The 127,137-nt window shown below is 43.0% G+C and overlaps 1 protein-coding gene across 1 annotated transcript; it reads right to left on the bottom strand.

Annotated features, from left to right (window-relative positions):
- Positions 1 to 569: 569 nt before the first annotated feature.
- On the bottom strand, positions 570 to 69,748 carry LOC138513272 (uncharacterized). The gene is made up of 6 exons (XM_069628021.1): positions 69,715 to 69,748; positions 68,974 to 69,309; positions 30,624 to 30,926; positions 23,168 to 23,281; positions 21,383 to 21,435; positions 570 to 1,301 (listed from the first exon to the last, which is right to left on the bottom strand). Exons 1-6 carry the CDS (start codon positions 69,746 to 69,748, stop codon positions 1,212 to 1,214), a joined length of 930 nt encoding a protein of 309 aa, XP_069484122.1. The 3' UTR covers positions 570 to 1,211.
- Between the last annotated feature and the right edge of the window lie 57,389 nt (positions 69,749 to 127,137).

The raw sequence follows: 127,137 nt of genomic DNA on the forward strand, positions 1-127,137 counted from the left end.
GTCTTGAGTTATTTTCTGAATTGTAGGAGCCTGGTGGAGAGTCTGATGCTGATGGGGAGGATGTTCCATAGTCTTGGGGCGTAGGCAGAGAAGGCTTTTTTCTGGTCCTTTCCTTTTTGCAGCTGCGGATTTCAAGTCTGCATGTGTCCTAGCTTCTGGTGGTGCGCTGTCCGCCTGAGATGCCGAGTTCCTCCACGAGGTAGCTGGTTGACTTGGGGACGACTGCCTTATAGATGATGCAACAAGACTTGAATACAAAATAATAACTATTCGCACTCGGGACAACATCCCCTGGTCATGAGGAATACCCGGCCAGTGACGGCCCTGAGCCTTTGCCCGGGCCCTCACTTTGCTTGGTCCTGTCTAGGCTTGGGCTGGCAGGCTGTTACCGACCCTTTGCGCCCCCCCCAATGCTGGCATGATTGCTACAATAACTTGGCAAATTGTAGATTGAGCAATAACCTACCATATAGTATCATATAACATTGAATATGACATATGTCATTATTTTATGAAAACAACAACTATTAAATGAGATTTCGTAAATTTATTAAATGAGATTGATTCACTACAGTTCATCATCATTTCCATATTTTGAGTAATTGATAACAAAAGGTTGATCTAACAAAGGAGCCCAAGGTGAGAATATTGTACGTTAAGTAGGAGTTCAGACACCTAGTGGTCAAGTGTTCACATTATTCTCCCTTCCGCAGAGTCACATACAGGTTCTGTATTTATATTTTGATTGCACTAATTATCAGTAATTCCATTAAAACCATGTAATAAACATTTTACTAATTAACACAGAAATCTTAATACAACCCTACTACATACTATGAAAGAAAAGCAATTTAAATGATCATTCACACCCATGTTCCAAAAAGCAATATCTGTCAAAATATTACAAATCATATTTAAAAATAAATGTTCAGAGGCTATACATTGCTTGTGGGTTTGCTTTATATTAGTCAGGCATGAGTGTAAAGATATATCTGTTCATAGTCTTTTCGTAGTACATTACTTTATAGATCTCCCTGTAGCCCATGTTTACAGTGCTAACCATCAAAATAAAAAACGACGCCAAGACTAAGGTACCCTATAACTAACGTTAGGGGGAAATTAAAACTCAGACTATATATGATGTCCTAATTGTTACTCTTCTGGCGTGGTGCTCTTCTTGGAGAAGGAGGTTCAACCACCGAAATGTCGAGTCATATTTTACTGCCACCGGTCTCTCCCTTCTTCTTCTTCCTCTTAAGATTCTTGGTGTCAAAATCGAGGTATGTGTAGACGATGTCACCCTGTGTACAAACGTTAATGAAATAGTGCATGTTATTTTTAATTTATTGTATTGGTTTGAAATCTTATACAATATATCAAAATATTGAACAAAAAGAACAAAAATATCAAAAGAATCCCACAAAATTACAATCATAAGAATTAAATCCCTAGCTGTACAGCCTATACATAATTAGAATACATCATTGATAAATAGTGTATGTGTAAAACAGGAGCAACTGAAATATTCAAACAATGAATTATTGGCAAAAAGTGGCATGTAATGCTGGAATATTTTAACAAGTGCATTCTGGGTATTTAACCACTTCACCTCCAGACAACAGCATGTTGGGCCAAAAAACAACAGAATAATGCAGCAGATACAGGTGTTGATCAAGTTGATGTCAACAGAGAAAAACAATGCTTTCAAAGGTGCCCTGGGAGGTTGATTCCATTGAGGTCAGTGAGATAACTGTGTTTGTTGGAGGCCTGAATGTACGTTCACAGGTCTTAAAAAATTAGGCTGAATTTTGAGATATGCGTAAACTGGTCATACACGTCTCATCAAACGTGCACTTTTATTCTTCAGAAGGCCTTGGTATACTTTCCTTGATGAAAGATGAAACAAGTTATAGGGTTTGAATTTCCCTATATAAATCAGAAATGTGCAATAAGGGCACTTGTGGTGGCCATCTTATATGTGAGATGTCTATTTGTTTTGTCATTTGGGCTAATTGTAGGTATGAAGCGATAGAACTCCAACATTGTATGGCTTTTTATTGCTGTCCCTATCAATGTAAATTTTAAAATGATAGATTTTGCAGTTTTTTGCGAGTGCAAAATCTCTGTAAACTGGCAGACCTGCTTAAACCTACTCATGAGTAGATTTCTGTAATTTAGGATAATTAAGATATATATTTACTACATTTATAGTAGTTTAACTTACTCATGAGTGGATTCCTGTAATTTAGGATAATCGAGCTATATATTTACTATATTTATAATAGTTTAACTACTCGCAGATTCATACACCTGATTTGGCCTGCAAACCTCAACTCACACCCAATACTGTTCCCAAGATCCTCTGCCTTTGGAATGTAATTATTGAACAAAAGGGTGAATGCGTCACACAGAAACACTACAAAAAAACATAATAACAATAAAAAACAATTCCATCCAGGATGCTTTACAAAGGGTACAGTGAAATACTTTGACATCAATGATTCAGTTTAGGATTGGAGGTCTATTTGGGAAGAAATGGCCCTCATTATGAGTTTGTCGGTAAATCAATTGATTTGGTTACAGTTACCACCCTTCGGTCCAGTGGATTTACCACAGGATTAAGAGTGTTGCCATGTGGTATAAGTCCCCATTTTCTGGAGTCCACAGAACTCTATAAGGAGTTTTCCAGATTTACCATGAGCAGTACTTCAATGCAGTAAATTCAACGATTTTTGGCGGTAAAGTGGATGATTTACTTCCAGATTTTTGCTGGAGGCACATCCTTACTCTTACCGCCAAAACTAGTGGTACAGTGGTTTGGTAATGAGGCAGTAAAATTGCTGCAGCAGAATTGCCTCCACTTTATCACCATTTTTGGCTACACCATCATAATCATAGTCTTAGGAGGATAGCTCAGGGGCAACATGCTCGCCTTGGAAGCAAGATGACACAGAGCAACACAGGTTCGATCCACAGGTCTGCTCTGAGAAACCTCTGAGTATTAAGCGTGTTATAAATAACATATCATAACATATCATATCATAATGATGGCCACAAATGGTGACAATACAGATTAATAATGCACGTTATGTACATTATGTGCAGATACAAATAATAAACACATTAAGTACCATCATACACAGGTGAGGTCCATGTCTGAGTGCCACTGCGTCCCGGGAGGATAGCTCAGCGACAACATGTTCACCTTGGAAGCAAGACGACACAAAGCAACACCGGTTCGATCCCTGGGTCCGCGCTTAGAAACCTCTGTGTATTTTTAAGCGTGTTATAAATACGCAACTAAGATAAAAATAAACTCCAATTGCGCATCTGTCAAGTCTTCTTTCTTGAAGGAAAGATCACAATGGCAACAAGCCCAAGAAACCCAAATAATTGTCTCCTAGAAGCAAGACCTACAGATATAAGTCTTTGAACCACAATTTGTTGAACAGGTAGTAAGGTGAATGGACAACACTATGACGGAATGCATCCATATGTGCTGCTATGGTAAATCGCCCTCAGTAAAGGGAGATTGCCACAGAGTGGCAGCACCAAGAAGACAGGTGAGACGAGTGGCATTGGTAGGGGCAGGGTAGTTCAAAAAGAAAAAGAGAAAAAGGTTTTCATATGTAAACAAGTATTTTAAGCTCTATGTAGAGAAAGTAGAAAGCACAAAGAACTTCCACAGATTGGAACAAAAAGTATACTCATACAAAGACAAATTATCGGAGGCGAATTGTAACTTGTAATGTGAATTGTCCAAACACAAAAACAAAGAGAAGTCTATTGTTGAATACATGGAGGGATGAATACTGAGGCAAATTATTATTTAAGGAAATACGCTTAAAAGAGTAACGCCTTTCAGGGCTTTCAGAATTACTAGCCAGCTGCAGTAATCATAGCTGCCAAGGCAGCCAAACTAAAGATTAGAAGGGATGTTACAGATGAAACAGCAAAATGGGTTATAGCAAGACTAGAGCCACTGATTCAGGGATATGAAGGATTAATGGAGTCAGTTATTAAGGCCTAAACATAGACAATCCTACACATATGCAACAACCTAACATGGACGTTACACAGTTTTCCGACTCATTGTGCCTGAGGAGACAATATTGCATTAGACATACACTTAAACAAATACTACGGATACAGTAAAGCCAGGCTGCCACCCATGGGAAGACAATATCTTTGATGAAAACTATGATCATGGATCAATGGCTTGTTGATCAATGGAGAGTTCTCTACCCCAAAGATAAGAAATGCACTTTAATTCTAACAGACGCAGATTCAAGAGTTGATCGCTTTCTAATATAATTTGCCAAATCCCAGGGAATTTTTTAGATATAGAATTAAGGGGACTCTCCAAATGCTTCTCATAAAACTGTTTGCTGAAGCCTATGAATTTCACAGAAAGGCAGATAATGGACGTTTGTCCGAAATCTTCTCATGGACCAATAATATAAAACAATCTTGGGCTGAAAGATTGATGACTACATTAAGCATAATCAGAGGTTTTCTGGACGCAATTATGATTTGGGACACATTTAATAACTATATAAGAGGCTAGATCATTGCTTATGGTATTCACAGAAAGTAGAACAATATATGTGTAATAATGTATTTAAAATAAGAGACACAGAGGAGATAGACAATCAGAAGGAGTATGGTGGGAGAACATACATGAGACCATATGGGATTGTAATCTGGCCTAATGACAAATGGTTCATAGGCAATGGAGACAAAACCAAATAGCTATCTGTGAACATTTTGACAAGGGAGGAAAATGGCTATCAATGCAATCTAATAATAGAGGAGCAAAGCAAAATAAGAGCCATTGGAAGACAAAGCACTGGACTAATTACTAACAACCCGGATCAGATGTTTTCAGAATTTTGGGAGAATTACAAAGATTGTATAATCACGCAGAACCCTTGAACTCCAATGTAACTCTTGAGGAAATATAAGAGGTATTGGGTGGAGTGCTTGACCCCCAAATTATGAAAAACAAGGAGTTTTCCTGCATTCTAAACAGTACAAAATTGAACAGTATACATCATTTATAATAAACATTGAATGCAAAAGTAGAGGGCAACATGTACAACAGGTAAGGTTTTCTTTAGACAAGGACATGGTGTAAACGTAACCATCAGTGAAAAATATTAAATGAACAAGATCAAAAACAGGTGATAATTCACAATAGTTTTGAAGTAAATATTTACATAAGAGTAAACATGTGGAAAATCCTCTAAATACAATGCATAGTAAGAAACAATATGCAGATAAATCCTAAATAGGAGTCAATGGGTGAATAGCACAGATCACAATTCAGTACAAATAAGTTCATAAAATCTCAACAAGTATACATTTTTGGGTTTTAAAGAGTTTTTTGGAGACATCCATGGTATGATTCCCTGGAGTGTGTCCAATGCGGAGTCTTCCTGACTTCGGGATTCGGTCTGCCTCCACTAAGTGAACAGAGAACTTCGTTGGCATCCTCTTGTATCACTCTACTTTTCCCCAACTGCCGGTGGGCGTTTGAATCTCTTGCACTGGAGACTTCGGATGCTAGCTTCTTTCTCCAACAGGTCTGGATACTGCTGTGCTGGCCACCACTGTGCTTCTCATTATGGCTGCGTTCGGCTCCACGACTGGACGTGACACATCTGATAGCCCTTTGTTCATTTTTATACATTGTATCCCGTTCTTCTCATGTCTCATGCGGATTGCACAAGTCCTAATTCTTTGTTACGGATTTTTTCCTCATGCCTCCTTGGGGCCACGGCGTACCAGTGTTATCAAAGTCAATGATCTTCATGTGTTCTTCCTCTTCTTAGTGCTTTTGGTTTTAGGCCCTATGTTACAACAATACCTAGGTTTGCTTTCAATGTATTAGGTCTGTACATTAGGGAGGGCTAAGGAGTGTCAGGGAGTAATAACATTCAAGGGGCTATACCCCGGGTGATTGTCCTTATCCCCAGAGGGGGAGTAACTCCCCATGAGGTCCGCCCACATTAAACCCCCCATAGGGGGACTATTGGGTAGTGACTGCATCTCCCTAGCCTCATGGAAAAGGGCTCTGCCATGGGGAGAAGTGAAGACGATGTGTGAACCACCACATATCCTTCCCCTAATGCTGCTGGCTTCCCCATCTCCCTCTAAGAGAAATCGGGAAACAAAATCGAAATGTCCCTGTTCTTTGCCTTTCCTGTGTTCCAAGTGAAAACAGAAAGGCTGGAGATCAAGGAACCAGTGCATTATCCTTGGGCTTGTCTCATTCCTCAGACTGAGCCAGGTGAGTGGTGAGTGATTGGTTATTAAGGTACCTGTTAGGCGTATTTTAAATACTCCACCATCCAATTGATTGCTGGGACTCCAGTTTGATGGTGGCATAATGTATTTTCCATTGCAAGAGCTTCTGGCTGATATATAAGACTGGATGCTCTAGCTCTTCATACTCCTAGGATAGAACGGCCCCTATGCCTACCTTGGAAGCATGCATCTGGAGGATGAACACTTTATTGAAATTGGGAACTTTCCAAACAGGCTCTCTACATAAGATGGGTCTCAGTGTATTAAAACGTGCCTGATCTTCCTTCTGCTATCAGAGTTTTTGTGGCTCAGCATTTTTCAATTTATCAGTGAGGCAGGATGTTATGGCTGAAAAGTTGGGAATAAACCTCTGGTAATACCCAGGCAGCCCCCAAAAAGTCCTTAGGTCTCTTTTGGTCTTTGGGGGAGGTGTTTCTTGTACAGCCCTGACTTTTTCCAGTTGGGTTTGGACCAGCAGATTTCCCACAAAAAAGCCTAGATATTTTACCACTGACTGGGATAAATGACACTTTTTGGGATTAGTGGTAAAGTCGACTTGCCTCAAAGCATGGGTGATCTCATACAAGTGGAACATGAGATCCTCCCAGGTTTTGCTGAGGATCACGATATTGTGAAAATACATGCCACAACAGTGGGAAAAGGGTCGCAATATATGGTCCTTCAGTTACTGAAAGGTCACTGGGACCCCATGAAGTCCAAAGGAAAGGACTTTGAAATGAAATAACCCTTTGAGGTGGAGAAAGCCATCTTTTCTTTATCAGAAGGGTTCAGTGGCATCTACCAATAGCCTGTGGTTAAATCAATCATGGAGATACATGGAGCCGCTCCGAGTCGATCAAATAGGTCATCAATCCGAGGCATCAGATAATTGTCAAACTGGGACACAGCATTCAACTTGCGAAGTTTATACAAAACCTCCACGACTGATCAGGTTTGGCCACAGGAACTACTGGAGACAATCACACACTCTGAGATGGTTCAATTATGTCTGCAGTGAATATTTTCTCCACTTCCTGGAGGACTATCTCCTTTCTCGCCTCTGGAATTTGATAAGGCCTTAAATTAATGACTTTGCCTGAGGGTGTGTGATTGTAGTGTTTGGCATCTTTCACTCACCCGGGTTTATTACTGAAGACATCTGGGAACTGATGCAGCAAATCCTAGGTATATTGTTGTTGTTGCTTAGGGAGATCAGAGAGGATCAAACTACATTCAGCTGTTAGTGCAGAAGAGGATTCTACTGGGTTCTCCTTCCACTCCTTTAGGAGGTTGATGTGGTATATTTGGGATTTTAAGTCTCCTTATGGTTAAAAGGACCTATCCTTTCTAAGATTTCATATGGTCCATAGCATTGTGAAAGCATTTTGTGCTCTGAGGTGTGTAAGAGTACCAATACTTTCTGCCCGATGCAAAAAGACTGTAAAACAGTCTTCTTGTCATAATGACTCTTTTGGCCTTCTTGTGCCTGTCCTAGATGTTGTTTTTGGATTAGATCCTGCACTATGGTCATGTGCTCTTTGAGTCTCGGAGCTTTTTGGGACACAGGTAACACTGCCTCGTCTCTTTCCTCCCCGGTCTCCCAGAGCAAACCCTATGGAGGCTTGGTGAGCTTATCTGATGAAAAAAAGGGCCCAAGGGATCATTGTCTCCCAGTTGCGTCTATCTGCTTCCACTAGCTTTTTCAAAATGTTTTTAAGGTTTTATTAAAATGGTCTACTAGGCCGTCTGTTTGAGGATGGCACACAGAGGTGCGTAGGGTTTTTATATGGAAGATCTCCTTTACCTCTGCCATCAAATTTGACATAAATGTACTCCCTTGATCAGTCAACATTTCTCTTGGGAAATCTACCCATGACAGAAAAATGAGTGTTTAAGAATCTTTTGTGAGATATCATTTTTCAATGGGAAGGCTTCCGGGTACTGGATCTCATAATCTAGTATTACTATAATATACTTATTCCCTAGTTTGGATGGCCCCAACGGACTCACTATATCCATGCCAATTCTAAAGAATGGTACCTCTATTATATGGAGGGGTTGTAGTGGTGCAGATGGAGGGGAGTGTGGAGCTGTTTTCTGGCATAGGGGACATGTGGCTATAAAGTTCTTAATATCAGCATAAACCCCTGGCCTCTAAAATATGTTGATAATCTGCCGCTGTGTTTTTGCTGTTCCCAAGTGGGCCAAAGTCAGATGGGCATGAGCCATTTTGAGGACAATTCTCCTATGACTTCTAGGGATGACAATCTGGGTCCTGGTTAACCCTTCTGCTGTCAGGTATTCCCTAAATAGAAGGCCTTGTTTTAGAAAAAAAAATGTCCCATTCATAGACCTTCCTTTCTCTTCGGGCACTATCTTTAGGAAGGCTTCTCATAGGATAGGATAATTTTGCTGAGTGAAAGATTAGGCAGAAATTATCTATGCCTCTTCCCCAGTAATTCTCTTGGTTACTGGTGTTACAATAGCAGGGGGTTCCTCATCAGCCTCTCCAACACCTTTAGTGCCTTTTTTTGTGACTTCTTATTCCTGAACCTCTATGAGTTTGGGAAAAAGGGCTGCTTCTTAAATTCCCTAGGTGATATTCTCGCAATTTTTTACATGGTAAATGTGTTTCGCATTATTCTGTATTAATATCTTTATGTCACCCCTGTAAGTCTGTGTCTATTACTCCAGCCATTACATCCAGGCCATATTTCCAGGCTAAAACGGATTTTGACAGTAGGTGGATGTAGGTACCCTTAGGAGGTGACAGAATTAGTCCTGTGGGGATCAATTGGCATTCTCCTACTTCTATAGAGACATCCCAATTGCTGTGTAAGTCACAACCTATAGATTCACTAGTAGCTACAGTGGGATCAGTGGCCTGACTGCTTAGTTTGGAGTGTTTCAGGGTTCCACAATTTATAGCAGTTGGGTCAGAACCCACTACTGACACCATATATAAGGGTATCAAATAAGAAAGCTGACACAAATGTGGCATGGTTTTGTTAAAAACATTTATTTCCCAAATAGAAAAAAAACCCTGTCGGTCCCTATCTCTAAGAGGGGATTCCCTGCCTCAAATTAAAACAAAAGGAATTTTTAGAATGTCCGTCAAATCAAAGTTTCACCGCCCTGTGTCAAATCCTACACTAACCTTCGCACTATTACTAAAGGATTGCAATTTGAATTGGTTGTTTACAATTGGTTATTTATAACGCGCTTAATACCCAGAGGTTTCTAAGCGTGGACCCGGGGATCGTACCTGTTTGCTCCGCATCATCTTGCGAGCGCATTGCCCCTGAGCTATCCTCCCGAGACCTGGATAAACTAACAGAAAGTTCCTTCTTCAGGAGAACAGTTCCCTTCTCCTGCTTCTTGTGTCCAAAGAATGCTCTCTTACAACAGGAATGCCAGGGGGATTGACTCACTTCCCCTGGTTTATGGGTTTCACCCAGTCTTTAAGTTATTTCCTGTCCAGGAAAGTGCCTCCCTTCTCCTGGTTTAGATTTACACAGTTTCCAATAAAACCAGGGGGCATGATTGCCTTCCCCTGGTGTCTCCAGAGCAACTCTCAGATCAGGACCAGGAGAATACTTCTCTTTTCCTTACTTGATACAGTTCACCATAAGGCCAGGGAGAATGACTCCCTTCCCCTGGCATCTTCAACAGAAGTCCTGGGCCTGTCACAGGAGAATGACTCCCTTCTCCTGGTGTTGCAATACAGCCAGGGGGAAAGATTGGCTTCCGCTGCTGTGTTTATTACAGCTCTTTGTTTGACACCCAGATAATTACTCCCTTCTCCCGGTATTGCTTGGCACAGTTCTTGCTCACTGTTGAGGTTCCAGACCCTTATCTGCTGGCCAGTGGTTTCCACGCTATCACTGCACCGAAAACAATTTTATTTGATACTCTCTTTCTCACTGCTGGGGTCTCAGACCCCTCTCTGGTAGCCAGTGGTTTCCTCATTACAACTGCATCGAGGAAGTTTCCCTCTGATGCTCTCTTTCTCACTGTTGGGGTTCCAGACCCTTCTCTAGTGGCCAGTGGTTTTGTTACCGCTGCCCCAAGGAAGATTTCCTCTGATGTTAGCTTTCTCACTCATGGGGTCCCAGACCCTTCTCTCAATATGCCCATTAACATCCTCGCTAATACAGGGCCAGGGAAAAGCCTCTGTCTTAATCCCTGGGTATCCTCCGGTTCTTGTGTACCTCTCCTTACCTCTTATGGGGCGCAGGTACATTGCTGGGACTTCTTGGGACCGGGTCACACTCCTACGGCTCTGTGGGCATCTCTCCTCTGTAATCATGGCTTTGCAGCATCTTCCTGGCTTTGGGATTCGGTCCGCCTCTAATCTGCGAGCGTAGAACTTCTTCAGCATCCTCTTGCCACTCCCCCCTTTTCCCCAGCTGCTGGTCAGCGTTTGAATCTCTCACTCACGCTGGAGACTTCAGATGCCAGCTGCTTTCCCCAACAGGACTGGATACTGCTGTGCCTGAAACCAATGTGCTTCTCGTTATGGCTGCATTTGTTTCCATGGCTGGGCTTGACACATCTGATATCCCTTTGTTCCAAATTATGAACTGTATCTATTTCCTCCCATGAAGATTCCACAAGTCCTTCTCCTTTATAAGGGATTTAATCCTCAAAAAGTGACAACACCTTGTGAATCGTCACATAAAGCAGTGGTACTAGAGTTTGAACCTCTTTTTTTCCCCACACAGGCATACTTGTAATGAGGACCAATATCTATATAAACTGCTTAGGTATGTTTCTGTACTCAGCCAATTCAAGTCATCAGTGTCAGTTTCCCCTCTGCTGTCCAAATGGTAAAGTGCACTTCTGTGTGCCCTTCCACTTCAATAACAGCTACCTGCTTAACAAACAGAATGAGCACGGTTTTATACAGTCACCTTCACCTTCCACTGTCCCAAACATTTAGAACAATTTCAAGTTACTTCTCTTCACACAGGGCACCGTGGTTCCATTGTCAATGAACAGTTAATTACCGGCTCAACGTTGCAATCTCTAAAGAGCGAAACGCTATAGCATAAATGCCTCCTCACGAGCTAAAACTGAAAGTAGGTGCTGTAATTGAAAGTAGGTGCTGCAATCATGCTACTACACAATCTTATGCCATCACGGGGACTCTGCAATGGAACAAGGATGACAATTAGGCATCTACAAAGACACATCATAGAAGCCTGTGTCATCTGTAATCGGTGGAACTTAGACACTGGTATTATACGGGGCATACTTCTCATTCCATCTGATACAAATTTGCTTTTCAAATTCAAAAGAAGACAGCTACCTAAACGTTTAGCCTATTTAATGAGCATTAATAAGGGGCCTACACCCCCTTCCTGGAAGTGATTGGTGGTCATTCTGATATTTAAGAAGGGGAGCAGACGTGACCTTATGAATTACCAACCGATATTGACATTTAATATCTGCTATAACAGCATATCTTATGCCGGGAACTGCTAGTGCTTAATACAGTATTACCAACGTATTAGCAAAACAATTGTTTCTTATAAGAGCAGAATTAGTAGGTTTCAGTAAAACAAGGATTTGTGGTGTGGGAAATATGACAGAATATATACACAGAGTTAGCTCTATTACTTATATAGCCACCAAATTATCCCTCCCATTAACAAACAAAAAATGGCATTTGACAAGCTTCTGTGGGATTTTCTATGGGTGACAATGGCAAAGATGTGAATAACTGAAGATTTTGGAGAGGCACTTAATACTCTTTAAAAGAACGCACAAGCAATGGTTATAGTTAATGAGCAAATATTAGAAACATTTCCAATAGATAAAGGGGCCTGTCAATACTGTCCGCTTTTCCCATTATTCGCACGATAGAGAGAACATTTAGAATGGTCTATAAGAGATTAGAACTAATTAACAGTGTTTTGTCACATAAGTTTCAAAACAGATTCCTTCTCCACATTATGCAGATGTGCTGCGTGTATTGTTCAAAGTCCATGTAAACACGTAAATAACTACTATTACTCGGCACTGATGATATTAACATTTATAGGGCATGGGATATTCACTTACCACACTAAACCTTCTTACATGCACTGAAATCAAGCAGAGCATACCATAATGGAGGGAACCAGAAGAGTTACTTAGAAATCCGCATTGCAAGGCATTCAGAAAACATGTTCAAGGAATATTGTGAAAAAGTCATGATGCAGAGTCAAATGGGTTTAATACATTGGTAAAACGACAACATTCTCCAGTAGCTAGAAACAGAATTGTGAAAATAGTCACATCACCAAAATATATATGTGTCACTATTTATTACATTAACACTTTATAATCCCCAAGGTTTTCCTCAGAAATAACTGTATTTTGCAAATACCTTCATGGAGGACAAACAAATATCTCAGTGGTCATTGGAAAGTCTTGCAAGACCAATGAAGGATATCATTTATTCTAGAGAGTATTATAAGGCTACCAACCGATACATGAATGAATTCACAATTGAAGAATTCAAACCTACATCAATTTCCTACAAACATGGTCTAGCCACACTCGCCAATAGTTAATACACCAATAATCGAAGGAAGCGGTAAAAAGGAGATATTAGAATTTAGGAATTTAAGGATTCTCTAAGGGTCTACAGGGAGAAAAGAGCAAAGGGCTGAGCAAAAGACACAAGCCCAATATCGGGCAAAGCTGGTAGGAAACTTACTTAACAATGGTAACATAACAAATGAATCTTTAAATGCAGATATCATACTTACCCTATCATATATTCAGTATGAAAGGACCTGATCTTTCAGTCAGAAAGAGACTAGCCAGAACCTCCGTAAATCTTGTCAACTAAAGCATATTTTTCAGGGTAAGATTAAGGAGCACCACATCTATAGGTTCTAGAGTGTTCTCATTGGGCATGGGAGTAGAAGGGTGACAAACCCATCCAGCGAAGGCAGCAGGACCTAGACATTCATATTTCTATTTCAGGTTGAAACAGTATACTCCAAAATTTGCTGACAGCTTTGATTGAAATAGCATTTATCCGTAATAATTGATAATTCTCCACCTCCTTTTTTCACTGCAGGGTTTAGCTAATATGAAAAGAGAAACAAGAATGCAGTGTTTTCGATTTAGCATAACTTAGTAACATCTTATATACTTTCTCTATTCTGATATGGGGTGTTTAGGAAATTAAAATTGGTACTATGTCGGAGGATGAAGGAAACTTTACAGGTTATGGCCAAAGGAGAGAAGATTGTTCAGGGAAGAGCAGATTTAGAATCATTTGTAAAAGTACACATTGGTAAGACTTCATATTCTTAGAGAAAGTGGCATATGGAGAAATGTAGGGAAAGTGCCAACATTAGGGTCACATAGAAATTGATTCTTTGTGAAGTAAAGTGTAGGGCTTGTGATAAATGTAAAACCTGACAATGCTGATAGAAAATAAAAGGAAGGCTAACACGGTTGAATATGAATAACCTAGAGGGAAACATTGATATGTGCAACACTGTTAACGGTAAGGTTGAATTTTAGCCTAAAGATGACGTTGAAGCATTTATTAAATATATATACTTAGTAGAGAAAATCACACAAAACACCAATCATCTGAGTTTCTTTCCTTGCTGGATTTCCTCATACAATGAATGAAGCTGGAGATTATTTTATGCAGCCATTTACTCAACCTGAGATCAGATTGGCTTTAGGTTCCTTGAAGTCTGGCAACGTGCTGGGCACTGATGGCTTAATAGATGAGTTCTTCAAAATATTTGACACTCACACAACGCCTAGCCCTTTAGAGGTTTTTACAGAACATATGGATAGAGGTCTGGCATGAGAGCTTTCCAGAAGCCATGATCGTACTCATCCCAAATGAAGCAAGGTCCTGGAAACTTGAAACAACCTCCCCAATTACTCTCTTAAATGTTAGATGTAAACTGTTTGGAAAACTCCTTGCCACGCAACTGTTCTTCCTGAAGCAAATGACTCTAGATTGAATAGGTTTGGTAAAAGGCTGACCTGACTCATGAGAATTAAGGCTGCTTTGCAATGTTAAACTTAGATGAATGTAGTGAGCTGTTGCAGCTCAAGACGCTGAGAAAACAATCATTCACATGGAGTGGCCATATCTTTGAGTGGATCTTGAATGGCATAGGATCAGTAGCAAGGGTATAGATTTGATTAATATCCTATAGGCTGCTCCAAAACCCACCTTATGTGTTCTAATCGATTGTGGCCTGATGCCTTTGAAATTGTGAGAGGGACTTGTCAAGGTCTTCCTTTTTACCCACACTATTTGTACTGGCACTTTAACCACTTCTGGAACATATCAGAGCAAGTGGGGTGTCAATAATATCACGATTGGGCCAAAATAAAGTATAAGATGCAGCCTTCAAGGTTGACATCTCTCTCTTTATTTCTAAACTAGATGCACATCTGCTGGATACATTCTGTCCAATTTCTGCTTAAAAACTGTCTCACCCCTATGATATAACTGTTCCCTAATGCATCAATGTGAGGTAGGGATGGGGAACAGAACGATTTACAATATTTCATTCTTCATAGAACATTGGGCAGTACAGTGAATGCGACCTGCAGAAGCTGTCTGGCAAAGCTAGCATGGTTTCTGGCAGGAGGGACCAGGGGCGTCATTTGAGACTGTGCTTATTATATGTCGTGTCATGTTATGTAAGATGCTAGTTGAACAGTGCATCATTCCCCAGTTGCATGACTTCCTTGCATTGATGGTTAACAATGGGGGTGAGGCGTTATTTCTCAAGGGACTGTTGTCCTGAGGGAATATTTCAGCATCTGTTATCGAACAACGAACACACCGAACATCAGCACAGGACTTGGAAACAGCATTTGCCCCTCCCACTAACACTCTCTCCCCCTTTTCTCACAGAGCCATGAGCAGCGAGGCCAACAAAAATATCTGAAGTGCTCTATATAAAACCTCTTTAAATTACATTACATCACTGTACAAGGTGACTATAACATGCATATAATGCATTATCTGGCATTATTTGGCATGACTCTTGCCTTTGAGGGTACATTTGGCATGATTTGGCAGGGATTTAGGTTGGTTGCCTTTAACAGAAAAGTTTGAGGCCGAAAAGACCGTAGCTAACTTGACCGTTATGGTCAAACAACCCAAAGTAAATGCCTCCCCAAACATACCCCACAATCACCCCACCTTTTTTCTTTTAAAGGCACACCTTGTTGTGTGCCGCCGACTACCTGTGGCACCGGTTCCCTTCACTTACGTGCTTGGGTACCGGAGCCGCAGGGTCCTTTCCTTTTTTTAAAAACTTTATTCCCGTATGCGTGGGACACCCCGCAACCCCCTGAATCCTAAGATTCTGAACATGAGAAGCGGGGGACTCCCCCGCAATCCCCACTATTCATGTTCAGTATTTTCAGATTGTCAATGGAAATGCCCAAAAAGACTGCATCCATTCGTACGAATGGTACAGGCCTTTTTTGGTATTTTGTACCATTTGTACAAATGGATACAGTCTTTTTGGACGTTTCAGGTTGGCAGCACCTACATTCATGCGTCTGCACCTTACATCTATTCAATATACCGTACACACATGGCATTAAGCGGCATGAGCACACTGGAAGGGGGAGCTGGCCAATCAGGATGCTCAGAAATCAGGCTGCATTGTATGGTACAAGTCTGTGTTCCAAGCAGCCTGTGTAGCCAGCGCTGGTGACACTCTACCATCCAAATTCATTCCGAACAACCCCAACATCTTTGCACCTTTTCTAGTTTACTTCATTAATTCTTCTTTTCTATGTAGTTCGGTTCTGGACTGTCTTAAATCAGTCGTGGTTACCCCCTTGTTGAAAAAACCAGGCCAAGACCGTCAGTCCCCTTACTTGCGACCCGTTACCAACACCTTTTTCTTGTTAAAGATGATTGACAAGGTCGCCACAATCCAATTTCAAGCACACTTGGAATCAAGAGACACTCTCCATCCCTATCAATTGGGTTTTCGGGCAGCGCACAGCACTGCGACCGCTATGATAGACCTTCAGAACAAGATGCTCGCCACAGTTGAGAAGAGTAGGGCTGGACTGCTGGTACTTTTGGATATGTCAGCTGCTTTTGATTTACTAGATCATACCTGCCTCCTAAAACGTCTGCTACAGCATGGTCTCTGTTCCAGGGACGCAGTCTCCTGGATATCCTCTTTCCTTGGTAACCGGACATCTAGAGTGTGTTGGGAGCAAAGCCTCCTCGGGTGCCACACTGATCCAAGAGGGAGTTCCCCAGGGGGCATGCTTATCACCTGCACTGTTTATCTTGTTCATTCGACCTTTATGTGACCTACTCACCATCTTGAATGTCAAGTTCTGCAACTACGCTGAGGACACTCAGCTTCTTTTTGAACTGAGTGGTAACTATGAACAAGAATACGGACAGTCGCAATATGTGTGTAGCATAGTTGACGACTGGATGAACCTAAATTCCCTATGCCTAAACCCATGGATAACTCAACTGATGAACTTCGGCTCCAAGCAGGCTAGAAGCAAATTGCCGGATAAATATTCATCCATGTCCATCAGTCAGAGCCCTATTGATATCCAAAACAAAGTCAAAACTCTGGGCATCTATATGAACGCTGAGGTAAATACTTCAGCCCAGGATGATGGAATTATTCACGGTGCATAGTGTCACTTGAAAGTGCTCAGGCACTAAAAGTCGTTCCTAACTGAAAAGAACTGTGTTACTCTAGCAGGGGCAATCATTTTGCCCTGGCTAGATTATTGCAATGTGTTGCTGCCTTGAGTCTCATTGCACTGCACAAACCTCTTGCAAACCATTCAAACGATGCGGTTCTAACGAAAAGAGATCATGTGTCAGGTGTGCGGACAAACCGGCACTGGGTGCCGTTTAAGGCTCTATCACTTGTCCACAAATGTGTCTTTGGCCAAGTGCTACTCTATTTGAAGAACCACATTACCCCATATACCCCTCCACCGTCACTCCGCTCAAGTTGCTGCCACCTGTTAAAGGTCCCTCAAGTAAGGAAAAGTCGAGGTGTCTGGAACTCTTTTGCTCGATTGCTGTTCAATTATTGTACGCTCTTCCTCTGGCACTGTGGTTGGAAACAAACCAACTGCTCTTTAGAAAATGTCTAAAGACACACTTATTTACTTAGGACATCTTGTTCCATCTTTTCCTGCATTTTGTGTTGTCTCGTCTTGCTGACCTTTTGCGTGTTTGTGTTGCGCCCCGATGCCTATGGGCTTTCGGCATCTCATATATGAATAAATAAAAATAAATAAATAAAATAAAAAATCTATATGTTGTAATATCTTTCATTAGCTTGAAGTTCAGAGGAATCAGAGGCTTCACTTGGCATAGGATATCAGTACCTGTTTCTGTGAGGATGTACTTTTCATATTGTGACGACATCAGATATAAAATGCATAATATTGCAGCACAAAGGCATTGTTGGCGACACACAAAATATATAATGGCTGCACCTGGACATGTGATGTTGTACTTAACATATTATGATTATTGCATGTGAGCCGATAACATTCCTAAGATGGTAATATGTACATAACTACACTTGGCATATTATGGCAGAACCTGAGGCTATGTAACTCTATTTAACGTATTTTGACTATACGTTGCAGTTGAGACTATACATGGCATGTCATCAACTTCAACTGGTTTCTTCTTACTAGGCAAGGGATGTGAGCATCAGTGAGGCTTGGTCTTTTATAACAATTGATGAAAATGTGGGCGAAGCCAAGGGCCATGGCCAGAGGGCCCCGGAAGATTATATAGCATAACAAAACTCTTGAAATTCAATTTAAAAAAAGGATTCATACAGAAATAACATTTTTCGAATTACCACAACAAACCTCATGAAATTGAGCAGGTGTGGAAAGTGATGACCCTCTTAACTGTGAGTCCCCCGTAACTCAGCCCATGAGCACATACATGACATCACAGCAGGGAGTAACAATTAGGTTCATAATTAAATCATCAGGAACTTCTCTAGAGGAATTCTGAGTTAAGATGGTGGAAGCTTCCCACAACTGCTGAATTTCATGGGTATTGTTAAGATAAATTAGATAATCTGAGCAGATAGTAATGTTTTTAATATGCCAGTCTGTATGGTTATCGCATAGCAATACAATTTCACCTGTGCAGAGAGCATTGTGAGTACGTCAGAATAAAAGAAAAATACCTTTATTTCCTCATGCCACGTCAAGCGCTGCGAAGAAATCGCCCTGTCAATCCCAATTCACATATACATTAATTCCACACCTCTAACTCCCCCGATCCTGTGCTTGCTCGTCATTTCTTTGATGTCTATTGTGTGTATATGCAAGCATGCACAAAGAAAAGAGGATCCGTAGATGGAACCCTCCTGTCCCCTGCACACCTTACAATCCCGTCAATTGACGGTTAAATCGTTAGTTAATGAAAATTTGCTAATACGTTCTTGTTTAGTCTATAAGTTCAAAAAGGAACAGCTATAAACATAACTGTAGTACAGAAAATGTGTTTAATGATTAAAAGAGAAAAACATATTCGTCAAAGAAAGTACAGTTCAACTTATAAAATGGCTGCTGGGGGTCACGTAACTAGTTAGCATGCAGGAGTCTTGTTCGTTATCGGAATTAACCAGACAAATCGCTCCACCAACTAAGAACGGCCATGCGACCCCCAGCAGCCATTTTTTAAGTTGAACTGTACGTTCTTTGACCAATATGTTTTTCTCATTTAATCATTAAACACATTTTCTGTACCACAGTTATGTTTATAGCTGTTCCTTTTTGAATGTATAGACTAAACAAGAATGTATTAGCAAATTTTCATTAACTAATGATTTAACAGTCAATTGACGGGATTGTAAGGTGTGCGGGTGACGGGAGGGTTCCATCTCCTGATCTTCTTTTCTTTGTGCAATTTTATTGTGGTGGCTGTGTCAGGGCCACTTTTCCTCCCCTGCACATAAAACTATTAAATACCTGATTCTTTACCATTCATTGAACAATCTTAATCTAGTCAATCCAGGTGTGCTCCACCTAACCCTTCGTTTTTATGCAAGCATGGCCATTTCAGTCGCCCCACAATGAGGAGACAGGAGAGTACCAGAGATGCCATCTCCAAAGAAGGTGTGGTTGCCTGGGGTGCGAGGTTAGTGAACTAGAAGGAAAGAGGGGGACTAACGTGGGTAGAGTTTGTATTTAAGGAAAATGATTCAGGTAAGGCATAAAAACAGTAGGCTGGGTGTTTAGAGTGATCAAATGACTCCATGGGGGTGCTGTGTACAATGCTTTATTACCGTGCCTAAATCCAATGGTTTGCATCAGGACCAATCATACATACATTTGCTTGATGGATGAAATCCAAGGACTCAGACAGGAGGGGCAAGGCCCATCCCATTTGCCCAACATTCTCACCTCAACTCACTTTTGCTCAGAGATCTAACTGACAGCTGGTGATAGTTGATATTTGCTTGTTTGATGGATACAAACGCATTAAACCATCTCATGCAATTGAAAAGGTTATTTACATGCTGCTGAACATTGAGTGTGTTGCAGAGGAGAGCCATTTACCTGTGTGAGCATGTGTGTATGCTTCCAAGCAATGCAGTTCTACTGAAGAAAGGGGGTGAATACAAAGAGAGAGTCATGAAGAGAGCCAAGCGAAGGGGGCCAAATAATTTCCATCATAGACCCCGCCCCCCATGTGGGCCAAGTTCACATGTTTAGATCGCCAGAGACCTTTCAGGTAACTGCACACCTATATCGAATTCTAGGAGAACCCTTTCTGCCTTTCACAGTTGACAAAAAGGACTAACGTTTATTTGCATAAAAGCTAAATATGCTATTTATTATGCAATTGAAAACTCAAACCTCCACCTGGCATGCTGGAGCAAATAAAAACGCCCCAAAAAGTGAATATATCTCCCTTATTGCCCTATGCCCATATGTATACTGCAGAGGCCAACTATGTTGTGAAAGTCTGGCTACATCACTGCCAGGATGACAGAGAGTGCACTGTAGACATGAAGCTGTGGTGTCACCTGCCATGTGGAAGGTTTGTTTGTTAGTTTATTCACTTATTATGTGCACCAGACCCGTAAGTAATAGGGCGCAGCAATATGAAAATGCAAGGCTTACATAGTTACACAATATACAGATATATACAAATATGATATAGAGGCTTATGCAGTTACAACATTATACAATGTGCAAATATAGCAGCTTATATGGTTACAACAATATACAATGTACAAATATACAGATTACAGAGTGTTACACTCCGTAGAACACTTAGACTCACAAGTAGAATAGTATACACATGAGTTTCAAGTAATAGCGCAGTTAGATGAGGATAATGTCCTGTAGAGTAGGAGTAGGTAACTCCAGCTACGGACACAGCCTAAAAGGTAGGAGGCTAAGGGTCAGTCGAGATGATGTGTTTAAACATTTTTTATGAAGTGTAGGTAAGCTTGGTCGGTTCTCAAGTCTTGTGGCAGTAAATTCCATGATTTAGCCGCCTTTACAGGGAAGCTATTACCACCAATAGTGGTAAGCCTGTATCTAGATATAGCCAGGCAGTTAACATTGCCAGCTCTAGTTGGTCTAGGAGAAATTCTTCTCTGAAGTTTGTCTGTAAGGTAGATGGGGGCAGCATTATTGAGAGCTTTATGAGTCAATGACAACATCTTTAGCTGTATTTTATTGCCAGTAGACAGCCATTTATGTTGGCGTCTAAGGCTTGCTTGGGTCAGTGGTCGAAGTGAGCAGGAATGGTTGGCAGCAGAGTTAACAGTTCCACTACTTTTTGCAACCATTTGACCCATTCCAGAACTGTTCTTTGTGAAGTTAAAGCACACTTTTCCCCTTTACCACCCAATAGCAGTTACAGCTACACTGAAATCTGGTTCAACTCAATGGGCTGTCAACCAGCATGGCTGCAACCCTTGAAAAATGTGTTGCATGTTGCTGCCCATCTGCCTATCCTACCCCCCACTGGGGTCACACATCCACTACTATTTTTGGAACACTTCTACCACTGGCTTGTGTATTTATCTCTTACCTGGGTGCTCCCTGTGTCTGCTGCCGGTGCCACAGATAGACCTCGCTGGGATCCTGAAACAGGTAAACATATGCCTTCATGATAAGTGTCCCTTTAAAGATTCCACCCCTGCACTTGATGTATTTTCCACCTGGGACAATTTTAAATGAATGAGAAACTTCACAGATCTATGCACACCACACATACACATAGCAAAGCCCAGCACGCAAGTTGCTTGTTCCTATTTTCATCTCACTGTAATGTCGAAATTGTGCATAACAAAAGAATATTAACCAGGCAACACACCCTAAACAGAACATACAAAGAACAAGTTATTAAACTACACAGGGGAGGACCAGAAGGTGAGAATGTATTAGGGGATATTAGGGACATGGTTTAGTATAGTCAACATGGGGTTCTCAGATTAGAACCGAGTGTACAGGTAGCTGAAAAGCATTTCATATCATTAAACATGTATATCACTAACCACTGCTTCATACACAGTCAAGACAATATTTTGGATTCTGAGATGCTTATGCTCAATAAGGCAAAAGTATAATACATAGTCAAATAAATGTAATTCACCATACGATTTGTGTGATGTTGGTTCGCCTCCTGCTAGAAATGGGCCTCATTCCAAGACTGGAGGTGCGGAAACAACGCTGCCGGTAAGTTTACCGGCACCCTTGTTTCCAGACTGCCACACTACAAGTCTGCCTTTTTACGGAAGCACCAAAACTGTTTGCAACGGTGCCAGTGCTTCTGTCTCCCCACTCCCATGGAGTCCTACGGGACTCCATGGGAATGGGGAGTTCCCAAACCCGCCGCCTGACTTCATGTGCTGACGGGACTTGTAATGTCCCAGTGGCACTGGGAAGTCAGGCGGCAGATCCGGTGTTTCCGGGTCGGCGGCAACACGTCGGTAGCACCAGGGGGTTAACGCCGACCTCGGAATGAAGCCCAATGTTTCTATTTGCAGTTCAAGGCCTGCCCATGCGTCACATATTTCATTACTAGAAAACATGGCCCACCCCCCTGCTGGGTCTGGACTATTTTAGGGCCGCATGAGGGTGGTAGCGTGCCCTCACCTGCAGCCTTTTCCTGGGCAAAGATTTCCAGGGCAGTTCACTGAACAATTTGGCTGATTCACCCAAAAATTCGGGTGGTTCAGATTTTGCTCAAACTAGTGGGATCGAATTCAAGTCAAGTAGGATTAAAAGCAGCTGATTTGCCCTGTTATATTCAGTCGTGCACGTTGAAAATGCAAGGTTACTGTGAAGGTGAAGTAATGCAGGAGGTCGGAGATGCATAACCCCAATGACAGGAATACAATATAGACCATGCCACGCCCCAAGGTTTCTCCCCAGAATAAAGACATGAGCAGGAAGAGTGGCCATGCTTTATTTTTTACTGGATTTTGTGCACCCATATAACTAAAGGGAATGCCAGAATAGTGCCAAAATCTGCGAACACTGGCACTTTAAACCCAGTTTTGGTATAAGACCTCCCTCAAATATTTGAGCAAAGAGGTTTTTTATGTCCTTTTTGGAAGCTTTCAGAGTGGCAAATGACACAAAAACATGCCCTGTCCGCAGCTGAGAAAGAGTCCCTAAAATGTATAGAAAAATACCATTCGAAAAGTGCATTTGTGATGCATCTGCATTGTTCTGAGGGGGGATGTGTGTGTCTTGTCTTGTTGTTTGACCAGATCCAGCCTTTATTGTTACTGTTTTTAGAAACCATCGCTGCATGAAATGGCTCATTCCTGAGAGTTTCCCACCATTTCCCTCATCTGAGATGCAGTACCTTTATCACAGCGCCAGTAAACCCTATACAGGGTCAATGACAAGGTCAGCAACAGTAGAAGGACCCCAGCCACAACGGGAGCCGCACAGCCAGTGACATCACCAGATGGGAAAGCTAGGGAGAGGACATAGAAGAAATATTACCCAAAGTACATGCACAGGCATGAATGCACACATACAGGTACACACACAAGCATGCACACACCCAGTTTTTTTCTGATACAGAACCTCCCTCCATCTCCTTACTGCCAACTCCAATATACCCTCTCCCGAAACAGAAATGCTCACCCCATTCATCATCTCTAGAGCACACATGTTGGCGTCCAAACCCCAACGGCCGGATTACATCCCCCTTTGGGACACTCAGGAGAGTCGTGGTGTCTGCCAGGAAAGTTCACCACCTGGGAATCTAGTTGGACCCAAATCTCACAGTTTAGCCAAGTGTTTCTGTTCGGGAAAGTGTGCAGTCAAGGCAAGTTGGCTAGATGTATAATGACATTTTTGTTAACCCAACAATGTAGAATGTATTATAAGTGCTATAATACTCGCGAGAATTGATACAATACAGCAAATTTACTAAAACTAGGCTGCACTTGAAATGTGCTAGTCATCGGCTGACTAACTGCCTGTTGAGAGGGGCATAATGGATACAATAGCATCTGCAGCATTCCTGGAGTCATTTAGGAAAACTCAAGATCAACAAGAGTCTGAATAAACATCTGCAACAGGAACTCTTTGATCTATGCGGCAATCACCAAACAGATGTGATCAATTCCTGTCAATTATTGGCCCTGCTCTTTGGAATGTCTTGCAATGTGGCCCTACTTTTATCGAGCTCACATTGGGCTGCAAGTGGGATGAAAAGATAAGTGGGGACCTAACATTTCAAGCAAGAATATGCATCTGAAGACCTGCCCTGAGAAGCATAACTAAGGATGTAGGGCCTACTAGATGTGAACAAGAGCCCTGTGTGATAAGACCACACACTGCACACACATTTATAAAAATATGAGTGTGACTTACCCATTGATGTGAATACCCAGGGTGTTTAACTGGATAACTTGAATACCAATGTAAAAGTGCCTTTGCGTCACAAAATGGAAGGTGGCGCCTGTAAACCAGGAATGTCCTACACAGTATCCCGTACCAAAAAAACAGCAATTGTTCCATCTTTCATGTTACTGCCACCAGACGTAGTAACAACTTCTCCCTGCACGTGGCAAATCATTACTTTGTGGTATAGTTACCTCCTATGTTTCAAAGCAGGAAAATAGCCTTCCCACCCCTCTGTTTCTAGGCCTAGGTTGAAGATGTACAGGGTAAAATAACGGTATAACAGTATGAGGTGACGATGAATACATAGTTGTAAAGGAAACAATTTATAAGCCAGAGGAGAGGCAAAACGTTTTTGGAGGAATGCGGAAAATGGGAAAAGATTGTGTGAGGAATTCGACCATTGGCACAGGGAGAGTGAGCTCGCCTGGGCTTTTTTGATTTTTTGATAAATAAAAATGAATGATGGGAGACCAACCTCCTGAGAAATGAGTGTGGCCATTCAGCACCCATTTCATGTTTCCCACACCAAACACATAGTCAGTCACCTGTATACTGGGAAGACAAAGCCTACAGGAGCCATCTTCCCCTGTCATATTCACATGGCATGTGACAGCCCTGGGTACATCAAAGCATTCCAAGAAGGGGGAAGGCACACCTTCCTCCAGCCATGAGCAGCCTAATTAAAATATCAAAGGCTCAGAGGATCTGCATTCCTTTGTTCTCCGGCTGGTGGCAGTGAATACTAATGAGAGATAATTGAGGCAAGCCTGCCGAGTGCACTTGGTTGCCGGAGAGACAACATAAAGGCGGGGCTAACAACCCTTTGGTGTGCAATGTGTCAACTTGAAGCTAGTTCCCACCCCTCTTTATGAAAGGCAGTGAAATGCATGTCTTGGTCCACTATTTACCATAGTAAAACCCCTGCAGAGCTGACCCCTTTCAGGGTGGTTGCCAGAAGGCCTTCCAGAAGGGCATTGCCGACATCTAGTTGGAAGGGCACAAAGGCTTGCACTGCAGATCTGAAGTTGTTTGCTGGGATGAAAGACTTTATTTTCTGCAAGGGGGGAAAGTTGTTACCAAACTGTTTGTGTCTCCCTTGCTATGTGCTCCTTAATCAATATGTGTGTGCTGATGTAAAACCCAAAGGACCCATATAGCCAGGTCTGCATGTCAGGGTGTTCTGTGTAGTCGGTCACCGGTAGGAATTCTGTCTTGGAGGGACTGTGCTTTAGCTGAGCACTGTTACACCCAGGGTTGGATCAATGAGAGGTTCAACTTGAGCTTGTGGGTGTCTTTGTTGGAGGAAATCTTGAGGTAGAGCTGTATGTTATCTGTGTGTTGGTGGATATGGATATTGTTTGAAGTCAGGAAGATTTTGGCAATTTCCATGCAAAAGTTGGCAATCATGGGGAAGAGGATACATCCTTGCTGGGCCTCCACAGTTCATGGGTAGAGCTGGTGGTGTGGAGAAATCCATTTGGATAAATTGGTGGCGGTTTGCAATGAATGATTTGAATGAATTAGTGGGGACCTAACATTTCAAGCAAGAATATGCATCTGAAGACCTGCCCTGAGAAGCATAACTAAGGATGTAGGGCCTACTAGATGTGAACAAGACCCCTGTGTGATAAGACCACACACTGCATACACATTAATACAAATGTGAGTGTGATTTACCCATTGATGTGAATACCCAGCGTGTTTAACTGGATGACTTGAATACCAATGTAAACGTGCCTTCGTGTCACAAAATGGAAGGTGTCTTCTGTAAACCAGGAATGTCCTACACAGTATCCCGTACCAAAAAAACAGCAATTGTTCCATGTTTCATGTTACTGCCACCAGACTCAGTAACAACTTCTCCCTGCACGTGGCAAATCATTACTTTGTGGTATAGTTACCTCCTATATTTTAAAGCAGGAAAATAGCCTTCCCAACCCTCTGTTTCTAGGCCTGGGTTGAAGATGAACAGGGTACAATAACGGTATAACAGTATGAGGTGACGATGAATACATAGTTGTAAAGGAAACAATTTATAAACCAGAGACAGAGTAGAGGCATAACGTTTTTAGAGGAATGCGGAAAATGGGAAAAGATTGTGTGAGGAATTCGACCATTGGCACAGGGAATTGGAAGGGCACAAAGGCTTACACTGCAGATCTGAAGTTGTTTGCTGTGATGAAAGACTTTACTTTCTGCAGGAGGGAAAGTTGGTACCACGCTGTTTGTGTCTCCCTTGCTATGTGCTCCTTAATCAATAGGTGTGTGCTGATGTAGAACCCAAAGGACCCATATAGCCAGGTCTGCATGTCAGGGTGTTCTGTGTAGTTGGTTACCGGTAGGAATTCTGTCTTGGAGGGGCTGAGCTTCAGGTGAGTACTGTTACACCCAGGACGGGATCAATGAGATGCCAGACTAGTGCTTGTGGGTGTCTTTGTTGGAGGATATCTTGAGGTAGAGCTGTATGTTATCTGTGTATTGGTGGATATGGATATTGTTTGAAGTCAGGAAGATTTTTGCAATTTCCATGCAAAAGGTGCCAATCATGGGAAAGAGGATACATCCTTGCTGGGCCTCAACAGTTCATGGGTAGAGCTGGTGGTGTGCAGGAATCCATTCAGACAAATTGGTGGCGGTTAGCAAGGAATTATTTGAATGAACTGAGGGTGGTCTCGCTGACCCTCATGCGACAATGTAGACAAAGTAGAATGTCTGGTTGTTAACTGTTTCAAATGTGGCGGAGAACCAGGAGACTAGGATGGCTCCTAGTCATCTCGAGGATGGTAATAGAATCATTGATCACCTTGATGGTAGCCATTTCTGTGATGCATCTAGCTCTGAAACCAGAGTGGTTGGACTGAAGGAGGTGGTTTGCATCGATGTTGGAGGTTTTGTGTGGCTCCTGCTTTCTCAAGGATTTTAGCAGTAAAGGGAAGATGGGTGATAGGGCAGTAGTTGCTAAAATCATCAAGGTCCAGTGCTGTTTTCTTAAGAAGCTGAAAGGTTTGTTCAGTCTTGAGGATCTAGGGGAAGGTGCCATGAGTGAGGGGGCAGTAGATGATTGCCAGGTAAGAGTGGAGTGCTTTAGTTGGAAGGATCTTGAGAACGGAGAAGGGAGGATGTCATCTGCATATAATGTACTCCTAAGCATTGCTAGGACAGCAGTCAGGTCTTCCATGGTGAGTGTTTTGAAAGTTGTCCAGGTAGTGGTGATTATTGGGAGATGGGATCTATGGGGTGAACTGCTGGCTAGGGGTTTGGTGTCTATGTGCTGGAGGATCATGCTGATCTTCTTGATGAAGAAAGAGTTTATGCTGTCAATTTTTCAATTCAAGTGTGGTGCGGTTGTGTTGGGCAGAGGGGTTGGATGCAATGCCTGATGAATTTGAAGAGAATGTACTTTCTTTGTTGGCCATTGCTATGGTGTTCTGGCAGTATTTGGGCTTATCAGTGGTAATCAGTCGTGTGCGTGCAGCCCAGAGTTCCTTGAGCATGGGGAGGTTGAATGCACTGCAGGATTGTCACCAAGTCTTTTCTTGTTTTCTGATTGTTCCTTTTTGAGGTTAAGTTCTTGAGTGCACCATGGCATGGAATGTTTATGCTTAATCGTATGTTGTTTCACTGGGGCATGGCGGTTGATGTTGGTTGCAAGGGTGGTGTTTAGTTCTTGTAGAAATTTGTTCTAATCCTGGTTCATCAGAGGAAGATCACCCCATGTCAGGTGGTTGTTGGCAAGGTCTTCTGTGAGAGCTTCTGCCGAGAAGTGCTTGAATTATCAGAAGGCTTGTTTGCTAAAGTTCAGATGGGTGTGCTTAACTGGGCTGGTGTGCATAATGTCAAAGGGGATTGCCAGATGGTCCTACAAAATGAGCAGGATTGGGGAGCTATGATGGAAGGTGGGCAGGCCGGTGATGATGAGGTTGAGGATATTACCTTTACGGTGTGTTGGGTTGTTCATGTGCTATGTGAGATTCAGAGTTTTGATAAGGAACTGGAGATGTTCCTTCATGTACGTGGTTGCTGGGTTGCCAGGGATGTTAAAGTCACACAGGAAGATGTTGGTGTGTGTGAGAGAGATGGTGGTGACCAGGTCCGCGAAGTCGCACATGGAGGAGATGCTGGGCTTGGGTGGCCTGTAGATGAGGTGGAAGATGTCTTTTTCTTTTGGGAAGAGCAAGAAGTGTCACAAGAGGTTCATGAAAGTGATTTACAGGGACCATAATGGGATAGCTTGTGGCTGAATGCGTATGTATATGGGTGAGTGAGGGTGTATTGCTTTCCAATGTGACCATGAATAAATGTAGATAATGGCTTAATGTGTGAGTCAATGAATGCTGCTGATTGTCTGGGTATGTGAATGGGGAATGTTCCAGGATATGCATGGGTTACTTACCTGTAATAGGTACTGGGATGAGTAAGAGGGACATAAAGGTAATAAATGCTGTTGAAAATAAGAGTGAATTAATGCTGCTGGTTGCATGAATGTATGAATGGAGAATATGCAAGTGGATACTTGTGAACATTTGTATTTGTATTTATCGTTTGCTTGTTAGGCGCTTATACTGCAAATACATTCTGTTTCAATGTGCCCACAGAGCAATAATGAGGGAACATGGGATTGCAGGACAATTAAAATATACAAGAAATACAGTGGGGAAAGGGACGGCCGAACCTACAATGTCTTGTGAGTATTCAGAACGTGCAAGTGCAGCAAGGAAGAGGGCAGTGGGGTAGGAGCTGTGGTGTCCATGCTCGAGGGTGAGCCACAGATGAAGTGCAAGGTGTGGTAAGTGCTATGCGGCCAGGAGCCGCATTGGGTTGAAAAGTGCGAATCTCCAGTGCAGAGGGTGTGCCGAGGCAAGTGCTGAGGGTAGACAGAAGCTGGGGAGATTGGGTGTGAGTGGTCAGGGACCCGAGGATGCACAAGGGTATATGACATCAATCCCAGCAACTGTGCGATTAGCAGAGGAGGGGATAAGGGAAGGAGGAGGAAAAGAAGAAAGGTCTTGATGTGCTTTTGGAATTTAAGAAGGTCCTGCTCAAGATGCAGAGGGAGGGGAGGCTGTTCCATAGGAGGGATCCAGCTGAGGAAAGTGAACAACCTTCTGCTCTCTGCTTAGTGAAATGCTTCACACAAAGGGAGTTGGTGCCAGAGGAACGTACAGGTCTAGAAGGAGAGTATTTTGTAACAGAGAGTTGCAGATAGCGGGGTCCCCGGCCCCAGATAGGTTTGTGGATGATGCAGAGGGATTTGAATTTGATCTATGCAGCAACCAGGAGCCAGTGGAGACATTTTAGGGTAGGAGAGATGCGGCCCCTGGGCTTAAGGCCAAGGATAAGTATCGCTGCTCTATTCTGGATTAGCTGAAGGGGTCGCAGAGTGGAAGAAAGTAGGTTAAGGAGGAGGCTTTGTCAATAGTCAAGCCTAGAGAGAAACAGGCCTCGGGAGACATTGAGCTTCGTGGGGGGGGGCGGGGGTGAGAAAAGGGAGAATTCCTTAGAGAAGGAAGATTTGAAAGTGGGAATTCTTAGCAATGCCCAGAGTGTGAGGTTTATACTGGTATATATTGTGGGGAAAGGCATAATGAAAATGTGTTTGGAAATGCTCTTTTGCACTGTTGGAGATTTGTATCTACTGGATTTTTTCCTGAGTTACACTATAAAACCGACTGCAAACTGTCTGGATTTTTGCCTGTTTATTCACAGAAATTGTGCTGCATAATGTACCATTTTAAGCCACTATTCAAAGAATGTGCTCGTTGGATACCCTCAAAAAATCATTGGATGGTTTAGGCTACCTCAATAGGCTCTGTCGCTTTCACATATTTGTGGCAAATATTTACGCCCCTCCAATAAGAAAAATCACCAGTTGACAATAACAATATTGGCTGAAGGAGATGGTACACAAACATGGATATTGTTGCTGTGGAGGGATGATCCCTCAAAGCCCGTGTCCACTCATTAACTGTACAGTAGGGCAGGTCATTTATCCAATTTAACTCAAATATAACAAAACACAAGATGGGTATTTACATTTTTAAAGTGTTTTAAATAGCCCCCAATTGTTGCTTAAGGCCAATTTCTGAGCATGTGTGGACTGATCATATAAGAACAACATGAATACTTGTGAGAGACCAGATATGGGGAGCAGGAAACATGGGAACACAGCTTCATATAAGCACATGAGCAAGCAAGCATAAACTCATATTGGAGTTTGTATAGATGAGAAAGGCGAATGGCTAAGTGGGATATTGGAGTGAGGAGCTTTAGCAAGTGAGGGTAGATGGGTTTAGCAATAGAAGGATGTAGGAAATTGTGGAGCAAAAACCTAGCCAATGGAAATGAGTTGTTCTCATCTCCTCTCAGTTCCTCTTCCTACATCAAGTTACAACATTGCTTACCTTTGTAGACCAGGCTCCTCTTCACCCCTCTGTGGGATGAGTTGAATTGGGACTCGCAGGTGATCTCTCCTCTCGTACAGGTCTCCATGGGTAGGGCAATATGGCTTATGAATGTTGAGGTTCCACCTCTTCCTCTGATTGCACTCATCAGCCCCTGCTGTGGGGTCCCAGAAATGTTCCAGGACACCCAGACCTGCCCAGAAACAGCCCTGACCACACAGGCCAGAGGGACAATGCCCCCAGGAACATTCAGCCGTGGTGGGAGTGTCACAAGCAGCACTGACGTCCTTTCCGTGTAACTGTCTGAGAAGGAACACAGGCAACAACAACTCTTAATCCATAGTATATGGCACATACATATGTGTAAACATTCCAGATTTCCGAAAAAAACCAAAGGCCATTTAAAAAAAGACACACATTATAGTTCAACTATACCTGCCTGTCACACAAGAAGCACACTAAAACACGAGGAATGTGTTCCCTCTTAGGTATTGTGCAATCTGTGAGCAATGCATGTAATTGATGTGCTTGTATATGTTGCAACACATGGCTAATTCCAAGGAGCAGTGGGAGTGCTTTTACAAAGAATGTTAACTCTATCATCAGCTTATCAAGCATGAGGCGTTGCTCTTTGAACAGTAAATTGGATGGAGTCTGGGTTGAGACCTTGTTACAGTATTACAGATATGAAGGGACATCAGCGGTTTGACTGGGACAATCCTAGCCGGCATGCTATACAGCTCTCTTTCACATTATACATATTTAGAGTTTGAGGCACAAGAAGTTAAAGTGATTTGCCCAGAATCAAACATCTTTTTTATCAAGTGGCATAACCAGATTTTAGGTCACCATGTCCAGCAGATTCTAGCATTAGTAACATACCCCCAGATCACATATGCTGGTAAGGAGTGGTTAACGAGGTTCCCAGAGAAGTGACACATCTCTGTGACATGAATACGAAACATCGACAACTCAGGAACAATGTCAAAATGTGGGTTGCCTAGTAACAGTAAGGAGGTGATTTTCAATGGGTTGATATGTTAAATGGAGGTGTAAAAGTGAGTTGTAATCCTTTTACTTCTCCATTTAACACCCTGTCCCATTTTTTCTTGCCTTTCCATTGGGTGGGAGTGGAGCAAAGCAGAGTTTGAACATATGCTTTGCTTTCCTCCTCTGTTAGTACCAATGTAGAGGGGTTGAAAAGTCTGCTTGTACCAGCCCAAATAGGAAATAATATGTACCTGCATTGTCACCAACCTGCCCTAAGAGACCCCAGGAGCCCATGCTGTTTTGCTTTTTTAGCAAATAAAATTATGCAGGTAACTCAGCCTCAGAAAGGGTGGTCTGCTAATCAGATCTCCCTTTCAAAAAGCTCCATGCCAAAACCATGAATAGTGCATACATATGCCATTGATGTACCAGTCTCCTGACTTCTACAGTACCAGCACTGCAGTGGCACAGGACATGTTCAAAGGTCTAACGTACATTCCTGAAAGCTGCTGGAACAATGTTCCTGTAGGCAGAGGACGATTTCTAACTGACTGCACCTCTGATCCAAATTATAATAATTGTGAAACCTAAGTCAGCCTGGTGTCTTGTAGATCTGTAAACATAAGCCATGTTTGGTTGTGACATGGTGGCTGAAAAGGTCACACAATTATCCAGGAACAACAATTTGATATCACAATAGTGTTATCGCTGTGAGGCAGGGCCCATCAATGACAGGATTGAAGTGTATTAGTATCTGCTCTGATTGGCTCCCAACATGCTACCATGTTAGACAATGGCCAGACTGCTGCCTTTTGATCCTCCATCAGAAAGGGTTACCCCTTCCTGTTTGGGCACAGGAAACATCTGCAAGAGATTTCCTGGGAGACAGAGCTTCAAAGGCAGCATTGAGATAACAAAGCCTGGTTTATGGCAGGGTTCGGAACACTGGTGTCCGTTTAAAGACAGCAGACATTAGAAGAGGGCATCATTAGAGTAACTGAAAGCTACAGGTAGACTAATAGAGGGGTTCCACCATTTTTGATTGTGTTGGGGCTTTCTAACAGTTACTCTTTTTGCTCCCTATTTCCTACAGGACAAGTCACCCTGGGTAGGATGTCAGAAGGCAAGGGTCAATTTACAACAATAGGCATTGGACATCTTACAACAGGCTTGCTTTGGACCAAGCTGCTGTGACAGTCACATTCACTTGACCTCTGTTGCAAGTACAGCCTACTCCAAAGTTGTCTGACAGAGATGCAAAAAAGAATGCATCCAAGGCAAATGCAAGATCCATCCCGTATCCATTCCTGAATAAGTTGTGGGTAGAGAGCTCTTGGATCTCGGCCTCACTGCTGGATGTGAACATAATGGACCTCGTTCAGGTGCCAAGCACCTTCCTGGAGTGAAGGTGCAGGATGAAAGGAGTCACCTTGTCCTGAAGACCCTGGATTGAGCTCTCAGCAACACAGAAGCCCAGAATCAGCTGGAACTCTGTCCTACCACACCAGCACGGCTGTGAGTCTGCTCAAGCTAATAAAGCACTGGCAGTGCTACTTTTGGCACTCTCAGAAACTTCAAAATGCTTACTGCATCTCGAGCAATCCAGGCACCGGCTCATTCCATTGTTGCGGATTACCTTGGATCTAGAAGGATTTTACCTTCCTTGGATTGTTGAGAGTGTGTTGTAGCACTTTGAAGCATACTATATGTGATAGATGTAATTACCAATAAACATCTCAGACCAGATAATCGGACAGACCCAAGAAAGATGTAAAATACTGCTTTAATCTCAATTAAAGAAAGCATGGAGTTATACAGCTATCTAAAAGGATGCTTGCATAACCACACTTCCTCTTGCATATACAGAGTTTATGTATCTTTTTATACATAATCTATGACATCATCCTACGTGGCATTTTACAAAACCTATTAACGGGAGAGATTGGTTAAGGGGAACATATCTACCAATAGAATGTATACAAGTTAACATCTCATTGGCTGCCCCTTGTCTGTAGGACACACCCTGAGCTATTTCTAGATACGTAGTATACTGATTATAGCAGAGAATATGGCAGCAGATTGGTAACTGCAACATTGTATGTAAACGTGTCTGACAGGCCCTATGACTGGTTGGAAACCCCATCTAACCTTGGACATTTGGCTTGTTTAGCAGCTCATGAGTAGAAAAGAAACCTAGGTGCTCAGGATGCGTCAATTAATTTCTTGTTTTCCCAATTAGTCCATCATATGTCATCAGTCTGATCCTTAGCCAAGGCCTTCTGTTTGTAGTTGACCGCATAGTCTGCTTGCTGTTCTGGAACATTGAGGGGGTACGAACAGCTGGGTTTTAATGAATAACCCTTGTTTTCGACTTCTGAGTCACGTGTTAGCAGACCATGATTGTGTCCATTTCAGTCTTTCATTTAGCACTATTTGATTTTATTAAACAGGGTGCCATTACCCTCTCTGGCCTTAGAGACTTGCTCACTCCACCTCACATAGGCTTTTGCCCTCATGATTATTCAGTACTTGGCCCTTGCAAATGTCCTTGTCTCTCCGAATCTTAGCAGAAATATGTCTTACGCACATGCTCCATTCCTTCGACTCCCTTTGTGCCGAGCAACCATCTGTCAAAATAGCCTTCTTAATCCTTGGCCAAGGTACTCCCTTATTCTTCTCACAAAAAGCATCTTCTTCATTAGTTCTTTAATTTGCAGGGGTAGGCAGCTCATCTTTTTGAGGTAGCAGGGTTGATACTTAACAATGGCCATCATCCATTTTCTTCCAATGGCCATCCTAAATGTTCCAAGCTTCTATGTATCTTTTCTACCTTGCGTTACAGTATATGTACAGTTATTGGTCAGCATATGATTTCTTTGTCTTTAGGTACATATTTCTCTTTGTGCTTCAGTTAAATTGTCCATTTGAAGTATTTTCATATCGTTACAGCATAGGTTCATACATCACCATTATGACATTATTCTGTCATTTTCAGACTTTGTTTTGAGTTCATCCATAATTCCCATAGCTGCATTCTGGCACTTTGGCAGTGAACATTATTCTTGGTAACTTCCCTCCACTGTCTCAACATGAAGGTATCTTCTGAATGGCTGTCTGAGTGCATATCGTCTTTCATGCAGTTGACACAGTATGGCCATTTGCATAAACTCGTTCATGGGTTCCCAATTGTAGCTCTTCGTCTGCTACTCCAATAAGATGGTGGTGAGGGGGCAGGGACAAGAGGTGAGACATCCACCTGCTCCTCTACAACAGGGTGGCAAAATGTCTCTTTAGCTAACAGTTCCTTGGTGTCTTTAACAAACTCACAAAGTTCTTGTTTGACCAAAAAGTTCTGCTCCAGCAAAGGGTTCAGTAATAGTCTTTTTGAGAAAGAGCTTGGATCTTGGGAGATTGCCTTGTATACTCCCCTACTTGGAATCCGTATACAACCTTCCGCTGCCTGGCATACTCGCCTCCCAGGACTTCTGATATGTTTCACAATTACTTAATGTACCACAATAGCATATACCATGCAACGTCTGGTATATCTGTTTGTGGTGACTCTTTATTCAAATACATTCGCTCAATCTTCTTCACTTTGGTGTTTAAAATTGACCCTTTTAAATCTTTGTCTTGTCAGCATTCAAGCATTCATCTTAAAAGAATTTTGCCTTTAAACTTTGCCGTGGCTGTATTCAAAACAATCTTTATTTATTTTCTTTATTGTAGTATAGTATTGAATAAACAAAACATTTCACAATTTGAAAATGAGTGAATTTAAACGAGAAGGTAAGAGAAAAGAGATAAAGAAAGCAGAAAGAAAGAAGAAAAAGAGAGAACATGATAAAATGACAAGAAGATCGTAGTTTCACATGTTTTAATCTGTAACATAGAGGTATAGTTAATATGTCTCTGGAGAAGTTGATTACCAGCAGGTTTCCAATATGTTAGAGATCTTCCTCCGCAGTAGGGTGAAGTAAATTATGCTAATCAACTTCTCTAGAGACATATTAACTATACCTCTATGTTACAGATTCAAGCATGTGAAACTATGATCTTCTTGTCATTTTATATTTTTCTTTCTTTTTTTCTTCTTTCTCTTCTGCTTTCTTGATATCTGTTCTCCTTCTTTCTCTTTTAAAGTCAATAATTACGAATTGTGAAACGTTTTGTTTATCCAAAACTATACTACAATAAAATAAATAAATAAATAAACAAATAAATAAAACCAACTTTATCTTTGTGTAATTTCTGCATCACACATTCTTCTTATTTGTTGTTGAATCCGCCCTTAGCTCTTAAATGGATTTAAACAAACGTTGCCTTTGGATATTTGGTGCATTAGCACTCTTGTATCATTCAATCACTTTTTGGCTCTGTTGTCGGAATGCCCCGGGGTTCCAAATGGCTCTGGGTGGACTCACTGGTCTTTCCCAGCATCTCCAATGGCACTCAGGCTTTTTCATAGCAGCCTCTTCCTCTGCTTTCCAGTTCGGGGTATGCGGACGCATCTCCGGTGTCCAGCACAGCCCAGCGGCCTTGGCCAGCTTTCCATCGCCACCCAGAGTGAAGACTGCTGTCCGGTCGAGCGACCCGGCCTCAAAGAGCTTTTGCACTGCTCTAAGCTTCTCCACAGGCTTCCTTGCTTGCAACCGGCATCTCCCTCTCCTATACAGTAGCCTTCTCTGCGTCGCCAGCCTTCTTGGTGATTCTCACCTTCCAAAGCCTTCGTGCGGATATCAATGTTCCTCTCAGCATGACTTGCTGCGCTTGCCTTTCTCCTCATCTCAATGTGGTTGCCATTTTTAAATGTCCCGCTCATGACAGGTGTGAGAAAACAACTTGTGTGCACATTGCATTCCAAGCTCCTGTCACTCTGCATAAACTCCATTGTCCCCTTCCTCGTCCCAGTACCTGAGTGGTTATGGGATTTGAAGTCCATAACTTCTTTGGGTTTTTCTCATTGTGGATTTCACAAAAGGGCACTGATCAAAATATGTTATGTGTGAGTTATGGGTGTCTGAGTGGAAGGCGGAAACCAGTCCAAAATAGAAATAGGCCATTAAGAACCTGGGTATGAAAGGGTCGTCCTCATCAGAAGGGGGAACAATGTGACTCCTTCAATTAAGTCATAGCATCTCCTCGGTAGACGTCTCCTCCCATGTGATCCTCCCTCATAATGCCGCCCCCAGATTCAGGATCATATAGCGGCTGCTTTCCCTTGGCCACCTGGGAGGAGGTCACCACTGGGGAATCTGTGATAACTCCACTGGATTCATCACAATTGTCTGTGCTTCTTTTACAGGGCTAGGCTTATCTAGTGTTTTCTAAATAGTTGTTTGCATTTGACTGTTTGATTAAAAAAACTTTATGTTTATAGAACCTTGTTTGGAAATTCTTTTATTTTGGAACCATTGTACTATTTCTGTTTGGGTTGCTACTGTTATCAGCTCACACCAGTCTTGAAGATATAGCTTATCATCGGCCTGCTTTACCAAAAGTGGTGAAGGACCTTTCAGCTGTGTCTATTTAACCTTCACGGTTGGGATCACTGCTGGTTTAGTAGTAGTGTGGGGCTGAGAAGCCAATTAGAACCACTACTCATCCCTTTTCTCGTGCAGAGCAGTAGTCATTTCAGCACAGAGGGGGAACTACGTACCTTCACAATGTAAACCCCTTTGGATATTAAGGGTCGAACGACATTGAACTATGACCATCACCTCAGAGTACCATAAACAAACATGAAAAAAGAAGGGCAACGGGACCCTACAACTGCTGAGCACTTTGAGTGACTTTTCTGGACTTTGTAGCTTTGCTTTCAAGAACAGAGCCTGGACATTTGGAGACAGGAAGTCAGAGCAGGTGATACACTGTGTTTGATCCATTGTGATACTTTGTTTTTACTTCAATCCACACATTGCACATACACCCAAACAGTGCACATGCAGACCCTTGGACAGCATATACATATGAACACACACATGAACACACACCATTACACTGCATAGACAAAGGGCCTCATTACGACCCAGGCGGTAAGTTACCGCCTGGGTCGTACCTTTACCACCACTACGTTTACGCCATGGTGGTTGGCGGACTTACCGCCCCATTCCGAGGTTGGCGGGGCGGTAAGTCCCCAATCCCCATTTACCCTTCCCCATTCCCATTTTTGCCCCATAGGGCATAATGGGAGTGGGGAAGGCGTTAATTACGCCACCGTAAATTACGGTGGCGTAATTAACAACAAGGTCCCTTAGCGCCATGGATTTTAACACCTGCTAAAAGCAGGTGTTAAATCCTCCATGGCGCTAAGGGACCTCGGAATCAGGCGGTAAGGGTCGGCGCTGTTTACGCCGCCGTAAACCCCTTACCGCCTGGGTCGTAATGAGGCCCAAAGTGCATAAGCAAACGTTCACTTCACATGCATGCTCCCACTGAACACACTGCCATTCCACATACATGTACATACTTTACATACATGTTCACTCTGCATATGAAGGTTAACAGTATAAATAAACCCATACAGTACACACACACATACACACACAGGGACAGACTCTCACATTGCATACATTCTTGCACAGTGTGCATGTATCCACACCCTGTGCATACACCAACGCACTCCACATTAACCAACACATAGACCAAAACACTGCACTTATATACTCACACTACACAAACACAGAAACACATATTTGTACAACCTGCCCATACATCTGCAGACCTCAACTACGCCTACACACTGCACATGTCCTCTCACTGCCCATATACCCACACACTGACAAAACACCCACACACTGCACATTTAAAGTGCACATGCTCTCACACAAACAGCATGCACACATCCAACGAATAAAGAAACATAGGCCCTCATTATGAGTCTGGCGTAGCCGTGCCGGTAAAAACGGCACCGCCAGAGTTATTTTTTTCCGGCAATGGGCAATGGGGACTTACCGGGGCATTACAGCCCCAGAGATCCCGGTAATCCCCCATTGCCGGGCGCTGGAAAATATTACTCCCCATTCCCATTCGAGTCCCATTGGACTCAGTGGGAATGGGGAGGACGGTAGCACCGACACCATTCATGAATGGTGCTGGTGCTACCATCAAGGTCTGCAAGCGGGTGTCGTTCCGCCCGCCAGGTCAGACCTGGCAGGCTGAAAGGCACCCGCTCACAGAACTCGGAGTATGCCGGTCCGGTACCACCGGTGCCAGTACCTTACCAGCACCACTGTTAACGGACCGGCATACTTTTAATGAGGCCCATAGTCGTTAATGAAGAAGGGCAGGCATTAGCTATTAATTGAAATGAATTCATATTTTTTTCCCAAAAAAAGAGATACATAATAAAATTTCACATACACATTTTCTGATTACTTCAATAATTGCATAAAACTCTTCATATGGAGGTATTGACTATTTTCAAACCTTTGAATGCAACCAACACACTGGGTTTGTTACTCAGCACTTTCAGTAAACCAGTCCATGCGTCCTAAAAACAGGCAAAAAGTGATGTCTGGTAAGAATTGAGCAAGACAGCGCTTTTCCATTTGTGGGCAAAGTCTTAAAAAAGAACACATTGATAATACAAAATTATTGATGTAGTACAAACAGTAGATCACAATAAACTGGAAGACGAAAACATGTGAAATCTGATTAATTCCAAATGGCTCTTCCAAGATGCATATGGAGCTATGTGATGTGTTTCCTTTCACTCATTGACCTTCTCTGAACATATGCACACAAGTTATTTGTGTGGTATATTAATACAGTTTATTTTAATTTTTTTACCTCAACCATCTTAAAGAAAGTTAATTCAAATTGCTTGCTCCTCGATACCGGTATTGTAAAGGAGTCGATTCCTGCTCATTGACATAATTCAGTAATAAGCTATTTCTGGGGGGGTACTGTGAAGAGCTGACTTCTTCCCAGCAGGAGTACAAGGCTAAAACGCCCACTCAGCCCTCACACTTCTACAAACCAAGAGCCAACACAATCATAAAACTAAAAGAGGTAAAGTAAAGCCTTTCCCTTTTGTGGTAATGTGGGCTGAAGGAAGGCTATATACTCTTAGGAGGGGTGTGAATGTGGATCAGTAGCACCCCAAACAGCACAGTATAACAGTCCAAAATAAAGGAATGTCAAATCAAGATTCTATAAAAATATATTCTTTAATCAGACACACCATGTACAATACTAACTAACCAGAAACACTGTAAAAACCCACCCATCTAGAAGAAACACAGAATATGCACATATTTAATAAATGCAGCAGTATGGGTGATGAGACAAGGGAAAAAAGGCAATCAAAAGACCACAATGTTCAAAAGGATATTTCATCGAGTTGCAAAAGGGGATTAAAATATAAAAATTAGCTAGCCAGTCTCTAGGGCCCAAAGATGGACCAGGGGTGCGTTGAAACAGGCTTCTTGGCGCAGATCGTGGTGTCAGCTCGGGTCAAGGATGCAGAAGTCACGATGGCCCAGAGGCAAATGGAAGGTGGCTGCAGCCTCGAATCGTCTACTTGCACTGCGCGGATAGGGCACTCCTCGGGTTCAGTCGGCGGTTGCAGTTCTACAGCGGTGAACTGGTACCAACATGCACAGTCAAGGGAATTCTATGCAGAGGCTCAGAGGTCCCTGTTTGGGGAACACCAGAGTGGTGATGAAGAAGCTGGTGTTTTTCGGATGGCGGCTCTAGCAAGGCAAGGTAACAGAACTTTGTGGTTCGAGCTGATCAACACAGACTTTTGGTGATGCTTTTGCTGTCTGATGGAGGTTCAGAGAACACAGAACATTTATGGGCAGTGTCGGAAGGTCCTGCTAGATTGCTCAGCACGGAGCATGCTTGAGTCAAGTCTTGGGGCAAATCATTATCGACAACAAGGGACTTGGCTGTACTGGCTTCCAGGTGCTGTGAGTCTGACTGCAGGGTCTCGTGGACCAATGTCAGTCCTTTTCTTGGGCTCCCAAACATGGGAGAGGCAGTCAAGCACCTTCAGGGAACCGGCAATACATTGAGGTCCTAGGCAACAGGGTACCTGGCAGAGAGGTAGGCTTATGGTCCAGCAGCAGAGTTCACCCGCCAAGATCCCTGGGGAAGGTTAGAGGACAGCTGTTGACTCTGCCTTGGAACACCTGCCTTCCCTTCACAACTGGATGACTTTAGAAAGGACTGCTCTCTCAGCAGGGTCCAGTGAAATCTTCTCAAGTGATGATCCAAATTTGCTTTAATATGATTCAAAGAAGTGGTGGGAGTCCCCTTCTTTTATAGGCAAACGTCTGCAGGTAATTGGACTAAAGCTAGCCTGCTTTAGGAGTCCAATACTGGTCCTTGAAATTAGTGAACTTTGCCCTTCTGATGTCACACCCAAAGTGCTTTGCTCCAGAGGAAGTGGAAGGTAAAGGAAGAAGAAAGAGATGCAGAGATATTCAAACTGGTGGAAGGCTTCCTCCCATGAACAGAGTTCCCTTGACTATTCCTCAGCTCTGCCCCTTCCCTTCTCTCTAAGAACAAAGGCCTTTAGAAATACAGCACCCTGGTTGTGAGGCTTGGCTCTCTGTGAATGCATGTGCCTCTTGGTTTCTGTTCCCAGGACAGCTTCTCGTGGAGGGGTTGTCCCTGGGGAAAGGGTGTCACCTGCCCTTACAAAGGAACAAAGAGAAGCACTCTCCCAAAGCCACAGTCCTGCAATTTGGCAGGGTCGGACTTGTCTCAGAGGAAAACACATAATTCTTCAACATCTGAACTGGACCCACAGGGCTGATACATGTGCAATATCAATTTAATATGGCTGGGATAAATAACTCTGGCAGATGCTGGCCACTATACTCTAACTCAGGTATGGCTTATATTTACAGTTTAGAGTGCCACCAGGACAGGAACCCCTGAAATATGCAGTTTTTGGAACAGGGGTGCATATCCTAAATGCAGCTCATTTGCTGCAGGGACTTAGCTGTCACTGCAGCTGTCAAATGGGTAGCTGTGACCTCTTAACATACTCTGTGCCAGTGTTAGAGCAGGTGCTGCAAACCAGGATATTGATGCAGCAGGTCACAGATCCTACTATGGTTTTGTCAGGGATCCTATGAAAGGGTAATCTGAACAGCGCATTTACCTTTCAGAAATGGAATTAACAGCATCATTCTGTATTTAATAACAATCTAAAAAGCAATAGCTTTCACACCCTTGCTAGATGGCAATTCATCATATGTACGCGTGACCTTTTGATGACAGTTCCTGACGTTAAGGTGTGCACTGTAACCACACCCCCTAGGGCAGCCCACTGCCCATGCAGAACATTCAGCTAAGGGCCCCAAGGCAAAGGGCAGCTCCCAAAGAAGCAGCTCCAGACCGTGTTTGCCCGTGTTCGCCTGAGAAGCCAGTAGCCAGCCGTCAACCAGCAGCGACTGACAGGATAAGTGTGGTCTGGGTCGGGAGTACAACAATCACTGTCTTCCAAAAAACCCTGCCTCTCTCATTACCTACACAACATAAGCACACCAAAATCAGCCAGCTAGTAAAGAATAGCCCTTCACTTCTGTGTAACAAACGCTCAGTGGTGTTATTCACGATTGTGTCCCATATTTAGGCATTCTCCATCTATTCAGATACCTCAAATCTAGGTGTTTGCACTTCTGCTGTGCCTCCAATTAAGGCATTCACATTCTGTCCTGGTGAAGTTTAGTCATGCGTCAGACTCAGATAGACAATTGTGAAGATTAGCATTGGGTCACATCTAAACAAAGCTGATTCTAGCTTGCATCACATCTAGACAGAATTGTGAAGACTAGCATTGTGTCACATCTAGACAGAATTGTGAAGATTAGCATTGCATCACATTTAGACAGAATTGTGAAGATCAGCATTGTGTCACATCCAGACAACTGTAATACTAGCTTGCATCACACCTAGACAGAATTGTGAAGATTAGCATTGCGTCACATCTACACAGATTTGTAAAGACTAGCATTGCCTCACATCTAGACAGCTGTAATACTAGCTTGCGTAACATCTAGACAGAATTGTGAAGATTAGAATTGTGTCAAATCCAGACAACTGTAATACTAGCTTGCATCACATCTAGACAGAATTGTGAAGATTGGCATTGCATCACATCCAGAAAACTGTAATAATAGCTTGTGTCACATCTAGACAGAACTGTGAAGATTAGCATTGCATCACATCTACACAGATTTGTAAAGATTAGCATTCCCTCACATATAGACAACTGTAATACTAGCTTGTGTCACATCTAGACAGAATTGTGAAGATTAGCATTGCATCACCGCTAGACAGAATTGTGAAGACTAGCATTGAGTCACATCTAGACAACTGTAACACTAGCTTGCGTTACATCTAGATAAAGTTGTGAAGATTAGGTCTGTTCCCCATTAGGTTGTCTGACCTCTCCCTCCCTCTCGCTGCCTGATATCTCTTGTCTCCAATATTATTTAGCCTCACTGTGCCAGATAGCCATATCTCAAATTTAGCCTGTTTGTGCCATATAGCCATACCTCATATTTAGCCTGATTTTCGTAAGATTGTGCCAGATGATAGAAAGACCCATTAGGCATCTTCTCCCATCATCCATGTGTCCTAAACCCAGGTGCTACTGTATTTGACTACTGAAAGACCCACTGGGCATCTTCTCCCATAATCCACCTGTCCCAAACCTAGGTGCTACTGTATTTGACTACTGAAAGACCCATTAGGCGTTTTCTCCCATTATCCGTGTGCACCAAACCCAGGTGCTACTGTATTTGACTATTGAAAGACCCATTGGGCATCTTCTCCCATAATCCACCTGTCCCAAACCTAGGTGCTACTGTATTTGACTGCTGAAAGGCCCATTGGGCATGTTCCCCCATTATCCAGGTGCCCCAGACCTAGGTGCTACTGTATTTGACTGCTGAAAGACTCATTAGGTGTTTTCTCCCATTATGCAGGTGTCCCAAACCTGGGTACTACTGTATTTCACTGCCTACAAATCTAGGTGCCAGACTATGTAGTGTCTACTGCTGTACCCTAGTAAGGTGTCTCTCCCACCGCCCAACTGTTCCCAAATCCCGGTCCCACTGCATTCAACCATTCATTGTTACCCCCCCTCATCCCAAAATCCAGATTCTAAAGTGCCTTACTTCCTACTGTAGTACCCTTTGTTAGGCGTGCCCCCTCCCCCTCTAATAGGGTATCACAAACCACCCGCCCACTGCCCTAACCAGGTGCCAAAGGCCAGGTAAGTACACATATCTAGCGCTGTATCCCAGTTGGAGGTGCACCTCTCCCTAGACAAATAATCTGGTGTACCCATCCCACAAGACAGAGACCATGCCACACAGTGGACAAAGCAAAGCAACATGCTGGTGCACCGGTAGTCCTGATGAGACCCACCACAGCCCAACTCAACCACCACCAACACACAGCCCATCACCCAGTAGAGGAGCAGCTGCATGCCTCTGCAGGAAATTCCGTCCCCCTACCTCCTATATGTTGGAAGCCTGAGATTGTGCCGAGTTTGACACCAGCAGTTGTGCCAGAACCGGAGCGTATATTCGAAAGAAGGTACCCATTGAGACAATCCTATTGAACGTATCCCAGAAGGGACGTTAATCTGAGGGTGGAACTCCCTGAAGGAATATAAAAAGAGAAAAGAAAGAAGTCTGTGACGTCTACGTCTCAGGATATTGGCTGAAGAGGATGTATGGATCCTACAGAAACTAATGACGAAATAAAGAGTCAAATTAACTTTTTAATATGAAAAAGAAGATCACATGTGCACGAAGAAATGAAGAGAATCAACCATACACTAATTGTACAGACGCTGAAATGCAAGGCAGACTAAGTCATCATAGAAGCTGGCTATATGTAGTGAATAGAATGCAGGCAGAGCCACCATTGTGTAGCAGCTGGACATCATATCATGAACTTTAGTAAGCCAGGACCCATGAAGAAGAAAGGGAGAATTGTGTTTTAGCAAGAATAAACAGAAATCGTGGAGCTGCATGGCAAGGTTGTCTGTCCTGGAGTTAAGACTGAAGCAGCCATGGTCGGCTATCTATTCTGGAATGGAGTGAACGTGCAAAGGATGAATCATCCCTCATTAAGATGCAGAGAAAGAACACCAACAGTGGCAAGTTTTATTCATTTAGAGCATTTAAGACCTGCAAAATGGACCAAATCGTGATCTCCTATCACGTAAGTCAAGGATGAAAATAGAGTTGAACTTGGAGTCCCAGAACACGATGGTGAATGCCCACACTCCCATGTATTCCCAGAGACAAGGATACTTTGAAAGGCCAAGTTCAAAGAGAATCTTCATGGCAGAAGGCTTGTGTGATGAGAGATGCTGGGTTAATTGGGTGGGGAGGTAGAATCAGGCCCATCTCCTTGCACCTGCGTCTGGGCTTACGTGCTGCTAAATAAACTGAATGTTCCAGACATGGCACAAGCATGCCAACCAATTGTAGTGGTCCATATAACAAAGGACCTTATGGTTTAAAGACCAATGAGAAACCAAAAATCTAATGGTTTAAAGATTACATGTTTTAGAGGTAGGCACATATTGCCCACCTGACAGTGGGCAGCCAATCATAATTTAGTATGTTACTACTATGCCTGCGCCTGAGTCCTGTGACGCGCCTTTGCCGCCACATGTCAATAATGATACAACTATGCCTATGTCTGCTTCGCGGCGGCCAAATTAAGTCGCCAATAGCCCACAGCTGGCCACTCCGCCTGAGACCTTCAGGGGTGCACCCTTACCTACTGCCGTCCTTAAATGCACATTGGTTAACGCCCGATCGCTACCAGCTCATGACCTAGATGTCCATGACCTTATTATTAAGGATAACATTCACCTCCTTATAATTTCGGAAACATGGTTGAATGAAGCCTCTTGCTCAGCCCTTTCCCTAGCCATCCCAGATGTGTACACGATCTTCAGACAAGACCGTACCCACCAGAGAGGTTGTGGAGCAGCCCTCATCACCAAACAAACCTTTGCTATTAAGGAGATCGATGGGGTGCACGGGCATAACTGTGACTACCGTCTACTCAAAATTAATTTCTCCCATAACTGCACCATTGCAGTCCATATTGTCTATCGACCCCCGGGTCCTATCGCAGAATTCCATGAGCCCCTCATCCACTCTCCGTCTGACAACTTGAAAAAGACGTATTAAGTCTTGCTCCTGGGTGATTTAAATCTTGGCCTCAATTACCCCAAGGATGTCTATGCCAAGAAAGCGAAACACTCCAATGCCTGGTTCTCTCAGGAGCTGCTGGAACTACGTTCCAAGAAGAGGCTTGCACTCTCAGCCTGGAAAATGAACCCCAATGACACCACTAGGAGGGACTTCAAGGCTATCTCCAAAGACTACAAATCTAGCATAATCATAGTCCTGATATATTGTGGTTTCACCACCACTGTCTTGCAGCCAATGTTTGATTTTGACTTTTTGAACTTCATGGACTCATGGTGTGTCACCCTTTCTCAACTCTCATGCTGGACTTCCCCTGCATCTTGTGCTCATGGTGGCCCTGAATTATGTTGTTCCCATCTACATCTTGAATCCTGGCTTGCATTTGCTGTTCTCTCTCAACATTATGTGTTACTACTGATGTCTGCATTTGTATTCGCTCTCCCCTCTTGCTTCGCCCCTCCCCCTCCAGCACTATCTGAAATGTCATCAAGCCTAGTACGATAGTCGCTTGTTTTGTTCCTCCCCTCTCCTTTCTGTACCCCACTCCCTCACCTTTTGTTAATCTCCAGCTCTACCAGAAATGTCATCAGGCCTAGTACGGTAGTCGCCTGTCTGCTTCCATTTCCTTCCCACTCCCTCCTCCCTTCCTTATCTATGTCTTAGCTCTTGCACTGTCTGAAATGTTGCCAGGCCGAGTATGATAATTAATTTCACATTCCTATTGTTCATGGCCTGTAAGAATGGCATTGTATTTTCCCTTGCTCAATCCCTGCCTGAAGCGCTTTGAACCACATTGTGTATAGGCGCTATATAAATAAACTATCATATCATATCATATCTGGTTCAGACTGAAGCACACACATAGCTGGCTGGGCATGATCCTGGCCTGAAGTGTATATGTGGCTCAGACTGAAGAACACACATGGCTGGATGGCCATGATCCAGGCATGAAGTGTGCATGTGGCTAAGACTGAAGAAGTTACTTGAAGCTTGATTAATCACCTCAATCTCAGATTGGAGCATTTAGGTGCGTTGGTAAGTGTTCTACCAAATTCAGTATGTCCGAGGTTATTCTGTAAAAGCAGATACTTAGTCATATGCTGCCAGTAATCTAATCATGAATGAAATAGTTACATTCCAAAGCATCTGGTCTCGCCTTGTCTAGATGTGAATATTAGTAGTTCAATGGGGACAATAAATCCCTCGTAGCTAATTACATTCAGTAAAATAAGAATCTGTTCAACCTATAAGGTAAAAACATAAAGGAGTATTACCAAATAAGTTGTCTATTCTTCTTGGCAATGATAGTCAGGGAAACTGCCCAATTGAATTTACTAGTCACTTCTCACGAAGCGCGCAATGTCTGTAAATGTCAGGGAAGGAGTTTTTCCAGTCCGTGGCTACGGACCTGCGGATAGATGTGTTGTTTCAAATAGTCTTATCTAATAACAAAAAGAGATGATCATGAGGCCATGTTGTCCCCCTATCTTATGTCTGTATCACATAAATCCTTGTAACTAGATTCAGTAAACTGACCTTGTCAAGAGAGAAAGGGGAATACCATCTTCAAAGCAAGCTAGAGCAAGTCCTGACCCTGAGGGCAGAGGGGGTGGGGGTTGGAGGAAATAGAGAGGCTCCGTCCCCAGCCCTGGTTGCTACTTTGCATACCTCTATCCCAACCTTACCTCATAATGGATATACTTGCCAGTGTTTCTCCTTCTCCCTAGGAAATTCAAGAGCAGTTGCAGAGGCCAACAGAGAAACCCAGGCAAAGAGATCAGCTATAGCCCCCCTCACATCTGCCAGAAAAAACAGTATGACAAGAGCAACCACACATGGCCATTGCTGCACATTTGTGGGCGAGAGAGAATCCAGTGGCAACTGCATAGTACAGGGAGTGGCAATGCACACCTGGAAGTGAAGGAAGCCACTATGGACTTGCAGAGGCGGAGAGTGGGGAACCAATCAATGGACATGACAACCCAGGTGGAGGACCTGCCTCTACCCTCCCGAACCCACAGACCGATCAGGAACAGCAAAAGTAGAAAGGCTGATCAGGCCCTGTACCTACTGGGGGGGAGACCAGAAACATGAACAGGGCCTGGGAACTGTCACTCATGCCGCAAGCCTGCATAGAAAAGTGTGTCAGGCTTAACCCATTTTAAAGCCAGACCCTTACATATGCACAACCTGGGGACGACGGAAGATACAACAGAATAGGTTATGTGAACTGAACCAATCAAATGGAGGGAGATATATGCAGTGGACATGGGAAAGGAAGAGTGGATTATTTGAATTTGGTCAGTAGTGGAGGTGGAGGTGGACCAAGAGATCATTAGGAGGAAAGTGGGAGGGATGGTGTATATCAAGAATCCTTGGAGATGGGGAGGTATTGGTTTGGAGCGATAGTGGCTCTGAAGTGTGATTGGTGTGTGTGGGAGACACGTGTGTGGAGAGACTAATGTAACGTGTGAGTGGGGCTTTTACAGGCTAAAAGGAGCGTGACTGAGTAGCCATACAAGAGAAGTAGTACTGTGGGAGGAGGAGTAGACATGTGGGATGAGGATTAATAGTAGTGTGGGGGGAGTGGTAGCAGTATGGGACAAATAGAAGTTGTGGAAGGGTTAACATCAAAGGGTGGATGCAGGAGAGCAGAGATTGAAACATCGGAGGGACAGAAGGTTGGAATGGAGTATTCAAGGGAGAGGAAGGAAGTAGAGTAGAAGGGTAAAGCGATGCTGATCATGAAGGAAACCAGGTGAATCCTACAGAGCAATTGCAAGTCACAAACCCCTTCCCAATTTGAGGAATAACCCTGGGCGAGAGTAGGAAAGGTTAGGAAGTCCTGAGCCTGCATTTAGTGATTCCTCATTAATCTATTATATAGGTAAAACAGTAGGGATTACCATTCGAAAGCATTAACAAGGGGTAATGGATGCCTGGGTTAGGGAGGGGCTCACAGAGGCATTGAGAGGGACGTTGTAGACCCCACAACATTTTAATAAGCACCCTTGAACTATTTACAAGATTCAGAGTGTTTTGGCTGCACCATCAGTGACAGTATTGTATTGCATTCTTTATTTATATAGCGCTCTTTCCCCGATTGTATGGTCTCATTGTGCTTTGTAGAAAAAGTAATCAATCTATACAGCCTTTGTTAAAGAAGTGGTTCCTTGGCGACTGCTTATTATCTTTGTAAAAAAATGAGTATAGAAAGTTTTAAAGGGTTATCTGCATGAGAACTTCCCAACTCTGCGTGGCTGCTACACAGATATTACATTGAAGAAGGAAAAAAAGAAATTTTGGGAAGATGAACTCAAATGCGCTAACCCCTTTGAATGAATATATAAAGGCGAGTCTTTTTAACAGTCTTGTAAATTTTATTAGTGTTTTTTCACACTAATAATTTTTATTTTCCTTTTAGGATTTCAAAAAAAAAGAGAACATTCATATTCCAAATAAAGCTGCACACCAGTATAAAGTAGTTCATAAAGTACAGTGAATCAGATATTTCTCTTTTTCTTTCAATAAATCAAATATTTTCATAAATTGCTTTCAAATAATTCTCTCTCTCGACACGTGTTTCCCCATTGTTACTCTCAATGGTTCTTCAGGAGAGGAAGTTTTAGTAGAATGTTTCGGTACTAAAAAGAAAAGAAAAAAAGGGTTGGCCAAATTCTTTTTTAGTAATGTATTGGAGTTTTTTTGCCCAAATAGTAATTATATTAATTTTTTCAAAAGACTCACCGTTCTGATTTTCTGATTATTCACATATATCATGTATTATTTTTCCAAAATAAAGGTTTTTTTATATAATGTTCATCAGGATATTTGACTTAGTTTAGTCTGTAGAATATGGATCCAGGTTTAAGCTGTAAAAGGGAGAATGGGGGAAGAAGATAAAGTAATTGCTTCTTGTTTTCAATCTATAGGGAGTGAAAAATTTGGTCTTAAAGAAAGGTTCTAATCAGTTTCAAGGCAGAGAGGGTACAGGCTTCTCATTTTCTTACCTTATGTTGATGATATTTTGTGGTCCTGTGCCATGATAAGCACCCAAGTGCTAGGATATCTAACTGAAGCTTATTTTGGCTTTTTATTGCCGCGATCGTGACGTGATGACGTCATCACGCCACACCCACGTGATACCGTGTGGCGCGATGACGTCACCACGCACGTATTCGCGGCCCAGCGGCCATTTTGAAAATAAGTTGAGGTGCATTCAAATGTTGTTTCTCAGCAATACGCCAATTATATTTAGCGCTTGCTGAGAAAAGTCCAGAACGATCATTTTAAGGAGCCATTTTAGAATTAAATGATTATGAAAAAAATCTTGCTGCGCCCTCATTATTAAATGTGACACAATTGCGTGGATACGCACAAGTTTTACAAGTGGCAGTAATTTAAGGATAAGGTAAAATGATACAATTTCATTATAACTGAGTAATACGAATTCTAGATCGTATAAAGCAAAGACAAATTAATTAGAGAATAAAAATTATAGAATAAGCAATATGGTAGTTTAAAGCCAGTTATACATTTCTGTGTCACAATTTAGACCAGTAATACATGTGTCCATTCTACAAATCCATCTGCATTCCCTTTTTCTTAGTTGGTCTTCCTTATTTCCTCCTCTTGGTGAAAGGTTAACTTTCTCCAGACCAAAGATTTTTAGTTTAGAGATATCGAAGTCAGGATGATTCATGATAACATGAACTGAGATAGGGGATCTCAAATCTTTACTTCTGATGGCTCTTATATGTTCAAATATTCTTGTTTTCAATTTTCTGATAGTACTCCCAATGTATAACTTCTTGCAAATACATTCTATTCCATAAATGACAAAAGTTGAGTTGCAGTTTATCATTTGATTTATATGATTAGTTTCACCATTTGGTAATGTGATTTCTTTCATCCCTGGTTTTATGTACGGACATAGTTTACAATGACCACATTTGTAGGTGCCTTTGTTTTCCGTACAAAAGAAGGATTTTGTTTCATTGGGTAATGGACCCATAAAGCTTGGACTGATCTTATTTTTGATTGTTGGTGCTTTTCTAAAGCAAATGTTAGGGTGGTCATCCAGATGTTTTTGTAGACTAAAGTCTGTCATAAGGATGTTCCAATGCTTTCTGAGTATCTTTTTAATCCGGTAAGATTTTGTGCTGAAAGTGGTTATAAATGGAGTTCTAGGGGATGTCTTTGTTGATTTTGGTTTGTTTTCCAATAGAGAATCTCTAGAAACCAATTCCGCTTTGGTAATTGCTTTTTTGATAGTTTTCATTCCATACCCTCTCTGTAAAAATTTTTGATGAATATGACAAAGATTCTCTTGAAAGGTAAAAGTAGTGCTGCAATTTCTTTTAATTCTCAGTATTTCTCCATATGGAATATTGTAAATGGTATGTTTTGGATGATGGGATGTTGCATGAAGGAGACTGTTCCCAGCTGTAGGTTTTGTGAATAGTTTAGTTTGTATTTGTGAATTTTCGACAAAAAGTTCAAGGTCCAAATATTCAATTTTAGCGGCACTGGCTGATTTGGTAAATGACAAGTTGAAGGAATTTTTGTTAAGATAATTGACATATATGTCTAGATCTTGAAGGTTTCCTTCCCAGATTAATAGGATGTCGTCTATGAATCGTCCCCAGAATCTTATATTTCGTTCAAAATATTGATGTTTCCAAGCATGTTGTAGTTCAAAGAGGCCCATGAAAAGATTTGCATAAGAAGGGGCAAATTTTGACCCCATAGCTGTTCCTTGAAGTTGTTTATAGATGTTACTGTTAAAGATGAAAATGTTATTGTGTAAACAGAAATGTAGCATTTCAATTATCATTTTATTTTGTTCAAGAAATGAAACAGATCGAGTTTTGAGAAAAAACATTGTACTTTCCAAACCTTTTTGATGCTGGATACTTGTATATAATTGAACTACATCTAATGTAACAAAGTAGTAGTTAGATTCCCATGGTATTTGGTTGAGTTGTTGAATGATATGTTTTGAGTCTTTGACATATGAAGCTAGATTTGCTGCCAATGGTTGTAGATGTGAGTCAATATATTGTGAAATACTTTCTGTCATTGAGCCAATGCCATTTATGATTGGTCGAAGTGGTGGAAAGTCTTTGTAGCTTTTATGGATTTTTGGTAGAAAATATATTGTAGCCATAATTGAGTTTTTGCTGATTAGACTTTGAAATTCCTTGTCACCTAGAAGGCCAAGTTCATGCCAGTTTTTTGTTTTTTCATTCCACAAAGTTTCTAGAGTAGGAATTGGGTTGTTATTTAACTTCTCATAGCATTGTTTCACATTTAGTTGTTTAAGTCCTTCTCTTATATAGTCAATTCTATTAAAGAGGACAATTTTGCCCCCTTTGTCTGCAGCTTTAATTATGATGGATTTGTCCTTAGATAAGTTTGTAATTGCCAGTTTTTCTTCTTTTGTTAAGTTGTAACTTGTCTTGATATGTTTATTGTTTAAATAGTCTTTCCGTAGATCGTTACTGACTGTTTTGTGGAATACATCTATGACATTTTCTGAAGATAGAATTGGTATAAATGTTGATTTTGGTTTTATACTCGTTTCTTCCATTAAGTCTGTTTGTATGTCCTGTTCCTCTAAGAAAATTTCTTGGGTATAATTTTCTCCTTCTTCAATGTTTAGTAAGTCCACTGTATCTTCGACCATTTTAACAGTGAGTTCAGACGGTGTGCTCATTTGATGAATAGGTTTTTTAAAGGTTTTTTCTTCAAAGAATTTTTTTAATTTTAATTTCCTACAAAATTTGTACAAGTCAAGTTGTTGCTGGAAATAATCTCCTTTATATGTTGGACTGAACGAAAGCCCTTTACTTAGAGCTGTGGTGAGTGCTGGTGTAATTTCATATTTTGATAAATTTATGATTAGATTCATCTTCTCCTCCCTTGTCTTTGTGCTCTTGTTTCTACACCTTGATTTCTTTCTTCTATTTTTTCTTCTTCCTCCTCGACTGCCTCTATGATGTTTGAATGGGAGATATTTAGAGATCCTAGTTGTTTTGGTGCTCCACGAAATAGGGGTTTGTTTGTCCGTGAATTGGTCCTGTGTCTTTTCAATTCCTCCAAAAAAGGACATGTTTTGTTAGAGTTTTGCTGTTTCTCGTTGGGGGTAGTTGATATGGGGATAGGTGCTGACACTGATGTGTCTTTTTCACTCGATGTTTCTACATCTGAGGTTGAAGGAGTGGAGAGGTTGTCTTTAGGCGATGTTTTCCTTCTATAAGGTTGTTTTCGTATTTCACTGTCATATTTTCTTTGAAAAGTAAAGATTCTATTCTTAATGTAATCATTTTCGTCTCTGATGAAGGTTCTTTGTTTCTTGAGCTTTAATTCTTTCTCATAATCTCCCAAAAAATCGTCTAAGATCTGATAGTTTTTAAATGTGATCTCTGGACATTGAGCTTGTTTAATTGTTTCTTTTATTTCTTCTATGTTCTTCATTATTCTTTCATGAGTCAATGCTGCTTGGTTTATAAGCCGTATCATCATTTCCTTTGAGGTATTGTGTAATAGGTCTACCCAATCATTGAGTGCTGATATGTCTTCATCTTCAAAAGACGGAAAGATACAAATCCTGAGTCCTCTAGGAATCCTGTTGACCTCCAAATACATTTTTAAGGTTTTGATTTCCCACCATTTATTAAGTTCTTGCTTGCTTAGATTTTCTAAGTGTTCAAAGAGATTCTTGAGTGAGTTTTTGTTTGATTGTTTAGAGGCAGAAGAGCTGGTTTGTCCATGTCTTAAAAAAAGTTCATTTGCTTGTGTTTCTCTTAGATTAAATGCTTCTTCCATTTTGGAGATTAGTGATTAGAGCGTCTGCCAGGAGCCTTCTTATATAATTTGTAGAAAAAGTAATCAATCTATACAGCCTTTGTTAAAGAAGTGGTTCCTTGGCGACTGCTTATTATCTTTGTAAAAAAATGAGTATAGAAAGTTTTAAAGGGTTATCTGCATGAGAACTTCCCAACTCTGCGTGGCTGCTACACAGATATTACATTGAAGAAGGAAAAAAAGAAATTTTGGGAAGATGAACTCAAATGCGCTAACCCCTTTGAATGAATATATAAAGGCGAGTCTTTTTAACAGTCTTGTAAATTTTATTAGTGTTTTTTCACACTAATAATTTTTATTTTCCTTTTAGGATTTCAAAAAAAAAGAGAACATTCATATTCCAAATAAAGCTGCACACCAGTATAAAGTAGTTCATAAAGTACAGTGAATCAGATATTTCTCTTTTTCTTTCAATAAATCAAATATTTTCATAAATTGCTTTCAAATAATTCTCTCTCTCGACACGTGTTTCCCCATTGTTACTCTCAATGGTTCTTCAGGAGAGGAAGTTTTAGTAGAATGTTTCGGTACTAAAAAGAAAAGAAAAAAAGGGTTGGCCAAATTCTTTTTTAGTAATGTATTGGAGTTTTTTTGCCCAAATAGTAATTATATTAATTTTTTCAAAAGACTCACCGTTCTGATTTTCTGATTATTCACATATATCATGTATTATTTTTCCAAAATAAAGGTTTTTTTATATAATGTTCATCAGGATATTTGACTTAGTTTAGTCTGTAGAATATGGATCCAGGTTTAAGCTGTAAAAGGGAGAATGGGGGAAGAAGATAAAGTAATTGCTTCTTGTTTTCAATCTATAGGGAGTGAAAAATTTGGTCTTAAAGAAAGGTTCTAATCAGTTTCAAGGCATTTGGAGGTCAACAGGATTCCTAGAGGACTCAGGATTTGTATCTTTCCGTCTTTTGAAGATGAAGACATATCAGCACTCAATGATTGGGTAGACCTATTACACAATACCTCAAAGGAAATGATGATACGGCTTATAAACCAAGCAGCATTGACTCATGAAAGAATAATGAAGAACATAGAAGAAATAAAAGAAACAATTAAACAAGCTCAATGTCCAGAGATCACATTTAAAAACTATCAGATCTTAGACGATTTTTTGGGAGATTATGAGAAAGAATTAAAGCTCAAGAAACAAAGAACCTTCATCAGAGACGAAAATGATTACATTAAGAATAGAATCTTTACTTTTCAAAGAAAATATGACAGTGAAATACGAAAACAACCTTATAGAAGGAAAACATCGCCTAAAGACAACCTCTCCACTCCTTCAACCTCAGATGTAGAAACATCGAGTGAAAAAGACACATCAGTGTCAGCACCTATCCCCATATCAACTACCCCCAACGAGAAACAGCAAAACTCTAACAAAACATGTCCTTTTTTGGAGGAATTGAAAAGACACAGGACCAATTCACGGACAAACAAACCCCTATTTCGTGGAGCACCAAAACAACTAGGATCTCTAAATATCTCCCATTCAAACATCATAGAGGCAGTCGAGGAGGAAGAAGAAAAAATAGAAGAAAGAAATCAAGGTGTAGAAACAAGAGCACAAAGACAAGGGAGGAGAAGATGAATCTAATCATAAATTTATCAAAATATGAAATTACACCAGCACTCACCACAGCTCTAAGTAAAGGGCTTTCGTTCAGTCCAACATATAAAGGAGATTATTTCCAGCAACAACTTGACTTGTACAAATTTTGTAGGAAATTAAAATTAAAAAAATTCTTTGAAGAAAAAACCTTTAAAAAACCTATTCATCAAATGAGCACACCGTCTGAACTCACTGTTAAAATGGTCGAAGATACAGTGGACTTACTAAACATTGAAGAAGGAGAAAATTATACCCAAGAAATTTTCTTAGAGGAACAGGACATACAAACAGACTTAATGGAAGAAACGAGTATAAAACCAAAATCAACATTTATACCAATTCTATCTTCAGAAAATGTCATAGATGTATTCCACAAAACAGTCAGTAACGATCTACGGAAAGACTATTTAAACAATAAACATATCAAGACAAGTTACAACTTAACAAAAGAAGAAAAACTGGCAATTACAAACTTATCTAAGGACAAATCCATCATAATTAAAGCTGCAGACAAAGGGGGCAAAATTGTCCTCTTTAATAGAATTGACTATATAAGAGAAGGACTTAAACAACTAAATGTGAAACAATGCTATGAGAAGTTAAATAACAACCCAATTCCTACTCTAGAAACTTTGTGGAATGAAAAAACAAAAAACTGGCATGAACTTGGCCTTCTAGGTGACAAGGAATTTCAAAGTCTAATCAGCAAAAACTCAATTATGGCTACAATATATTTTCTACCAAAAATCCATAAAAGCTACAAAGACTTTCCACCACTTCGACCAATCATAAATGGCATTGGCTCAATGACAGAAAGTATTTCACAATATATTGACTCACATCTACAACCATTGGCAGCAAATCTAGCTTCATATGTCAAAGACTCAAAACATATCATTCAACAACTCAACCAAATACCATGGGAATCTAACTACTACTTTGTTACATTAGATGTAGTTCAATTATATACAAGTATCCAGCATCAAAAAGGTTTGGAAAGTACAATGTTTTTTCTCAAAACTCGATCTGTTTCATTTCTTGAACAAAATAAAATGATAATTGAAATGCTACATTTCTGTTTACACAATAACATTTTCATCTTTAACAGTAACATCTATAAACAACTTCAAGGAACAGCTATGGGGTCAAAATTTGCCCCTTCTTATGCAAATCTTTTCATGGGCCTCTTTGAACTACAACATGCTTGGAAACATCAATATTTTGAACGAAATATAAGATTCTGGGGACGATTCATAGACGACATCCTATTAATCTGGGAAGGAAACCTTCAAGATCTAGACATATATGTCAATTATCTTAACAAAAATTCCTTCAACTTGTCATTTACCAAATCAGCCAGTGCCGCTAAAATTGAATATTTGGACCTTGAACTTTTTGTCGAAAATTCACAAATACAAACTAAACTATTCACAAAACCTACAGCTGGGAACAGTCTCCTTCATGCAACATCCCATCATCCAAAACATACCATTTACAATATTCCATATGGAGAAATACTGAGAATTAAAAGAAATTGCAGCACTACTTTTACCTTTCAAGAGAATCTTTGTCATATTCATCAAAAATTTTTACAGAGAGGGTATGGAATGAAAACTATCAAAAAAGCAATTACCAAAGCGGAATTGGTTTCTAGAGATTCTCTATTGGAAAACAAACCAAAATCAACAAAGACATCCCCTAGAACTCCATTTATAACCACTTTCAGCACAAAATCTTACCGGATTAAAAAGATACTCAGAAAGCATTGGAACATCCTTATGACAGACTTTAGTCTACAAAAACATCTGGATGACCACCCTAACATTTGCTTTAGAAAAGCACCAACAATCAAAAATAAGATCAGTCCAAGCTTTATGGGTCCATTACCCAATGAAACAAAATCCTTCTTTTGTACGGAAAACAAAGGCACCTACAAATGTGGTCATTGTAAACTATGTCCGTACATAAAACCAGGGATGAAAGAAATCACATTACCAAATGGTGAAACTAATCATATAAATCAAATGATAAACTGCAACTCAACTTTTGTCATTTATGGAATAGAATGTATTTGCAAGAAGTTATACATTGGGAGTACTATCAGAAAATTGAAAACAAGAATATTTGAACATATAAGAGCCATCAGAAGTAAAGATTTGAGATCCCCTATCTCAGTTCATGTTATCATGAATCATCCTGACTTCGATATCTCTAAACTAAAAATCTTTGGTCTGGAGAAAGTTAACCTTTCACCAAGAGGAGGAAATAAGGAAGACCAACTAAGAAAAAGGGAATGCAGATGGATTTGTAGAATGGACACATGTATTACTGGTCTAAATTGTGACACAGAAATGTATAACTGGCTTTAAACTACCATATTGCTTATTCTATAATTTTTATTCTCTAATTAATTTGTCTTTGCTTTATACGATCTAGAATTCGTATTACTCAGTTATAATGAAATTGTATCATTTTACCTTATCCTTAAATTACTGCCACTTGTAAAACTTGTGCGTATCCACGCAATTGTGTCACATTTAATAATGAGGGCGCAGCAAGATTTTTTTCATAATCATTTAATTCTAAAATGGCTCCTTAAAATGATCGTTCTGGACTTTTCTCAGCAAGCGCTAAATATAATTGGCGTATTGCTGAGAAACAACATTTGAATGCACCTCAACTTATTTTCAAAATGGCCGCTGGGCCGCGAATACGTGCGTGGTGACGTCATCGCGCCACACGGTATCACGTGGGTGTGGCGTGATGACGTCATCACGTCACGATCGCGGCAATAAAAAGCCAAAATAAGCTTCAGTTAGATATCCTAGCACTTGGGTGCTTATCATGGCACAGGACCACAAAATATCATCAACATAAGGTAAGAAAATGAGAAGCCTGTACCCTCTCTGCCTTGAAACTGATTAGAACCTTTCTTTAAGACCAAATTTTTCACTCCCTATAGATTGAAAACAAGAAGCAATTACTTTATCTTCTTCCCCCATTCTCCCTTTTACAGCTTAAACCTGGATCCATATTCTACAGACTAAACTAAGTCAAATATCCTGATGAACATTATATAAAAAAACCTTTATTTTGGAAAAATAATACATGATATATGTGAATAATCAGAAAATCAGAACGGTGAGTCTTTTGAAAAAATTAATATAATTACTATTTGGGCAAAAAAACTCCAATACATTACTAAAAAAGAATTTGGCCAACCCTTTTTTTCTTTTCTTTTTAGTACCGAAACATTCTACTAAAACTTCCTCTCCTGAAGAACCATTGAGAGTAACAATGGGGAAACACGTGTCGAGAGAGAGAATTATTTGAAAGCAATTTATGAAAATATTTGATTTATTGAAAGAAAAAGAGAAATATCTGATTCACTGTACTTTATGAACTACTTTATACTGGTGTGCAGCTTTATTTGGAATATGAATGTTCTCTTTTTTTTTGAAATCCTAAAAGGAAAATAAAAATTATTAGTGTGAAAAAACACTAATAAAATTTACAAGACTGTTAAAAAGACTCGCCTTTATATATTCATTCAAAGGGGTTAGCGCATTTGAGTTCATCTTCCCAAAATTTCTTTTTTTCCTTCTTCATTGTGCTTTGTGGTTGGAACGCCCTCAGTAACCACAGTCAATGTGTAGGAGGTTCTAAGAGTTTAGTTTAAGAGATGCTTGTGTGTATTTTCACCAGTTTAGGACTTAGGTGGCTGGTTAGGCTCCAGTAAGCAGGCCAGAGGTCAGCCACGTGGGTGGGTGCTGTTGGTGGTTTAGGATAGAGTGCTATTGCTGAAGATTCGATGTGAACCCAGCTATATCAAATTTTATTTTCATTGGTAGTTGCTGTATTCTAGTGGCAAAGGTGTTGAGGTACAACAGGGGTTTCAGTGTGGACGGCTATGTGCGCTGTTAGACCGGAAAGGCATAGCCATAGCTGCATTCTATGGTGCATGCATGGCATGGCCATGCCTGTAGCCTGTGTACACAGACGTGGTGTAAGGTATATACGTACAGTATGCTTTGATGTAGTTCGGCTGCAGCGTTCTTTTTCTTTGTTCAATGTGGACGGCATGGTCTTGTTATTCATGGTCTGTCTGGAGTGAAACTCTGAGCAGCAGAGCGAGGGAGAGGGGTGCAGAAAGGGGAGGGGAGGAACAAAACAAGCGACTATTGAACTAGGCCTGACAACATTTCAGATAGTGCTGGAGAGGAGGAAAAAACAAGTAAGGGTAGGGTGAGGAGACAATCAAGGTTTCTATCATGCTAGGTCCAGGGACAATTCTGATAGCATAAGTGCATAGAAGAAGGGGAGGAGGGGGGAGATAGGAAAAGGGAGAAAGGGAGAGGAGGAGAGAACAGAGAGTAATCAGTGACAGGAGTGGAGAAACAAGAGGGGAGAGTGATTACAATGCAGACATCAGTAGTAACACATAATGTTGCGAGAGAACAGCAAATGCAATCCAATATTCAAGATGAAGATGGGAACAGCATGATTCAGGGCCACCATGAGCACAAGATACAGTGGAAGTCCAGCATGAGAGTTGAGAAAGGGTGACGTCCAAAAAGTCCAAATCAAACATTGGCCGCAAGACAGTGGTGGTGAAACCACAATATATCAGGACAGACTCCTGCAGAGGTAAGATGTAGGGGGGAGGGCTATAGGGGGGAGCAGAGTAGAAGAATCAAGCAAACAAGCAACACTGGTAAGCAAGAAGGGGGCCCAAACGGAACATCACAGGGGGACCAAAGTGGGGGGGGCACAACAGAACATCACAGGGGGACCAGAGGGGATGGGGGCACAGCAGAACATCAAGGGTGGACCAGAGGTATTGTAGATGTACAACGGAACATCGCGTGGGACCAGAGGGGATGGGGCACAACGAAACATCACAGGGGCACCAGAGGGGGTGGGGCATACAACAGAACATCAGGGGGGACCAGAGGGTGTGGGGGTACAACAGAACATCAAGTGGGGCCAGAGCAGATGGGGGGCACAACAGAAAATCACAGGGAGACCAGAGGGGGTGGGGGCACAACAGAACTTCATGGGGGGTCCAGAGGGGGTCGGGGGCACAGCAGAACAACACGGGGACTAGAAGGGGTGGGAAGTACAACAGAACATCACAGGGGGACCAGAGGGGGTGGAGGGGTACAACAGAACAACACAGGGAAAGGAGGGGGTGGGAAGTACAATAGAACTTCACAGGGGGAGCGGAGGGGGTGGGGACAGAATGGAACTTCATGGGGGGGCAGAGTGGGTGGGGGGCACAATGGAACATCACGGGGGACCAGAGGGGGTGGGGGCACAATGGGACATCACAGGCAGAGTATGGAATATGCACTTCAGGCCAGGATCATGCCCAGCAGCCATGTGCGTTCTTCAGTCTGAGCCACATATACACTTCATGCCAGGATCATGCTCAGCCAGCCATGTGTGTTCTTCAGTCTGAGCCGCATATACACTGCATCCCAGGATCATGCCCAGACAGCCATGTGTGTTCTTCAGTCTGAGCCACATATGCACTTCAGGCCAGGATCATGCCCAGCCAGCCATGTGTGTTCTTCAGTCTGAGCCACATATACACTGCATCCCAGGATCATGCCCAGACAGCCATGTGTGTTCTTCAGTCTGAGCCACATATACACTGCATCCCAGGATCATGCCCAGACAGCCATGTGTGTTCTTCAGTCTGAGCCACATATACACTTCATGCCAGGATCATGCTTAGCCAGCCATGTGTGTTCTTCAGTCTGAGCCACATATGCACTTCAGGCCAGGATCATGCCCAGCCAGCCATGTGTGTTCTTCAGTCTGAGCCACATATACACTGCATCCCAGGATCATGCCCAGACATCCATGTGTGTTCTTCAGTCTGAGCCACATATACACTGCATCCCAGGATCATGCCCAGACAGCCATGTGTGTTCTTCAGTCTGAGCCACATATACACTTCATGCCAGGATCATGCTTAGCCAGCCATGTGTGTTCTTCAGTCTGAGCCAAATATAAAATTACATGCAGGGGCTCAACAGGATAAAGGTGGGGGACCCCATAGGGAGCCATATTACACGCTCCTTGCCATGGCAGGGAGAGTGTACAATTCACTTAAACCCTCCTGAAAATGCTTGCATATATTTAATCACTGGCCGACATGCACGCATGAAAATCCATACCGGTGCATATGCTGGAGCATTTGTGTGGTGGAACGTAATTTTCCCACAGAGGACAGCTTATGTTTTCACTTAAGTGGGCAATTTTTGCCATTTGCACTGCAATGAGACAACGGAAGCCTCTTACACTTCTCTATTTGCACTCTGCAGTGCACTTAGAGTAAACGCCGCCTGCGTTTACAATGATTGTACAAAAAGGGATTTCCATGGGAAATCATTGGTTTCACGCCATCTCATGACGCCGTGAAACAAATTTGTTTTTAAGGCAACGGGCAAACGGGAGGCGGAAATGTAACTCCTGTTACGCACCGGCGCCTGCCTTAAAAAACAATGAAAATCCCCCAGACCCTGAATGGAGGTATTAAGACAGGTGTGGTACACTTGTATTTAGCCCCTCCATTTACACTCTGGGGGACTCCAAAATTGACCCCTTTGTACTTTGGAATCCCGGCAGTCCTCATATGGCTCTTCATCTATACAAGGCTAATAAATTCTGTTCCGTTCAATTTTGCACTAATAACAGAATCCGGTATGAATTCCTGTCCCACTACCATGAAATTCCCAAAGGGAACAAGATCATTTGTAAGCCCTTCCCTCCCCCGCCCCACTAATTCCTAAATTGAAATATCTGATTAGGGCTAGAAAAAGTGCTCTCAATCTGTTATGGTGGAATTTTAGGCGATCATCCATATGTCACAAGATTTGTCTTAAAAAGTAGCCATGCATTAAAATGGCAATGACCTCTTTCTTGCAAATGCTGTACTTTGTTTACTTCCTAGACGAGCCTGGGTCTAGATTTGAAATGTTCTATGCATGTTGACCTCACCACTGCACCATCACTTGGGAAGCACTTACTTTGCAGCCCGCCGGCAAGGTCTGCACTAAGCATTAAAGTAGCCATTACTTCGGCAAAGATACCACCCAACACTGATGAGTTCCGTAAACAGAGAGAGGCAGAAGTCTTCATAAGACCACTGAATCCTCTGGTGACTTACAATAGCGTGTTCACATATATAGGTGGGTTTTAAAAGATGGTGACAACTTCCCCCCTTTAATTCTTAGGCCCTGATTTACAACGCGTTTTTCAATGGGGTTGCACCATTATTAAACACTTCTGTGAATCAGGCCATTAACCCCTTGTTTCTTCTGGTGAAAGACATCTTCCAGTTGGGGATATATATGCAATCTGTGCTACTCGAATACACGCACCCTTCTGCGGCTTAATGCTTGGAAACCATGATGTTTATCAGGTGTATGCAAATCACGTCCCAGCTGGCTTTTTCTTGTTTAGAGTGGCTTCCATTAGTCTCCTCAGTGAGCTGCCTTTTAGGGCAAGTGTTGGCGCTGTCACTAAACATTGTGATGCCATTGCAACTGTAATAGGTTATTGCAGTGGGGTAGTGAAGCAATCTCATTATAAGCGTGTAGGGGTGTCAAAACTTGACTGCAATGATACAAATATGCGCAGGGTTTTCTATAAATAAATCAGGCTTCCATGTGGCATACATCTTTATGTGCAAAGCAGAATGTATGCATGTGTGTATGTTTGCCCGGCTATACAACTCCACACCGTTGAACCCACTGCTACCACATTTTGCATGTATTCCTCATTTGTCTGGGGCAAGATTGCAGTCTATGTTTGGATGCAAAAAATGTCACTCTGTAGACACCCTCATTCACTGATGCTCACCCCGATTCACTACAGTAGGTACTAAAGGAGGCAACATTTTGAAAAGTGTCTGAAGCTAAATGTTTGACACGTTGGTTATTCCTTTGCAATTAATTACTATTGCATACAGTTCGAAAGAGTTTATTAAAGCATTTTTAAAGGGAATTACAAATATATATATGTTTTTTGTATCACACCACTCCAAATATGAGAAATGGCAAGGTTCAGTTTACTTAAATTCATTTAAGAGAAGAGAGCACAATCAATCAATCTTTCTTGGACATTTTCTCAAATGTGCTGAAGCCATTGAGTGACTGAAACATGCCACACAAAAAACGAACATCACTTGGAAACGCTCCATCTGATGCAAAGCGAAAATCAATATCAATAGCTTCTGAAACACAACAACAAACAGCAGCACAACTTGCCGAACAGAGGAGAAGAGATACTTTCTCCAGGGCAAAGGAGACACCAGAGCAAACTGAAGCAAGACTTGCTGACATGAGGACAAGAGCAACATCTTCCAGGGCACATGAGACACCAGAGCAAACTGAAGCAAGACTTGCTGACATGAGCACAAGAGCAACATCCTGCAGGGCACATGAGACACCAGAGCAAACTGAAGCAAGACTTGCCAACAAGAGGACAAGAGCAACATCCTCCAGGGCACATGAGACCAGAGCAAACTGAAGCAAGACTTGAGGACATGAGCAACATCTTCCAGGGCACATGAGACACCAGAGCAAACTGAAGCAAGACTTGACGACATGAGCAACATCTTCCAGGGCACATGAGACACCAGAGCAAACTGAAGCAAGACTTGCTGACATGAGGACAAGAGCAACATCCTCCAGGGCACATGAGACACCAGAGCAAACTGAAGCAAGACTTGCCAGCAAGAGGACAAGAGCAACATCCATCAGGGCACATGAGACACCAGAGCAAACTGAAGCAAGACTTGCTGACATGAGCACAAGAGCAACATCATGCAGGGCACATGAGACACCAGAGCAAACTGAAGCAAGACTTGCCAACAAGAGGACAAGAGCAACATCCTCCAGGGCACATGAGACACCAGAGCAAACTGAAGCAAGACTTGAGGACATGAGCAACATCTTCCAGGGCACATGAGACGCCAGAGCAAACTGAAGCAAGACTTGCCAACAAGAGGACAAGAGCAACATCATGCAGGGCACATGAGACACCAGAGCAAACTGAAGCAAGACTTGCCAACAAGAGGACAAGAGCAACATCCTCCAGGGCACATGAGACACCAGAGCAAACTGAAGCAAGACTTGAGGACATGAGCAACATCTTCCAGGGCACATGAGACACCAGAGCAAACTGAAGCAAGACTTGCTGACATGAGCACAAGAGCAACATCATGCAGGGCACATGAGACACCAGAGCAAACTGAAGCAAGACTTGCCAACAAGAGGACAAGAGCAACATCCACCAGGGCACATGAGACACCAGAGCAAACTGAAGCAAGACTTGCTGACATGAGCACAAGAGCAACATCATGCAGGGCACATGAGACACCAGAGCAAACTGAAGCAAGACTTGCCAACAAGAGGACAAGAGCAACATCCTCCAGGGCACATGAGACACCAGAGCAAACTGAAGCAAGACTTGAGGACATGAGCAACATCTTCCAGGGCACATGAGACGCCAGAGCAAACTGAAGCAAGACTTGCCAACAAGAGGACAAGAGCAACATCATGCAGGGCACATGAGACACCAGAGCAAACTGAAGCAAGACTTGCCAACAAGAGGACAAGAGCAACATCCTCCAGGGCACATGAGACACCAGAGCAAACTGAAGCAAGACTTGAGGACATGAGCAACATCTTCCAGGGCACATGAGACACCAGAGCAAACTGAAGCAAGACTTGCTGACATGAGGACAAGAGCAACATCCTCCAGGGCACATGAGACACCAGAGCAAACTGAAGCAAGACTTGCCAACAAGAGGACAAAAGCAACATCCACCAGGGCACATGAGACACCAGAGCAAACTGAAGCAAGACTTGCCAACAAGAGGACAAGAGCAACATCCTCCAGGGCACATGAGACCAGAGCACACTGAAGCAAGACTTGCCAACAAGAGGACAAGAGCAACATCCTCCAGGGCACATGAGACACCAGAGCAAACTGAAGCAAGACTTGCCAACAAGAGGACAAGAGCAACATCCTCCAGGGCACATGAGACACCAGAGCAAACTGAAGCAAGACTTGCCAACAAGAGGACAAGAGCAACATCCTCCAGGGCACATGAGACCAGAGCAAACTGAAGCAAGATTTGCCAACAAGAGGACAAGGGCAACATCCTCCAGGGCACATGAGACACCAGAGCAAACTGAAGCAAGATTTGAGGACATGAGCAACATCTTCCAGGGCACATGAGACACCAGAGCAAACTGATTCAAGACTTGAGGACATGAGCAACATCTTCCAGGGCACATGAGACACCAGAGCAAACTGAAGCAAGACTTGCTGACATGAGGACAAGAGCAACATCCTCCAGGGCACATGAGACACCAGAGCAAACTGAAGCAAGACTTGCCAACAAGAGGACAAGAGCAACATCCTCCAGGGCACATGAGACCAGAGCAAACGTCCTCCAGGGCACATGAGGCACCAGAGCAAACTGAAGCAAGACTTGCCGACATGAGCACAAGAGCAACATCCTCCAGGGCACATGAGACACCAGAGCAAACTGAAGCAAGACTTGCCAACAAGAGGACAAGAGCAACATCCTCTAGGGCACATGAGACACCAGAGCAAACTGAAGCAAGACTTGCCAACAAGAGGACAAGAGCAACATCCTCCAGGGCACATGAGACCAGAGCAAACTGAAGCAAGATTTGCCAACAAGAGGACAAGGGCAACATCCTCCAGGGCACATGAGATGCCAGAGAAAACTGAACCAAGACTTGCCAACAAGAGGACAAGAGCAACATCCTCCAGGGCACATGAGACACCAGAGCAAACTGAAGCAAGACTTGCCAACAAGAGGACACGAGCAACATCCTCCAGGGCACATGAGACACCAGAGCAAACTGAAGCAAGACTTGCCAACAAGAGGACAAGAACAACATCCTCCAGGGTACATGAGACCAGAGCAAACTGAAGCAAGACTTGCCAACAAGAGGACAAGAGCAACATCCTCCAGGGCACATGAGACACCAGAGCAAACTGAAGCAAGACTTGCCAACAAGAGGACAAGAGCAACATCCTCCAGGGCACATGAGACCAGAGCAAACGGAAGCAAGACTTGCCAACAAGAGGACACGAGCAACATCCTCCAGGGCACATGAGACACCAGAGCAAACTGAAGCAAGACTTGCCAACAAGAGGACAAGAGCAACATCCTCCAGGGCACGAGACACCAGAGCAAACTGAAGCAAGACTTGCCGACATGAGGACAAGAGCAACATCCTCCAGGGCACGAGACACCAGAGCAAACTGAAGCAAGACTTGCCAACAAGAGGACAAGAGCAACATCCTCCAGGGCACATGAGACACCAGAGCAAACTGAAGCAAGACTTGCCAACAAGAGGACAAGAGCAACATCCTCCAGGGCACATGAGACACCAGAGCAAACTGAAGCAAGACTTGCTGACATGAGCACAAGAGCAACATCCTCCAGGGCACATGAGACACCAGAGCAAACTGAAGCAAGACTTGCCAACAAGAGGACAAGAGCAACATCCTCCAGGGCACATGACACACCAGAGCAAACCGAAGCAAGACTTGCCAACAAGAGGACAAGAGCAACATCCTCCAGGGCACATGAGACACCAGAGCAAACCGAAGCAAGACTTGCCAACAAGAGGACACGAGCAACATCCTCCAGGGCACATGAGACACCAGAGCAAACTGAAGCAAGACTTGCCAACAAGAGGACAAGAGCAACATCCTCCAGGGCACGAGACACCAGAGCAAACTGAAGCAAGACTTGCCAACAAGAGGACAAGAGCAACATCCTCCAGGGCACGAGACACCAGAGCAAACTGAAGCAAGACTTGCCGACATGAGGACAAGAGCAACATCCTCCAGGGCATGAGACACCAGAGCAAACTGAAGCAAGACTTGCCAACAAGAGGACAAGAGGAACATCCTCCAGGGCACATGAGACCAGAGCAAACTGAAGCAAGACTTGCCAACAAGAGGACAAGAGCAACATCCTCCAGGGTACATGAGACACCAGAGCAAACTGAAGCAAGACTTGCCAACAAGAGGACAAGAGCAACATCCTCCAGGGCACATGAGACACCAGAGCAAACTGAAGCAAGACTTGCCAACAAGAGGACAAGAGCAACATCCTCCAGGGCACATGAGACCAGAGCAAACTGAAGCAAGATTTGCCAACAAGAGGACAAGGGCAACATCCTCCAGGGCACATGAGACACCAGAGCAAACTGAAGCAAGACTTGCCAACAAGAGGACAAGAGCAACATCCTCCAGGGCACATAAAACACCAGAGCAAACTGAAGCAAGACTTGCTGACATGAGGACAAGATCAACATCCTCCAGGGCACATGAAACACCACTCGATCAGGACACGGGCAACACCGGGAACCGCATCTAGCAATACTTAAAGAGGACCATTGTGCATGCCGTGGGCTTTCTGTTAAGACTTTGGCTCCCATTTCATATTAGTCTGGGACACTTTAACACTTATTCTCCATCTATTTGACACTCGGTCTGGGTTAAGGTGCTACTTTCGTAAGCAGAAAAATAGCATCAATGTGTGATTGCTTTGCAATTCTGGAAGCGACAGTTGCTTGTCTTTAATAAGGGAGTGGACAGTTGCTGCGCATTCACGGATGGTAGTCCAATGATAGTGCTATTTGCACTAGTATAACTTTCGCCCATTGACATGGATACCTCCAAGTGTCTTGGAGTGGCTTCAGTTTATTTTCGTTTGCTTTCATTTCGTTTCAAAGGCATAACACATTGACAATGACTGTTTTTAGGAATCTTTTAAACAGGCCTGGCCAATAAATGACAAGACATGTCTAGAAAGTGGCAGCCAGCTAGCAGCCCAGACATGTGACCAGTTGGTACTTCATCTTGGTTTTCAAGTCTGGTTGTCCTAACACAGTGGGCATCATTACGAGTGTGCCGGTCTGGTAACAACGGTGCCGGTAAGCCTACGAGCACCGTTGTTACCAGAACAGCAAACTACGAGTCTGCGGGCGGGTGCTATCCCGCCCGCCCGGTCGGGACGGCACCCGCCCGCAGACTTTCTTGGAAGATGACGGTGCCGGTGCTTGCATCATCTACATTCCCATTGAGACCTACGGACTTGTAATGAGGCCCAGTATCTTTGAATATGCGCTGGGAATGTGGTGGATTGGCAATAGGGAATGTGAGCCGAGCAAGAGAATGAGCGAGGTAAATGGCAATTTGAAGGTGTTGCATGCCTGCAGTCAGAGGGGAGAGCTGTCCTGTTGCAGTGGCTCGTTCTTCAGTGTCTAAACACATTGAGCCCCAAAACTGATGTTATTACAGGGGGGCACAGAAGCCGTCATTTGGATTAAACGCCAGGCAATGAAAACATGTTGTGCCTCAAAATTGTATTTTTTCTGCAACTAATTATCTAACACTAATGCACAATGAACCCGTTCTAATGTTCCGGTGCAGGGGCGCCACACTGCTTTCTTCTTTTTAAAAACGTGTTCTTTTACATCTTGTATCCCTATACATCTGCCGTTAATGGTCCTGTCCATTCTAGTTCCCTGCGATTTATCGCGGTGGGAAAACATGCAAATTGTAGTTGGCATTTGTTTACAAACTTTCTTACCTCCCACAATGAGCGTGGCGCCACTGGAGAAACGTTGCCCCGTTATAGTTGGGTAAACGCAGAAATACACGCCGGCCTCGCTGCGCTGGACATCGAGGATTTCCAGTGTCGTGCCGCAGTGTCCGAGACTGCAATTATATTTAAGCCCCCCAGGTCTCTCCGCGCCACAGTAGTGAATACATGTAACTTCCTCCTCGGTTCCCCTCCAGAACCAACGCACAGCATGTTTTCTATCGCAGAATTCCTCGGATAACAAACAGGAGATCTTGGCTGTTTCATGGATTCTAACGGCGAGGGGCTGCTCCGTCCGATGCAGGTGCAGCTGCACCCCCAGCACTGCAATGGTTAAAAACACAAAGTTAATGCTGCGCACACAGTATCACCCCAGGGCCACGCCCGCTCTGGAATCCATGAAGAACTCGGGCGCTGCCCTGGGAATTGGGTGTTGGTGACTTTATCTAGAAATCTGAAGTGTACTGGGCCATTATTCCTCGTCCTTCATAATCCATTCTGCGCAGTTTGTATTTCAGAGATCTGCCTTACTTTATACAAAGTCATTAACATAAAATAGCATACCATGTTTAACTGTCTCTTCAGCAAAATCATGATAGTTTTAGAAAAACAATAAAACACGGCATTTTCCTATGAAAGAAGTAACAAGTGAAGCGTTCCATGGTCATGCGCCCCAGCATGTGTCTATACGTTGCTTCTGTTGCCTTGGTGTTGGTGGATTGTGTTTACCTTTGCAGACGAGGATGAAATATCCGATGAGCATCTCGGCTCTGAAGCAAGTGGAGGTGTCCGCGCGCGCTCCTTCAGCAGCAAGTGACGGGGAAGCCGAGGAAGGGCCTGTGCTGTTCCTAAGGCCCCACCCACGAAGGGCAAAGAGGGGTGTGTAACATCAAACAGTGGTCACATGGTATGTTCATGAAATGATTTCCACCAGTTAGGCACAATCTGAAATGCATACATTACCTCCCTGTCCTTTCTACCATGTGCCAGAGCTTGCTCTTTGGAGGCACCACCTCCTCAACCAAATCCAATTCGCACCACCTCCTCAACCAAATCCAATTCCCACAAATCATTGTTCTTTTTGAACTCCTCCCCATCTCATCTGTGTATGGAACTTTTTAGCTTGCCCAAAAAACTCTGTTTTTTTCATCTGTCATTCCAGACAGTGCCTATTGAGGTGGCCTGCTGGGCTGGCCGCCCTATTTCTGATTTTGCCTCACTCCTGTGCTTTGAGGAAGCATTGTCTGCACTCTGGAACATTTCAGATAGGTCTTCTGTGGTGCCTGTTAGGCTTGGACTGTAGTGGAGATCAGTGGTTTAGAACCCCAGTGAGTAGGTTGTCCATCAGTGGTCCCCTGGGTGAGCCGCTCAACCCAAGATCAGGGGTTCATGGGGTACTACTAGGTGTTCCCTGGGCTGCCATGATGTGCATAGGGAAGGTTTCAGTTAACTGAGAAGAGAAGCATCTTGTCCAGCCATAGAGACTCCCTTTTTCTTTTAGCCTTATGGCCTCCATGGTGTAGAAATGACATCTAGACAGGTGCACCAGCAGTGCTAACATCTGAGCTAGGACCGTGTCACATGGCGGAGGTGCCGCATTCTGGTAGGAGGCAGCCTGCTGCTCCCTCTCGGATGCTTTGACAGAGTAAGGCTTTTTGGGAACCCTTGGGCTGTCAGTTAAACATAAAGGCTATTCCAGATGACCAGGGGAGGGGTTGGCTGGCATGGGCCTCTGTCTCTCTCTCTCACTCTCTCTCTCTCTCCCTCTCTCTACTTTCTCTCCCTCTCTCTCGTTCTCCTTCTCTCTCTCCCGCTCTCTCTTCAGGCCTCCTCACCTTGAGTTCTTAACTATATGAAACTTGGGCAGTGCGGGCAGATGGCATCCCATTTTTGAGGGACCTCAGCAAAGGGGATCCACAGTTTTAATATTCAAGGCCTGCCCCATACTGTTTGGGTCTGCTCACAATGGTGGGCCCCCTTTCACTATGTGGTATTTTGGTATTGCAAAACAGCAATCTTCTTTCCTGTGAGGAATTCGACCATCCGCATGGTGGGCGTGCACTCGCCTGGGCTTTTTGACATTTTTAATTAAATGGGATGATGGTAGACCAACCTCAGGAAAATGTGTAGGGTTATTCCACACACATTTTCCTATGCTCACACCAGAATAAAAGCGTAGAGCTGTGTACTCCGGGCTGGACACCGCCTACAGGCACAGTCCGTCCCTGTCATATTTAGTTGGAATGTGACAGCCAAGTAGGGCACAATGTCATAATCGGAAGGGTGAGGCCAAACCTCCCCCCTGCCATAGACAGCCTGATTAACTGACAAAGGCTCCATAGAAACGCCATGCTCTTTTTTTAGGCCCTGAAGCTGGGGGCAGCGATTAACAGACCAACAGAGGGTAGTTCAAACAGCAAACCTCCTGGATAGGGAGTGCCAGACGGTCTCTGAACCTATAACCAAGGACAAGGCAGCTGCTTGCAACACACTCCTCAGCTTTGGGGCGTCTGCCTTAAAGGACGATATGAGCCTGCTAGGGAGAATTCTCTTTTCTGTGCTAATTCCCTTCAACCTTAGAGACCCCTGCTCTTTTGCTGGACTTTAGGAGTTTTTAATTTTCACCCCCTGGAGCGAGTGAGCCCTTTTTCTCCCTCACTCATGTATTTTTGATCTGATTTGGATTTATATTTCCTTTGTTTTTGGAGTCTGACAAACTCCATAGGCATCTACTATGTTTATGGTCACACACAGCACCTTCAGTGCAGTGTCACAGAGAAATCCTTTCAATTTCTCTTAAGGTTTAAATACCTTTTCTTGGGTGAACTACAGTTCCCAAGAATAGTAAAGTGAAATTGACTTTACTTACCTTTTCTCTCTGTAGATCCAGCACACCCCTACTTATGTGGCGTGCTGGGGGGTTACTTAGTAGCCCTTTTTCTATTTACTCATGTAACATTTTTATGTCACCCTCATAACTTTAAATGTCTGGTGGCAGTGGTTTAATTTTCCAACCATTGTGCTTTTCTACCGCAGGCTGAATCCTCAGCTGCAGTATAGCACCCATGTGTGACCATTGTGTCAAAATGGCTCTGGTCTTCTTTTTTCGCCAGTTCTTGCTTATGAGATCTTTCTTGGGTTTTACTCTGTGTGCCAAACAAGGTTTAACCCTTTTGTTCACTTTCCCTTTCGCGCGCTTCAGTACTGAAACCTGTCTCTGGCTCCTGTGTGTCTGGCAGGGCAGGAAGCGAGGGAGGTACCCGAACCTCCATGTCTTTAGTCTCTTTGGTAACCTGAACACACTCAGTCATGATTGGGTGGCTGGCTGTGCTTACAGGACAGCCACCCTGTTGTCTGAGTGACGGCTAGGCTGTGCATGAATGGGAAAAACCTGCATAAAAGGCAAGGCTTCTTGAACTGAAGACAGAGGCGACCACCCGAAGAAACATCTGAGGAAGGAATTGTGAAGAGAAGCTTGCTGCATCCTCATGGACCGTTTAACTGCCCAGTGAAGTCCTGCTGCTGTGCTGAAACTCCTTTTCCGAATCGACTAGAGAAGCTCCGGAAAGGATGATTTCTTCCCTTGGGTTGGTGGGATCAACTAACAGCAAGATGAACTTTGCTGGAAGACCTTCCCCAACTGGCTGTACTTCTTTGCTGCTGCTGGAACCGAGTGCCAGGGGTCGAGAAATCCTTAGTCAAGTGCATTGTCTTTAAGCCGGACCGAAGCTCCAGGAAGATCCTGTGGACCCTCCCGAAGCAGGATGACCCAAGTTTGAGTCACCTCACCAGTGTGCTGGACTCAAGGAGTGAAGAAAGCCAATCTAGTGTCCAAGATCGCCAATGGTGCTATTTGCCGGGAGCTGAAACCACGTAGTGCTGCTGAACTAAAAAGAGGCCATAGCTGCTACCGACCTCTGAACTGCTGTGCAAGAGTCCTCCAGACGTCCTCCCTCTTGTCCCCACGACTGAGGCCCAGGAACACAGGATCTGCAAGTCTGCAACCAGGATATAAGCCTGCTGGATCCTCTACCTTTTACCCAAGGTACTGTTGTGACTAAGGGGTACTTACCTATATGTCTGTAGCTTGCTTGTCTCAGTTGAGATTTGCAGTAGCTGCCGTTCTAGTGTTATTCTGGCTCTAACCTTTTACAAGTGTAACAGCTTGTGGCCCAACAGTGACTTTTTACAACAAACTCTAACTTTGTGCAAGACGTTTTGCTATCTAAGAAGTACCTCAGCTCCATAGACTTTGTTCCAAATTGACTTTGGCTGTCCTGGCTCTCTGGAGACTGTCCTGACCCTTTCACTTTGATTCAAACTGTCCCTCATAGGTGATACATTGGCTTTGAACTAATAGTGCTGGGAAAGTTTTTATCTAAACTTCATTGGGGGATTTAAAAGTGCTGATATGCTCTGAGAACCTGTTAACCTTTTTCCTTCCCTCAACCTTTCCTTTCCACAACCTCAGAATTCTACTATGTACAAAAGTGACATATAAATGCTGATTCTGTCCTAGTAATTGAAGTCACCCCAGGGTGTGGGAAGTGTGTACGAAGCATCTCTAAGGAGCAGCTACTTGTTTATCTTGATTCTGAGAACGTGTTATGAAGTGTATTTTGATTGTTGCACATTGCCCTTTTTAAAGAATGCTTATTTAAAACTGACTGTTAAATAAATAAATAATTATTTTACTAGAAAATCTTGAGTGGAAGTGTTATTTGGATATGTGTGGATTTCGAAGCTACAGCTCTACAGCTCACATTTAGCCCTCTTGAGATAAGTCTGGCTGCTCAGTCACACTACCAACCTGTGTGGTATAGACCTATATCAATAGGTGGGTTACCTAATCTCAAGAGGATAAGACTGGTGTAGTTTCCCACAGTGTTACTGCATACAATCTTGCCTAACCAAGCCGATTGAAGAAGCTGGGAGAAGTGCCTTGACGAGCATCTACCGACATCTGCCGTAAAAGACATTTTTGAGCCAGTCGAGTTCCTCGATCCGAGTTGGCTACAGCACTGACCGTTGTCAAGCATTAGTTGCTTAAAGACATCCGAGACATCTCGTTCAGTGCTTCAGAACCGCTTCAGAACTACTGATCAGCACTGAGATGACACGTGACCGCAAAGCGCAGTGTAGGCCAGCCTGCATCCATGCATCCAGCTTCACTCGCCGAACCGTCTTGCTGCCTGATATCTGCAGCTGACTCTCACCTCAAACTGTGTCACAGAAACCTGCAAAGCGCCCTGAATCTGACTCGACCCTGTCGAGCACCAACAACGCCTACAGGACAAGGTACATTGTGGTTCTGTCCCCCAGTTCCTTCCCAGAAGTCGCATAGAGACATTTGAAGACCCTTTCCACCTTTTTGCTAAAGCCAAGAAACCTTAAACTGTTGTGGTTATTAATAATATCAATTACCCTCCTGTCAGTATCCAGAGTGCATTCCTTTTCCTTCTTTGAAACTGTCTATCCTCTTCATTCCAGGGTGGGTTGTATTTCATAGTGTTGTTAGACTGTCTGTTGTGATTAATAAAGTAGATATTTTTAGTACGACCTTGACTGGACACTCCTTTTATCATTGGGTAATAATTGTATATTCGCTGTGTTGCAACTAACCAAGTATCCACAACCTTTCAGAGATAAGACTGCCGTTCCATCCATGTTAACAAAATTGGACAAGGCGTTTTATAATTTGCTTGTTATTCCAATCTGTTCGGATCCCTTCTGGTGTCTTAGAGGTGTGGGGCTGATTGATGATTTAGATACCGATATTCAACACTGATACCTCGGAAGTTGATTAATCACATTTTCTGTGGTTTGAAGTGTTTGCCAGGGGGTGGGACCAAGCCCTCCCATATGAGATCAGACGCACTGGGCTATACATAGACCACATTTATGATAGGATGTTGCTAGGAGTGCCACATGTTTATTGTGCACGAAGAAGCCTCCTCCTGAATGCTTATACTGGCAGGTTGTGAAATAACAAAATATTTGCCTTGTTCTTTTCATTTTTTCGATGCTTATACTGGCAGGTTTTGAAATAACACAACATTTGCCAGGTCCTTTTCATTTTCTGGTATTACGTGTTAGGTGGTGGGTCATACACATTGCTATGAAATGAGCAAACTAAATGTTATGTTATGTTCAAGGATATTTATACCGTGCACTATCACCACCGTAGTGGTCCCCTGGCGATCTGGCTGATCTGAGAAGGGAAGTGGGTGTGTTAGTAAGGTTGAGCGAGAAGAAGAACAAGAGAGCTCTGATGTGCTGTTAGCAGCCTCAGTTCGGTTAACACTATTCGCTGAGCTTAGGTGTGCTTTTCGGTTGGTAGCCGTCGTGTGTTGTTGTGCGAGGCTATGAGTGTTATGTTTTGTTGTTGCGATATAGTGAAGTGTGTGAGGTTTGTAGTGCTTTGGAAGAGTGGTTGTGTTTGTGTATAGGGTGAGAGTTGTATGCAGAGGAGAGAGAGGGGTTGTTTAGTGGGGTTGGTTAGTGGCATCTCTAGTTAGAGGCGATACATGCTAGTATTCACAATCCTGTCTAGATGTGGCACAATGCTAATCTTTATAATTCTATCTAGATGTGATGCAAGCTGATATTCACAATTCTGCCTAGATGTGACACAAGCTAATCTTTACAATTCTATTTGGATGTGACTTAATGCTAATCTTCACAATTCTGTCTAGATGTGATGCTAGTTAGTATAACAATTCTGCCTAGAGCAATGCCAGTCTTCACAAATTCTGTCTAGTTGTGATTCGAGCTAATCTTCACAATTCTGTCTCAAAATGATGCAAGCTAGTATTACAATTCTGTCTAGATGTGATGCAATGCTCATTTTCACAGTTCTGTCTGTATGTGACGCAATGCTGATCTTCACAATTATGTCTAGATGTGACACAATGCTCGTCTTCATAATTCTGTTTAGATGTGACGTGAGGTATTATTACAATTCTCTCTAGATGTGATGGAGGCTAATCTTCACAATTCTGTCTGGGTATGAAGCAGGGTACTATTAAAGTTATGTCTAGATATGGCGCAATGCTAATCTTCGCAATTCTGTCTAGATGTGGTGCTAGCTGACATTCCCATGTCTGTCTAGATGCAACGCCAGCTAATCTTTACAGTCCTGTCCAGGTGTGGTGCAAGATGACATTCACAATTCTGTCTAGATGAGACGCAAACTGCCATTCATAATTCTGTCTAGATATGATGCAAGCTAGTATTACAGCTCTGTCTAGATATAACGAAAGCTAATCTTCACAATTCTGTCTGGATATGACGCAAGCTGGTATTATAATTTTATCCAGATATGATGCTAGTTAATCTTCACAATTCTGTCTAGAAATGACGCCCTCTAGTATAACGGTCCTTTCTGGAAATTACGCAAGCTAATCTTCACAATTCGGTCTAGATACGACGCAAGCTAGTATTACAGTTCTGTCTAGATATGACATAATGCTAATCTTCACAATTCTAATTGTGATGCTGGCTCATATCCGCAATTTTAAGTGGACTAGCTAGCACAGAGTATATTCTACCTAGTTGTGACATATTGCTTGCTAACAGTTATCTTGATGTGAGAGATCTGGCATAATTAGTCTATCCGGCACAAACAGGGTAAATGCTGCTATCTGGCACAATCAACCTAAACGCGTAATGCTGCCATCTGGCACAATCCGGCTAGATGTGAAATTCTGCTATCGAGCACAATCAGGCTATCTGGTACAATCAGGCTAAATGTGAAATGCTGCTATCTGGCACAATCAGGCTAGCCGACACAATCTGGCTAAATGCGAAATGGTACTATCTTGCACAATCAATCTGTCTGGTAAAGACAGGTTATCTGGCACAATCAGGCTCAATTTTAAGTTATGTTATGTGAAGGGATATTTATACTGCGCACCTTCAATGCCGAAGTGGTCCCCAGTGCTCTGGTGGATCTGAAAGTTAAGAGGGTAGGATCGGTTGGTGGGTGTACCGACATAAAGGTAGAATGAGATTAGTGGTGTTCTGTTGACAGCTTCAGTTCGGTTAGCGCGGTTCGCTGAGCATGGGTGCGGTTTTCAGATCTGTGGGCTCCCATGTGCTGTTGTGCAATACTATGTGTGGTTTGTTTTGTTGTTGCAGTGCAGTGAAGTGCTTGCGGTTTGGGTTGCAGGAGAGTGGTTGTGTATGTTTAGCGTTTGAGCGGCGTGTGCAAGGAGTTGGGTTAGTGGGGTTTTCCCATACTTTTGGGTGTCTGTCTTGGGTTTCTTTCTATGTTCTTGCTGTCAGTTGGAGCATTCCCCTGTGGTTCATTTGCCAGGTTCTGCGCGAGGCAGCGGCCTATGTCTGAGGCTGTCTAGTGCTCCGTGGGAGGGACAAGGGGTGAGGGCCTCCCCACACAGATTTGAGATTGCTACCGTTATCAGTTGTCGTTTGGTCATGATGGTGCTCTGTCTAGCATTCTTTCCCTTTGTTCCTAGGGGGTGGTCCCCTCCCTATGAGTTCTAAGTGCTCCCTTTCCTGTCAGGTGTTAGTATTTAATTATTTGTCTCTAGCAGCGGACCCGTCCCTGGGATTGAGCCTGGCAAGGGGACTTGAATTCATTTTGGTTCTGTGGCGAAGAGCCAGTTTTGAGTAGTTTCCTGAATTTTAGATGGTCCTTTGTATTTCGGATGCCTTTTGGGAGGGTGTTCCAGGTTTTTGCTACCGGGTGACAGAAGGAGGAACCCCCTAGCTTTTTAATTGTGTAAGGTTTTGGTTCAAGGCGGATATTGTTGCATGATCTGGGTATTCTGGTTGGTAAATCGTTATTTTATTTTGTAGGAATTCTGCTCCTTGGCCATTGACTGCTCTGTGTGTTATGCACAATGTTTTGAATGTGATTCGTGGTTTGACTGGAAGCCATTGTAACATTGTTAGTGCTGGGGTTATGTGGTTTCTTGGTGATAGTTTGAGGAGGAGTCTGGCCGCTGCGTTTTGGATACATTGGAGTTTCTTCAGTAGGTATGCTGGCATTCCGAGGTAGAGGCTGTAGGCATAGTCAATTATTGACATGATGAGGGCCATGATTGTCAGTGTCTTATGGGTGAAGGAAAGGAATGGTAGTCTTAGGTTATACAGGACCTCCCCATGACAAGGGTGCCCACCCTGATGACCATCACATTTAGGAGGGGAAACATACCTGGGAAGGCTGGAACCACACTGCACTCCTCCTCAATCAAGGGCCTATCGGATGGGGTGCCGGATCTTGACCCTGTTGTGTTTCATAATCTTGTATTCTTGGCAAGCTACACTGCTTGTTTTTATGAGGTAATGTTATTAACTCATTCAGGCCCAGGAGCAGTGATACTGAATGTGTTGATGCAGGGACTAAAGGCAGCGGGAATGCGCTCTGATGGACCCGTCAACCACATCGGTCTCACAAGGGGATGAACAAACACACATGGCATTCCAGTTCTTGTAGTGTTGGCAGCAGTGCAGTACTTCCTTAGCTCCCTACCCCGGGGTCAGGGTTGACTCACTACACAGGACCACAGATGGGATGGGTTGGGCCACTCTCTGTTTGACCACCGTGGTGGTGCTAGAGCACAAATGTGCCCCGTCCTCAATCACATTTTAGGCTACAGATATTCCTTCCACTCTGTACTCCTGATTGTGGTCCACAGATGTAGCCAAAGCTATAGAAGTTGTTTTTGCTCTCCATCTGGATGTGGTCTGTATGATGAAAGGACTGGATAGTTGTGTAGTTGTTTCTCGAAGCAGCTCAATAGCAGGACTCATGGTTTATTACCAGGAGTTGTAGCGCAGGGACCTCAGTTCATCCCATCAAGGGATTCTCAGCTGCTGGATACTCTGGTACTGTGGATTCTGTGCCATATCCCTAATTGGTCCAACTGCATCTAGTAGTAATGTCCGGGTTCACATCTACTTTGTGGCCATTGCAACAGGTGAACTTCAGACTGCTGAGAGGAGCTAGGTAGTTTATTCTTTTCCACTGCTCCCATCCAATGTGATCAAGTGCGTTTAGTTCTCTCATACATGTTTTGACAGGGGAAAGCAGTGTCTTTTGTCTATGATGCCCAGAGGTTCTCTCCCCTTTATTTATTTATTTGATTTATATATGTATATGTCATGGTTGCGGAGTGTTGGAGAGTGTCAGGTGTCCGGTGGCGGGCGTGTGAAGCAAACAGAGCAGCACCTTACTTGACTGGTAAGCGTAATTGCTTGTTCTGCTTGTATTTAATGAAGCATAACAGCTCCCATCGATCTGGCTTTCCATAAAAAAAATTATGCATTATTTGCAGATGGAGAAGCTGATAGTGAATAATGATATTCAGCAACACACGGCAACCCTACCTGGAGCGAATATTACTTCCATAAAAGTCACGTCCCGGAATAGTCATACAACTTCCCGTTACAAAGAGCAATAAAGATTTATTTGACTCTCCAATAATAATAATAACTCATTATAAAAATGTGCATTGGTTTACAGAGGGCTTGGTTGGGTGGAGAAAGTGAGTTATTCTCGACAAAAGAAAATGACAATGTAATAGGAACCAATCTATCCGCCTCTCTGGATTTAGTGGCTCTAGCATCCACATTGGATTCATCTGATTGCTCCGACTCTGATAGTGATGACGAATCAAATCAAGTGTCGCAGTCTGAATTAACTCAATCAGACAAGCACAGTTTGGGCAATAATATAACTCTAATTGTATCTAAACTAGAGACACTGGAATCAATTAACTAGTCCACACACCTCCCTTAGGTTCTCCCCGTGGTACCTTTGTTCACAAATGTAAGGGATGTAGCCGGTTCACCTGTAAACCCTCTGAACATTAGAGGTTCCCTATCTTCTGTAACCATTATACTAGTACTTCTATCTGTCTTGTACTAGGTTCTCCTGTAACCCACGAACCACAGACAGCCTTTCATTCATGTGTAACTAAGCAAGCCTCCTTGTAACAGTGCCACGATGCCCAAGGGCTGCTTTGTGCGCTTTATAAATGTAAAAAATAAAATAAATAATAATAATGATAACTATGCTAGTTAAGAAGCAAGTGGATCCTAAAACTATGGTAGCAGCTATACTTGATATAATCTTGGAAAATTCTGACTCAAGTGGAGTACGCGCAAACATGGCAGTTTCTTACAGATGTAATTCCGAATCAACAAGTGGTCCAGAATACATGGAATACATCTGGTGAATGTTACAGATATAAGTATAACCTGATTTTAGATTCTCAAGATCCGTCCATAAGTGTTAGATCTCAGGTGCCTTTGCCTCCCCCTGCGCACCCCGATTGGGAATATGATGAAATATTTATTGCTACTTATGATACATTATCTTTATAGAAGACCAGCCTGTGGCTTTATTGGAACAGATTGACAGGACAGAAAGGAGAGAGAATTAGTAAAGGGAAAAATACAAAAGGGAAACTAAAGAATTTTCTTTTAATCACAAAGCAACTAGCAGATGGCACAACAAGGAGAACTAGATTAAGTGGTCCTGTGGATACATGAATGCAAGGGCATAAAAGAGTTTTAAAGGTGACCAGCACCCCTTCAGTCATCAAAACTTTCACTACTACAACAACTGCAACACAGACTATCCTTACATTACATTACAATATTTATATCGCGCACTGTGGACCCTGAGGCATAAAGGCGCTGACAATTGGTGCAAAGCAGATAACATAGAACATTTAACTATCGAAGATTAGAAGTTCAAAGGGGTTGATCGCAGAGCGAGACGTGTTGGAGTTATGCAAATAGATACCTTTTTAAGTCTTTCTTAAGGACTGACAGAGAGCTTTGAAATCTTAATGTTGTTGGTAACTGGTTCCAGAGTTTAGGGGCAGCCAAATGGAAAGCCCCCTTCTCCTGGGGAGAAGAAGCAATCCCTGTCCACTAGACCTCAATGCTCTATCATTGACTTTGTTAATGATAAAGTCCTGCAGTTATGATGGCATAAGACCTTGTCTACATCTGAATGTTATGGCTAAAATCCTATACGTAATGCGTGCTTCAATCGGAAGCCAATGAAGAGACCGCCTAGCCTCCGTTACGTGATCTCTTCGAGCCAGGCCCAGCATTACTTTTACTGCCCTATTTTAAATTGTTTGAAGTCGCTGAATATTTCCCTTACCAAGGCCAACCAATAAGCTTCCACAATAATCCATCTTGGCCCCTCTGATGACTCTGGCGATTGTTTCTGCACTAACCTGTGTTATAATAGGCCTGAGATGGTGAAGCAGTTTGACATAGTACACTGATGCAAAAACCATGCTAGTAACATGAGGACTCATAGATACCGAATGATCTAGAATCACCCCCAAGATCTTAAGTTTGGGGACAGGGATAATATGGTTAACCCCTAACCTGAATGAGACATATTTACTATCCAGTTTACTCAGGGCGGATAAGCTACCCATTATCATGAATTCAGTTTTGGTTTTATTTAGAGCCAGATTGTTGTTAAGCATCCGATTCTCTATGATGTCAAAGACTCTACTTAACTCGACTTCATCCTTAGAGTGACAACCTGAGAGCGGGACGACACATTGAGTGTCGTCTGCGTAGTTTGAGAACATAATCCCTTCTGCCTCTAAATCAGAGAAGAAAGGCGCCATGAAAATGTTATACAGACAAGGGGATGTACTCGCTCACTGAAGTACTCCAAAAAGAACCGGGATAGGCAAGGCTTCTGCTATTTCCGAGCATACTCTTCTGTGTCTGTTCTTCAAAAAGGATGCAATCCACTAGACTGCCAGAGGTGAGAAATTAGCCACCTCAGCTAGTCTGGACATCAATACAGAATGATCGACCAAATCATACGCTGCTGACTGGTTGAGCGAAACTAGCAGTGAGAGAGACCCTTTATCTATTTGATCCAGCAGTTTTGACTTAAGCTCAAGAAGGGACGTCTCTGTACCACAGCTGCGCCTAAAGCCTGATTGGTGTGTATTCATGACAGGGTAGAGGTTTAGATGTTCCGAAATCTGACCATATGCCACCTTATCCAGTATTTTTAGCAAAAACTGTGCGTTAGAAATCGGACGAAAGTTCAGAGGGCTATCCCTTGCAAGACCAACTTTCTTCAGTATAGGCGTGAACATAGTTTGTTTCAGGTCATCTGGAACATTGCCTTCATACAATGAGATGTTAACAAATGTGAAAATTGCCTATATGAGAGGAGGGGGGCACGTTTTTATTATCAAGGAGGAACATGCATCCCCTATACACCAGGTTGGTTTTAATTTATAAATGACTTTTTGTAAAGTTTCCTCTGTAATTGGATGAAAGTTAAATTGAACAACCTCTGGATTACTCTCAGGCAACTTGAGGAGCCCGCTTATAGCCTTTAGCAGTAACTTCTTATTTCTTTCCAGCATCCCCACTCTTATACCCAAGAGTTTGTTTTGCATGGTGTGTTGTATACGCTGGCACCAGATGGAATCCCTGAGCTCAAGTTGATCAGCTGGGGGGGACTACCTCCTGTTCTTTGAGAATTTTAAAAATGTCCTTAACATCCGATACAGCGTTAGCTATTCTAGTGTTGCGAAATTTCTGCTTTGTTTCCCAGACTGCTGATTTGTAATCCTTTACTAGAGACCTATAGGATTGCAGGAGATCTGGGGTTAATACTGATTTCCAAGAGTAGAAAGCCTTAAGCGTTAGGACCTTAAGCTTTCTAAGCTCACCCGTAAAACATGGTTGACTTTTATGATCTTCATTCTTCAATTTCTTAGGCTTCAACAGCGCTAATGTATTGGAGATGTTGGCCATATTGAGTGCTAAGCAGGAAGACATGGCTTAAAGCCGAGTATCCGGTGAACAGCTAATTTTACTATCCATAACGACATGATGTTTTTAGATTTCGAGACAATGAGTAATCCTTAGCCTGGTTCCTCAATTTCACAGGAAATGAAACAGATAATGAAAAATGTATAAAGGCATGATCTGACCACAGACATGGCAAAATGGAGACATCAAAGCAGTTAGTGTTAAGTGTTGGTAACCAGTCAAGGGTGTTTCCAAGTACATGAGTGGGTACAGCCACCTGCTGAGTAAATCCTAAATCAGATAGCGACTGCTGTAGCTCTTTGGCATAGGTATCCACAGTGTTGCCTAGCTAATGATGAATATCACTGAGGATGATGAACTGTGAAAGGGGTTTAAGCCAGGGAAGCACAAGATTGTTAAGTGCTTCGGCCCATTTGTCCTTCAGTGAAGTGGGCGTAATAGAGAAGAAGAAAGTTGACTGTTGTTTCCGCGTTCATGGCAATTTTAATATATAAAGAGTCTATTTATTTTGTGATAAGACCTGCGACTTCCCATATAGACAAAGTCTTTTTAAGGATAAAGGCTACTCCACCCCCTCTACACCGCTGTCTATCCTTGCGAATCATAAAATATCCTGTTGAGATTGCTAAATTAAGACTAGGACCAGCAGCGTCTGACCCCCAAGTCCTGGACACAGCAAAGAGGTCTATATTGTTCTGTTCAATATAATTGGCACCTTTAAGGCGTGCTTGACTAATGAGTGGGTATTAAGTAGTACACAACGTAGTTCTAAGATTGGGGTAATTGGCTATGGACAAGTTGAGCCTAAAATAGCGAAAGGGGGAGGATATGTTTGAGCTAACTTGCTCAGTGTGATAACGACGTCCGGAGTGCTTCACGGGAGTATAGCTGTGGCATCCTTGTTGGTATGGATGCAGTCTTCAGCCTGAATAGCCCCTGAACAAAGATTTTGATCCCTCTTATTAATTATAGTTTCTGTCTTCGTCAATGAACCCCAATAACAAACATTAGTGGTACCCGGTAACTGAGTGGATTGAGATGCGGGACTGACCTTTAACGAAGATAGTAAATTGGCCGTACGTTTTATCGACCAAAAGCTTTGCACCATCTGTTTCTCAGGTAGCCTTGAAACCAGCAACTGCATAATTCTCGTCTCAGAGACAGAATGTGGGGGTTCCCTGTCCTATGACTGTATCTTTACAAAGAGCTTATGCTGGGGAAGAGGATCTAAAAGCAACGGGAAGATGAATTATGCGGCAGGAAAGTAATCCTTCAAACTATAGCCCATTCATGTACCAATCTAATCTATTAAAGCTCTTTAAACATAATCACTACATCATTATGATTGAATTGCCCAGGGTAGGCAGTGATACCAATTGGGCATTAATTGAATTTTCGTCTCCTTTGTTGGTTGCCTTAATAAAAGCAAACATCAAACTATTGGAATTATGGGTCTTTCTCTTACTATATGTTGGAAAGCTAAAAACGTTGTGCAATTTTCAGAATATAATCCAGACACTATAATAGCTCTGAATAATTCAGAAAGACTTGCGCTCATGGCCTCTCATTTACCAACGGGGAAGGAACATGATACTTTGCATTCGGTTTCTGAGACTGTGCAGTATGGATCTAACTGACAGTTATCAGAGAAATGTTTACTAACATGTCTATCTTGGAATACATGTGGTTATTGTTCTTTTTTAGTGAACCCAGAGGGCTTTGCTTGTGTGACAGGTGGGTACCTTTTCTTTTTACAAGAAACTTGGACAATAAAGCCTTTTCACATAGATGTCTTTGCAATACTCCATAGGTTGGCAAGTTCATCTATTAGCGTTAGGGCGAGTGGAGGGTTGGCTATTGCCTCTCGGATAATTTTTGGAGTTATTTAGTGGGCCAATTAGCTCTCATTATGTTCTTTCACGCATTTTTCGCCCAGGGTAATCAGGGAGTTGCTTATCCAATGTGAGAACTAAATCAGAAAGGTGGTATTATGATTGCAAGAGTTTTGAATGTATAAAACCTAGATTTCACTCACATTGCACTGTGTCTCTGAGGGCTGGAATGGCGATGGCTTTTAAATACATTCGAACTTGAATGTTTAGCTTTTAGGAAACCAATTTTAACTTCTGCTACTTTTACTTGGTCAAACAGTATTAGCCGTTCCAATATTGACTATGTCATTATAAATGCACCTAAGGTGAAAGATTGTTGTCCCATTGTACTACAAGAAAAAAATGTGGGTGATTTTATACACTGTCGTGGCAGATTGACATTGCCACTGTATCTAGGCCCAAGTTATTTAAGGAAAATATTGGGGTGAGTAATCAAGATAACCGGTTAAGATGGACGATGGCAAAGGTAAATGAGATAAATGGAGCTCTCCTGGCCAATCGTAAACAATTAATAATCCATATGAAACAAAAAACGATTGGCAAATTAATGAATTAATTGAGAATATTACATATTGTACTTCTTTGGAGAGCTCAAAATGCTTTGATAACTGTAAAAAATGGCACTTATCCGCATTTGACAATTTGATACACAAAGAAAAAAATGCCTATAGAAGTGCCAGGGCAAATGTCTGTAGTAATGTCCACCTGTCAAAAAGACAGAAATGCCTCGAAATTACTCATTTAAAAACACGTTATAAAAACTGGCTGTTTCAACACAAATATTCACAGAAAAGTGCTAAATGGTTAACCTTTTTAGGGTTATTAAAAACTCAGAATAAGAGAAGATTTTGGCTGTTCTATAATAAGAGTAAGGTCACTTGTACTTCAATGGAGTTAAACCCCATTTTCTCTATTGTATGGAATTCATATATCAATGAACCATTATGATGTAGAGAGTGACATAGTTTTAAAAGATTCTTGAAATACTAAGTGCTTTTCACATTTTATAGAGTATGATTCCGAAGATATAAGAAATATCATTGTAAAATTGAAATCCTCTTACGCACTGGGACCCAATGATATCCAAATGTCCTTTATAAGGGAAATCCACTCTTTTGGTCTGAAATCCTTTTTAAAGTATTTAGAGCAGTTGAAGTATCAGGAATACTGCCTGGCACAAGGCAAACATCTATCCTTATCCCTTTTTTAAAAAAGGGCATGAAATTGAATTCAACAAATTATCGATTGTTAGCGATGCAGGATTTAAGCCAAAAGATATCTGCCACTATCTTATTAAGAAAACTGACAAAATTGGCTAAAGAGAAATAAACCTTTTTAAACGGGATTCAGGAAAAATTATAGCACTATAAGTAACATTCTTATGATTCATTTTCTAGTGGCACAAATAAAAAAAACTGACTGTGGATTATAGCCAAGCATTTGATAGTGTATCTCCCCCTCCAGTGTGGAAGAAATTAGAAAGGTGGGGGATAGATACACAATTGTTGTATTATATTAAAGGGCTATATACAAATACAACAGGGCTGTCTTTCGGCCCACACTCTATTCAATTTATACGTGGCTGATCTCCCAAACATCTTAAAAGTTATACACAATTCTCCGCCTAAAATAAACGGTGTTCCAACTAGTTGGCTTGCATATGAAGAGGACACAGTTTGATTTGACTTAACACTGATAGGCTTGCAAAGATCAATTAACGCTTTGGCTTCATAGGCAAAGACAAAGACAAATCACATGACCATTAATCCCATAAAAACCAAGTTGATGGGTTTGGGAGGCACTGTTCCAAAGAAACCTTTGTTTATTTGGAAACTAATAGGTAATGCATTCAATATGGTCAAGGATTATTGCTATTTGGGATTCCATATTAAAAGAACCCCATCTTTAAATTCTATAGAGAAATGATTATTCTGCATGTTTGGAAAAAAGGTCTGTTGCTCAGCAATATGTGTGAAAAATGGGGGACATAACATAATGGCACTGATTGAGTTATATAGAGTAAGTATTGTGACAAGCTTAATGTATCGTTTAGCGGCTTTGCCTTGAACGCAAGTTAACTAGTTGAATAAAATAGAAGAAAAAATCCTGCAAAGTTTAATAAACCTCCCAACTTGCACTCTGGTAGAAGCCTCTCTTGCTACATGCTGGGCAGTTCAGTGTACTTCATTATGTTTAAAAATGATGTCAAGCAAACTAAACACCAATGATTTACAGATCTTTTTGGGTAATAATGTCCATTTTACATGAAAGAATGAGTTTCTTGTGGAGATTAAAACATGTATGGTTGATTATCTGCGTGACCTGGAAATCAGTTTTGAGTAACCATTGGTAAATTCTGTTATAGATATTGCGCTGAAAAATAAAAAAAAATCAAATTTTGACAGGATCTCGAATATTGAATAGCTTTCAAAACCAGTAAATATGCGCAATATGCCGAAGAAAGCTTTATTGCAGATACACCATCCCCTTATTTGACAATATTTTGCTCAAAAGCATTGAAGCACTTCATTTTACTGGTGCGATACAATTTGTTGCAAACAATGGACCAAGTGGGAGCCTGTCAAGGAATCCCACGCAAAGCTTGTTTGTGCCAAATATGTGGGGAGGTTATTAAAATGAGCAGACATATCTTTATGTCTTGTTTGTTATTGAAAAATCAATATAGAAAGGCATATGCTAGCAATTGTGTGAATTGCAAATATATAGAGTCTGACCAATTTTGGAATACACTATTTAGAGATGATTCAGTAGTCATATCATCTTCTGCTTTTTACATTTGGAAAGAGATCCTGAAACTCGTTGAGCAATAGGAATTCTATCATAAAAATGGTTATAGTTTTACTAATGTCCTGATCAAATATTGTATGTATATGAATTTGTTTGTATATTCATCTCTTTGTATGAATAATGTAATTTTAATTGTGTACTCATATGAATTCTGGTTCAACTGTATTTAAGGCTTGTTCAATAGCCGAAAATACACAATAAATACAATTAAAAAAAATAAAACAAAGTTTGTATACAGGGAGGAGCAATGCTCTTTTGATCACGAAGGAATGTACAATAGATAAGAAATCAGATTTGACGGGAAGCAGTGAGCTTCTTACAATGGAGTGAGTTTGAGTGGCATTCTGACCAGGTTGGGGGGGAGTAAATGTAACGGTCACCTGGGACAATACTTGGGTGGGCAATGTAGAGAGACCCCTCAATGCTCACGCCAGAAAAAATTCACCCCACTAGGGAAAAAGACCCAGCACACCTCTTGCAAGGAAAACAAGTTTTATTTCCACAAAAGTAAAAACACGGCAGCAAAGAACTCTGCTGCCATGGAGAGCGCTAATTAAAATAGCATAAGCAGGATGTTATAAGGGCACACAAAGTCATCAGTGACACATATTACATAGGTTACATATCCCCACAGCTGGTTGGTGCGACCCTATACATAGGCTACCTGCTCCATATGGAATTCCAGGCCATTGGTCCCAGCTCTTCCTGTCCATCTTCTTACATGTGGGGTCCTTCTTCGTACGTCATCGGGCAAGAAGCCCCTAATTGGTAATTAATACTTCAAAGTACAGCATTCCCTATCTGTGGCCTAATGTGCACCTGGTACTGCAGACATGGGCGCATAGGATACATTCGAGGACACACTAACTTACAAACCCCAGCTCGATCGCAGACGCGTCTGTGTCGTTCCAAATCTCCCCACCCTGCTTTTACGCCAGTTACTTAGCTCCCCTGGGACCTAGCAGCACAAATCACATGACCTACTGCTGGGGGCAGTCTGCCCCTATTCTCTGATTTTTCTGATCGATTGACGATCTAAGAGTTTTATGGTTGGTCGTCTGGCGCAGGCTGGTACCTCGGAATGCTGAGGTCTTGGGACGGGGGCAGCTGGGCACTATAACTTATAGTTAGGACTGGGGAAGGTCGGAGGCTAATGCCATACTTCTAGTAGGACAACTGTTCGCAGGGAGTTCTCATCTCCCGCATGGCCTTGCAGGGCACATTCCTTCTGGGATATGAATGCTGGCAGGATAGGGCAATTAAAGGTTTATGAATCTCTGCGGCTCTGGCCTTTCTCACCGCTGCCCACGTTACAACCTAGTCTTGGATGCATACACTTATTTCTACGTTCATGGCCTGGGCCTACTTCCCTGGCTGCAGCGCAACATTAGGCTGCAATTTCACGATGGCTGCTCATGACTAAAATGGCGTTTCACTCCTAATGCAACCTATACCTGCACATGCCCTAACCCACCCATAATGCAGCTTCGAGCAACATCCCCTACCCCCTTTAGCCTCCCCAAGCATCTACAACACACGTTAAGGCCTCTGCCAGTCCACCCTGAACCTCTTGGGAGGCTGGGACGATCGCCCCAGCTTCCCAACAACAAACATAGATTAAATCTTCTCTCTTGCCTTTATGAGGCTACAAAACAGATGCTTGGCATGTAAGGTTTGAATAGTGAGGTTTTCGAGGTGCCCTGTAGGTGGTTAGATGTGGGGCATCTTTGCTGTAGAGATGGTTTAGTTCTTTGGGGGTTGCCTCAATGGATCTGTTGGAATGAATTGAAAATAGGGGTTCACGTGTATTCGTATTGTTCTGTTTTCAGGGCCTGCAACTTCTATATGTAAGTCTCTTGGCTCCGAAGCTACTGAAGTCTGTTGAATTCCAGTGCTGCTATTAACATTCTACTTGGGGCAGCTCCCTCTCACTGCTAAGGGTTGATTTTAGAGGGCATTTGTTTTCCTCCTTGATGAACCTCGATGTGGGCACTTCTCTTGGTGCTTTGGTTATTTTAGTCCAGACACATTTAATAGCATAAAATGTTATTCTGTTGGTTGTGGGAAACCACCCTGTGGTACACAGCAGGTGATACATCTTCCTTCTGGAAGGGACGCATTTATGTCATTTGGAGTCTTGCATCTCCTTGGTTGAGGAGCAGGGGTGCCTTGTGTCAGTCTTTTTGCTTGGCTGCATTTCTGTCCCTTGATCAGCTAGTTATCTCCAGTGTGCCTACACGCCGACAAAGGGTGGTTTGGTACACGAGGTCCATAGGAGGGGGTTCTGACCTTATGGCTTTTCTCGGAAGGGCCTGATTTCAGTTGTCACTTTGGTTTTCTCCATCATGGAAAAGGTGGAAACTCAAGTGGACCATGTACATTTCTGATTGTAAGTTTGCCTTTCAACAATTTGGCACTGTAGAAGCCTCATGAGCTGTCTAGATTTCTGGGCTTCCCTTTAAGAGTGTCAGATGCAGGTTGGCTGTCATGGTTTCATTTCACTCTGATCTCTGCTTCTCTTTTTTAGCAGCCTGATAACCTATTGGCCCTGTACCCCTGATGATCTCTTGAAACCACTGATTTTCTTAGTAGGACGATTTGGGGGTCTAATGCAGATACTGCATAGTTTCAATCTTCTGGCTATGCTATGCTTCATAGAGTTTAGTACTGGGGTGACATGGAGATATTACTCAGAATACGGGTACTCTTCATTACTCCAGCCCTACTCTTCCTTGTGACAGTACTTATGATCTGCCACTCCTGTTCTTTTGGGCAGATTATCCTGGAGTATTGGGTATCAGAGGAGGATTGGTTCTTTGTTTTTTTCTCTTCCCTCATTTGCACACTCACACACAGACACACAATCTCACACACTACTAATGGGTGCTGGCAAGTGGGTTAACCCAAAGAGTGTTAAAGCAGTTATATAGTTCAGACTCTGAAACTTTAGGCCACAAAGGAGCACATTTCATTGCAGGATTGCTGATTGAAACGTTAGCAAAATAATTGCTCATGTGTTCCACCTGGTTTAAATGTTGCATTTAACCTGAGGAAATCATATGGCATTGCAGGCACTCTTGTAGTATTTCTCATGAACCTAGGTCAAATCCCACACTACATTTGTGTTCCTTATATGGCATGGCGATAGATGGAAATCACACTGCCCATGTGCAAGGCTTCAGCCGAGTGCATGGTGTCGTGTCTGGCAGTGTTACGGCTTACGTATGCTACTACGGGCTTCCTAGCAGTGGCAATGGTTGTTAAGTGGTTTGAACGTTCATCTCGTAAAAAGGAAAGAACTGGGGATTCAAATCTCACCTCATACCGTGAGTACAGTTCAATTGGCCGTGTTTTATCAGTTTATGTTATTGCTTTTGTTTTCCTGTGCACAAACAGTAATAAAACAGATTTACAGTATGGTAGTCAAAGTGTATGTCCACTTGTAGCAGCAATCAGCCCCTTGTCTAGGCCTGTGCAACATTAGATAACTTGAGGCGGCCTGTCCATGGATCAAAGTGGCTAGATTTGCGACCCCTTGATGACCAATACAAACAGTTTCTAATGGCAGAAAGTTAAACAAAATACTAATAATAAAGTGTACTGCCTATTCTATATTTTTCTGGAAGCAGTTGGCATTAAAGCTTGATAACCAAGATATCTGTCTGGGTATCTCTGTGTGTGCTTGGGAGCTTCAGACGGTCTATCCCAGGGCCAAACATATCTTCTTCTACTATAGGTTTATCATTTGCTTTATTTAGAACTACACAATCCAGAGCGCATTTGGTGGAAATGAGCTGTTTGGATAAAAAAAACTAACAAAAATGCTAATTCCAATAATGCTATTAAGTAACTGTAATTAACTGCAGGACATGTTTTATTTATTTATTATTGTGTTATGGATCCAAAAGATAATTATACAAAACCTTTCACATAACAATTCATCTTATGCAGCAAAAAAAAAGATAGAACAAGAAAAAAAGAAACAAATAGTTTCAAAAGATTAAAAGAACATTATGGATATGAACGATTTGGAATTCGTCTGTTATCAAAATTATTAAAAAACAGCACTATATCAGTTTGTAGCTTCATTTAAAATGTAATATTATTTAGTCACATATCTAGTTACATTTAAAATTAGAAATGGTTGTTGACACTCCATCAAACGGTTCCAGAACTGGTCAGTGACTAACTCTCTTGTGTTGTTCAAATATGTATCAAAATAAATCGCTTTCAAATCACAAGTACCTTCACACTCTGTAATGAGATGCCTAATAGTCTCTAATTGATTACTTTTACAAATCCTACAAGTGCCATTCATACTATTAATTCTTGGTCCCAGTACTTCCATGGTAGTAACACGTTTCAATCTGAATCTCAAATAGATTGCTCTCCTTTTTGGGCATGGAAACTTCATCAAATAAGGAGGAATAGTGCCTTTTTTTCTAATTAGTTTTAAAGGTTCCAAGAACAGTGAATAGGAAATCAGTCTTTCTCTCCTCCATCTCCAGTCCAAATCATGCAATTGTTTTTACAATTATCTGATTATTAAGGAAATCAGTGGTAGTCACCTGCAACTCATTAAGAAGATAATCCATTCAGTTACCACAAACCATTGTCAGACTTGTTGTTCAATTTTATTTTGAGATCACAAAATGATTAAAGCATTGGCGGATTCAATAGCTTTGAGTATAAAGAAAGCGTTTCCACTGTGTATGTTGCTGCAAAGATATAAAATAAAGTTTGTGTTTCAGTATAGATATTGGCAATCTTGATGAAATGGTTAATACAGATTTCCAAATCAGATCTTCTAACTAATCAAAACTTTTACAGTTTTTGTATAATTTAAGTTTAAACCCTTATGTCAGAAAATACACCACTTTTGCTTTTTAGTATCTGATAAACAGAACAATTGTGAACTTGCAGTATTTGTACTTTATTGTTTTTAATTGGGCTATTAAAGGTTTTAATTTGCCTCTTAAGTTGCTCAACAACTTTCCTTCAGATGTTGCATGAGACAGAATAAATCCCAAGTATGTTATATCTCTACCTCTCTCAATTATATCCTTGCCAATATATCAATGGAAATTCAGTAGTGTCCATTACTTCATAAAGATAAATATTTTGAACGTAGCTTTATTTATAATCAAAGCGTTTTGTTGAGCGTAATTAGCAAATATGTCAAGCTTACGCTGTAGACTTATTGCTGTTGCAACTAAAAATGTTACATCGCCCATGTAACCTAACCAGTTTAATCTAGAGTGGCTGTTTTTAATCCGTTTATGCCCAAATATAATTGTCTGAGAGTTATAGGTCAAATAAGGTTTGCGCCAGAATGCAGATATTACATAAGCCTCTCGTTGTTTTAATAGGGATTGATACATCACCCTCTGTATTAAGTCTGATTTGTGGTATGCTCATGAAACATCATTAGCCACTTCAAGAGACCTTCACATATTTTTCATTTGTATAACTTATTCCAGAGCTTGCCCCCATCCGCTCTGCCAAAGGCCGGGGACAAATCTATAGTGGGCATATATATCTGTCATTTATTCTTGCTGTTTGAAATCATATGTATTACGGTGAGTGTGAAATAGAATTTCAAAATTCCAGATAACATTAGAAAAAATCTAAACATGACTTTACCTGAGCTTAAAGTCATACTTAGATTTTTCTCTGGAATTTTGAAATACTATTTGGGAATTAGCCCACAATTCTACTGAATTCAAACAGAGTGAAGCAAAGACCTTACTTGCTACATCCATAAGGACGATGAGGTGATAATTGTGTGGATCTCCCTTTTTGAAAATTGGTACAACTTAAGCATTAGGCCAGAAGGATGGTAACCTCAGTGATCTAACAATATTTGTGAATAGAGCTAATAATTCAAGTTTCCCATCAGCCAGGATATTTTTTATATGTAAGATTAGCAAGACCATCTGGGCCTGTTGCTTTGGAATTCCTGGACTTCAGAACAATCTACTTTATAATTTGTGAGGAGAATATCACCTTCAAATGTCTTAAATTCACTGCATTTACATACAGAACAGTTTTATCAGGCAGGTGTCATGATTCCTGCCCCTCATGTCCCCAGCCCTCCAAGATGTCAGGCTGGAGCCAGGCCACAATCACCTACATGGCCCTCAAGGACCTCCCCATCCCTCTAAAGACCCACTTGGAGTCAGACTTGGCGCATGTGGCACCAGACTCACTCACTCCCATAGGATAACATTGGGGATTGGACTTGTAGTGCATTGATGGGGACAAGATGGATGCCCCCACATATTTTGGTTCCCAGAACTGCATGTGCAGTCTAGTCTTTTGGGTGTGGTTCAGCCCAGAGACACGTGGGATACCCAGAGACTATTTAAGCCACGCCCAGGTTGAGAAACATGCTTTGTGTTTTCTGCACCTGCAGCGTGACACTCACCGGGTTCGGATCGGTCTCCAGTAGGCCTGCATCTTTCTTATGCACTCAGCTCCTGCAAGAACAAGAACACCGTTAGGAACAGCCTTACCTTGCGGCGCTTCTGCCCATCATTCATCGCTTCTTCTGTTCTGCTGGCATCTTTGGCGGAGTCATTCCCATCCCGGCATGCTGTTTTCTAAGGAAAAGGGAAAAGAACAGAAAAAAGGCATTAGTAAGTGTTCAGCAAATCTTCGTTTATTTTTAAAGACTGTACAAGCTTCAAACGCTTACTTGAATCCCAGCCGCTCTGGGGGAACTCTGTCTCCAGAACTTCTCATCCATCTGCAAGAGGGAATAGACACTCCAGGTTAGCGTGGAAACATCTAGAGGTGCTGCATACCGTGCTTACTCACCGCATTTCTTCTTCATAACCGTCATCCACGCTGAAAACATCGCGGCACCTAAAAGACACAGAAAAATAACTCAGTTCAATACAAATACGAAAGGGTCGCATCGTGCATCGCGCTCTCACTCACCTTCAGCGCTACTCATCTCAGCAGCACGTCGCTATCCCCTGAACGCTGGCCATCATCTAAGGAAGGAAAGGAACAAAGTTAGAGAACTCTTCAAAAGACTCATTATGCTTACCTGTTGGACTCTTGCCAGTGAAGTAACTAGGCAGCAACAAGCCCACATCAATCAACGCGCCCCTTCGCTGAAAGCAGGATGGAGAGCACACTTTCCAAGAAAACAAGGTGAGCTGTGGATCAAAGGGAAGGGTTGGACCCCTGGGAAAAAGGGGTTCAAGCACACAGAGACAATAGGGAGTTAAACTCTACCAATCCTGTGTTTCAGGCCCAGTCTCCAGTCGAGTAGACTCCAGGGAAGGGTTCGAGGTCGTAAAAGGTCAGAACAGGCTGAGTGACGTGGATACCAGGTGAGCGTTACAGCAGGGAACTATTATAAATACTTAAAAGGTGCTTCACCCACTTTTCCTCAGTTATCAGATCAATAGAGACCTTCTTGTTTTATCTTTGAAATGTTGGTCAATTCACATAAAGAAGTACTTGATTTGACACAGAGTTTTTTGCATATGCTGGCTGTCTAAAATATACGTCATGTATTTGTGCATTGACAGCCAATTTGTATAATTCTACTTTTCTCGATGTTTTGTTAACTAAAACATTGCCCCATCATCCCAGTGGGATTTATATAATCACCATTCTCATTTCTTACTTTTTTATGGCTACCAGATTCTCATAGGTATGTAAATAGACCTTGTCTTTGTAAACTAGGGCATTCCTGGGGAGGTCCTCAATGAGCCTTTTTATTGCTTGATCAAAATTACTTGGGCCCAAGCATGCGCAAATTAGCTTATTTCCTATATTAGCCGGGACAACCATGGCAAGATGGTTAGCTCCTACACAACTATAGGAAAAAGGTATTTCTGAAGCAGTTTGACAGGTATGATCACCATAAGGGGTATGAGTGATGCTCAGCAGAGAAAACAGTTAACATATGGAGGCCAATATATATACGTAATCAATCATGGAACTGCTCTTTCCTCTCCTCTATGTGCCCACTGGATTAATCGACCCTGATAGTGAACGTTCCAGGCAGGTTAAACCCCATGATTTCATCTGGACCTCCCATCCCGTATATAGGGCTTTTTCTGTTTCTTATATCTGAAACAGAAAGGCCTTTCCCATTGAACATTACAGCAGCACAATCACAGTAACTATTCAGATCACCTGCTATTATGACTCGATCTGTGTTCTCCTCAGCATGTCAATCAGTCACACTCTTGGTTATATCTCTTATATCTTTTTTTTGTTGAAAGGATGACGTAACTCTTCTCTTTTCGTTCAGTTGTTTGAATCATACTGGACCCCCCCAACCCCGATCACTCTTCCTCTATTTCTTAAATGTCTGTTTGTTTTTGTGAGCGCCTTAAGACCCATGGGCGAACCACCAGCAGTTCGTCCCTACTCTGCAGTGATTTCCACCATACCATAACTCACTACATGCAATCACTACTAGATCCAAAAGTATGAAAACAAATATCCAACAAATACCCAACAATAAAGATGTTTAGGTTTGCCTGGACAACCATTGAAGAGTGGAGGGTAGCATGAAGCCAAGACCAATTCGTTTTTTATGCCATGGTCACCAACCTTGAGCTTGTTACTGTGACTTTTCTGCCCACCTATCCCCCTCTCACCCACCCTAAGAATTTTCAGGGCCTCTCTGTTTACTGCCAGGCAGTTTTTGTCTGTCATCACAGCCTTATATCTAGTAGAGTCATGATGTTCCCTTAGTTTCACAATGCAGTGGGATAGGTACAGTCGCATGTGTCTAAACTCGTAGATGTAGTCAGAAATTAGTTCTGCCACTATTACAGAATGGAAATTAACAATCAAGGAATCCAAACGGTTCAATGAGAATTCTACCGCATCAATATCATTGCAATTAATCAAGCGTAGTGCCAGAATATTATTGAATACATACAGCAGCTTTGGTCTTTTAAGTGGGCTATACTCTTTGGCTTCCAATACTGCTTTGAAACAAATAGCTCTAGAGTTTTCCAATCCATGCCTTCTTCCATGATTTATAATCTCTGAAAATTGACCTTAGTTTTTACCCACCACTATATCTGATGATGCCTTCAGACTATTGGACATAAAGTAGGTAACTTTCTCTGACACATGATTTTTAAGCTCTGAGAAGATGGGTTCGGAAGATATTGCCAATGAAAAAGCTTTGCAATGTCCTTATGACAAAGCTCTGTCATCTTTATTTTCTGTTTGAAATGATATTTCTTTGTTGGATTTATCTTTAAAGTATCAAACTATTTTTCTTGTTGCTCCACCAATTGTAGCGATCTTAGGAATTTTCTCGAAGAGTGGTTAGTGTTTAGGTTCTTTTGTTTTATATTTTTAGAGATTTTATTAACCCGCCCTTTCGATGACCCTTTGATTTTGTTCTCCTTAAGGGATTCTCTTTGGGGGTTTTCTTCATTGAGTCACTTAAACTTTCTATGGTACTGGGGAATAGAAGCAGTGTTAAGCTCATTCACTCCTCTGCATAAAAAGAGCCCTCAATAATGTCCGGGCTGGGTAAATTAGCCTTTTTTTAGAGCATTTGTATTTTTCCAACATACCTTTCTCAATGTTGGAGAGGCACCCAATGAGATATATTTTCCCCCTCCGTCTTCCCCTTTTATCACCATCCATTCTATCCAGTAAAGACTTTAGTGATTGTGAATTATGTTTGACTTCATCATGAATGTTGTCATAAAGGCGACCATTGGATTGCAGCAATAAATGTAATGCAGAAATAGTGAAGGGTTCTAGCTGTTAACATTTCCAAATGAGCCCTTTGTATAATTTTCGGGGCACCCCTAGGATTTACCCCACGTCTATAAAGAACTAATTCCTTTTTTTTCATTAATTTCCCCCGAACCATGCATAATTGTAAACAGGAGGGGGGCGCGGCTACATGGCTACTTGAGGAGAAGTGAATCCTGCGAGCTCCCGAGATCTGTCGAAAATCGGCAAGAAAATGCGAGCCCAAACAAACTTGAAGTCACCTCCATATGAATGTGGGGGGCATGCAATATTGAATAGCAGGGAAAGAATACAGCTGATTAGAGGAAGCATCGTACCCGAGAAGTTTTGGTGACCTCTGGAAGGAGATGTGGGAAGATGGCGGCCACTCACAAGCAGGACAAAGGATCCGTGCAGTGACACAGCCTCTGGAAGGAGGAACGTCTTGCGGACCCAGGAGCAACAGTAGTGTTAACAACCGGTCAGAGCTGAGCCGCTCACAAGATATACTGTAGCGGATAAGAATAGAAAGGAACAGTGATCGCGCGCGGCACCAATATGGAATACAGTGTAGCAAGCGTCACATGATGTACCTTAATGATAAATGCGGGGCTCCTATGTGACACAATCGACTGCCGAATGACTTTGCGCACAATGGATGGCGTGGGATATGGCAACTAGCTGTACGAAGGAATTGAGCCAATCCAGAAGAAATAAGGGAATTGTACTGAGAGGCGAACCCAGGGAATTAAACTGGCAGATGGCGGCCACTACAGTGCAAGATAAGGTTTCATGCAACAAGGTGGCTGCCAGCTGATGTGTGCATCGTGGGTACGGGGCAACCGGGAAGTGGAGCAAAAGGCTGGCAGGATGTGATCGGAAGACACACAGAGGTCTAGACACCGAGTGTCGATAGAGAGGTGGACACCATAGTGTACAGCATATGCGCTGAAAGCACGGACATAAGAGCGGAAACAACAAGCGGTCCGGAGCTCTGCAGACTATGGAGCACGGACAAGAGCAGAGCAACTGATAACCTACGAATAGCACAGTACCCAGCCAAGACTACACGAGACACGACAACACCACCAGCAAGCAGCAGAGATCCGATCACGAATTGGCACGGACCCACACAACGCTGTGGCCCCCAGGACCAATGAAGTGGCACCAATAACCAGGCTGCAGGGCACGCAAACAATAGCATGAAGGTCTGGCTAGTGCACTACCTCTAAGCTGGCGCTTCCATGAAACCTGCATGGTGTGCTTATAGAAGCTGAGACATCCCAGCAAGGGAACCCAGATAAGCCTGGGCAAAACAACATTACACAGACGGTAGTGAGAGAGCACCAGCGCGGTGGATAAGGAGTGTCAGGCCTGGATTCAGCCATATTGCAACCGAAAGGAACCAAGTGACGACCTCAAACACACAAGCATGTAAGGGAAGCAGATAGAACTACAGAAAAGGCCTACTTAAGGGCAGTTTGATGTATGCGGGTGCCACTGGCTGTAGGACTGAATTGGAGGGTGAGACACAACACAAATAACAGCCTGCGCTAAGTGAGTCACAGAGAGGGAGGAGAGCCTACAGGCGAGACATTGTGGCCTCACCACTGGGTCAGTGGAAACACACGACACAGAATTAATCAACGTGACTATGGAATGCCCTCCGCCAAGCTGAAGGACACGCCATGAGGGACGCTAGACAGGGGGTGAACACAGAGGGACGTGGTATATAATAAAACCAAAGTCCTCTGAGCATTGAGCTAGCCACTAAGACAACAACAGACTCCCAAACAAGAGGGGCAACAAGGAGACATAACAGACCCCGACGGAACAAGAGACTAGCAGAGACCAAGACAAAGGAAACACCACGCAGATCCCTACGCGATACTAGGGAAAGAGTCAAGCGGGCACGTAGTAAGTGCAGGTCACGTGAAGTAGACACCATATACACCTGGAGAGACAGAGACAAATAACTAATACACACAACAAAAGCTAGTGTGCGGAAGACTGGAAGAGAGGAACACAGACACGCTCCAGAGAAAGTGCCTCAATAGACCTCCAACCTTAGGCAAGGTGCTAGTGCCAGGGGTGTCCGCGGCTGACAGGCACAACAAGAAGTGCCAGAGAAACAGTGACCACAATGTCGAACAAAGCAAACAATGCCAGGATAAGACAGTCCTCCCTGGATACGTTCACCAAACCAGCCCAAACCAGCACAAACGATGGAGGGGGCAAAGTCACAAACACAAGAACAAAACGAAGGAGAACCTCAGGGATGAATGGATAAGCAAATACTGGGGGCTATTGCAGACCTGAAAGCCACACTAGAGCAGATAATTGACGCAATGCAGATCGATATGAATCTACTATGACAAGACGTCAGAGCACTGGCAGAACATACCGGAACGCTAGAAAAAGAAGTGAAAGCAAATACTGCCAGCTGTAAAGTCAATACCTCAGATGTCTCCACCTTGCAACAGCAAATACAGAACCTGTAAAACAGGGTGGAGGAAGCAGAAGGCTGAGTCAGGCGCAACAATGTGAGGATCATAGGGCTACCAGAAGATGAAGAGGGGAGAAACCCTACCAACTACGTCGAGGATATGTTTATACAGGAAATAGAAGCGGGCGCGCTGACCCTGGGATTTACGATTGAACGGCACACAGAGCACTGATGAGGCGACCACAACCAGGCGCCCCGCCAAGGCCGATAATAGCTAAAATTCGGAATTATAAAGACAGGGAGAAGATACTGGAACACTTTCGGAAGGGCGGCACCATCAACAGAGCATCGACTTCCATAACAGCATACCCGGACTACACCTACCAGGTGCAGAAGAGAAGAATGGACTACGGGGCAGTAAAGAGAAGATTGCGCCTGGCTCAACTCAAGTTCCTACTATTGTACCCGGCCAGGATAAAATATTGTAAAAAGACCGACCCATGTTCTTTGAAACACCGGATGACATGGATAACTGGCTGGATTCCCAGAACTTGCCGACTGAACAGTGGGACCGAGCAGATGAGGAGAGTGATAAGTGACACCTCAAGGGGAGTTCTAATGTATAAATGGAGATGTGGGAGGGAAAATGTTGAAACAATGCTAGAGACATTGGGACTATTACCTAATAATACATGAGAGCTATACCGATTAATGGAATATGGGAGTGATGCGCTCTGTGCAGGAACATCAAGACAGGAACCGTCTTACCCCCGATAGTTAGTTTAGAAGGATATTGGTAGTGCAGTATCCACCTGCAGCGCTCTAAGTAACGGCAAGGCGCTGTGAACAGAGCGAGACGCAGGGATGCCTGAGATCTATTTTGGGAGCTGGGCAATAGTTGGGTCTAGTGTTGGGGGGAGGGGAAAGGAAGGGGAGGTGGGAGGGAGGGTGAGGAAGGGGAGTTGGGGTTGTTCGGAGGGAGGGGGGATAGTTGGTGTGTCTAAAGGGAGGGAAAGGGGGGAGTTTAGAGTGTTGAGGGGGGACAAACCTACAATCACAAGCCACTGAGTAAGAAAAGGAGGGTAGGGGACAAGATGGATGGAGTACGGAATGGATGAGATGGGAGACCTGAAGATAGAGACCTGGAATGTGAGGGGGCTAAATGCTTATATCAAATGGAATAAGGTCATGATGTACCTGAAGAGACAGAAAATAGATATTGGGCCTCATTAGGACCCAGGCGGTAAGGGGTTTACGGCGGCGTAAACAGCGCCGACCCTTACCGCCTGATTCCGAGGTCCCTTAGCGCCATGGAGGATTTAACACCTGCTTTTAGCAGGTGTTAAAATCCATGGCGCTAAGGGACCATGTTGTTAATTACGCCACCGTAATTTACGGTGGCGTAATTAACGCCTTCCCCACTCCCATTATGCCCTATGGGGCAAAAATGGGAATGGGGAAGGGTAAATGGGTTAATGGGGACTTATCGCCCCGCCAACCTCGGAATGGGGCGGTAAGTCCCCCAACCACCATGGCGTAAACGTAGTTTACGCCATGGCGGTAAAGGTACGGCCCAGGCGGTAACTTACCGCCTGGGTCGTAATGAGGCCCATTGCCTTGTTACAGGAAACTGATTTGACCAAAGATAAGCAAGAGGTGGTGGCGAGGAAATGGAAAGGGACTACCATAGGAGCAATGTACTCGGCGTATGCCAGAGGGGTTATAACGTGGATAGCACCACACGCCCTGTTTAAGCTATTAGAGTCCACTATTGATAAAGACGGGAGGATGGTGTTAATAATAGGGCTGGTAGAAAATAAAGAAGCAAACATCATCAACACTTACGCTCCAAATCAGGACACCACGGCTTACTTTAAGAACCTATATTCCAGGATTAGCCCATATATGGATGGGGCAGTAATATGGGGGGGACTTCAACTGCACATCGGACCCGAAGCTCGACAGATCAGATGGGAAGGTCGGAATTCCTAGCCCAGTAGCGAAGGCCTTGGGTACCCTGATAAGTGACTATCAATTAGTGGATGTGTGGAGAATGCATCACCCACAGAACAGAGAATACTCACACTGTGCTGTCCCAAGAAACCTGTACACCCGATTAGATTATATGTTTGTAGGATCAGAGCTAACGGGGGAAATAACGAGAGCGGAATACAAGGCTGTGGTCCTCTCAGACCATGCCCCGTTGATAGTAACACGGCAGAACTTACATCCGAGGGCGATAATCACGACAAGGAGACTCAGGGCCGAGGCACTAAAAGATGTTGGCCTCATTACGAGTCTGGCGGTAACCGCGGTGGTAAAACCGCCTGGTTACCGCCGGACTCGTATTACCATTCTGCCTCCGTGACTCCCGGAATTACCAGGGCATTACAGCCCTGGTGTCCCGGGAATTCCGGAAGCGGAATTCGGTAAATCCCCATTCCCATTGAGTCCCATAGGACCCAATGGGAATGGGGAAGTGGAAACACCGGCACCATCTCGTGATGGTGCTGGTGTTTCCACGTCCGCCTGCACGCGGGAGGTGTTCAACCCGCCAGGTCAGACCTGGCGGGAAGATCACCTCCTGCCTGCAGGACTCTGGATCGGGCGGTCCGGAATTAACAGTGGCAGCGGGTTTACCGCCACTGTTAATTCCGGACCACCCGACCTGTAATGAGGCCCACAGTGTTTAAGGAAGACCTGAGGAAAGAAATACAGGAGTACTTTGAGCATAACACTGATAGTGTAGAATCGGCTGCTACACTGTGGGAGGCATTCAAGGTGGTAGTAAGGGGGGGGGCGGCAATATCAAAATCAAAAGGATTGCAATGCGGCATAATACAGGAATTGCATGACGCAGAAAGGAAGGTGGAGACCATAATGCGGGAGGGTGTGAGATCCCCAAAGGAGGCTGAGGCATATGTCAATTACAGCAAGATTGCAGGGATCACTGGGAAAGACTATGCAACCTAAACTATAAAAAATACGTGGAGAGGCAGCACGCAGAGGGAGATAAGCCGGGCAGACTACTAGCCTAGTTATATAAAAGCGAGACCCCAGACAAACAATTAGAGCTATGCATGGGATGGATGGGCAGACACGAGATAACCAGGAAGGAGTGAAAAAATGTTGTTTTGAGTACTATCAGAGATTGTACACAGACATAACTGAGGGGAGGAAATAGATGTGGTGGAAACATTAACAGAGAATAATCTTCCCAAACTCGAGGCAGCGGAACAAGAGAACTTGGAGGCTCCAATCACGCTAGAAGAACTAGAACAATTAATTAAGCTACTACCCACTAATAAGGCCCCAGGGTCAGATGGACTCCCGAGTGAGTATTACAAAACATACAGGTCAGAATTGCTCCCCCCGATGTTAGCAATGTTGAATGAGGCGTTCGACAGGGGCACATTTCCGGAGTCCCTAAGGGAAGAGATTATCATTATGCTCCTTAAACCTAAGAAACCGAGCAAGGACTGTGGATCCTACAGACCGCTATCGATGACCAACCAGGACAGTAAGATACTCACAGCAGTGATGGCCGATAGGCTGAGACCAGTCATAAATAAACTCGAAGGAGCATATGCGACAACCTTAGAAGACTCCATCACGTTATAAAGCAGACATAGGGGAGAGGTGGCTATAATCTCACTGGATGCGGTGAAAGCTTTCGACTCAGTCAAGTGGCCGTGGCTAATGGCTGTTTTAAAGGAGTATGGTATTGGGCCTGCATACTTGAAGTGGGTCCAATTGTTATACAGCGAGCCAATGGCTCGGGTCAGAACGGGAGCCACCATATCAAAACAGTGGCAACTGAGCAGAGGCACTAGACAGGGATGTCTGTGATCCCCGATGCTTTTTATCTTAGCACTTGAACCCCATGCGGTATACTTGAGGCAACAATATGGAGAAGTGGGGATCAGTACGAAGGGAGGGCAACATCTGATATTGATGTATTAGGATGATATGCTATTGTACCTGAAATATCCCGAAGAGAACCTACAGTATATTTTGGAGGTTATGGAGTGATACGCGACGCTGTCTGGCATAACGGTTAACCCTAAAAAGTCTAGCATATTCCCCCTAGGTAGATATGTAGGAATACCACAACATAAACTGCCTGTATTACAGGTAAGGTGGGAAACTGAGACGTTCAGATATCTGGGAATAGATATATATCACAATGTTGAAGTTGAACACAAGCAGAACACAGAGAAGGCAGTGTCTAAAATTGAAAATAGCATGACATTTTGGGCCAAGCTACCGCTGACCATGATGGGGAGAGTGGCACTGTTAAATATGGTAGCACTGCCCAGGATATTACACTACTTTGCGAACATTCCATATATGATACCCAAACGATTCTTCGCTAAAATACAGAGTATATGCAGGGGGTTCATATGGCACAACTCCAGGAATAGAATAGCGTTATGGAAGCTAGAGAACCTGTATGAACAGGGGGGCATCAGATTGCCCAACTTTGAAGTATACTACTTGGATGGCCAACTCCAATATGTGGCAAGGTGGCTATCGGAGGAACCTACACCAGAGTCCAAACTGTTGAGGTCCGAGTGCACCCCTTATTTTCTGAATGAATGGATGTGGCTGTCAAAATCGCAATGGGAAGAAGGGACAAGACTGCTAGACCTGGGTGGGAAGATGTGGCAGAGAGGTAATGGAGAACCCGTTCCCGTGCTCCCCACAGATGCCGCTAGTGGCAGTGGAAGGGACAGATGGGCAAATGAGGAAGACCATCAGAAGGCAATGGAAACCAACAGGCATTGCGACCTTCTGGGATGTGTGACAGGACAGAAAGGCGATAGAGTTTGATACACTGGTAGAAGACACAGGATTACACAGAGGACAATACTTTTTTTATTTAATTTTTTATTTGGTTAGTTGATAAAATCAACAAATTCAATTAATAAACATTACAATACATTAAGCTTCTGTGATAATATAAAACGTGTCTTAATGCATTTCATAATAAAATAAATAATGATAACATAACCTAAAAAGAAAGCCCATGTGTCTAAAACCTGGACCTAAGTGAAGAATTAATTCCACACAATTGAATGTCTGTACAATCTAAAGCTTCTTTTACAACAGGAAATGCAAAGTACTTAGGTCATAACAAAACATTACCAGATGTATCTATAATTAACTTTCCATGTCTGGTAATACTGCTTCAAGAAAGTGCACCATGGCTACTTTTACTGCCAATCTAGAACTTGAAAATATGTGGTTAGAATCTAACAGACTATCTGTGACAAACAGATTTTTAAAAAACTTCAGTCGCAGTAGTGATAACATAGGGCATTCCACAATCAAATGTTGTAAAGTCTCTTTTTGGAACATATTTGAGCAAAATCGGCAATTATTCTGATTTTGGCATATTTGATTTTGTCTAAAAAATACCTCCTGAGTGTTACATAGATTGAATCTAAATCGCATATATTGCCTGCGAATGTGTGGAGTAGGGCATTTAGTCAAATAATCAGCCTTCATTTTGAATCTCTTATACCCAAAAAGAAAGACATCAAAGTCTTATAATAATTACAACTCAGTTGATTACAGATCCAATCAAACTGGAACTTTGTGTTTTTTGATCATCCCGGATTGCTAATCACCAATTCAAGAGTTACAGAGGCATCTGCTAAGGCATTAAGTATATATTTGCGCCAACTAGCAGGAAAGTTATTTTCCAATTTTAAAAGATGGTGAGCTACAATACGTAAGATGTTGGGCGTTTCTATGTTGGGCGTATTTTTACATCATGATCGTATATGTGTAAACTATGTTGTTTTCTTGTAGATCTTAATGTGCCATGTTGGAAAAGTTGCATTGTGTCACTATATACAATCCCAGCATTGGCCAATACACTTGAACCATGCCCCAGTGACTTGGACAGATAATTATTGAATTGGCAAAGAGCACCCTCAGACCATCAAAGTCGATTCAACCCTGGATTTACAGTCATTTAACCTTTGTGATGTAAGCTTGGGGAGTAAATCTTCGCTAGACCACTTAATTGTGAGCATGTTATGATCACTCAAATCAGATTTTAAAACACAAAATTCCATTACATTCGGCAAAATAATGTAATTCACATATATGTAGTCAATTATTGCTACGCTATTGCCTCTGCTCCATGTCGGATGTGGTGGAATATCCAGCTGATGCAAACCATTTAGCATGTGTAGACTACGAGACTTAGTGAATTGGTTGCAACAGAGTAACCTGCCTTTATGATGTGAAATGTCTGGATGGACACAGTTGAGATTAAGATCTCCATCTAATATGATATGGGTTACCAATTTATCACAAACAACCAGGTCTGATAGAGCATTCAAGTCATTAAAGAAACAATCATCTGAAATTCCCACTGGGTTCCAATAGATGTTAATCAGAGCACACACAGTCATTTGGATCATTACTTTGATTAATAACATGTACTTGTAAGGAGCAGCCCAAAATTCAGATTTCAAACCCATGTCTGTTTTTATGGCTATTAACAAGCTAAAAGAGGGTCTTCCTCAGTTAGATTTAATTGCGGAATTAATATGGATTTCATGACTATCCCATACTGGAGACGTGGTGAGCCATGTCTCTTGAAGTAGTGATTAAATCCCCTAGTATTCCAACTGAGAAGGGAAATATCACCATTCCAATTCTCCATGGCTAGTTACTGTTGGTTATTCACACACCTACAATGACAATGTTTGAGATTGTGAGGGCTCTGAATCTCTTTATTAAGAGGACTAGGCCCTAATTTGGTACAGCACTCAACCTGTGTAATAGGATTGGATTCAATAGATGGAGACATCTCAACTAAAAGTACAAAACCCATCTCATGTAAGAGGTCTTTTGAAGACCAGATGATATTCTGGACAACACGTGACTCCATTCAAAATCTTACAGAACTTAAGTTTTTATCATTCATAAACTCAACTAATTCAATATCGGATGAATTAATGTCTTCCAGTTGAGATATATCTGAGAATATTGCCATCACTGATCTACGATTTGAGTGCACAGGGGAGGTTGACAAGCAAATATTAGCGAGTAAGGAGCCGGGCGTTTAGATGGATGCAACTTTAATGTATTAGTGGATCTACCTTTACCCTCGATCTTCAATAGTGCAGTTTCAATCAAAAGCATAATTTCAGATGATAGTTCAAATGAAGCAGTGTTTCCACTGTTCCATAAATAAATGTTCTTAGTGTCAGACAAATCAGAGCTGGAGGCAGCATGCAAGGCATTACTGGCTGTGACTGATGAGGAGACAATTGGGACAAGTAAAATTTCGGGGGAACCTACAGACCCTAGTGTTCCCACTTGAGCCGTTGGCTCAGCGCATGTTTAATTTTGACTGTTGGGAAATGGCTTCCCCTGAGATTGTACATTTTTTGTTTCACTCAATACAATGCCAGTTGGAGGTTGTCCATTGCGAGAGTAAACATCCAAAGTTATTAAGGCAGGATGACCAGCCATATATGCATCTACGGCTTTACGTATTTTCTGTTGATGAATATCAGGTGATTTCATTTCTTTAATTTTCTTTCCATTGGGCCATACCTGAGTTTTATTCATGGTTGAAATGCCTACCTTAAGAGGCTTTGAAGCTATGTCGTTTTGTTGAGTAACCTCCTTAACTAATTCTTCTAAAGGAGCATATGCGAGAGCATGCTCATCAATCAGAGGTTTACTGATGTTTATTTTAGCTTGCGATTGCAACCAATATTTTTTAATCACAGCCTGAGAGGCTATTAGTGCACTCTTTTTAGGCAGATTAATAGCTTTTGAAAACTGTTTCGACCCGGATGTGGAAGATTTTTTTGCGAATTGTCGATTTTTCGTCAATTTTACTTGGGACATTTTCTTAATTTTCACTGATGAATTTGGGGTGAAAATTGTGCATGCGTTTTTCTTATTTTTAACTGATGCATCCAATCGCGTTGTACTTCAATGACCCCTGAATTCGTGGAATTAATGGGTTCACAGGCATCATAGATGACTTTGCTAATACATGGAACCGAAGGTGCTAACTCATTTAATCTAGTTGGATTGGATTTAACAGTCAATGCAGATCCGAAAATAGCCTCAAAAGATGTTTGACAGGAAACAGATGCATGATCGACATTTGTTTTTTCTAGAATCCTCGTAGCTTCAGCTTTGGGTCTTTGTAGTAATCCGACATCTTTTTGCCAAGTGAGTATTTTTTCTATTGAGATGGCTTGATTGCTCAATTTTTCATATAATGTTTTGAATAGTTTACTCAAAGACTGAATAGCAATATTCATGGCCTGAAGGGTAACCTCCAGGAGTTTGTCATTAGGGACTATATTAGGAGTAATACTCACATTGCGTGCTGGGGCTTCAGGTCTCTGCAGTGTTGGATGCATAAAAGAAGAAACCAAGTCAGAGCCAGAGTAACCGACATCTGGAAATAACACTGGTAATGCCGATACATTGTCAGGAATAGTATGAGCCGAAAAAGCCAGAGCCATTAGGATCAAGATCTAACTCAATTTCAGCTGCGCCTCCCTGTGCGGTTAAAAGCGACAGACCTGACACCCCTATAGTCGCCGTAGATGGAACAATGTTCAGAATCATGCTATCACTCAATGAAACATTTTCCGTGTTCACACAATCACTGGGATTTTGACCAGGTGCAGAGGTCTGTTCAACGAGTGCTTTAGTCAATTTTAAGGATGACATTTTGGAGGAGTCTTGTTCCGCACAAGGAGTAATTGAAGTCGGTCTCAGCCCGGCTGCAGAGATAAACACTTCCTCTTGTTGTTTTGCCAGCAACTGTTTTTCCTGTGTGGAAACATCCATTACATGCAGGTCTGGGGAATGCCGCAGGGCACCCAGCAAAGACTGGGTAACGGCTGTACCATGACAGCAGGCCCAGGGTGGGGGGCGCAGGCCAGCTCGGGCCAACGCCCCCCACGCGGTGCAAAACTTTCCCAGATACACGATGTCTCAGGGACAGCAAGAACGGACAGGCAGGGTATGATTTCACACCTTACTCATCCGCAACACAAAGGGGAGGGAGAAGCCACCCAAGACAAATGGCAGGAAGCTCTGCCAGAGCAAAAGGTGCCCCCATCCCCTAAGGGGGTGGGAGACTCAGACAGTCGGCGCCATGCTGGCCTGGGGGCTGGGTTACAGCTCCCAAGAAAGCACCTACGTGCATATATGGGCAGCGCTGGTGGACAAGACACCAGCAGTTTTGTGGACCCTACACGGGGACCCAAAACACAAAGGGAAGTGCACTGTGACCCCAGTGCCTTCCAAAACTCACTTTTCCCGAATCAATTTCGCTGTTTACTCAGCGTGTTGACTCGGGCTTTGGTGAAGAGCTCAAAGCATCCCGGCCGGTGGGGTATCATTGTCCTGGTACACCCACGCCGGCAGAACACAGACGGCAGCAGCGTAAACCCCTTTCATCTGACCGAAGACGGCAGGACAACAGACCTAACAGTGCAGGGCTGCAGCAACGCCCAGGCTGAGGAACCGTGACTTATTCAAGCAACAAGAGAGAGTCTTCGCCCAAATTCAAGTCGGCGGCAGCATCTTCAAGTAAGTCACACTCCGGCAGCAAAAGCCTAAGCCACGCAGGAGAAACGAGTGGCGCGGGACGGACATAGAAACAGCCGGGTTTTAAATTGTTTGTTGGACTAGGGTGGGGGTTATAATTAACAGTCGCTCAGATAGCACAGCGAGTAGATTGCTCGCTCTACAGAGCCTGCCAACACAGTTTTGAGTCCCGGAGGTGTCAAAAAAAAAATCAGCCGTTTCATTTTATTGCAGAAGGATCCACATTTCCTTCACCCTTCCCCACAGGCCGGCCAAGTGGCACCGCAAGCAGTGCACTTGCCTCGACATCCGTACAGAGCCGGCAAACGCATTTTTGAAACCCTGCAGAGCAAAAATCGGCCCCGCATCCCCCCGCGGTCAATAAAGAAGCACCACACACTGTGGTCAACATAAAGCACTGCTCAGACACCCGAGGGTCAGCAGCGTTACATAAACGCTAAATTAATTTAAACATACAGAAAACAAACTGCCCCCCGGCCTTACATTTTTTCCTATTGAAAGCGGGTAGAGCTTACGTGACAGCGGGACAGTGCATGCGAACGCAGGTTTTAAAGCACGGCCGCTCTCATGTGTGCTTATCAGCAGCCCGAGGTTGGAACAAGCGTCAGCCAGCCGAATAGCTCAGCTAGTAGAGTTCCCACTCTGACGTCTCGTGCAGAGACAGCTGACTACGGTCCAAATCCCAGCAGAGGTCCATAAATAAGCAGCACACATCATGGGTATTCATAAGCATTTGTTCAGATAATTTTGGGCAATGTAACACTCGAGTCACGACAATCACGGTTCTCGCGACCCACGCCCTCTCAATTTGGTTGTTATTAACAAAGAGCGTTTCAAAAGCAATATTTCCGATGTTGTCATTTCATAGCACATGTGAAATGCAAAGTTAAAGTAGTCGGTGGTCAAGATAACGCGTGAGTCATGGCAATCACGGGTTTCAACCCCCCTTTTGAACAGGCTCTTAAGAGCAACCCTGGATTTACCTACAGTAAATCACAGGAGCAGCACTCGAATACAAAACTGTTTAATATACTGGCACAAGACAAAGCACAGTACCAACTAAATTTCCTCAAAAGCACGGGGAACACAGAGGGCTACACCCACAGAGAGCAGTACCCCAAATACGGGGCACAGAGAACAGTACCCCAATTACGGGGGTACGGACAGATTGCTTAACAGAACAACAGTACCCCAGCACGGGGTCATAATCAGCAAAGCATTTTTCTATCCAATAGGAAGATGGCGCCAAAAAGGAAACCACAGGCACCGAAAGACACAACAAAGAAGATAATATCCCCACTATTACAGGCGGCAGTAGAGGCAGCAAAAGTCTATGGTTGGGCATGGGGACGGGAAAATATGTACGGGATGCCAAAGGGAAGTCCAGTGCAGCCAACAGGCGAGGAAAACATCTCCCCAGCACCGGCAAAGAAGAACAGATCAGCAGATTACAGCGGAGGAGGTAAAATGAATAGAAATGTGTCCGCATTATGTGAAAGCATTAAGGTCATGCAACAAAGTATAGCAGAGTTAAGGGGCAAACAAAAAAATCCAGCAGAGGAGATTGAGGCGCAGGACAGCCCACTTGAACCCACAATAATAGTGGAAAACCTCACACCCACAGAGTTAACAGGCACGGGAGGAGGCACAACGGTACCCAACGGGGCACAGTGGCCTTTACAAGCATGGGCTAATCCCATTAATAACATAGCAGACCCAGTTGGCGTAGGCAGCAACATCAATGGGGACATCATAACATTAGAGCTGAGATTCAAGAATTTTTAGACAGAGATACTCAATAGATATTAAAAATCTTTAGCATGGAACATAGACATAACGATTAAGGAAGCTATCTGGCAAAAATAATTTATCGAGATTTTCTCACTAATTGAAGCCCAACGCAAAGGCAGAGATGCATTCCGGGACCCCAAAAAGATAGAGGAGAAGGCCATAGCAAGAAATGCACAGGTGGAACAAAATTGGGACAATTGGTTCAAGGCGTTCACCGTCCTCGCAAGCATCTACCAGGAAACATTTCCAGGGGATGGTATAAAGTTATGGGCATATGCGGATAAAATAAGAGAGGTAAAAACAACACACAGGGGAAAGATTTGGTTAGCATATGACATAAGATTCAGAAGAAGTATGTCTGAAAGAACAGCAATAGAATGGGACGAAGTCCAGAATGACCTCCAAATAATGAACGGGGAACTTACATCCGAGGAGGAGGTGACACAACCCACGGGCAGAAACACTAGAAACCCCAAGTCACAATCAAATAGTCGAGGGCAAGATAACGAGAGGCATAAAAAGAACGAGCAGCCCTTTTGGAAGAATCAGCCATGGACGGCTAAGTCAAATGCCCGGGGTCAGAATGAAAACAACCACCTCTCTAAAGCCAACATACCATGCAGGAATTATGGGAAGAACCAGTGTACATGGGGGAAGGAGTGTTGGTACAAACACACCTGCACCAACTGTGGGGGCGAGCACCCCACATGTAACTGCACCCGACTCCCGGCAAAAATTTCTAAGAAAGAGGAACGCTAGCGGGACAGTAATAAAACTAGAGCCCGGCAAAACACCGATAAATCATCACAACTTTTAGAAAGCAATAAGGGACTACCCCGACAAAACAATCAGTACAGCAATATGGACAGGTTTCACAGATGGTTTCGTAATCCCTTTCAAGGAGAAAGGGTCAGAGAGCATCCCAAAAATCCTAAAATCAGCACAAGACAACACAAAAGTAATAAAAGAAAAATTAGACAAAGAATTGCAGTTGAGTAGAATAGCGGGACCTTGGGACATTATGCCGTTTTCAGAATTTCTGGTATCACCACTAGGTTTAGTACCTAAAAAAGAGCCAGGAAAGTGGAGATTGATTCATCATTTATCTTATCCCAAAGGCAATTCACTCAATGACGGGATTCCACACATGGAGTCAGCTGTCACTTACACCAATTTCCAAGAGGCACTCAGGCTAATCCAGGTTTGCGGTAAGAACGCTTTGATGGACAAATTGGATATAGAATCGGCTTTAGACTACTGCCGGTCCACCCCAGCTCCCAGCGCTGGTTGGGGTTTTCATTTAACAACAAATTTTATGTGGACCGCTGCCTACCAATGGGATGCGCAGTATCATGCGCGCTATTTGAACAATTCAGCTCATTTTTCCAATGGGCCTTCCAAAAACAAATGCCTGACGCCAGGATGATCCATTATCTAGACGATGTTTAGGTTAAAGAAGATTTAAAGATCTGGAACAATTTCCTGGAGACATACAACGGGATCACACTCTGGCGCACACCAGTTAACACCAAAGGAAAAAGGGTGCTCTATACAGACGCAGCTGGCAGCAGGGGCTACGGGGCCATATTGGGCAAAGAGTGGTTGGCGGGCCTATGGCCAGAGTATTGGCACACAGCAGGATGTGTAAAAAACATCACATTATTGGAGATATTCCCAATCTGGTTAACCATCAACATATGGGCCCAGCAGCTAGCCAACACTGAGCTCATGATATGGTGCGACAACATGGCAGTAGTAGGGATCCTAAACAGGAGAACCACAAAATGCCACAAAGTGCTCAAAGTGCTGCGAGCTATCACAGCAGCCACACTACACAAAAATATAATTATTAGAGCAAGGCACATCGCTGGGGCTGATAATAACATTGCGGATGCCTTATCTCGCTATCAGTGGTCCAGATTCCGGGAAGTAGCACCACACGCCAGCGAGAAGGGAACGCAGATTCCGGCAGACTGCTGGAGAATTATGGATAAATAGAAAAAACTCCATCATCATCTGTGAGAAAGAGCACAGGGTACCGGGTGCTACAACAAACAGGCATCTCAACAACGGGTGCCAGCTGCATGCAGCCTACAAGAAGCAAGAACCCTGTGACGGGGTTCCTAGAAAAGATGGCAGAAAAGGCACTTGCCAGTAGTACCACGGCACAATACAGTAAGTGTTTACAAACCGTTTTTAAAATAACAGACTGATAACACAGAAAGACATAGAGATCTTTCTACAATGGGCGCATGAGCAAGGTTTTAAGAAAGAGTGGGCCAAAAGGCATTTTGTAGCAATCTCGTATTTTTCAAAGATACGGGGGGATTCGGATCCTACCCACAGCACACTAATCGCATATGCAATGAAAGGCTGGGGAAAAGCCGAGGGGCCACAGATAGATACCCGCCGCCCACTAGATTTTCAAAACTGTTAAAAATCACGGCTTTGCTTGTAGACATATGCACGCACCCCTACGAGGTATTATTGTTTAAAGCAGCCTTTTTTCTGGCTTACTTCGGGGCATTCAGAGTGGGGGAACTGATAGCGTCCAGCAAAACAGCAAACAACGGCTTGGGGATCATGGAAACCAGGGTAAGCAAAGAATGCGTATGCATCGATATAAAACGCTCAAAAACGGGAGCAAAAAGAGTCATAAATATTTTTTGCATAGACGATGCAGCCAACTGCCCGGTGTGCATTACCAACCAGTACTATGCACTACGACCGAAAGTGGGGGGGAGATTCCTAATACATAGGGACGCCACGGCACTAAGCCATTATCAATTTAAGGGAGTGCTCATGAAAGCGATTAGCAGAGCAGCCTGGGACCCTAAGAAATTTGGCACTCACTCATTTAGAATTGGTGCAGCAACCTCTGCATGGCAAGGAGGGCTGGGTGCACAACAAATTAAAAAGATAGGGGGGCGGAAATCGGATTGTTTTAAAAGATACATCAGACCGGAGCTAATAAAGCACAACTTTCTCTTCACCCCCTCTGCCTCCCTTTTTCATTCCCCCTGCAGATGACACAAGAGAACAGAGAACCTCTTTGAAATCTGCCTGGATAATAGGACACTCGTTCGTTTTCAGGACGGGACGCTGGGCTGAGGAAACCAAAGACGGCACAACATTTAAAAACATGATTGCATCCTGGTGGGGCTACAGGGGCCTACTATGGAATGACGTGCATGACAAACTGGCTGAGTTAGTGGCCTACAGAGACCCCCCAGAATATTTAATAATACATCTAGGGGGAAACGATTTAGTAAAAACAGGCAGGAGAACGCTTTACGAAGACATGATAGCATCCCTAGCAGGGATTGTGCACAATTGGAAGGAGACAGAAATATATTTTTCAGCAATCCTACCCAGAAAAATATGGCAGGGGGTAAATTGTTATAAATCCATAGACGAATCCAGGAGAAAAGTAAACAGAAGCATGGAAAAATTCTGTATCTCCAGGGTCATAGGTTTTATTAAACACCCTGCCATAACTTTAGGTGACCCTGAACTGTTCCACACCGATGGAACACACTTAGCAACACGCGGGATGGAACATTTCTACAGAGAAATCACAGACACACTAGCAAATAGGGGATGCAAATAAGGAAGCTTTTGGAGGGAACACAGACCGCCAAAAAGCGGTCTATGTGTGGCGGCACGGGTCGGAGGGGAGAACCTCAGGACCCGGCACCCAAAAGGGTATATGATATGATATGCAAGTATTGTTACTGTTACCAATAACCATATCTGTACCAATAAAAACTACGGCCTTTTTATTGCCAACAGCAGCACAATGTGTGGTGTAACTAATTCCTGGGGGGGGCCCAGGGGGACACCGGCCAGCTGCACACACAGGGGGTGGCAAACAGGTACAACAAGGCTAAGCTGCCTGCATATGGGTACAGCAGTTATGGGGATTGCCGCAGGGCACCCAGGCAAGACGGGGTAACGGCTCTACCATGACAGCAGGCCCAGGGTGGGGGGCGCAGGCCCACTCGGGCCAACGCCCCCCACGTGGTGCAAAACTTTCCCAGAGACACGCTGTCTCAGGGACAGTAAGAACGGACGGGCAGGGTGTGATTTCACACCTTGCTCGTCCGCAACACAAAGGGGTGGGAGAAGCCCCCCAAGACAAACGACAGGAAGCTCTGCCAGAGCAAAAGATGCCCCCATCCCCTAAGAGGGTGGGGGACTCAGACAGTCGGCGCCGTGCCGGCCTGGGGGCTGGGTTACAGCTCCCAAGAAAGCACCTACGTGCATATAAGGACAGCGCTGGTGGACAAGGCACCAGCAGTTTTGTGGACCCTACACGGGGACCCAAAACACAAAGGGAAGTGCACTGTGACCTCAGTGCCTTCCAAAACTCACTTTTCCCGAACTACCTCCCACCCCAGAAATAAGGAGAAGAGAAGAAGGGAAGAGAAATCAAGTCACTGCACGGTGACCAGAAACACAAGTCGTGGGACAGCGAAGGCGGCACGGGTCGGAGGGGAGAACCTCAGGACCCGGCAGCCAAAAGGGTATGTGATATGATATGCAAGTATTGTTACTATTACCAATAACCATATCTGTACCAATAAAAACCACAGCCTTTTTATTGCCAACAACAGCAAAATGTGTGGTGTAACTAATTCCTGGGGGAGGGCCGGGGGGACACCGGCCAGCTGCACACACAGGGGGTGGCAAACAGGTACAACAAGGCTAAGCTGCCTGCATATGGGTACAGCAGTTACTTACAAAACAAACAAATTTCTGTAGAATTAACCATATTGGAGATCAGTTTTTCAATCTTACGGGCAGAGCGACCAATAGGAGTCGAACATGAGTAACTCACTGCACAATTGCGGATGGTAACTGCTGATGAATTCTTCTCATTAGGCAGCGCTGGTGGAACGACCATGGAAAGCATGTCAGTTTTCAGTGTGCGGACTGTGTGAAACATGTTGACTTTACTGGAAGTACAGAAGAAGCACCCCAACCCCTGGACTCCACAACGTACGCGGTGAAGAGGCAAAGAGGTACTTCAATGGTACTTCTCTCGATGCACGTGCGCTGGTGCGTGCACGGAACTGCTTTTGAAGGTACGTGCCCAAATGGGCGTGGCTTGTACAAAAAACGATTTACAAGCCAAAATAACAGGCTTTGAATGGCTCTGAACAATAAAACAAACAAATGTTAATGAACACACTATTTGAAAGTCTGTGTACAAGTCCAGTTAAAAGTCTTGATATAGATGAAAGTACCGTGTCAAGCAGGAAATGTATCCACAAAAATCGCACAACGAGCGGGAACTGAGGCAAAGAGGTAGTTCAACGATACTTTGCTCGGTGCGCGCATCACATACTTCAGGCTGGTGAAGTTGATAAAGGGTACTTGGTCTGAGGCAGAGTTGGCCAGACAGCTCTACGCTGTCATAGAAACATTTTACGATGTGTCAGATGGGGGCCATGAGGTCTCCCGAATATACGAACTGCTGATGTCTAAAGTTGGGAAGGAGGTGATCCAGACGAGACGAGATTGGGAGGAGGAGGTGGGGGAATCAATGGGAGACAGGTTGTGGATCAGGGCACAGGGATACCACAAAAAAGTATAAAGGAACATGAGGTTGCAACAGATTCAGTTATACATCACCCACAGAGCATATATGACCCCTAAGAAGATAGCCAAGTTTAAAAATGCTCGAACACAGACATGCCCAAAATATGGAGAGGTGAACGCAGGAAAGGTACATATGTTCGGGGGATGCCCTGAAATAATGAGATTTTGGAGGGAGGTGGCCCACCACATGGCAGGAAGAGAGATAAACTTGGATGTGAACTCCCTCTGGGCTAGAATGTTGGGAGGGTTCCCCAGGCCGTGCAAACACAAACACGTGACCAAACTCAAAGACTTGCCATACATACTTGCTAAATGAAGGATAGCAATGAGTTGGAAAGCGAGTAGGAGACCGAAAGTAGAAGCTTGGTGGCACAATCTCCAGAAATGGACGAATGCTGAAACAACGGTGTGTAATGAGGCAGCAAATAGAGGTGGAGAGGAAGAGTCGGACACATTGATAGCCTGGAGACAAATAGTAGTGACACTGTCTGCGTCCGACCGGAAAGTCCGGAAGAAGACAGCCCTTCAGGTGGAGAGGAGGGATAGAAGCACATAGAAAATTGAGGTTTGTGGTAGGCTCGGAAAAAGGGGGTGGGGTAGGTGGGGCGAGGGGGGCAAACAACATGAAACTGTACTTGAGAAATGTAATGCATATTTGTTGCTAAACTGTATGGTGATTAAGTTGGAATCAATAAAAAAAAATTTAAAAAAAAAAAGGATGAGTGCAGAGAGAGAGGCAATTCTGGTTTTGTAATGTGGGAATAGAAAGCCCATTGGGAATCATTTTTTTCCAGTTTCAAAAGTCAAGGCCTGATCAATACCATGGGAGAAATAATGGGTCATTTCCCCACTACCCATGGTCAGCATTTTTTTAACAATCAGAGAGTTGGAAATTGTTGCAGTTGCTGCATCCTGTAGCTCTCTGTTAGTATCAGATTTCAAATTATCCGGCATCAAACCATATTCCCGATCAGTCTCATCGGGGATCTTACTATCCAGTTGACAGCCAGGTTATAGTTGGGATGCCTATGTTTAGACATTCACACCGTGTATGGCCACGCTTGGCTTTCTTACCTCTTCTTCTTTTGCAATTTTCCTCCAAACTGCTCCACCTGATCCTTTGCTCCTGCAGTCGACTGCAGCTGACTGCACTTTCCCTCTGCACTTCCGCGCCACACTTCGCGTGGGGCTGAGGCTTTTAACCAGGCTCTTCCTTGAGCAGGTGATCACACGGCTCCCAACAAAGCTCACAGGTGAGTAACAGTGCAGCTGACTCCACTTTGCCTCCCCACATCTGCCCCATGGGGAGCAATTTCCCTTAGTGCTTGGTAGCCAGGGGATCTGCCTATGTTCTCGGGCTTCAGGTCTTCTGACTGTTGGTGCTACATTTCGTAATTTCTTTCATTTAGATCATTTTGCACTACACAACTCATAATGCATTGACCTCATTACACCCCTTTGGCAAGAAAACTCTTTGTCGAGTTTAGATTTGGCATACTGAGGGTCGCTTCCATTACTAAAAACTGGGGCGGCTCGAACAGTAGGCTATGTGCACTTTGTGGCGTTGCTGAGGAAACTTTGGTGCATTTTATGCTGTTTTGCGAAGATCTTAGGGGCATAAGAAAAGCTTAGCTGAAACCTCTTTTTAACCGTTGGGCAATTTGTGAAGTTCTAGAAGCAGTTAATTTCTGCAAGTGCACTGCTAATCCAGACACACTGTATTGTGTGGAAAAATATATCTACAGGGCCTGGTTACGCCGAAGGAATTAGCTTTGTATTAAAATTCATGAGGCCAGCATTTTAAAATAGGTTTCAAAGAGAAAGAATTTGCAATATTGTGTTCTAAAATATTTCCTTTTTTACTTGGCACGGAAGTTTTATTCTGTGTTTAAGGAGAGATGACTTTTGTGTGTTGTTCTGAAAGACAAAATGTCGAGTCAAGTTTGTGATAATGGTGATGATGCATTGAGCAGAGGAAAGAAAGCCAGAGCTGCTTTAGAGTTTATTACCAGGTAAGGTGGCACTGATCACAGGGTGATGTCTGCTGAGGTACTGTGCTGCAGTAAAGCTCATGTATTGATATAGGCAACATGAGGCTTATTACATATTGGCGCCAAAAAGGGGAGCAAAGTGACCAGTAACAGTATATAACCATATACTACCATGAGCCATCCGCCACCAACCGCCTGCTATTGTTTCATGAGACCAGGCCAAGCATCAAGCCAGGCGTGATGGGTGCGTGCTTTTTCACCGTGTCACGACTTTCTCGCATGCTACTTTATTCACTACCAACTGTGGCCCCCATCGGAAGTGGAGGAGTGTGTTAATCTCCTGCAAGATGCCCATTACTTGAAGTCTGGTGGCTCAGTAACGTTGTCTTGGGCAAAGGTATGGGTTCACACACACACAGGAGGGATTTCTGGCTACACAGAATCCAAATGCAATTTGAGCCCCATTATTAAGACACCAAACTCGTTGCTGTGCTTGCATAAAAACATGTAAGAACCTATGATAACAACTCCAAACTGGTCCCAGTAGACTTACTAATGCACAGTGGATCTGTGGGGGCAGCACTCCCATACTTTGCATGATAACCGCATCCATGATGCGGGCCCCTAAACCCAGGGTCACTTTATATCGATGTTGTTGCTAGGCTAGGACAGGTGCACATTTAAAATAAAATAGCCTTGTGGGCTATGTAAAATGACCCCCGTTTTATTGCATTTATTGTTTGCCATTTCTGTCTGTATTTATCCATATTTCTTTTTTGTTGCTCTATAAGAAACCTACATGCAGTTAGTACTGTTCCACATGAATTCAAATTAAAAAAAATGTACCTTAGCATTTGGTTTGGTTTGGTTTGGATACTTGCACAGGGCAGAGCTCTTGTCATTCAAGCTGTGCTACAGCATAATGCCTGAGCTGGGGATCCATAAAGCCAGTACATCGGCTCATTATGAGGGGTTTAATTGAAAGGGTTCTATACAATGTGGATGGATGTTTGCTAAAATAATGAATGCAATGTATTGTGGTACTATCAAGTTTATTCAATAAAAACATTTCTTTGGAAAAAAAACACATTGGACATACATGAAACTGGGCTCCAGCAAATCAAGGCAAGCAACACTTCCACTTTCACTAAGAATGGGCAGCATTTTGGGTGTGTGGTTGGGTAATGACAGTTGAACAGCATCTCTCCTACACAGCGGCACGGTTGTGTATAGCATGGTTACTGAGCGGTCCGTCATGAGTGGTGGTGTGTCTAGCAGCGTCTTAGCGCTACACTGCAGGCCTTTGTAAAAGCTAACCATTGTCCTCCCTTGTGAGAATGGGAACAGGTCAGTCAAAGCAAGTGCCACTTCCCTCGAAGGAAAGTCTAGCTCCTTTTATGTACACAACACACACATTATTTGTCCAAGACTTGCATGTCTGGATAATTGACACCATTTTACACATAGTGACATCACAAAGCAATTTCCTGACAGGGTACTTTTGATCTTGATAACATTGTTGATTTAAGAGGCACTCTGGAGACCTTGGGATCAAAAGTTAACCAAAAGCAGTGGGATTCATTCTTTGATTGGTACGTGGCGCAGAGGCCACTAAAAGGCGTTCCGAATCCAAGACAGGAGCGGTTAGAACTGAGAGCAAAGCGAGTAAAGTTGGACGTCCGTAAGAACAGAAAATGTTCCAGTAAACTTGTTGCAACTAGTATTAAGGGCATACCCCACCAAAAGAAACTCAAAAGCATATTTTAGAGTCGTATAATCCTGCTATATTGAATCTTGCACTTGATCAAACACCAGACCAAGCCCAAGCAGCTGCATCTGCCCCGCCATCCTCACCAGGTGGGCAGACCCAGTTTAAGAGCACAGATTCATCCCTCGTTGAACCACCAGTATACAGATAAGCTACACCTATATATTACTGGGAGACTCTACATTACAATCGCCTTTAGCCATTGATGCACTAAACAATAGATGGTCATTTTCTAATATATAGAAAAGTCACGAATGGGAGAGACTTGTCCATTTTCATTTTGGGTACCCAGTCCATTCCTCCTGTTCCAGGTTGGGTCTTATCTGATTTGCCCAGGTGCATTGCGGGACTTGTCGTTTTTTGGATAGTGCTGCCTTCCAGGTAACTCATGAAAGAGACGAGAAGGAGACCTGGCCAGAACAGAAGCTGATAGGCACCGGGACAGCAAAGGGGTACCAATACGGATGCATATCTACTCATTTTGGGGAGCTAGTGATGGGAGCCCCGTTCAACCCCTGCATACTGCCCTTGGGGTATATATGGTGCTGGCATTGCCCTGATAGGTCTCCTACCACAGGTTGGGAAGGGTCCCTGGACCTCTCTTACAAGGTGATGTCCATGACCCATTTACAATAGACAGACAACATATATGTGCATAATGATCACTGTAGTTACAGCAAAAAATGTCTGCAATGGGAATCTGAGTGCCCTCACTGTCCAGCTCTACAGTCAGTGCAGCCAACTCAGCTCATTCCCTCTTTTTCACTGTCATTTCTACCTCCACCACTCCCTGATATGCTTAATTAGAGGACAGTCAAAGGGCAGTATTATTGTTGCACCACTGATTCCACTATATCCTTCTGCGTCACATGTTTACTCTGCTGTTAGCAGGAAGAGTGCTTCTTAGCTTTTTGATTCCGAAGCGTCACACTCAGCTTTAATGGCTTCTGAGTTTGCACGCGTCTCCTATTTCAGATGAAGTGGTAAGTGCAGTCATTATCGGGGTTCAACCAGTAGCCCATGCAGTTACATGTCTGTGAGTTTGGGTCCTAATACTTAGCATCATGCATTACTAATAAATAAACCCTCCTATTGCAGTGAATTAATTTGTATTCAATCTATGGTGAAATTATTCGGATGTACATATACATAGAGAATTTGAATTTTTGACTGTGTTGCAAATTTGAAAAAGGAGCTGCGGAAAGACATTCCCTCTTTGCAGCAGGGACTGTTGGACTGGTCCCTCTGAAATTGTGGTCCATGCATCCAAGTGAAGCTGGAAGCTTATTAAATGTGGAACCATTGTACATTACTCTGGACCCAGCCAGACTTCTTCTGTGCATCCCACAATTCCTCCACCTCAAAGAAGCGGAAAAAGGTATAAAACCTGCGATTGTATCACTGTTTAATCAAGAAATTATTGTGACTACCAGCCGTCCTTAAAATACTTCTATTTCGCATATCACAATGGCTGGGAAAGAAAAATATCAATTTGTACAAGACCTCACTACTGCTAACACAGTGGTTCTGACAGCTTTCCCTGTTGTTTCCAACCTCACACCTATTTTATCAGACATTACTGCCACTGCAACACACTTTACAGCAGTGGAACTATGCTCTGCATTATTTTCTATTACTGTGCACTATGCCGGCCAGAATGTATTCGCTTTTACTTATAAAAATCTCCAATATTGTTTTGCTCATTTAGCACAGGGGTATGTGAAAAGTCTGACACTAATTTCTTATATTATAAAGCTATTATAATAAAGTATTGACTTGCTGTGTTCAAAGAGGGGTCTATCTTAATTCAGTATGTAGATGACCTTTTATTAGCATCTCGCTTAATACAAGATTGCAAGCATAATTCTCTCTATCTATTGATGACTCTTGCTCTGAAAGGACACACAGCCGCTAAAGAAAGGCTTCAATTTCTCTAGGTCCATTATCTTGATAATGATATCTCCACTAGGGAGAAACACCTTTCTGAAGATCAAATCAGTGTGACTCTCTTGGAATAGTTGGCTATTGCTGGCAGTGGATAATGGGCTAGGCTTCAACTATTAAAGTCCTGTTGAACCTCACTCATAATTCCGTACCTGAACCTCTTTCCTGATCATCAGAAGCCTAAGTGCCTTTTGCCACAATCAAGCAAGAATTTTCAAAGGCTCTGGCCTAAGGTCTGCCGTATGTAGATCTTGATTTCGGGCCCTGCTGTGTGTCAAGGGTGCGCACCTCCCTCACTCCAGGCCAGGAGCAGTCTCCATGTGATCCAACCACCTCCACTCGCAGACCAACTGGAAAGGAAGGGACTGACTGAAACCTGCAAATAAAATCTCTGTTAAACAGGAGATGGGCTATGCCCTGAGATTTGATCTTATCTCCACCAGATACCAAGGTGTATTTTTTAGGGTTCCAGCAGGGACCCTGTTTTATTTATAAAAACATAAAACACAGTTATTAAATCAAGATTCTTCAAACATTTTCCCCCTCAAGCTAATCCTCTTCTCCGTCCCCCTGGTGTGAGTTCTTTCTGAGGGAGCTGCCCCGTCAGCCCCCCCTCCTTTAGAGGGGTCACAGGAAGACTCATTGGTGAACCTGATGGAACATGGAACAAACCCCTAACCTCCCCCTGGCACAACCCACTGCAGAGGGGGATGAGTAGATGGCCCCAATGTGTGGTCCCACTCCCTACTCGGCTTCCGGTGGGCCACTGCTTCCCTTATCAGCCTCACGCCAGGGTACAGAACAATACAATTTTTCCCTCTTCACACTTTACCTACTCAACATTATATGCATGCCCCTACTTAAACCCCTACTCAATTGTAATTCCCCAACTTAACTATTAATATGCGCTTTAAGTAATGAATATTATTATGCGTAACTATAAATATAAAAATACACTTAAATATACCTCATGTGTTGCTAGCCTTGGTGGTTAGGAGGGTTCTGCTCCCTGATGGGAAAATAGGGGCTGGTCCCCCAAGTCTGAGGGGCCCCATCTTGGTGGTTCTTCTGGGGGGCCTTGTCCATCACACACCATCAGCAATTGCATCCCTTTCTACACCAATTAACCTATCTGACCTTACTCTCCCACTTACCGCCTTGCATGAAAATAGGGGTGGTCACAGTAATGAGCCACCATGGTAGTACAGCTTAAGATTATAGGTGGACATGCAATGGGGGACGGACAGCAATGTCCCAGAGGAAAAAGGCAGAGGTAAAAAAAACCTCTGTAGTTTCTTAGAGAGGATTAAGTGGTGCTGCATGCGAAAGATAAGGAAATAATGGGTGCATCAGTAGTGATTGTACCTGATTTGCAATGTGCTCATCTGATCCAGCCAACTGAATTTGCCTTCAGCGTTAGACGCAATACACAATGCCATCTTGAAAGCAAATAGACCATGCAACACAGAGCGGTCTACTGTGTGAAGGGAAGACATTGCATAGCAGGTGACAGCATTCTCAGGTGACCAAGCCTTCCGAGGCATGATCCTGAGAGTATGCCTCCTCCCATGGTGCACAGGCCCCAGTTTCCAGGGGTACAGCTGGTAGAAATATTGAACAAGTTCAAGGGCATGAATGTGAGAAGCAGGTTCCCAGAAACACTCTCAAACATTGTAGCCTTCCCAAAGCAACCAGATATTGAAGTGTTCCCATATGGTATCTTGAACCACACAATCTTTGGACAACGTACTCAGGGGCTCCATCGACCAGTATCAGAAGAGGTGCAGGCTTGTTCTTTCTCAGGAATGGGCTCAGATGTATGGGATTCAATAGGGACAGGTGGAATACAGGGTGTATCCTCTTCTATCTACAGGGTAAGGTCAGCTTGTAGGTGGCAACATTTATGACCTCCAAAATGGGAAAGGTCCCACATACAGAGGGAAAGACTTAGAGGGTTTCAACCTCTTAGGTAGGTATTTGGTGTCCAACCATACCCAGTCAACCACTCTGTAGTGGATTCAGGAGACAATGCTTATCCGCCGTCCAATTTTACTTGTTAACAAGTATGTATGAGTACAGAATGTGCGTTAATGTGTCCTTCATGGATAGTCTGGATATGCTGATCGACTGTCGGGATGCTGGTGGTTCTTAAAAGTTACACGGAAAGACTCTAGGATGGAACCATATGTACAGTAGAAGGGAGAGGTACGTGTGGAAGTGTGTATCAAATTATTGTAAGCAAATTCTGATGTAGGTAAGAGAGAAACCTTGTCACCCTGAGCAGTAGTGGCAAAATATTTTCGGTATTGTTCCATTGTTCCGTTGTCTGATTTATCCTCTCAGTTAGCCGGTTGTATTGTAGGGTACTGGACGAAAGAGATATTTATTTGCCTTTGTATGCCAGGAGAAACACACAGTTTGTCCCAGAATTGGGCGGTGTATTGGGACCCTCAATCCGAAATTATGACAGATAGAAGGCTGTGTAAATGAAATATTTATTTCAGAAAAAACAGTAGCCATTTCTGAAGCATCGAATACTTTGGGGAGTGGAACGAAGCGTGCCAACTTGGTAAATGCAACTATTGTAACCAAAATTACGGTATAGACTTGGGAGCAAGGTCATTCTAACACAAAGGGCCTCATTCCAAGGTGGGCGCAAAGGGATTACCAGCACCGGAAAGGACCCCGGTGCCAGTAATCCCTTTGCGCCCTATTCTGAGGTCCCTTTACGGCCCCGTCCTTAATGCCTGGTCTGACCAGGCGTTATGGATTGGACCCGCAAAGGGACTTCAGACCTAATAACGGTACCGCAAATTGCGGTACCGTTATTAGCACCCTCCCCATTGAGCCCTCTGGGGGCTCAAATGGGAATGGGGAATGGTATTTTCAATGGGGACTTACTAGTCCCGCAAAGGTCAGACTAGACCGGTAAATCCCCATTGAACGAGGGCGGACATGGTACCGGTATTGGTGCTAATAGCGCCATGACTAGCACCATCCTTGGAATGAGGCCCAAAGTCTGTAGCGATAACTTCCCACAATGTTGTTAGCAGTTGAGGTTACTTCCTTACTGGACAGGATGTCGGTTTCTTGTTTTGGGCACAAATCTTACAACTGGATACGTAATCATGAACATTGGTTAGAATAGAGGGCCACCAAAAGGTGTGGACTGCAAATTCAGTAGTGGATCAGATTCTGCAATTTCCTGGCACTCTGCTATCATGGCAAAGAGCTAATATCATTTGTTGAAAATTGGTACAGGGTCTAGGTAATTAAGATCCTTTGAACAGAAGTCCCTCTTTGGTGGAGAACGAGGGCTCTTGTACAATGGTTGGATTTTCCTGTGTATATGTTCATACCTCATTCTGGATTTTCTGCAGAAAGGTAGCTACAGCATATGCAAAGGATGTGGAATGAAACTCTGGTTCTTTGGGAGTATGTTGCTATGCATGAAGAGGATACTTGCTTGAAAGTGCATCAGCCACTAAGTTGTCGGTACCTGGTAGAAAGGTAACACAGATGTCATACTGTGCAAAAAGAAAAAACCCACCCGGCGTGTCTACTGATGTGGCATTCCACCTGTTGCAGAATACAGAGGTTTCTCTGGTCTCTGCAGATTTTTACTGGGTGGCGGGCACCCAGTAGTAAGTGTTGCCATTCTTGAAAGGCAGTTTTGATTGCCAGTAACTTCTTTCCCAGGACGGTGTAGTTGTGTTTGCTTTCTGTAAGTGTAGGACAGAGGTAGGCAAGAGGGTATTCAAATCTGTCTTCTTGTGTTTGTTTTAATTGTTTGTTTAATACCACACACAAGGCGCAGAAGGAATTTGTTTGCTTGTACGATAAAGGGGTATGTAATACCGCGATTGCAGTGGTGAAAAAGTGCATTAATAAAAAGCATCTCCTGTCTCTTGTGTCCATAAAAAAGGTATGCCTTTCTATAACAATCTTGTGAGGAGCAAGGTAACAGCTGCATAATTTATGATACATTTTTTATAAAAATTGGAAAGACTGAATAAACGCTGGACATCCATAGGGTTCTTGGTGGTGTTCAACTTTTTGATTGCTTCTACCGTTATGGGATCCATAAAGATTCCTTCTCTGGAAAGTATACATCCTAATTATGTAACAGAGGAAACATCAAAAAGATATTTTTCAGGTTTCAACAGGATGTTGTTGTTCCTGGGGCTTTTTAGCACTTTGCATGCATGGACTGTATGAGTCCTTGAGAGTCTGAGTACACTAAAATGTCATCTCGAGAGATTATTGAGAGTGAAAAATAAGATCAGAAAAAATGTGGTTGATGAACCGTTGAGAAACGTCCAGAGCATTTGTTAAACCAAAGGGCATGACCCTAGATTAAAAGTGGCCATATGGATTATGAAAGACTGTCTTCCATGTTCCCCCTTATTTTACCCTAATCAAGTGATACGCTCCTCTCGAGTAGAGTTTGCTGAACAAGACAGCCCCACCCACAGCGTAGTCTATTCTCGAAATAACGAGGAGATGATGATTTGTGTTTTGTGTGGGAAGTTAAGGAATGTTAATATCCATAGATCTCTAGATACAGCATACATATATTGAGGTTCGCAATACACCACCCAATTCTGTGACAAACTATGCGCTTCTCCTGGCATATAAATATCTCTTTCGTCCGATTATCCCCTGTCATCCAATGGGCAAACCGAGAGAATGAATCAGACAATGGAAACATACTGATAGTATTTTGCCACTTCTGCTCAGGATGACTTGGTTTCTCTCCTACCT

The sequence above is a fragment of the Ambystoma mexicanum genome, chromosome 1p (assembly GCF_040938575.1).
Source record: "Ambystoma mexicanum isolate Mex_15411 chromosome 1p, UKY_AmexF1_1, whole genome shotgun sequence".
Taxonomy (NCBI): Eukaryota; Metazoa; Chordata; class Amphibia; order Caudata; family Ambystomatidae; genus Ambystoma; species Ambystoma mexicanum.

Coding starts and splice junctions, on each gene's coding strand:
- LOC138513272 (XM_069628021.1), bottom strand. CDS start 69,748: ATGCTCATCGGATATTTCATCCTCGTCTGCAAAG. Junction 30,927..68,973: donor CGCCACGCTCATTGTGGGAG/GTAAGAAAGTTT, acceptor GTTCCTTCTCAG/ACAGTTACACGGAAAGGACG. Junction 1,302..21,382: donor CAGACACAGGGAGCACCCAG/GTAAGAGATAAA, acceptor GTTTGTACACAG/GGTGACATCGTCTACACATA.